A 141,442-nucleotide genomic window follows, 5' to 3' on the forward strand; every position below is an offset into this window, starting at 1 on the left:
TGCTCGAATGCTGCTGAGACTCAAGATGGAGCCTCTGCAAAACTAGGCAAAGGTTTTCCCAAAGGTTAGAAATTCTTCCAAAAAATCAGGTGAGCAACCTCCCACGAGGAAATTACCGGCCACGCTTCCAGACATTTCTTTCCTCTGTTCTGTTTACTGTGAATGTGGGTCTAAACCAGCCGTGGGCAAACTACGACCCGCGGGCCGGATCCGGCCCGTTTGAAATGAATAAAACTAAAAAAAAAAAAAGACCTTACCCTTTTATGTAATGATGTTTACTTTGAATTTATATTAGTTCACACAAACACTCCATCCATGCTTTTGTCCCGGCCCTCCGGTCCAGTTTAAGAACCCATTGTGGCCCTCGAGTCAAAAAGTTTGCCCACCCCTGGTCTAAACGATTAAAAATAACTGAAGGCCAATTTTGACCTTAGCCCTACATATTGGACCCATCCTATAACAACTTTTATTTTTTTATTTAAAAATAATATTGAGTTCAGAGAGGAAAGGAGAGGGAGAGAGAGATAAAAATATCAATGATGAGAGAGAATCGTGGATCGAGCCTGCAACAGGGCATGTGCCCTTGGCTGGAATCGAACCTGCGACCCTTCAGTCCACAAGCCGACACTCTCTAGCTACTGAACCAAACCAGCCAGGACCCATAACAACTTTAATAAGCGGGTATTGCCCTTGTCAATTTGCTGCTTTTCTACTGCAGTTTGGATGAACTAGGCCTGAACATCACACAACTTAATTTATCCTTGTTGGCAACCTGAGTTTCAGCTTGAGATTTTCACTCCTAGGTTCTTATTTACTCTCATCATTCATTTAAAATGCAAACCATAACAACAAAAACTGAAGTGAACGCAACAATAAGCAAGCACCAAGCGAGGCGCGGAATACTTTAAGTATGTTAAAAAGCTTTTAACTCTCGCCACAGATGCTGGTTTGGGGGTTTCCTTGGGGAGCACTAACAACTTTCTCAAGTACCAATTTACCCAAGGCCAAACGCAGCGGAATCCTGTAACGTGCGGGAATGTGAGCGCAGGAGGCGACTCTCGTCTCGCACAGCGCACTTTATTTAAGCATTTCCTCCATCCTTACATTACCTTCAGCACAGCACGTCTTTGCTTTTTTCCATAATTACATTATCTTGAAGGCACTGCATAAACGTGGTTTTTTATTAAGCTGGTCTATGGGGGGTGGGTGGGTGAAAGGGAATGTCTTCCAATGTCCTCCGGTCCCAGAGGAGTTCAGAAAAAATAATTCAAGGCCCCTGTGGTGGCAGGGATCTCGGGCAGGGGCGTGTGGACACGTGGTCGGCAAGAAACGAATTTAGGTCTGGTCTTCCCACTGCTGTGATTTTTTGTTTTCCGATTCTCAAAATAATGTATGCTCGTTGTCAAAAACATTTGTAAAATTCAGAGAAAAAGTAAACAACTCGCAATCGGTGTGATTTTGGGGAGTAAACCGTTCGCTTTGGGAAAGCGATGGAGAGGAGAGGACACATTAGGTCTCTGGCCCGGAACACCGGGCAGCAGGGTACCCGATGGACGGGTTCAATCGGGGTTCGGAAGGCCGGCCACCCCGGGGCCCAGGGCGCAGGGCCACCTCCTTTCCGCCGCCTGCGCGGCGACTGGCGCCTCCCCGGCGGGGCTGCCGGACTCCGTCGCCCGGTTCCTACGGTCCCCTACGCGGAGACCCTGCCCGGGGACCTGCCCCGTAAGTGTCTACCGACTGAAAATAGATGCCGAGTCCGTCCCCGGCCCCCTCCACATCCTCCCCTTTAAAGGGAGCCACCGAGCGACTCCGGGGGGAGTTTGCGGAAGCGCCAGCCGCGGTCGGGCCTGGGCGGATCCCGCACGGGGCTGGCCCCGCCCCCGGCCCTCTCCCCCATTGTGCGAGCCGCTCGCGCCCAGGCCCCGCCCCCGGAGGCCCGGTCCCGCCCCTTCTCGCCCCCCCCTTGGCTCATTTCCGGCCGCCGCCGCTACCGCTAGCCCGTCAGGAGGGTTCGGCGGAGGGAAGAAACAACAGCCGCCATCTTGTTTGTGTGCTAGGCCGGGGGGAGCAGGGGAGCGGGCCAGCGGGCCAGCGGGACGCCGGGCTGCGTGCGGACTGCGGGAGCCAGAGCGCGGAGGGGCGCCGGGCCGGGGAGAGGCGGCAGGGGCCACGACAGTAGCGGGGGGCCCGGGGCGCACGAGCCGAAGCGACCGACCCCGAGCCCCCTCCCGCCTGCACACACCCCCACCGCGGCTCGGGAGCCGGGCCGGCGTCGACGCCTAGGGGGGACCATTACATAACCCCGCGCCCCGCGGCGCCTTCCCCGCCGCCGAGGGCGGCCCCGAGCGGAGCCCGGGGGGCGGGCGCTCCCGGCACCTGGCCCCGGGGGTGGGGGCCGGAGCGGCGGCCGTATTTATCTTCCGCGGGCGCGGAGGGCGAAGGAGAGCGCGGAGCGAGCGGAGGCTGCCTGCGCCACCGCCGTCGCCGGCCTCCTCGGTGGCTCGGCGTCCGCTCGGGCGGCGGCGCTGTTCGGATCGGCCCTCTGGTCGGGGAGCTGCGCGCCCGGCGTCCTGGCCGCGCCTCCGCCGCGCGATGTGAGTCGGCGGCGCCAGCCTGGCTCTCGGCTCGGGCGAGCTCCGTGGGGCCATTAGGAGCCGGTGCGGCGGCAGGAGAGTCGGGAGGGTGGGGGCGCAGGTCCGGGAGGGGGCACCGGGAGGAGGTGAGTGTGCCTCGTCGCCTCCTCCTCTCCCCCCCTTTCGCCCCCGCCTCCTGGTGGCGATGAGAAGGAGGAGGACAGCGCCGAGGAGGAAGAGGCTGATGGCGGCGGCGGAGCTCCGAGGGACCTCGGCTCGGCGGGGACCGGCCGCGGCGGGCCGGGGACTGCGCCGCTAGAGCCGCGAGTCGTCGGGAATTGGCCGCGGCGGACCCGCTCGGCGGATCGGTGTGCGCCCTCCTCCGGGCCTGCGCCAGGCCCGGCCCCTCGCACTTGCCCTTACCTTTCTGTCGGGTCCGCATCCCTTCCCAGCCACCGCGGCCCGGCAGCGAGAAAAAGGAACTTCCCCCAACCCCCCTCGGGGGCCGGCGGAGCCCCCCGAGCCCACCCCGGAGAGCGGGGCGGGGACCCCCTCCGAAGAAGAGATTTCCCCGGGATTCTCGTTTTCTCGCCTGGATCTCCGAAAGAATTAAAAATGGCCGAGAATGTGGTGGAACCGGGGCCGCCTTCAGCCAAGCGGCCTAAACTCTCATCTCCGGCCCTCTCGGCGTCGGCCAGCGATGGCACAGGTTAGTCCCGGAGCCTCGCCTTGCACGTTCCCTTTCATCTTTTCGGCTCCGTGCACCTTTATTCTTCTCTCTGTGTGTTTTTTCCCCCTTTTCTTTCTCCTCTTAGTTCTCTCTCTCCCTCTCGATTAATTTTAAAGGTGTTTGAATGAGCTGGTCGAAGACGTCCAGTCGCCCAACCATTTTCTTTGCTTCCTAATACATTCGTTGCAACATTATGTCATATCGATGTGTGTTCTGGAATTGGAGCTCTTTAGTGGTGCTATAGAGATGGCCTTTATTATTTCTCCCATGCACTTTAATTTTGGAAATGCCAATGCATTTGTGTGTAAAGGTTTTTTATACAATTTTACTTTTTTAATTTTGTTGTTGGCAAATGAGGAATTGCAAATCTTTTCTCCTTGGTTTCTCTTACTCTGTTTCCACTACTTTTCACTCTTCCTTTTCAGTATTTTCGTTGCACAACATTTTCTGTTGAGAATGAGGGTGTAAAAAAAAAATAAATCTTTGTTTTATTTATTTATGTGTATGTGTTCCAGGATTTCAGGTTTGACGTGAGGTTTAACGTCAAATGTGAAATTTGGTTTGAATTATTTTACCTACCATTCTTAGCTTTTTTTTTTTTTTTTTTTTTTGGCTTTAAGAATCAATATGGAGCGCAGTTCATTTTACATCTTCCATTCTTTGGCTTAGGACCGAAATATCTAAAACTCTGCGTTTTCAAGTTGGGAGAGAGAGGGATATTTTATTTGCAGTTTGTAGTCACTTTCTCTTTGGGGTGGGGAAGAAAAGAGATAACTGATTTTGTGGAGTGAGTTACTTGGAAATCAAGATAAGAAATGGAAAGAGTCCCAATTGTGGACTGCAAACATGAATTGATCGAACATGTTTGAAATGTGCATTAGGTTTAGCATCTGCGTGTTTTTACCTTTTTATGCTTTAAACATATTTGGAGATTTCTGTTTAAAAAGCTCTACGAATTCTTTACTTCACTCAGTTGTGGACTAGCCCTTTCTCAAGAGATAATTCAGGGAGACTTTCTTCCATCATTCCTTCCTTGCAGTTAGTTTGGTGCTATCCTGGTGGCCACCGACCTTTTTTGCTGTCATAGTTGTTTGAGGTGCCAGGATAATGAAGAGGAAGGATGGCTGGCCACCTGACAGTCCACAAGATGTTCCCCCTTCCCAGGAGCATCTCTCAGCTCCCCAAGAACAGGCTCAGCGTCATCCCTCCATCCACCAGTGAGAGTGCTTAATGGAGTTAAATGTACCCTTTGAATTTGTAGAGAACTTCTAAGCACGTTTCTAAGTAGGCTTCATTTTAAAGGGTGAAAATGTAAGGAGATAGCAAATGCTTTCGTTTCTTTTGCTTTTATAAGAAAGATAACCTGCAAAATTTAAGGATTTTTGCAGAGTTCCTCTACTTTTGCAGAGTTCCCATTACTTCAGGATTGTAACATTGGCAATGCATGAACTTTGGTCTGTCCTTATTCCTGTCGTCTTCAGGGATTTTTCTTAACCTGTCTTTTTTTCTCAATTCATGCACATAAATATTGTATTCCTTTGCACTTATTAAAGTCACTCAGAAATTCTTAGAGATTACTATTAGACATGTTTTCACGTATAGATTTTTGGATTGTTTCTTTTATTTTTGTGTAATGTGGTAATGGATTTTACATTTGAGTTAGCCAGTGACTTGGGACATTTTAGAAAAAAACTTCTTTTCTATGCATTATTTTGATGTCTCCTTATTTGAGCAGCTTAGTCTTGGAGTAATGCAAGGCCTGAAAAGAAGGCTCTGCTCAACTTCCAAACACCTCTGTTCAGTTGCACTACTGCGTTCTCCATACTTGATCTGTGTAGTTGGTAACTTCAGCTAACTCATTCTGGGATAGTGTTTCACATGTCTGTTACACAGAAACTATTTTGCTACTTGATATATCTTTGAATAGTTGAGTCCTAAATGTATCAAGTGGGTTTTTATAATAAAAAAAACTCTCAACATGGAGATTAACTCAGTCTTGGTACTTGTTTATTTTTGTTAGCTTTCTCTAAATTTTATTGTGAAGGTTGGTTCCCACCCACCCCCCAAACACCCCAAGTCCCCCAATTAAGATTCTGTTCCAAGATTTTTTTTGTTCATTTTTAAAATCTTAATAGTCTGGGTTTTGTTTTGTGTTTTTGTTACTGTTGTAAGGGTGGGGAGGCAAGTGTCAAGAAAATACTGTCCCCCTGTGAACTTTAAGTTGGTTCCCATTACATTTTTATTTTTTTTGTCCACTAGTGTGTAGTATAAGTTTGCAGGCAACTTCTAACAGAGATACTTCACTTTTAACAACTTTAAAATTTCAAACTTGTAACTTCTACATTCTGAGTTCTGAGTTGTCACCTAGATATTTTATAAATGTGAAAGTAAGTTGTTCCTTATACTTGGTTGTGAATTTTATCTAGAGCTGGTCAAAATGATGCCATAATTCTAGACCTCAGAAACTTTTTTTTTTCTCTTAATAGTATTAAGTAGACCTACCAAGAGTTTGCTTGTGCCAGTTTTATAGGACGGAAGACTAGAATCTAATTGGGTTGACATTCGAAAGCATTACAAAACAAATTAGCATAGGACTGGTGCAGAATAAAAATGTGTTACTCAACGATTGTTCTAAAAAATGTCCAGGTTGATTCAAATAACTTGAATTAAGTTTTCATGTGTTGGAATGAGGAGGAAGAGATTTATTTTTTAGCTTTTGCATCTTTATGTTCCTGTTTCAATATTTGCACTTGAGTCATTAAAAGTTTTACTTTACTATGGTTAGGTCGGAACTATTTGATAAATCAAATGACTTATTCTCCCCCCCCTCCCCCCCAAAAAAAGATCATAAAAGCCACTTGTAAAAAAATTTTGGTACAATTATTGACAGAAAAGATAACAGGTAAGTCCTGGAAGAATTTCTTGAACCTATTTCTAATAATAACCCGAGTGATGGGAATGAGGAGGATTACATGTTGCCTTCATTGCACACTGGACATGTTCTGTCACTGCTCTGTAAACACTTAATGCTGTATGCACTGAAAGAACAGACTCCGGAAAGATGGGTGACAGCAACAGCACTAGGATCTGGCATACTAAGTAGGCAAAGATCTTTCTGGTCCCTACTGTGCACTCCCATGTCAGAATTGGCTTGAGTTTCATGCCTGTTTTTCATTTTAAAGGCACAGGACAGCTAGAATGTAAAATATACTACATTTTAAATATATATATATATTTATTGATTTCAGGAAGGAAGAGAGAGAGAAGCATCAATGATGAATCATTGAGTGGCTGCCTTCTGCACACCCCACACTGGGGATTGAACCCGCAACCCGGCATGAGCCCTGACCAGAAATCAAACCATGACCTCCTGGTTCCTAGGTCGACGCTCAACCACTGAGCCATGACAGCCAGGCTAAAATATACTGCATTTTAACCACTAGAATGTACACAATAGAGAAGTGGCAAGGATTTTTTTTTTTTTTTTGTAGGGAGTGAGGGAGGGGGGTGGATGTAAGGGGTAGGGAGAGAGGAAGAGAGGGAGGGCCAGGGAAAAATCAATGTGTGTGTGTGTGTGTGTGAGAGAGAGAGAGAGAGAGAGAGAGAGAGAGAGAGAGAGAGAGAGAGAGAGAGATATTAATTGGTTGCCTCTCACATGCACCCATCTGCATGCCCAGATGGAGCCTGCAACCCAGGTACGATCCCTTGACTGGGAATAGAACCTAAGAGCCTTCCCTGCAGGGGCCAACACTCTAACCACTGAGTAACACCTGCCAGGGCGTGGCAAGGATTTTTTAAATGTCCATTTTACTTCCTCAAAATACCATTGTATATTAGTCGCTTATCATCCTAACCAGTGTTTTCGGTGGAAGCCATTTCTTTTTTCAGCTCTTAAACCTGCCAGATTATGTTTTAGTTTTTACACATTAATGTTTACATTAGAGTTCTGCTTCTGGAGTTTTTCAGTTATAGCTCTTTGACCCAGTGAGATATTGCTGTTAAAATTAAAGTGCAAGACATTTTACCAAGTGCCTTGAACTCTGGCAGTTGCTTATTCTCAGAGCTTTGTAAGTTCATTTATAGGGCTTCAGGAAGGCTATCTGTGCTTGATGTGAGGTAAAGTGCCTGTTGTTAAATTGTAATAAGTCTTCTATGTGTTACAACATGGGTGCCCTTTCCAGCGTAAGTTCATGTTCTGTTGCAGAGGTAAGAAAGGTATTGGCATATCCAGTGAATGGATGATGGGGATGGAGGAAAGGGTTCCTGTCTTGGTTGCCTTTTGGTATTTTCTGATCTACTTTGCTTTTCTACCTTCTCCTAGTCTAGTCTATAAAAAGGGTGAAGGGTGTGTGATTAAAACAATAAATTGAGAATTGGTGCCTAGTGGTGTTTGTAGGGGCATTAAGTGATAAATAAGAAAGGAAAAAAATAGCAAAAATGTTGCAGCTATAGTGGGAATGTAACTTCCTGGTATATTTATAAAAGTATTTCAGGAGTTAATTCTGCTAAACACCCATCAATAATGGAAAAATAAGACATGCTTCTTTAGTGGGCTTTTTTTGTTGAGATTTTAGGGTTCTCTCCTTCTAGAGTTTTTGAAGTTGAATTTTTTTAGTGTGGCTTACATTAGAAAGATTAATGAACCATGGCCAGGTAACTCAGTTGATTAGAGCAGTGGTTGCCAACTGGTGGTCCGTGAGGTCCGAAAGGTTGGCAACCCCTGGGTTAGAGCATCATCCCCATATACCAAGGTTGTGTGTTCCATCCCTAGTTAGGGAACATGAAAGAATCAACCAATGAATGCAAAAGTAAGTGGAACAAGTTTCTCTTTCTCTCTCTCCCTCCCTCGCCCCCTTCCTCTCTAAAATCAATAAATTTAAGAAAAGAAATTAATGAGTAAGATAAAACTTAAATTATGCCAAGTGTAAAATTTTTACAATACTGAATTTTGCCAGTGATTTTTTTTTCATGTGATGGATGGTAGTTTTGAAATTTTCATGGGAATTTTTTATTCAGTTCTCAAAAAAAGGTTTAAGAGAATAAATATTAATTGAGGTGTTAAGTCTCTTCTAAACAATTTGGATCTTACTTGCTTTTATATGTAGATCTTTTTAGATAAATGGCCAGGAAGGTAATTAGAAGCAATTTAAAGTTGAGAGAGAGAGAGAGAGAGAGAAATTAAAACTACTGAAAAAAAAAGTGAGTGGTTAAAAGATTGGGTTTTGAAGTCAGACTACGTACTAGAGTTCAGGTCCCAGACCTGCCTTTATTAACTAACTGTGAGCCTTAGGCCAGTTTCTTAACTTCTCTGTATTAGCTTCCTCGCCTATAGTACCCACATTATAGTATTGTGGCAAGGAATAAGGGAGAATTCTCTTTATCATATGCTTAAGATAGTGCTTGCTGTAGCATAGTATGTGCTCATTAATTGTTAACTGTTTTTAAATTAATAAAATATGGTAGATTTTAGAAACTTTAAAGATTTATTGATTTTTATCGAGAGAGAGGAAAGGGCGGAGAGAGGAAGATTGATTTGTTGTTGCACTTTTTTATGCATTCATTGGTTGCATAAAACTTTGGCATATCAAGACGATGCTCTCTAACTAATTGAGCTACCCAGCCAGGGCAGTGGTAGACTTTTTAATGACTATATAGAGACTAGAAAAAGAAAGCCAAGTGCATGAAGTTCAGAGGGTAGTCTTAGAAGTAAGGCTTATGGTACAGAGTTAGTCTATATATCACCTACTCAGATTAAGTTTTTTGAGAATATAAGAATGTGGCAGCAGAGATTAAAATAAAAGTACTACATATACTACTGTCACATAGGATGTCTTGTTTATGTAATTGAAATTAAAAATCAAAGTTTTAAGACATAATGAGCCGAAACCGGTTTGGCTCAGTGGATAGAGCGTCGGCCTGCGGACTGAAAGGTCCCGGGTTCGATTCCGGTCAAGGGCATGTACCTGGGTTGTGGGCACTTCCCCAGTGGGGGATGTGCAGGAGGCAGCTGATCGATGTTTCATCGATGTTTCTAACTCTCTATCTCTCTCTCTCTTCCTCTCTGTAAAAAATCAATAAAATATATTTAAAAAAAAAAAGACAATGATAAATCAGAAAACAGATTTTCTTGGAAATGCTCACGATAAGAATGGCTTTTTGCTAAAGAATTGTGTGGTTGAGCACTATTTTTTCTGTTACGTATTTGCTTATCTGGGTCTTAAAAGAATACTTTCTTATAAAGGAGGAAGGAAAGTAGGAGCAGTGCAGTGCTTCTCAAATTTTTTTTTACTACAAGAACTACATTTTGCGTATAAAAATAGAGACCCTGTCTTAGCAAGTGAACACATAATACCTTTACTGTTTGTAATATTTGCATTTTTATTTGTAATAATTGCATTTCATAGTTGTGACCCACTATATTGAGTTCTTGCCCCTCTATTGGCTTATGACCCGCACCTTGAAAAACACTGGCTTAGAAAAGTTGACAAGGTAACAGTTGTCCTGTATTGGACCAACATTTTCTCTGTTCTAGGTATTTGTCTTCAGTACAGGGAATACTCTGATAATCCAGGCAGGCAGACCATTCCTTCCTGGAACCTATAGATAGGGGAGGAGAACAACATTCAAGTCTGATGTGACCAGCATTGTACGTACTTGGGAAGTACAGTGTATATTGGGAGAAACAGGAAGACCTAACCTGTAATTACTATTAATCTGGTGGCTATCTTTGAGGAATTGGTGTCTGATCTTGGGATCTGAAGGATAGATATGTGGTTAGTAAGAGCGAACCAAGCTGGGAACAAGAGAGTATGGCCTGTTCAGATCCCCAAATGTCCGGAGAGATGAACAAGGGGCCAGTTATGCAGAGCTTATAATGCTTATTGGAGTTTAGACTTTCCATTTTAGCTCTTTTATTTTTTTTTCTTTTCTTTTTCTTTTTCTTTTTTTTAAAAAATGTGGAACACATCACAGGATTTGCTGGACAGCCTTACGCAGGGGCCATGCAAATCTCTCTTCTCTGTATCGTTCCAATTTAGTATATGTGCTGCCGAAGCCAACACTTAGCTCTTTTAAATGAATGGAGCAGTATTGTACCTTAGATGATTGACTAAGTGAGGAATTATTTGGATAGGAAGAGGGAAAAATATGAAGCTGAGAGACCAGTGAGATGCTTGTATTAGGATTCTAGCTGTGATGAGGGTGGCCTGGATTAGAAGACGGAAAGAAGTGAAAAAGATTTGAGGGAAGGTGATGGTCAACAGAACTTAGATGTTAGGATATTGCAGTGGAGGAATCAAGAATAAGTTCCAAGTTTCACGTTAGGTAGCTGGATTGGTAAGGATGCCATTTACTAAAATAGCAAACATAGGAAAAGAAGTATTTATGTGTAGCCATGGGAGTGGGGTGGTTATGATGAGTTAAATTTTGGACCTTTTGAAGTTGTGTGATTTTCCTAAATTGAGTAGTCACTGTTTCTATTTGGTATGCCTTTCTTTCATTTCAGCCAACAAACATTTACTACTCACCAAATTTTAGGCACTCTGAATTAAAGTGTAGTTTCTGCTCTCAAGTCCTTTAGGATGTGGTGGGGTTGGTATACATGTATACACAATTTTCCCATAAATTATACTCTGGTAAGTTTTTTAAAATAATCTGAATAAAGGCAGAGAATAGGAATTATTCCTAACAGTGTGGGTTTACTGTATTTGGGAAAAACTTTATAAAGAAATGGGGTTAGAAGAGCTTGAAGGGTAACTTTTTCATAGAAGTAGGGAAAGTTGGATATTTCAGGTGGAACAAATACAAGTGATTCTTTTTTTATTATTGAAGATGTAGTCATTGATTTGAGAGAGAGAGAGACAGAGAGACAGAGAGAGAGAGAGAGAGAGAGAGAGACATTGATAGATTGCCTCCGAGAGGGAGGGGGAGAGAGAAAGAGAGAGAGAATGAATTGATTGATTGATTGATTGATTGCTTCTGGCACGTGCCCCAACAGGGAATTGAACTTGTAGCCTAGTTATGTGCCCTGACCAGGAATGGAACGGACAACCTTTTGGTGTACAGGACAATGCTACAACCAACTGAGCCACCCAGTCAGGGCCAAATACAAGTGGTTCTTATGTGACTGGACTATAGACTGTATGGTAGAGTGTTTTTTTGTTTTGGTTATTTTTTAAAATATATATTCTTTATTGATTTTTTTACAGAGAGGAAGGGTGAGGGATAGAGAGTTAGAAACATCAATGAGAGAGAAACATCGATCAGCTGCCTCCTGCACACTCCCCTCTGGGGATGTGCCCTCAACCAAGGTACATGCCCTTGACCAGAATTGAACCCAGGACCCTTTAGTCCACAGGCTGACGCTCTATCCACTGAGCCAAACCAGCCAGGGCAGTAGAGTGTTTTAATGGGAGACAGATTGAAAAGGATGTTGGGGTCCTTTTATGAAAAAACAGGCTAAGGAATGTGACATTCATCTTACCATCATGATAGAAATCTATGAGCCAGGGGAGTGACATGGTCAGGGAAAGTGGAAAGAAGAATTCTGGTGACGGTGTACAGAATCAGTAGCAGGAAAAGATCCTAATGGCAAGAGGACCATTGGTACGTCATTTATCTCTTGAAATGCATTTATCATTTGCTTTTGCAGTTTTTAGTAAATTGTAATTACCAAAGTGAATTTTTTTAAGATCCAAGTTTTGCCTTGGCCTGGCTGCTCAGTTGGTTGGAGTGCCATCTGGTGCACCAAAAGATTGCGGGTTCAATCCCTGGTCCAGGCGTGTAGTGAGGGCAACTGATCAATATTTCTCTCTCACATAATGTTCCCCCCCCCTCCTCCCCCCCATCCCTTCCTTGGGTGAGGATTTAAACATATCCTTGTGTGAGGATTAAAAAAAAATGCAAGTTTTGTTTACCAGTTGACATAATTGTAGAATATAGCAGATAGTCCTACCAATATAGAGTTGATTATTTACAGGTTGAGTTAATAGGGTTCATATTCAATAACAAAATAGTATAATCTTAGGGAAGCCAGTGTTAGCACTAGTTACTGCAGCTATACAATGATGAATCAGTCATTTCACACTTGAGTCTTCCCTAGCAGGGGCCGTGTTCTAAGAGAACTGAGTAAGATGGGTCTTTATTTTCCCAATTGCTCTTCAACCAAAACTGTTCTGCTTTTTAATTTTATTTTTTTGTTTCCATGTAAACACTACTAAGATGATCCCGAAGGATCCTTTTGCTCTAGGTTAATTAATTTACACATTTATATGCTTTAGAATCTTTAAGAGGCATTTCATTGGTTCTTTTTTATTTTTTAATATATTTTTATTGATTTTGAGGAGGAGGGAGAGAGAGATAGAAACATCAATGATGAAAGAGAATCATTGATCAGCTGTCTCCTGCACATCCCTACTGGGGATTGAGTCCACAATCTGGGTATGTGCCCTGACCGAGAATCAAACTGCGGCCTCCTGGCTCATAGGTTGACACTCAATCACTGAGCCACGCCAGCTGGGTTCACTGGTTCTTAAAACAATTCCATGAGGGAAGGAGGTAGAATAAGTGTTTTACTACCACAGTTGGAACGTGACGGCTCAATGAGGTCAGCTTGAAGACGGGTTTAAATCCAGGTCTTTAGACTCCTTGAGCAGTGCCAAGTTATATACCAGTGGTTGCTGATGGCATTTAGGAATCAGAAATGCCCAGAACTTTGAGGAACAATCAAAATAGCAAAAGAGTAATGACAGTCAGTGATATCAGATTAAATAATAGGGTCTGTTTGATTGGAGGTCAAAGTATATGTGACTTTTTTTACATAGTCTTCCAGTTTTAATCAATATAGTTAAAAGTAAGTGGTTTAAAGTTGATGTAAGAGAACTTTCTATAAAGTTACTACTAGTAGCCCTGCGCACGAATCCGTGTGCCAGTAGCTCTCTGTGGGGCCTGGCTGCTCCACACCCGCTGCCCAGAGGCCCATCCGCGGCCGGGTGCGGAACGCTTGCCTCATGACGATGCAAGCGTGTCCCCCCCACCCCCACCCCCCGGCCGCTTCATGCCTGCTGCCCAGAGGCTCTCCATGGCCAGGGTGGAACGCTTGCCTTGTCGCCATGGACACTGCCCACTCTCTGTGGGCTCCCCCCCCCCCCCCCCGGGACTGGGGGACTCGGCGGGGCAGAGTGTACTGGGCGCCGCCATCTTGTGGCTATGGGCTCTGCCATCTTTGTGACGGAGTGACCGTTAATTTGCATATTACCCTTTTATCAGATAGGATAATACCCAATTAGATACAAGTAATTGTAGTATGCAGTTGTACAATTGCTAGAAACATCTTGTTCCATGAGCATATCCTAGGTGCTGTAGGAAATGTAAATAATAAATGAGACCCCTATTTTTCAGATACTTATAATTTGGTAAAGAAGTAAGATGTACACAAATACTATTTAGCTGTAACAAAAGATGGAAGATACGAAGTACATAGTTGAGGTTGTAACAAAGTGAGCCATCTTGGGAATTAGGACTACTGGGACCAGTCTTTGAGTTGAAAACCTGAGTGGTAACTACAATTAGGTCTGTTGAATGTATAGGATTGCCATTAAAAAAAGAATGGACCCTAAACCTTTATTTTTCAAGATCTACCAATGTAAACTCTCCTGTCTGTTTCAAAATGGAGCCTAATTGTGTAATGTGAGGTCACATGTTTTTCATAAATATAAAACAGCAACCAAGTGCATTTGGCTTTAGAATCCTTCTATATAATAAAAGGCTAATATGCAAATTGTCCCCTCAGCTGGGAGTTTGACCAGGGAACAGGGCCATCTGGCCAACCGCCTATGGTCAATTGGCCTGGACCCCACCCGTGCACGAATTTGTGCACTGGGCCTCTAGTAGGTTACATGAAAATCATAAAGACTCTAGGGCAGCCGTGGGCAAACTACGGCCCATGGGCGGGATCCGGCCCGTTTGAAATGAATAAAACTATTGAAAAAAAAGACCGTACCCTTTTATGTAATGATGTTTACTTTGAATTTATATTAGTTCACACAAACACTCCATCCATGCTTTTGTTCCGGCCCTCTGGTCCAGTTTAAGAACCCATTGTGGCCCTCTAGTCAAAAGGTTTGCCCACCCCTGCTCTAGAGCCTAGAGTAAGATTTCTATATTACTGAAGTTAATTTCTCCTCCGTGAACTCTGTATATGGCTGTTATCTACTGACATTGAGAGGACTAATAAGAATAATACAATTATTTTTAAAAAAGAATAATACAATTATTGAGGTGTTAAGAACAACGCTTGCCTCATTGAAAGTGCCTGATGAAAGTTTGCTCTTCTTATAAACCAGTCTTATTTCCTAGTAGGGTTATGATTCTATTGAATAATAATACTTGGTAACATTTTCATATTTTTAATATGTGCCAGCCAATATTTTAAATACTTACATATATTAACTCATTTAATCTTCACAAATATCCAATGAGTATTGAAGTAATAAGCATATGGAAGTTCTCTGTCCTATTGAATTGAAATTTCCAATACATGGATTTTACTGGCCATGTAAGTATTCACAAATAACTTTCTTATTTATACAGAGTTGGAAACTAGGTTCTTCTGTATATACTTTAGAATCATCTTGTCTGGTTCCCTTAAAAACTGTAAGAATTTTTTTATTGGCACTGCATTGAATCTATTGGGGCAGAATAGATGTCTTTATGTATTACCAAAGATTTGTACCTAGATGTTTAGGATATTATTCTATTTATTTATGTAGTCTTTACTTTCACAATTTACATATATTTTATAGTAACATATTGTTAGATTTTTTTTCTAAGTTTTCCCCATGCTATCATAAATTGTATTAAAAAATTTTTTTCTAAACATCACTGATGTACAGAAATGTAGTTTAATTTCTTTATATTTGTGGTATATTTAATCACCGTGCTAACCTCTCACTATTTCCATTTCTTTGCTTTGGATTTTCTATATTGATTTATCTCAATCAAGTTGTGTTTCTTCCTTCTCAGTTTTTTAACTTATAGGTTTTTTTTTTAATATTATTGCTTTGGCTAGATACTCTAGTACAAGATTGAATAGAAGTGGCTGTCATGAGTATCTTTGTTTTGGTCTGATGCTAGACTACTTTTAATGTTGGTCCATTATGCATATTTGCTGTCAGATTTTAGGTTTTGGAAGAAACTTTATCAATTTAAAGAAGTTCCCATCACTTTCTTGATTTTTTAAAATGTGATTTGGTATTGAGTTTTATCCAGTGCCTTTCTTGTTCCTCTTATTTATGCATTCATTGGTTGATTCTTGTACGTGCCCTCACCGGGGCTCGAGCCTGCAACCTTAGTGCATCGGATGATGTTCTTCCCTAGTGAGCTACCGGGCCAGGGCCTCCAGTGCTTTTCTTACAGCCATTGAGATTCATCTTATAATTTCTTCTCTGTTAATATGGTGAATGGCCATCTATATGCCTATAGTCTAAGGTTCCATGGCAAACCTTTCCCCCTTGGATTCCTGAGATATCCCAACTTGAGCATGACAATACATTTTTAAGGTGCTAATGAACTTTGTTGCTTTCTTTTTTTAAAGGGTTTTTGCTTCTATGTTCATGGTTTTTACTGGCCATGTATGATTTTTAGAGTAGTCTATTTTTTTTAAGATATATTTTTATTGATTTCAGAGAGGAAGGGGAAGGGAGAGAAGAGCTAGAAACATCAATGATGAGAGAGAATCATCAATTGGCTGCCTCCGTGAGCCCACAACCAGGGCATGTGCCCTTGACCGGAATCGAACCTGAGACCCATCAGTTTGCAGGTCGACGCTCTATCCACTGGGCCAAACCAGCCAGGGCTCTTTCTATTTTCTAGAAGTGTTTGTGTAAAATGAAGTTGTCTTTTCCTTGAAAGGTCAGAAGGACATGTCTGTAAAAACATTTAGATCTGGTGTTTTCTTTATGGAAAGACTAATAAGTGATTTATTTTTGTTAATAGTAACGGGATTATTCAGGCTCTTTATATCTCCTCCTTTTGAACTTTTTAAATGGGAAATTTCAATTCAGTAGGATAGAGAACTTGCATATGCTTATTAGTTCAAGTTACCAGTATTTTTGTGTGCCTCTCTCCCCCTCTTTTTACAACTGGTTTGAATCAGAAGTTAAACAAGGTATATCTGGTTGTTGACTCTTACTTGATAATATCTTCTCTCATTCTCTTTTTTTGCCATTGATTTGTTGGAGAAACTGGGACATTTATCCTTTATAATTTATTTTTGATAAGGTTTGGTGAGTGTTTTATCAGGAATTCATTCATTTATGTCTCTTCAATTTTTTTTGCATGAAGTTGATTAGTATGTTGCTTTCTCATTTTGTTTTATTTTTTCCTTAATTTTCCCAGAAATTTATCTTTATTACTCCTTCAAAGAACCAAATTCTGGTTTGTTGATACCTTCTCAGTTATATCTCTGTCTTTCTCATGTTAATAATTAACTGCTTTTTATCTTTTTAAAAAATATGTTGCCCTAGCCGGTTTTGCTTAGTGGGTAGAGCACCGGCCTGTGGACTCAAGAGTCCCAGGTTCAATTCTGGTCAAGGGCACATGCCTGGGTTGCGGGCTTGATCCCCAGTGGGATCGAACCAGTCAGTGATTCTCTCTCATCATTGATGTTTCTATTTCTCTCTCCCCTCTCCCTTCCTCTCTGAAATCAATAAAAATATATTTTTTAAAAAAGTGTGTTTTTTTTAAGTGACAGGAAGAGATAGGGAGAGAGAGAAACATGGATTGGCTGCCTCCTGCACGCCCTCCACTGGGGATCAATTCCCCAGCCTCTTGGCACAGGGTATCTTGCTCAACCAACTGAGCCACACCAGCCAGGCTGCTTTTTATCTTTGATCATCTTCCTGCTGTTCTTCTAACTTAATCATTTGGATACTTAACTCATTAATTTTAGCTTTATTTTCTAATAAAGCCTTTAAGTTTTGAAATCTAGTGTTGTTGTTACTCAGTTTCTTTTCTGATTTCCTCTTTAATTTGTCACTTAGGTATATGTATGTTTTTTTAAATTTCTAAATGGGTAGAGATTTTTATTTTTCCGTAACTGCAACTGTAAAAATATATTTCTTTGTATACTTCAGGGGAAAAGTAGAATGCAAAATTGCTCATAAAGTATGTATGATCCCAGTTTTGTGAGTTATGTAAGTAGAAATGATTAAGGCAGGGGTTCTCAACCTGTGGATCGCGACCCCTTTGGGGGTCGAACGACCCTTTCACAGGGGTCGCCTAAATACATCCTACATATCAGATATTTACATTACAATTCATAACAGTAGCAAAATTACAGTTATGAAGTAGCAACGAAAATAATTTTATGGTTGGGGGTTACCACAACATGAGGAATTGTATTACAGGGTCGAGGCATTAGGAAGGTTGAGAACCACTGGGTTAAGGAAATATATCAATATATTAAAGGTTTTTTTTGAGTAATGATATCAAAAACATTTTGAGATTTATATTTCAAAACTATTCATAAGACATCTTTTATTGCCGAAACCGGTTTGGCTCAGTGGATGGAGCGTTGGCCTGCGGACTGAGGGGTCCCAGGTTCGGTTCCGGTCAAGGGCATGTGCCTGGGTTGCAGGCGTATCCCCAGTAGGAGATGTGCAGGAGGCAGCTGGTCGATGTTTCTCTCTCATCGATGTTTCTGACTCTCTGTCTCTCTCCCTTCCTCTCTGTAAAAAAAGTCAATGAAATATATTTTCTTAAAAAAAAGACATCTTTTATTTTATATATATATATATATCTATCTTTAGAGAGGGAGAGAGAGCAGGGTAGAGGGATAGAGAGATAGACACATCGATGCGAGAGAAACATCATTATTGATGGGCTGCCTCCTGCACACCCCCCACAAGGGATTGAGCCCTCAATCCAAGCATATGCCCTGACTGGGATCGAACCGGTGGCCTCTTGGTTCCTGGCTTGACGCTCAACCGTTGAGCTACACCAACCGGGCAAGACACTTTTTATTCTTATGATGGATGGGCACATACGATTTTTCAGAAGGAACGAAATTCTGTAAAAGTCTGGACTCTAAACAAGTCCTGAGATCCTGGGACCATTTGATTCAATTAAGATATGATCAGAATGCTTAACTGTGTTGGGCATTAGGCAAGGAGTTGGTCCATAAGTGATAAGATGTGTGCTTTCTAAAGAGCTACATGGGTGCAGGGGTGGGTGGGGAGGGGAGATGGCAGTGGGGAGGGGAGGGAGAGTCAGACACACTAACTATTTCAGTGCTATGATAGAGAGCTATAAGAACTGGAAGGGCACGTAAAGGAGTTGTGCTTAAAAAGCAAGATTGATTGGACCAAATAGATCATTTAAAGTGGAACCTTCTTTAAGCAATGAACTATTTTTAATGGGATAGTCAGTTGTAGAGTCAGGTATATTTAATTATTAAATACCCAGTAATGCCTATTTAATATGAAAACTACTTGGAGAATTAAAAAGGAAGAAAACTCAGCAGTAAAGAGAAAAAAAAGACAACTCACATACCTAAATATATAAAATGAGTTAGGACTGTCAACAGGTCAACCAGGGACAGTTTTGCCCTTCCAAGAGATATTTTAGTGATACTAAGGACATTTTTGCGTGTCACAGATGGGGTATGGATACTAATGGCATTGAGAAGAGAGCGGGGATCTGTGGATTATCTTAACAATGCTCCCTTCCCTCACAACAAAGAATTATCCAGCCCAAAATGTTTAATAGTAGCAAGATTGAGAAAAACCTGGGCTAATCTCTAATTTCATCCGATTTTTGGTGGCAGTGGGGCAGGAGTGTAGGGTGGGAGTGATTTGTGTGTTTTTCTATCCTATTCCAGCTAGATTTTGGTTAAGGAAATCTAATCTGTAGGCTGAAGTCAGGTGAAAGCAAATTCACTCAGCAGATTGAGGATCTGTTTTGTGATAGAATTTGGCAAAAAATGGTAGACAGCCCCTTGTTTCATGGAGCTCACGCTGAGTGTTCTACAAATGAAGGGTCTTTTGTATCAGTTGTCTTTATTATTATGATAGTTTAAACCTTTTGTTCTGAATTCGTTTGCGTTTGGTAAATAATTTTAACCTCTTCTATGGAATTCTGGAATATTATCTAACTTAATTGTACATCTTTTTTCATAACTATTAATACAAACTTTTAGCAACTCATAATGGGTGTTGTACTGAGATCTAGTCCTTTTTCCTTGGTCTTATTTAAGTACAGTTCATTAAGTGTTTAAACTTGTTGGTATAATCAAACATTCTCCTATTTTTAAATATGTAAATATCAGAAAAGGCTTTTTAGTATAACATGAAAAACCTCAATAGATAGTATTCCATAGAGTGAGGTATAAAAATGCAATGTTTATCAATAACAAAATATAAAGCAGTTTTTAATTTTGATTTTGTCTAACTATAACCATTACCTTTTCTCTTGCTTTCAGATTTTGGCTCTCTATTTGACTTGGAGCATGACTTACCAGATGAATTAATCAACTCTACAGAATTGGGACTAACCAATGGTGGTGATATTAGTCAGCTTCAGACAAGTCTTGGCATGGTACAAGATGCAGCCTCTAAACATAAACAACTGTCAGAATTGCTACGGTCTGGTAGTTCCCCTAACCTCAACATGGGGGTTGGTGGCCCAGGCCAAGGCATGGCCAGCCAGACCCAACAGAACAGTCCTGGATTAGGTTTGATAAATAGCATGGTCAAAAGCCCAATCCCCAACATGGGAATGGGCACTAGTGGACCAAATCAGGGTCCCACACCACCGTCTGCTACAGGTATGATGAACAGTCCAGTAAATCAACCTGCCATGGGAATGAACACAGGGATGAATGCTGGCATGAATCCTGGAATGTTGACTGCAGGCAATGGACAGGGGATGATGCCTAATCAAGTCATGAATGGTTCAATTGGAGCCGGCAGGGGGCGACCTAATATGCAGTACCCAAACGCAGGCATGGGAAATGCTGGCAACTTAATAACTGAGCCCCTGCAGCAAGGCTCTCCCCAGATGGGAGGACAGGCGGGACTGAGAGGCCCCCAGCCTCTTAAGGTAAGTGCAGTTTGGGTTTGTGTGCACTATCAGTATGTTTTTTAGAGTTCCAGTGTTGGAGGGAGGGGTGAGGTCAGTTCATTTATTTTTATTGTTCATATTTAATCTTCCATTGTGTAGCGTTTTCCACATATTTTTTTGCCAAGGCTCTACAAACCCGAAGTATTGTCACAAATTTTATGAAGCTCTTCTATTAAATTCAGCACAACATTTTACACAGCTTATTGGTATTGTATACCTTCACAGTTTGTTCCAAATTATTGCCAGCTAATTCCTGTTCTCTTTGGCACAAGTATTAGAATATTTTCATTTTATTTCTAAACCCACTTTAGTCTTCTTAGCCTCCTTATAAAAATACAATTTGAGATAGCTGCCATTATACTGTCTTCAGGTAGACATCATTTGTTACCACTGCTTTGAATGTCCCTGGTTTTTAAGAGATATTTCTTTATTATAAGATTTTTTTAAATGTTATTTTTCCTTATTGCTTGATGGAAATTAAGGTGTATTCGTTTACTATGAAACCTTAGCTAATATTCCAGGTGTTCCAATGCCTACTGCTAGTTTTATGAATTAGAGAATGCTAAGTATGTTTTCAAAAAAAACCTTAAGATGAGTTCTCTCTATTGATTAAGACATTTTAAACACATTCTTGATGCTTATTCTGCCATATTTTTCCTGTATATTTTATTCCTTTTTCTTAAAATGGTATCACACTGTAATTGCCACTGCCTGGCATGTGTTTAGTAAATACTTGTTGAATAAAAGAGATGGCTTTGCTTGAAAGGTATTATTGGAGATTGGTAAGATTCTCACAAGGAGTCAAGAGCAGGTTTTTTCTGTAAGAGAAACAATTTTTAGCAGGCATTAGGACTTTCGTGCTCCTGAGAATCATGATGGTAGGAGCCCTAGGATTAAATTAAGACATAGGCATGAATCAGGAATATGGGATCTAGGGTCACATGTAGCTGTATGAAAGCCCTTAAAGCTTTTTTACTACACAGTAAAGAATATTGACCTTAAACTTGGGAAGGGATTCTGTTTGGCATCCCTACCTATGCTGTAGATTCTCTGTTGCTGGCACTTTTATGTTGCTGTGTTGATGTAGTTTACCTAGCATATTTGGAGTGAAAACCAGAAACAAGAGGTAAAATATTTATTAGGCACCTCTTCTAGGTTCTAGGAACATAGTTGTGAAGAGTCCCTGCCTTCCTGATACTTACATTCCAGTGGGGAGAAGAGGGATGACAGACAGTAAATCTTCACTGATTGATCAGATATTTATCGAGTACCAGCTTTGGTGCTGAAGATAGAGCAGTGAATAAACTTATTTCATGGAACTTACTTTCTAGTATTCACATAAGATGTAAATGTATAGTATTCCAGGTAAGTGCTATGAAAAATAAAGTAAGGGTAAGGCTCATGGGAGAATGCCTCAGTTGGGAGTTGGGCACCGTTGTATTTATAATCTAAATCACAGATTTCTTTTTCCTTTTTTAAAAGATTTTAAAAATCGGTATTTGGAGAGAGAGGAAGGGAGAGGGAGAGAAAGGGAAATACTGATCGGCTGCCTCCTGCACACTCCCTAGCAGGTATTAAGCCCAGAACCTGGGCATGGCCCTGACCGTGAATTGAATCCTTGGACTTTTGGTGCATGGGATGACATTTAACTAATTGAGCCACACTGACCAGGGCAAAATGACAGATTTCTTGCATCGCCATTGTTTGAGGAACTGGGTGTATACAATGAATAAAACAGACAAAATTCTCTGTCCTTATGGAGCTTTAATTTCACAGGAAGGAGGGATCCAAATATAAAAACTTCATTATTAAAATATTTCCTTATTTCAGCCTTGGCCAGTTCCTCAGTGGTTAGAGAGTCGGCCCAAGGTCTGAAGTATCTTGGGTTCGATTCCCAGTCAAGGGCACATACCTTGGTTGCAGGTTGGAGCCCTGGCCCTGGTCTGGGCACGTATGGGATGCAGCCAATCGATGTGCTTCTTTCACATTGATGTGCGTCTCTCTCGCGTGCGCTCTCTCGCTCTCTCTGTGTGTGTATTACACAAACACACACACACACACACTAGAAGCCCAGTGCACAAAATGTGTGCATGGGTAGGGTCCCTAGGCCTGGCCAGCGATCAGGGCTGATCAGGTACCCTGCCTCCCCGCCTCCTCCTTCCCCCACTCCTTCAGTGCCCTGCCACCACCACTGGTTGCCTGCCATGTTCCACACTGCCCCCTGGTGGTCAGTGCATGTCATAGCGAGTGATCGAACTCCCAGTCTCCCAAACTCCTGAGGGGACAATTTGCATATTAGGCGCCATATATATAAAAATAAATTAAATAAAAGCTTAATACGCTCAGTGTCCGGTTGTCCATTCAACCAATCAAAGCGTAATATGCTAATGATATGCTAAGGCTACTCAGCCACTTGCTATGATGTACACTGATCACAAGGGGGCAGACAGTCGACCAGTTGCTATGATGTGCACTGAACACCACGGGGCAGACGCTCCAACCAGTAGGTTAGCTTGCTGCTGGGGTCTGACCGATTGGGACTGAGCGAGACTGAGTGAGATGTGCCAGACATGCCCTAGAGCCCTCCCGCGATCCCTCCCCAGCTGGCCAACCTTCCGTGTCCCTCCCTGGCCCCAGTCCTGCACTGGTGGGATCCCTTGGCCAGGCCTGTGCCCTCTCACAATCCGGGACCCCTCGGGATGTCAGAGAGACGGTTTCGGCCTGATTTCACAGGCCAGGCCAAGGGACCCACTGCTGCATGAATTTGTGCACTGAGCCTCTAGTGTGTGTATATATATATGTCTTTGCCTTCCTCCCTCCGTCCCTCCCTGCTTTCCATTCTGTCTCAAAATCAATGGAGAAAATATCCTCAGGTGAGGATTAAAAGAATACATATATTTCCTTGTTTTAAATGAGTGCCCAGATTTTGAACCATACTACCTGAAGGATATGGGCTACCCCACATCCTCCTCTAAATTGAGCTGCATTTTGTGAAGCTTCTTGGTTAAATCATTTCACAAGATATTATATCTGCCTCCTAAAAAATGCTGGTGACAAAAGAAATTTAAAAATTTGAAAATTATTTTTTTAAATAGCTGTCCTTTGTGTATGAAAGAAGAAATGAAGTTAACTAATACAAACATCATAATTAATGGTGTGGACTATGGAACTACACTACCTGGGTTAAAAATGGATCATCCACTTACATAGTAGCTATATTACATCAGGCAGTTTGCCTGCCGTGCCTCTGTTTTCTCATCTGTAGAATGTGAATAGTCAGAGTGCGGTGTAAACTACCTCAGAACTGTTGAAGAACTAAATGAATTGATAAAATAAGCTCTTTATGCGTGGTATATAGTGAGCACTTATTAGTGCAGTAGGAGGAGGAGGAGGAGGAGGAGAAGGCGGAGGAGGAGCAGCAAGTGCTCAGTATTATTGTAGTTGCCATTCGTGATGATTTAAAACATTTTTATGGGGTAGGAAAGAAATCAAAACTACATCATATGGTTAAGCTACAGTCTTTTAGAAGGGCAGCTGTCAGCTATAATGGAGAATAAATCGATGTACCACATGAACAGCAATTGACTAGAGCAGTGGTCGGCAACTGCAGCTTGTGAGCCACATGCGGCTCTTTGGCCCCTTGAGTGTGGCTCTTCCACAAAATACCACGTGCGGGCGCACACGTACAGTACGATTGAAACCTTGTGGCCCATGGGCAGAAGTCGGTATTTTGTGGAAGAACCACACTCAAGGGGCCAAAGAGCCGCATGTGGCTCGCAAGCCTCAGTTTGCCGACCACTGGACTAGAGGATGTGGAAGATGCTACTAGTAGAGACTTCAGTGTGTTAATACATACTTTTGAGGGAAAGTTTACTTTCTTTGGAACTAAGGATTATTTTAAAAGTGTTCATTAATATTCTGGAGTTTTTAGTTTTTGGTTTTTGTAGAAATAAATACAAAATAAATCTGTCTATGAAATAGCTTATTGTGATTAAGGTGATACTCAACCACTAAGCCATACTGGCCGGGCTCAAATTATTTTTAAAGAAAGAAAAAATAGCCCTAACCAATTTGGCTCAGTGGATAGAGCGTCGGCCTACAGACTGAAGGGTCCCAGGTTCGATTCCGGCCAAGGGCATGTACCTTGGTTGCAGGCACATCCCCAGTAGGGAGTGTGCAGGAGGCAGCTGATCGATGTTCCTCTCTCATCGATGTTTCTGTCTATCCCTCTCCCTTCCTCTCTGTAAAAAAAAAAAATCAATAAAATATATTTTTTTAAAAAGAAAAAAAAACTAACCCCCTGCATGTCCTTTCTGTTTTAGCTTCCTAGAACTATTTGTGATTTCCTGGTCATTTGCCTTTTCAGTTTAGGTGGTTATCTGTATTGCTGTGGTCTAGGTAGGTGATGGGTAGTTGGTCATCTTGATCATGTTCACTATAGAGAAGGGAACAAGAGCACATCATTACAGTGTAGCAGAAATTAAATACAGTATATTCCCTTCCAATTATATTTGGTGAGGGAGTAGTTGGGTCTGGGGTTACTTTCTAACAGGGGCTGAGGAACTCTAAAGGAGACTGTAAAACTAAAGCCTGAGTCTGTTGGTCTGAGTGACCAAAAGTGTGGGGAATGAATACTATCAACTGACTAGCAGTCAGTATATTTGAGACCAGTCTGCTAGAGAGTAAACTTGGAGTTTCTAGGTAATGCATTGTGATTGAGGAAACAAGCAATTCAAGGAACTAATTGAAACTCTGTTAGTATAGGCAGGCAAGAAAGTGACTATATGAAGGACCAGATTCTGCTGGGATGTAGTATTTGAATAAAGACAGACATTATGCTTACTAACAAGAGACATTAAGGCAGTTTATAAATCCTCTGCATTTTATTTATGTAAATAATGGGTACTTAAAAGCATAACTTATTATCTGTTGGTGTTTTATGGCCTGTCATGCAGGTTCTGTGATAGAATGGCTTTCATTTTATGTCGAGCACAAATTTCCATGCTAATAGCAAACACAATTAAGCGAAATATAACTCCCCCGGGTGTAGGTGTGCATATTATTGGAACTGTCTATCTATATATAAAAGCCTAAGTGACCATTACGACAGAATGACCAACCAGTCGCTTTGATGCACACTGATCACCAGGGGGCAGGCACTCAACACAGGAGCTGCTCCCTGGTGGTCAGTGCGCTCCCCAGAGGGGGAGGAGCACCGCTCATCCAAAAGCCCTGCTCACGGCAGGTGCAACAGGTCAGGGTGAGCAAGTGGTGCGGCCTAACTCGGGCTCCTCCCTGGCTGCTTGGTTCACTGCTACGTCCCAGGCGGTGGGGTGTGGGGGGTCCTGGATTGTGAGAGGGCGCAGGCCAGGCTGAGGGAATCCATGCACCAGGTCTCTAGTATTAGTATAAATATTAGTACTTTATTTTTTATTTTTTATTTTTTTAAATATATTTTATTGATTTTTTTACAGAGAGGAAGGGAGAGAGATAGTCAGAAACATCGATGAGAGAGAAACATCGATCAGCTGCCTCCTGCACATCTCCTACTGGGGATGTGCCCGCAACCCAGGTACATGCCCTTGACCGGAATCAAACCTGGGACCTTTCAGTCCGCAGGCTGACGCTCTACCCACTGAGCCAAACCGGTTTCGGCAATATTAGTACTTTAAAAGCATATGTAGCAGCAGCAGTACTTGCAGCCACATTTGAAACTACCAAAAGGAACCTAAACTTGCATTGAAGCATATTTCTGTATCTGATTGTCCTTATAATCTTACTGGCCAGATACACTTAGGAAATTCCAATTATTGGAGACCAAATCAGCAAGTTTTTTACTTTGGATGCTTTTCCATTAGTCTGCCCCATTCTTTTTTTTTTTTTTTTTTTTTTTTAATTCTTTATTATTGAAAGTATTACATATGTTTCCTTTTTACCCCCTTTGACCTCTCCCAGCCTGCTCCCGCCCCTTAGCACAGGCCTTCATCCCCTACTGTCAGTGTCCATTGGTTATGCTTATATGCAAGTCCTTTGGTTGATCTCTTTCCCCCCCCACCCCATTCTTTTATGCTTTCACCCAAACCATGCCACTTCCCTTTCATCATTAGAGCACTAGGCAAGTTACTTAACTCCTAGGCTCCAGTCTCATCTGGAAAATATGAATGTACTTACATTTTTTTCTTTATTATTTTGCCTTTCCATTAAAGGCAAACCTTTGAACTGATAAATATGTCATATTCTTATAAATTTGCAGAGTATAGATGTTGCATATGATTTTAAAAACTGAATTTTATTTATGGAGGTTTATGCCATTTTATGCCTTTTATAATTTGTTTTCCTGAGTTAACAAGCTCTGTTGTCAATCAGGTTATGGTGGTGGTGCTATAAAGATAAAATAAGGTTTTCTCTCCCTTTTGTGCATTTTCTGGGAATAGAGGCATACATTTTAACAAGTTATTTTGTCACCTGTATTGTATTATAAATAAAGTCATGAACATTTGTATCAAGATAGAAAGAGAGCTCTTTAGCTGTTTAGGACAATAAGCAGATGCTTCACATAGATGGTAACTTTTGGATGAGTAGAATATGTAGCTGCTTCCTAGTGATAGTTGTACCAACTGACTAAGCAACCAAAAAGTGAAAATTGAACTGCCTCTTTGTGAACTTGACTATTTTATTTCTTTTATAGGTTAGAATTCAGGAGTTAAATAGGAAAGGAAGATATGCCACTGCCTAGTTTTAGGGAAAAGGAAAAGCTTAAGGCAAATACTGGAGATTTAAGAAGCATGATGCCCTCAGATTTGCAAGTTATAGGATACCATGGAGAAATAGTCAGGCCTCATGCACACCATGAAGGCTCTGGTATACCATGATTTTTTCCCCCTTGCGAATTGAGTAAGTGAGGACAGAAGGCAAGAAAACCTGCTGGACACAGCCTCCATAGGCTGCGATGAGGGGTTTGAATTAAGACAGTGACAGCGGGCATGGATATATGGGAAGGATTTGGGCGTAGTGGTGTAGAGGTAGAATTTGAAGGACCCTCTGATAGAATTGGATCTGACTGAGGAGAATAAAAATCTGGTATGACTCCTTTTAATTGGACAGTATCTGTAGTGTCTTTAGTTTCTATTGAGTGCTTGCTGTATGTTTCTAGTAGGCAATGATTGGCTTATGGTGGGAATTTCTATGGAAGAATAGAATTGTAAGTTGCTTGCATTATCACCAAAACATTTGGCTCTTTGAATAATTAATACTCTGTTTCAAGTAATTATTATACAGTATGATGGCTCCAGATGGACTTACATAAACACAGGACCTGGGGAGGGGGTGGCGAGGGGTGAGGGGAGACTACTACTTTTTTTTTTTTTTTTTGATGTATTTTATTGATTTTTTTTTTAATTGATTTTTTACAGAGAGGAAGGGAGAGAGATAGAGAGTTAGAAACATCGATGAGAGAGAAACATCGATCAGCTGCCTCCTGCACATCTCCTACTGGGGATATGCCCGCAACCCAGGTACATGCCCCTGACCGGAATCGAACCTGGGACCTCTCAGTCCGCAGGCTGACGCTCTATCCACTGAGCCAAACCGGTTTCGGCTATTGATTTTTTTTTACAGAGAGGAAGGGAGAGAGATAGAGAGTTAGAAACATCGATGAGAGAGAAACATCGATCAGCTGCCTCCTGCACACCCCCTACTGGAGATGTGCCTGCAACCAAGGTACATGCCCTTGACTGGAATCGAACCCGGGACCCTTCAGTCCATAGGCCGATGCTCTATCCACTGAGCCAAAACGGTCAGGGTGACAGCTACTTTTTAAAGTACATAAAGGCTGCAAAGAAAATCAAATTACTTTTAAGTACCAAGTAGGTAATTTAATGAATAAAGAAGCTAGGTTTAAGAGAGCAAGAAGTGTGTGGACTCTGAAGTTTACATGCTTTGTATAAAGGATTCAGATTCAAAAAGTTTAAATCGCTCTGCCATCATGTTCCTAAATAAAAAAGGACATATCCCCCGATCTATCAGTCTTCTACCTTATATAAACAAAATGCCTGTAATAAACATTCAAATGTTTTGACATATTAAACTCTTAATATGTTTAGGGATTAGGCAAGTTACTGAGTTGAATTCATTAAGCCCCATAGTTTGTACATTAAATGAAAGTGCATTTAATGCATTAAAAGTGGAGATGAATGATAAACCTTGCTTAGCAGGTATAGCTAAACAAAAATGTTTGTAAGTTTTTATAAAGTGCATTTATCTCAAATATTTACAGAAGATAGCCCTGTAAATTTACTGTAACTTAGGACCTTAAATCTTAATTGTTATTTTCTTGAGCATACTTCTACAATGTGTTCATATATGCAGAGGGTGTCTTTTATATTTTTCTTTGTTATTTAGGAATTGACAAATAAAAGGGTCTATTAATGTTCTGTTAATACTAGAGGCCCAGTGCACGGGATTCGTAAACTGGTGGGGGACATGGACTGTGGGGATTGGTCCACTGTGGGAGCGCGGCTCATCCCAGTCAGCCGAGCAGCTATGGACCCACCCTCTGAGTGGTTCCGTGGAACTGGAGCACTCACCTATCCAGGGGACCCGGTTGGGGCCGGACCCAGGGACAATAGAACTGAGAGGCAATGGAGTAGGCCTCAGCCCCGTGGTGGCTACGAATCAGCCTCCAGAGTTATCTCTGCAGCCGGCGGCAGTGGTGGCTGCGCTGCGTGGCCTGCGAACCGCTCATCCCTGTTAGTCGAGCAGCGCTGCCCCTGGTGGTCAGTGCGCGTCATAGTGACTGGTCAACCAGTCATTCTGGTCGTTCTGCCATTCTGTCGCTGGGCTTTTACTGTTAGGATGGGGAATAAGATTTAATTTTTTTCTGTTTCTTGTTCTTAGATGGGAATGATGAACAACCCTAATCCTTATGGTTCACCGTACACTCAGAATTCTGGACAACAGATTGGAACCAGTGGCCTTGGTCTCCAAATTCAGACAAAGCCTGTACTGCCAAATAGCTTATCTCCATTTGCAATGGACAAAAAAGCAGTTCCTGGTGGAGGAATGCCCAACATGGTGGGTAGCAATCTATTTACAAATTTGTCTTCAAATTGGCATTTTAACAAAAGAATTATGTTAAACTTTCTTTCATCCCTTCTATGTACACACTACAATCACTGACCCCTGTGATTGAGGAGACTTGTACCCTCCTTCTCATGGTATTTTGTCACTTGTGGACAGTAAGGGTGCAGGTCCAAATAGGAGTAAGTAGGGTTGCTCTAGTGAAAGTTTTAGAGGTTTGCTATAAGCTTCTCTTGTGAGCATGTCTGTAGGATAGGAAAGTGGAACCATTCTCCCTGGGAAGGATCTCTGGCAAAGGATTCCAACTCCCAATGAACATATCTGCTGATTTGAATCTAATACTACTACACAAAAGGAACATCCCTCTTAAAGTTATGCATTGTTTTAAACATTGATTTTTTTTTTTTAAATGAGAAAAATTTCTAACACTTTTAACACTGCTCTTTTTCTGAAGTAAAACTATTTCTAGTTGTAACTGTGTCAAGTTGTCCACATTCACTTTTTGGAAAAAAAATTGTCCTATAGGAATACTTTTTCTCACTCAGATTTTTTTAGTTTTTTTTTGCTTTGTGTCATGTATTTATTGAATGCCACCTATATTTGATACTCTAGGAAGTGAGGCAGTGACGATAAAAGGATGACTAAAACGTGGCATCTCTGTCCCCAGAAATGTTTGCCTTTTTATTGGGGAGAAAAAAACACACCAATTTCTTCCAGAATATTTAAAAGCTAATTTTTCAGCTGCCTAAATGCTTCTTAAGAAGCTCCTTTGTTCTTTTTGTTTTGTTTTGTTTTGTTTGGTTTGGTTTTTTTATTGATTTTTTACAGAGAGGAAGGAAGGAGGGATACAGAGTTAGAAACATCGATGAGGGAGAAACATCAATCAGCTGCCTCCTGCACACCCCCCATTGGGGATGTGCCCGCAACCAAGGTACATGCCCTTGACGGGACTCGAACCTGGGACCCTTGAGTCCGCAGGCCGACGCTCTATCCACTGAGCCAAACGGGTTAGGGCTCCTTTGTTCTTCAAAACCTTACTTGGACATGCTCCTCACTATAGATGCCTTGCTTTTCCCTGTTCCCCTGGAGTTTACCATGTCCTTCTCTTTCTTCCCCTCTATGTTATACATTCTTTGATTTTGTCATTTGGTAATACAGTATTTTGTTTTCTTACTAAGTTGAACTTCTCAATGGTAGGACCATTTATTTTGGAATCTCCTGTATCAAAAAATGGAGTCTGGCTTATAGTAGACTGTCCTTAAAGGTTTTAATTGAAAATGTCCAGGTTTGTATTTATTAAAGAGATAGCACATTGTAACACCGAACACTAAGTGTATCTTTATGGTTTTCTCCCTTAGGGCCAACAGCAGGCCCCTCAGGTCCAGCAGCCAGGCCTTGTGACTCCAGTAGCCCAAGGGATGGGCTCTGGAGCCCACACGGCTGATCCGGAGAAGCGCAAACTCATCCAGCAGCAGCTTGTTCTCCTCCTGCACGCTCACAAGTGCCAGCGCCGGGAGCAGGCTAACGGGGAGGTGAGGCAGTGCAATCTTCCCCACTGTCGCACAATGAAGAACGTCCTCAACCATATGACACATTGCCAGTCAGGCAAGTCCTGCCAAGGTGAGTGTTCTCAGAGGGTTTGTGTGCTCAGCAAGTAATATTTATATCAGAGAGAAGAGAGACAATAATGGTCAACTGTTCTGAGGCTCCTTTACTGATGTCTTCCTCTATGTAGTAGGATATTCTAAAATACAGTATCATTTTGTAAGTGAGTATCTAGGGATCTGGTAGGAGAGGAAAGTTTTAAAGGACTTCTTTTTTGTGTTGATACTTACTGACTTTGATTTGCCCAGCATAGTATACCTAAAATATAGAGGGTTTGCTAACTGACATAATATAATTTATGTATTTGTGGAATCATTAGAAATCTACTTTTATAGAATAAAGTACACTGAACAGCTTGATGATGAAAAATATGGGGCCTGGCCCTTGCCGAGCGACTGCCCTACACCAAAAGGTTGCAAGTTTGATTCCTGGTCAGGGCACATACCTAGGTTGTGGGTTCCTTCCCCTGTCAGGGTGCACAATGGAGGCAACTCACCGATATTTCTTCCTCCCTCCCTCCCACCCCTTTCCCCTCTCTCTAAAAATCAATTTTTCAAAAAACATATCCTTGAGTGAGGATTTAAAAAAAGTGTGTTTTTTAATATGGGCTGTGGAGCGAGACTGCTTGAGATTGAATCCCATTTTGGGTACTCTCTGACGTTGTGCACATTACCCACTTTTTGCCTGCTTTCTTAACTATGAAATGTGAGTAATGATAACTCCCCTGTAGGACTGTTATAAAGATGAAATCAGTTAATAACATCTGTGGCACTTGTTAAGTAGTCAATAAGTTAGCTGATACTAATGTAAAGATGTAACCTGCACTTGAAAAAAAGTTATTTTTCTTTTTTTTAGTGGCCCACTGTGCATCTTCTCGACAAATCATCTCCCACTGGAAGAACTGTACGAGGCATGACTGTCCTGTGTGTCTCCCCCTGAAAAATGCGGGGGATAAGAGAAATCAGCAGTGTAAGCAATTAAATCTTTTATTTTTTTTTAAATATATTTCTTTATTGATTTCAGAGAGGAAGGGAGAGGGGGAGAGAGATAGAAAGCAATTAAATCTTTTATACCAAAAGTATTCCTAGACACTCTTCATACAATTTGGTGGGATTTAGAGTATTTGATTATGTGAAGTTCCTTTAGCTGCCTAGTTGTTTTCAGTTTTCATTAACTTCATATTAATAAAGTTAGAATTGAACTGTTTATTACCTAAAATAAGATCCAGAAACTTAATCATTTTTTATGAAAAATGATGGCTGGCCTGGCCGGTGTGGTGAGGCTCAGTAGTTAGCATTGACCCAGGAACCAAGAGGTCACCCTTTGATTACCAATTAGGGCCATGCCTGGGTTGAGGCTCAATCCCCAAAAGGGGACGTGCAGGAGACAGCTGATCGATGATGTTTGTCTCTCATCGATTTTTCTATCTATCACCCTTCCTCTCTAAAAATCAATAAAAACATTGAAACAAAAATGATGGGTGAATTTATGTTCCATTTTTAAATTCATGAAAATGTAAAAGATTAACGCTTTAACATTGGGCAAATCATTCCTCTATATCTATGATCTAAATATTTAGATAATTTGAAATTATTTAAAAAGAGTGAAAAAATGGAATTTTTTTAGAAACCTGAAGCGATGATATGCTTTTCATAGAGAAAAGGCAAGTCAAGAGTAGACAGATAGAAGTTCAGCTACCACATCTCCACACTAGAAACAAAACATTAAGCATTTAGGATTGAAAGACAAATTCAGAGATACATACAGAGCATGTGTAAAAGAAATTAAACTTCATAAATTAATGAAGAAATCATAAGTAGCCCAGTAGAAAATTTAGACTAGGAAACAGACAATTCACTAGCGGGAGGAAATACCAAAAAGTTCACTGTAAAGTAAGAAATGAAGTACCATCTCTCCCATCACATCGGCAGAAGCAGTGCTCCCTAGTGTTGGCGTTGGTATGGCTCTGAGGGCTTCCTACACTGTTGCTGGGACATTAATACAGCTTTCAGGAAGGATTTTGGGTATTTTGGATCAAAAGCCTTTTCATGCCAATGAACTCCTTTGACTAGTCAGTTCTCCATCTAGAAATTTCTTCCAGGGAAATAATGGAGGAAAGATGCATGTACTGAGATGTTTCACAAAACAATGATTTTATGGTTTTAAAAGTCATTTAAACATGTTAGTCCTTTTTTTTAAAAAAAACCATCTTTAATATTGTAATTCTTTTTCTTTCTATAGCAATTCTGACTGGAACACCAGTTGGACTTGGAAATACTAGTTCTCTAGGTGTGGGTCAACAGTCTACGCCCAGCCTAAGTACTGTGAGTCAGATTGACCCCAGCTCTATAGAAAGAGCCTATGCAGCCCTTGGACTACCCTATCAAGTAAATCAAATGCCGACACAGGCCCAGGTACAAGCAAAGAACCAGCAGAATCAGCAGTCGGGGCAGTCTCCCCAAGGCATGCGGCCCATGAGCAACATGAGTAAGTTTGTGTCCTCCTAGTGAAAAATGTGATGTTGTGTCTGTAATTGCCATGCAATATATAGGATTAACTCCTTAGATTATTTACTATATGTGTATGTACCTGTTTCTCCCACTCTCAATTTTTTTGTCACGTTTAATTTTTGAAGTAATTTTTTTTTTAAAGATTGTAGTTGCCTTGTAATCCACATACCAGAGGCAACTGCTACTGGTTTATATCCTTCTAAATCCTTTTATGCATGTGTATCTTTAATTTCTAGAATAGAATCCCATGTGTTATTCTATAAGATAATTTATTTAACACAAACTTGCCATCTTTCATTTTTTGTACTCAGTATGTCCTTTTTAGTGGTTGCATAGTGCTTCATTGTATAAAACAATCTCTAACAGATGGATATTTGGATTTCCAGGTTTTTGTTTCTTTGTCTTTTGTTGTTATTTTACTTTATTTTTTTAAATATATTTTTATTGCCCGAACACTGTCGAACTATGAACCAGGAGGTTATGGTTCAGTTCCTGGTCAGAGCACATGCCCAGGTTGTGGGCTTGATCCCCAGTGTGAGGCGGCTGATAGATGTTACTTTGTCTCCCTCCTTCCTCTCTTTCTAAAATCAATAAAAATATTTAAAAAATAATATATATTCTGGGTTCTTAATAGTCATTGCAGGTTTAAGGTACAAAGTAGTATTTTGGTGACTTCTCCTTTCTGAGTACATTTTCTCCTAAATTTTAATTTGGACCAACATTTGTTCACTAATGTCATGTAATGTACAGTTTATATTTTAATTACTCCATTTGGTATGAACTAATTTTCATCTACTTTATGGAAATTCTGGAACTATTACCATCAAAAACTTCCCGAGTTTTGCACCCTCTTCTAAAAGCTTTGTATCTTGCCCTAGCTAGTTTGGCTCAGTGGATAGAATGTCAGCCTGCGGACTGAAGGGTCCTGGGTTCAATTCCAGTAAGGGCACATGCCCAGGTTGCAGGCTCGATTCCCAGTAGGGGGCGTGCGGGAGGCAGCCAATCAATGATTCTTGTCATTGATGTTTCTATCTCTCCCTTTCCCTTCTTCTCTGAAATCAATAAAATATATTTTTAAAAATAAATAAATAAAAGTTTGTATCTCATTTATTTAGTAGATATCTCTATTTTATGCTTCCAAGCTGTTGGATTTTTAGAGAAAGTATTTATGTTTATGGGTCTGTGTCATAGTATCTTTATCTGAGGTGTGTAGTACTGGGGAGGATGAAACACCAAAGTAAACATTTATACTGATGCTTCCATGGGGAAGCTATATTCACCATAACAACTTGATATTACAAGTGTGTCTCTGGCAGAACTGGCTGTAATGCTGGAATATTCTCAGAGTTAAAAATTTTAGGTACCTGTGATTGACAAGAGCATTTGGATAATTGAATAAGCAACATTCATTCAGATGTGATTTGTGCTGAAAAAACATACCATAGGGACATGTTCTTTACTTTGTAACATTTCTAGTCTGGATGGGCATGTAAGTGATTAAATAAACAAAAATACAGAATCTCTATTATGTGTCAGGTTATCAAGATTCTGTATCAGGGAGGGGAAGAAGGAATCCCCTCTAGAGCCCCAAATTAGAGATTTTTACTGTAAAACTTCCACAATCACATTCTCACTCTTCTAGTTCCTATTGAATTCACTTATTCTGTAAAGAATATTTAGTGCCCAGCTGGTGTGGCTCAGTGGTTGACCGTCGACCTATGAACCAGGAGGTCACAGTCAGTATAAAAATTTCTTGTGATAATTTCTTCAACACTTTTATAACTTTTCCTTCTTTTTTGGTGTTTTGCTGCTGTTATTACTGGTATTTAAAATATTATATCTTTTTTTTTGTTTTAACCTAGATGCTAGTCCTATGGGAGTAAATGGAGGTGTAGGCGTTCAAACATCAAATCTTCTTTCTGACTCGATGTTGCATTCAGCCATAAATTCTCAAAAGTAAGTTTTATTTTGGATGTGGTCTGTGTTGTTTTCTAAACGTGTTAGAATTTCTTACAGTTTTCTTAGTTTCTTAGATTTGAAGATATTCTTAATGTATAAAGACAAATATGGTATTTGAGACCATACTTTTAGGCTTTCTATAACATATTTGAAATCGTATTAATTATTTGGGGTAACCTACAACTTCCCATATACTTCCTGTAGGAAGTTGCAAGTCTGTGCAGCTACTTAAAAAATGAATTTGCTCTATCCCATTGTTAAGAATTAGTCCAACTGGGGGATAGGGGAGGCTAGGGGACTGTCTAGGGCGGGGGGATAAAATGGACACATATGTAATACCCTTTGTAATACTTTAAGCAATAAATAAAAAAATAAAAAAAAAGAATTAGTCCATTGTCCAACGAATTCCCTAGGATAATCTGTGTCAAAATGCCAACACAGTCTTACAATACAAGAGTTAGGTATAGGTGTCTTCCTTCCCATCACACAATGAAATGTTGTGGGTTAACACTTTCCCTCACAGAAGCACAAACACATTTACACTGTCTCCCCATACCATCCAGTCCCACCCCACCCCACCCTGACTTCTTTATGTAATAGATAGACCTGTCACAGTGTATTAGACCCATCACTTTCCACTCTACTTAAATGAGATCTCGCTCCTGTCCTCTTCACTGAAACTATTTCTCCTTTTTAAGCCCAATGATGAGTGAAAATGCCAGTGTGGCCTCCTTGGGTCCTATGCCAACAGCAGCTCAACCATCCAGTACTGGAATTCGGAAACAATGGCATGAAGATATTACTCAGGATCTTCGAAATCATCTTGTTCACAAACTGTAAGATTGTAGGCATGTCTTATTCATAAAGAGTTACCATGTCAGTATGCTTCTAATCTGCCAGGCACTTTACCACAAGAGGAATATTATTGATTTTTCTCTAGCCTGGCTGTTGTTGCTAATATACTTCTGCTCCTGTGGCATTCTTGCTTCTTAGTTTCTGCTTCTCAAGTTTTTCATCATCTTTGTTAGTATCTCAACTTTAACTATTCTGCCTAGTGACAGTAATAAATATAGTAATTAAAAATTATTCACTTTATTGTTACTGCTTTTACAAAATTCATAATTTTAAAAGAAAAACTAGGTCTCAGCTCATTAGAATGTGGCAACAATTTTTTGTTATCCCTGGTAAAGCTTTTATTATGTTGACAAGTTAAATCTGGTAGGATGTTTTTCTGATCCTCCAATAGTGTGTGTGTGTGTGTGTGTGTGTGTGTGTGTGTATATATATATATATATCAATAATTTGTGGAATAGTTCACACTATTTGTTGAAAAGTTTATATATTTCAGGCACTCTGCCTCACAAACTGTCTTATTTTAAGAGTACTTGTTAGAATAAAGAGGGGAAAGGCAGATAGAGTGGGAAAATGTAATGCACCCAGTATCAAAAAGATAGAGCCTAGACCTCTCTGATTACAGAACTTACACTTCAGCACACAGCATTTTTATTTTTGTATAAAATCCTTTTTCTCTTTTCTTCACTTAAAAGAGGGATTTTGTTCATTCCATCCACATTTTTATTTAATGAACAGAGATAATTATTTGGGGTTGGTCATCTGACTTGATGTTATTTTTTTTTTACTAACTCAAGTATTCGTCTAAACTTCCACTTATTTCTTCCTCTTCTGGCTCTTCAAGTACTATTAAACTGAACATGAGATAGCCAAATGATAAGATTAGTGGCTTGAAATCACATTGGTCAATTTTTAGGAATACTAGTGCCAAGCATTTTGTAGGAAATGACCAGAGAGTAAGAGACTTTTAGCAGAATTATGATGCATTTCTGCCCCCTCCACTTCAAGTTTTTTATATTTTAAGATTTCATAGTGATGATTAGGTTTATTTACTAAGCTGAATAAATTTAGGAAAGTAGAAGGATCTGAAGGCTGTTGCTAATTGATACTGTACCAAAGGTCAGGTTTCCTCACTTCCTTTATGCAAATTGTACAGTATAATTGTTTGTTACAAATTATAGTCATAGAGAGGGGCCAGAGTATTTCTATGGAGTCATTTCTTTATTCAAATCAGGAAAACCTTTTGTTTACCACAAAAGGACAATTTCATCTTGGTCAGTATTTTATATTAGAGCACATTCCACATCTTCCCTTTATTTATTTTTAAATGTTTTATTGGTTTCAGAGAGGAAGGGGGAGAGAAACATTAGTAATGAGAGAGAATCATTGTTTGGCTGTCTCCTGCACGCCCCACACAGATCGAGCCCAGCGCATGCCTGACGGGGAATCAAACCATGACCTAATTCATAGGTTGATGCTCACCCACTGAGCCACACCCACCAGGCTCACCCCTAACTTTTAAATTTAATTCAATGTGTACATTGTACAAAGATGAAAAAATTTAAAGTACTGTACTAGTATATTTCTATGATGAGTTCAAAAAGCCTTTGTGATATAACAGTGTTAGGATTCTCTATTCTTAGTGTTCAAGCCATATTTCCTACTCCGGATCCTGCTGCTTTAAAAGACAGACGGATGGAAAACCTAGTTGCATATGCCCGGAAAGTGGAAGGGGACATGTATGAATCTGCAAATAATCGAGTGAGCACCTATTTTTTTTATATATATAAAGTCAGAAATGGCCCTGTTCTGGTTGCTTAATTTATTCCTCTTTGTAATATGTACTTCAGAAGATACCTTTAGCTGTCCTGTCTTATTCTCACTGTGCATAGTCAAGATAACAAAGTAATTTTCTTAAAGTGTACATCATCAAGACTTTTACATTTTTCCTCTTATTAATACAGTCCACTCATGTGGCACTTTATCTGGGTTGTCCTTCTGTCAACTTAGAAAGTGGTTGAGCTGTTTCCAGCTCTGTGCTATTTTCACTAGAATATGGTGAATCAGCTGCTTAGTCAAGTAGTATTGCAGTTTCTCTGAATCATTTGAACTTTCTTCTCTAAATTGGCACTTCTTAAAATATGTAGCACAGCCTTTGCATGTGCTGTAAATTGCCAGCACATACTTTGTAAACCGACTTTGAGAAGTCATACTTACTTTATAGATTCATAGTGAAGCTGCTTTTCACATGATCATTCCAAAATGAGCTCATGTTTGGAATGATCCAAGAAAGGAGACTAGGTTCTTCCCACTTTTGGTTTCTGCCTACTTAAGTGAAGCTAAAATCTCTTCTTAGTTCATTTTTTATGTTACCAAATGGTAGTTCTTTTTTCCTCATCTCCATTTTATTTCCAAAATTTAAAAAGGCGGAATACTACCACCTGCTAGCTGAGAAGATCTATAAAATCCAGAAAGAACTAGAAGAAAAACGAAGGACTAGACTACAGAAACAAAACATGCTACCAAATGCTGCAGGCATGGTGCCAGTTTCCATGAATCCAGGGCCTAACATGGGGCAACCACAACCAGGAATGACTTCTAGTAAGTGTTTTTTGTTATATTTGATTTGGAGAAAATTTGGTAATAAATGATTTCTCACCAAAGTGATTAAATTGCAATAGCTTATGCAGCTATTCTAGTTTTCTTTGCATTTTTTGCCTATGCAAAGAAAATTTATCCTCTGGTAAAAAAACAGTAGCTGAGCAGCACATTTAAGATTTCTGAGCATGGTACTTAACATGTCCTGACAATCTGGCATCATTGAGAGCCCCAGATACTTTTCTCTCATAGTGACACTTAGGAAATAGTAGCCCACAGGTTTTCACTAACTTGTACATGGTAGGCAACCAATAAATGTAGACTGAGCAGGTTCAAAGGCCCCACCAGTTTTCATACATCCTAAACACACACATGTTATTTATGTTGACACAATATGTTCAAAGTCTAAGAACTATTTTTTAGAAGCATCATTTAAAATTCATCTTGACACTTTGTGTTCTGGTTATAGCAGCCTTCACAGCCTGATGATTGAACCAGATAGCCAGGATTGTTTACTTCCTTATTCATTCATTGACTGGTTGGTAGGTTTCAAGCAGTGGAGTTAGGGTACACAACAGTGAGAAAGAATATAGGTTATTTAAATGATGTGAAGAAAGGCTGTGATAGGGAAAACGCTGTATTTCTTGAATCAGGGTAAGCTTACTACCTATAGGTAGCACCAGCTGAGCCAGCAGGTACCAACTCTTACATGCCATTAGTGGATTTATAGATGGATTTAATAATTCATCCTCCTCAGGCGTCAACATAGTAAAGTAGAGAACTGTTGGTTGCCACTGGCCTGTAGCAACCTCATTTGTTAACTGCCACGCTCTAGGTATGTTTTCTCATTGGCTTATGATATGAAAAGAATTGAGAACACTGACATTTCTGACTGAAGAAACAGTGTTGTACACAAGGTCCACTGACGAATGAGAGAGTGGGTATATTTTGCGTAGGAAAAGAACAGATGTTCAGAAACAAAGTCAAGACTAGAGTTGAGACTCCTTTAGTGCTAATGGTTTGAACTAGGGGCATAACTAAGTTACAGAGACAAGTGGACAAACTTGAGATACTTGGGTATGGTGAATTTACTTAAGTTTTTTAGAAATTTGAGCCAAGTTTAATGTCTATCATACATTAAATTGTAGTGCTGTGTTAAAGACAGTATGGTACAATGCAGGATCACGTGTTAGTAGAAGCACGTAGTCCTAAATATATGTTGACTTTTAGCTTAGACTAAATCTGACATTTTGTAGAAGATTAAGAAGGAGATTCCTACCATACCCAATACACAGATATTAATAGTAGAGAAGTAAAAGTTTTAAACTTTAAACAAAAACTAAAAGTGTAATATAGAACTCTGAAGAAAACATAAAATAAAATGAGAAAGGTCTCTAAACCAAATGTTACCTGAAAGCTCTGAGGAAAAAATTCACAACAAAAGATACCATAATCTTAATAATGGACAAACCAAGGAAAATTTTTTCTTTTTTTTTTTAAATTTTCACCCGAGGATATTTTTCCATTGATTTTTAGAGAAAGCGGAAGAGAGAGGGAAAGACAGAGAGAAATATTGATGTGAGAAAAACACATCGATTGGTTGCCTCCTGCACGAGCCAGAGAGGAGCTTATAACTGATTCCTTGACTGGAATCGAACCTGGGACCTTTTGGTCCACAGGCCGATGTTATATCCACTGGGCCAAACCTGGCTAGAGTTCAAGGAAAATTTTTCCTTCCTCCCTCCCTCCCTCCCTTCCTCCCTTCCTCCCTTCCTCTCTTCCTCCCTCCCTCCCTCCCCTCCTTCCCTCCCTCCCTTCCATTGATTTCAGAGAGGAAAGGAAAGTAAGATAGAGAGAAACATCAATGATGAGAAAGAATCATTGATTGGCTGCCTCCTGCAAGCCCCCTACTAAGGGGGATCGAGCCCGCAACCCCAACATGTGTCCTGACTAGAATCGAACCTGGGACCCTTTAGTCCACAGGCTGACACTCTATCCACTGAGCCAAACCAGCTAGGGCAGTGTTCGGCAAACTGCGCCTCACAAGCCACATGCAGCTCTTTGGCCCCGTGGTATGGGCCACGAAGTTTCAATCGCACTGTATGTGCACGCCCGCACGTGGTATTTTCTGGAAGAGCCACGCTCAAGGGGCCAGTTTGCTGACCACTGAGCTAGGGCAAGGAAAGTATTTTCAGTAGTGAAGATACTAATCGAAGAAACATTTGTGAAGAAAAGTAGGAAAAGGAAATTAAAGAATAAGTAAAATCAGTACATACCTTTTTGAATCTCTAAAGGTTAAAATGGGCATTAGTGACAACATAACTTAAGATATGTACTGTTGGTAAGAATTTAAATGGTTCATTCTCTGAAATCTAATTGCTCCATTTCTAGGAATTTAATTCCAACCAATCTATACTAATAAAAACTTAATATGCTAATTAGACCGGATGTCCTTCTGATCATCCTCCCTTCTGGACAAAGCGGGGGGCGAGGGCAGAGGCCCCCGGCTGTGGCCACACGGTGGGCGGCGGCCGGGGCCAAGGCCCTTGTTTGAATTTCATGCATTAGGCCTCTAATAATGGTATAATTGCACAGAAGTCATGGTAGCATAATTTATACTGTGGAAACATCAGAAATATCCTAAAAGTGCCCCAGCATTTAGCTTGGAGTACCCATGCATATTATTGACAGGAGAAAAAGTTCCTCTTATATTAAGTGAAAACTTTTTTTTTAATAAAGTGTATGTGAATACATAATGTGGAAGATTAAAACTATTAATAGAGGTTTATCTCTTTTTGCTATGTTCTCTATTTATATAGTGAACACAGGTTACACATTAATTTTGCAAGTCTTGCACAGTTGCAAATAAAACTATATGACAGTGTTCAGCATTCTTCGGTTTTCAATTTGACTATATTATTGTTTTATTAGGAGCAATATTAGTGATAAGTCCTTATGAATTTAGTAACTTGAGTTGCAATAAGCCACATAGTTATGGGATCATTTTATTAAATGAACAAAAGTTACAGTAGAATTTGAGAGTTGTCTGATGTGGTGGGTTTATCTTTACAGCACAGTGTGCCACAAGTGTTCTGAAGGCTTGAGCACACAACACTGGGTCGGGGGTGTACGGGATAGAACTGTTTCACTTCAAGCATTCTGCCTTCCCCCCAGGGCTATAGAAATATTACTTTCTCTGTGCACTATGGTGTGAAATGGGTTGGGAATGTTGCACCAGAGGATGTGCACATAATCCAAGAAAATGTTAGAACCTTATATATTCACTAGAGGCCTGGTGCACAAAATTCTTGCACTTGGGGGCAGGTCCCTCAGCCTGGCCTGTGCCCTGTTGCAATCTGGGATCCCTTGGGGGATGTCCTAAGCCGTCAGTTAGACATCGGACATCCTTAGCGCTGCCGCAGAGGCAGGAGAGGCTCCCGCCACCGCCGCCACTGCACTCCCCCTGTGGGAATGCACTGACCACCAGGGGGCAGCTCCTGCGTTGAGTGTCTGCCCCCAATGGTCAGTGTGCGTCATAGCTACCAGTCATTCTGCTGTTCAGTTGATTTGTATACTAGCCTTTTGTTATATAGGATATTTTAATTATATCTATTATTTTGTATTTATTTTAAGAGATGCATAATATGTAATGCTGTATAATAAGTATTTTATTTAAAGCCAATATTCACAGCACTTAAAAAAAAAACATTATTGGGGTACACAATCAAATTTTGTTACTGGGCAAAATCTGTGGCCCTTGTCTCTGGAGGTATTCTGCTGCATACAAACCAAAGAATCTGGCTTAGTTAAATAATAGCATATTAAGTGCTATAATAGCATTTTTTCTTTAAGATCTTCCTGTCCATACTGAAAGCACCATAGTTCATAAAGGAATGTACTAAAACCTTTTGGAGGCATTTTAAAAAATATTTCAGATCTAACATTTTCTTCTAGTTCCTGTTTGAGTCATAATTTTAAAGGGAAAGAAACCTAGCTGAAAGATGCTTTTCTAACCATTTCTCTATTCCACTCTAGACGGCCCTTTACCTGATCCATCTATGATCCGTGGCAGTGTGCCAAACCAGATGATGCCTCGGATAACTCCTCAACCTGGTGAGTTATGGAAGAAAACCGTGCATTTATTGTGACCTCTGTCAGAGCCCCTGGTTACTACCAGATTATACTTGCACCTCAATTCTTGCCCCAGGCCAGCAGTAGGTATCATAATTGCCTGAGAAATCTGAAAACCTTTTGGTATTTGGAGCCCAGGGAGGAAGGGAGGGGTGAAGAGCAGGTTGGCTGGCAGGTTGAGAGGCAAAAGACATTAAAGTGGTCAAGCATCCATTTAAAAACAATGGGCCAATATGGAATTGATGATAACAATGCCCCTCTATTGCTATTGTGAATTACACAGATTCATTTACAGTTGAAAACAGGTTCATTTATTTGTCCTTATAAAATGATGTAGAGGCATGTACCTGGGTTGCGGGCACATCCCCAGTAGGAGATGTGCAGGAGGCAGCTGATCGATGTTTCTAACTCTCTATCTCTCTCCCTTCCTCTCTGTAAAAAATCAATAAAATATATTTTTAAAAAAATAAAATAAAATGATGTAGAATCAGAAATAAGACCTGTCTTTTATTCTTTGATCCCATGAAAGTGTTCAGATCTAATATTTTACACTTACAGGTTTGAATCAATTTGGCCAGATGAATATGCCCCAACCCCCTATTGGGCCCCGGCAAACCTCTCCTCTTCAGCACCATGGACAGTTAGCTCAGCCTGGAACTCTCAACCCAGTAAGTTTGGCCTGTTTGGGTCATCTCTTTTGACCTTTACCCGACAATTTTAAAATCCTTTTTTTCTTTGTTTCTACTTTGTATATAAAAATTCTGACACTTGCGTAAACAGCTGACTATAAGTGATTCTTGTGTAATTCTATTTTATTCTATGGCCCTAATATAGACATTATTAAATGAGTATGTGTTTCAGAAATGAGAATAAATAGGCAGTCAACACTAAAATTAATTTTCACCTTTCTCTTTATCTACAAATTGTTTTTTCAGAATTTATCCTACAGAAATAATCATTGAGATACTAAAAGGATATACTTTGAAGAAAATTTGTGTGAAAGATTTTACATTATATACTCTCTTTTGAAATAAAACCATATCCTGAATGTGCATTGGGGGATTTGTTAGGTCAAATTATGGTACCTCTGTAAATTACAGTGCTCTGTGTCAGAACTTATATAATGGCTTGAAAGCTTTAAATGGAAGAACCAGGTTTCTAAAGTGTGTGTGTGTGTGTGTGTGTGTGTGTTTGTGTGTATCCTGGGATTCAATATATATGTTAAGAACTGTCTTGATTGTAATCTATATAAAATACTATAGGAAAGATTTGCTTCCAACTACTGTTCATAGTCATAGTATTGGAAAGCTTATAAGAATGGCCAGTCACCTTTTGCTGGAATCTCAGTGTTTGGTAGCTTATACACTTTTACATAATCACCTCTCTTCTGTAATGCCTGTCTTCCCTAGGAAGGTAACTGTCTTTTGCAATGGAGGGGCAGTTGCCTGTTCTTAGAGACTGGAGGAAAAGGACTCTTAACATCTCATTGCTCCTATTGCAAACTCTAACCCTATTATCAACCTTTGGTTGGCCTCAACCCTTACCTTGTCTTTGCATTAGCTAGTGCCTCTAATTCCTGAGTCTCTCTAGCATTGTGTAGCATAATGTCTTCCATATTTAATGAGGAGGCTTATTAATCTTCATTTTAATATGTACATAACTTTCTTAGATTATGGCATTTTGGGGCCTTTGGTACTCCATAATCCTTCATTAAAGGCCTGTATTTGTTTGAGATAATTTTATAAATGAAATGTAACAATTCATTGGGGACCATGAATGCTACACCTTGTTCAGCACAACTTGTAATATTTTACTTCTTTGTACCCATTATGGAATCTTACTATTTACTCTGTTACAATATCACTGACATAAGCAAAGAGCAAATGTCTCCTGAAATTTTTATTCATCCTTCTTCCTTAAGCAGCGTTTGTGAAGAAACAATTACCTCTATCGAGTTCTAGGTGCGTTTGTGCATCAGAGAATTCGTTTGTCACCTCTTGTAATTCCTCTAAAGTAGGCTTAGGCAAACTGAGAGACTTTCCTCCATTATCTTGGCATGAATACAACTGTTGCACCACTTTTTTCCTTTCTTGCCCTACCCCATCCTCCCCATAGCAGGGCCAGACCAGTTGGTGATTCCAGCTGCTCTAGTAGAATAACTGTAATGAAGCAATTTGGTGCTGTGTTTTTGTTTGCAGCCTATGGGCTATGGGCCTCGAATGCAGCAGCCTTCCAGCCAGAGCCAGTACCTTCCCCAGACTCCGTTCTCAACACAGGGAATGAATGTAACGAATATGCCTTTGGCTCCGCCTGGAGGTCAAGCACCAGTGTCTCAAGTATGTCTGACAAATGGATTTTCTTGGTTTTGTGATTCTTGAACCTGAACCTCTGGTCTAGGTTCTATACAGGGGAGGGTGGCAGCAATAGTGGATAAGAGTAGATGATTTTTTAAAAGTTTTTATTAAGAACAGTATAGCCCTAGCAGGTTTGACTCCGTGGATAGAGCATTATCCTGCGGACCGAAGGGCCCTGGGTTCAATTCTGGTCAAGGGCATGTACCTTGGCTGCAGGTTCCTCCCCAGTCGGGGCCCTGGACAGGGCACATGCAGGAGACAACCAATCGATGTGTTCCTCTCACATTGATATTTCCCTCTCTCTTCCACACTCTCTAAAAAGAAGAATGGACAAATGTCCTCGATGAGGATTGAAAAATAAACAGTATAGACATGTGGTATTCTGAACAGTGAAGTGAGTACTCTGTGACATAGCCATGTTAATTGTTATAAACCAGGAAAGAAATTAAATTGATAGTTCATTAAGTAATGAACACATTAAAATGAAATCTTGTTACAACTGCTGTGCAGAAGGAAGAACTCTAGCTGAAGAGAGCATAGGAAGGCCAAAATCCACTGTATATGTGTACTCACCTGTTCCATGCCCCTGTAGAGACTGAGGCCGTTCAGCTGAATTTTTTGCCGTTTACTTAATTGTACTATATTATCCAAAGATATATGCCCCCAATAACAAGTTTTATCACATTTTTAAATGGAGGCATTCATTGTCATTTTTGTTTAATCAGTTTGTGTCCTTAAATGCATATAGCCTGCCTATGTAAATATTGCTTTAATTCTCTTCTTAATTTCCATCTTATGTTCCTCATTTTAACAGGCACAAATGTCCAGTTCTTCCTGCCCTGTGAACTCTCCTATAATGCCTCCAGGGTCTCAAGGGAGCCACATTCACTGTCCCCCTCTTCCTCAACCAGCTCTGCATCAGAATTCACCCTCTCCTGTACCTAGTCGTACTCCCACCCCTCACCACACTCCCCCAAGCATAGGGGCTCAGCAGCCACCAGCAACAGCAATTCCAGCCCCTGTTCCTACACCTCCAGCAATGCCACCTGGGCCACAGTCCCAGGCTCTACATCCACCTCCAAGGCAGACACCTACACCTCCACCAACGCAACTTCCTCCCCAACTACAGCCTTCACTTCCTGCTGCTGCTTCAGCTGACCAGCTGCAGCAGCAGCCTCTCTCACAGCAGAGCACATCGGCGTCTGTTCCCACCCCAACGGCACCACTGCTGCCTCCACAGCCTGCCACTCCAGTAAGCAGACTTGGGTTTGGGTGGGATTGTTTCAGCCGTACTGTGGTGTTAAAGTACTTTGTGCTGTGTTAATTCTCTTGTCTCTTGTTGTCTGCCCAGCTAGACTAGATTCGAGTTTCTTTTCTTCCTTTCTTACTTTCCCTACTCTTTTTACTTTTCTTTTTTCCTGTAGTACCTAGCATAGATGGAGTTCAGAGACTTTGTTTAGGTCTGATGTTGACCATGCTGTTTCATGTTGTATTCTGAGGCTTTAAGGCATATAAGGGGACCATGAGGGGAAAGACTTAAGTACATTTAGCATACTCACAAATTTTAAAGAATCTTTTTCAAATAGTCTGAGCTGTAGTATATGAGGGCAAATGAACAAAACAAAATCATGAATTTATGAGTGTTTGTGGTCCTAGCCAAGGTTAGAAAATTATGATCTAAGATGAGAAAAGTATGGGCTTGGAACAGCTTATAGCTTCCTTGTGAGAGGCTCGTTTTATATATAGTAGACATCTAAATTCACATCTAATAGTTGCATCCTACTAACAGAACTCGATGGGTGAAGGCTTAGAACCTTCTACTTGATCACTGATACTGTTTTTGTTCTCTGTCACTTTTGAGCTAAAAGTCTACTTTATAAAACACTGTTCACTACTGACTGGTTCATTCTGGCCTGTGATGGGCAAGAGAGGGCAGAGTGCAAAAGGAAACTTGATTTTATTCTACGTAGGGTAGTTCCTGAAAATATTAATCTCTCATTATGAGGTTTCTTATTGGAAGACTTCAGAGAATGGACATTTACCCTTTAGAATGTGATTATTCCAAACAGCCATGCAGTATGAGGGTTCATTATATTCTGCTTTTCTGTACATTTGAAATGTCCTAATGAGAAATGTTAAAAACAGAACAAGATAGGCAGTCATCCTTTTTTCTTTTCTTTCCATTTCTCTATAAATGTGAGCTCCTCTAGGCAGTCACCTCTGAAACCTTCACCCCTCACACACTACCACAGAATGAGAATCAACAAAAGCCAGTTGATGGCTCTTTTATGTGCAACCGGTCAACCAGTATTTTTAAGTCCTAAATCTCCTGTTCTGAAGCATAATTTACGCTGGCCAGAGTGACTTGGTTAAGCGTCATCCCATGTACCAAAGGGTTGCTGGTGCAACTCTGTCGGGACACATCCTTGGGTTATGGTTTTGATCCCCAGTTAGGGAACATACGCAAGGCACCCAACCCATGTTTCTCTCTCACATCGATGTTTCTCTTTCTCCCCTCCTCTCTCTAAGCATATCCTCGAGTGAGGGTTTAAAATAAAATAAAGCATGCTTTATTACAAGGGGATGAAATAAGCAGTAAGTAAAAGCTCTATAAGATGTAATGATACCAGCCTAGAAATAGGGGGTTAACCATGCCATCCTATTGTGTAGCTTAAATTCTGGTTGTATAATTGGCAAATTTTTTGTGTCATCCCCCCTCTCTGCCCAGCTTTCCCAGCCAGCTGTAAGCATTGAGGGTCAGGTGTCAAACCCTCCATCTACTAGTAGCACAGAAGTGAATTCTCAGGCCATTCCTGAGAAGCAGCCTTCACAGGAAGTGAAAATGGAGGCTAAAATGGAAGTGGATCAGCCAGAACCAGCAGATACTCAGCCAGAGGATATTCCAGAGGTGAGAGTAGGGCAATTACTGTGATTTGGTAAGGAACTCAGTCTAGAAGCCCAATTAAACATGTTACAGGAACGTATTCTGATAATTAAATCTCATTTCATTGATTTCCATTTGAAAAAAGGGTCTTTAGATACTCGTGGGGGCGGCTGGGGGAGACAACGTAAGTCAGTCAGTGATCTTTACTGCTTCCAGTTGCATGTCTTCGGAATACTAAAATACCTACCTTGCCTTTTAGACTAAAGCAGAAGACTGTAAAGTGGAACCTACAGAAACAGAAGAGAGAGGCACTGAAATAAAAACTGAGACGAAAGAGGAGGAAGACCAGCCAAGTACTTCAGTTACCCAGTCGTCTCCAGCTCCAGGACAGTCAAAGAAGAAGAGTAAGTCCCGGGCTCTGTGTTCCTGAAGGCAGGGACAAACAGAACTTGAGAAAAATGGGATGAGGCTTCTTGGACCTTGGAAATGGACTCTCATGTGATTTCATTAAGCTTGGAGCCCTTGTCCTGGTCTTTTCGTTAACTAATGTTGGAAAAGGATTTATTTGCCTATTTACTTAAATTATATATTTTAAGGTATATTTCCTTCCTGGAATTACTGGGTCAGTCATACCCATCATTTCTTCAGGGTTGGGTGGTTAACACCCTGTCAAAATTGTATTTTCCAGAGGAGAGAAATAAAGTAATATTCTTGAAATGCAAAAAATAACAGCAATAATAACATTGTTAACCTACTGTGCACCAGGCATTATGCCACACAACTGCATTGTCTCATTTGATAAGTTTATAAAAACTCTGATGCTGTTGATCCCATTATACAGACAGGAAAACTGATGCTCAATAAGTAACTTGCCCCAGCTTACTCAGCTACTAAGTGAACCCAGATCAGCTATGAAGTCTCTGCTTTGAACCACCCTGCTGAATATTGATGAATCAAGTCGACAAAGCGGTGCTGCTTAACGCAGTGTTAAACTCAAACATTCCCACAGAAATTAGTGTAGGACTAGAACTTCCTGTAACTCTAGTGACCTCTTCAGTGGCACAGAACAGACAGGGCTTATCTCAAGGGAGAGTCTCCTGGCTCCTGGAGAGGATGTTTATAAAAGTGTTCCATTAATGTACTTTAAAATGTTGGGGTTAAGAAATTATTTTCACTTAAAAGTAAGGTTGTATATATTGAGGAGTTGTTTTAATGTGGGCTGCAACAAACCCAGTCTTACTATTCGGATTCTCTTTAAAACAGCTAATCACACAAGTTTGCTCAAAATCTGTTTATTTTGAATACAACCTAGTATGAGAGACAAAAGAAGCCATCTGTTTGTCTGATTTTTCTTTTTATGGCAGCCCCCATAATGAGGTGAAATATACCTGAAGTGCTAACATACCCTCCCAAAGATCAAATTTATTTGTAAATAGTAGAAATAAGGCCTGTGCTCTAAGTGTAATTTTAAAGCTCAAAATTGGACCTTTTATGGCTAGCTTCTTGAATGACAGCTTAAATTGATTCCATTTGGGACTCACATGCAACTCTTTTCTGACTTTTGCAAAACACACTTGAACATAATTTGGTAAACTGAGTCCAGTGTTCTGGCAATAACAATTTAGTCTGTTTCCTTAGACTTAAACCTAACATTTGCCATTAAAATTGTAAATATGTCTTCCTCCTAAGTTCTGAAACATAATGAGGGGACTATTCTTGGAGTGCTTCTGGTACCTTCAGCAATAAGACAATACCAGATCCACTTTCTAGCTTGTTAAATACTGATGTTGTGAATGAGTTCTTTCTATTCTTACTTGATAGCATTCTCCTCCTCCTACATTACTTTGACAAGTCTCTTCATAAATTTTTGGAAGGTTTGGGATTCTTTTTCTACTTGGTCAAGACCATCTTAACTACCCTGGCCATTGTGGCTCAGTTGATTGGAGCATCGTCCCATACACTGAAAGGTCATGGGTTCCACTCCAGATGGGGCACGTACCTAGGTCCCAGGTTCAATTCCCTGTCAGGGCACATATACCTAGGTTGTAGGTTCCTTTCCGGATGGGGCACATACGAGAGGCAACCAACCTGTTTCTCACATTGATGCTTCTGTCTCTCTCTCCCTCTCTCTAAAAAATCAAATGGTTCCTTGGGTGAGGGAGAAACAAAAAATCTGAACTAAATTTCTGACTGAAAAATTAGCTGAACCATAAAAGGTGTTTAAGGATTACAAGACATGGTGTTTTGAAGGTGCTACCCACCCTTAGTGATACTTCCATGGGGACAACGTAGGCATTTTTGTATTTTGTGATTCTTGAGATATAGTCAGTCATAGCTTTGACTTGAACTTTTTCTCTTTTTATGGTTAATTGGTAACTAATTTTAAATGTACTCTTAAAGTTTTCAAACCAGAAGAATTACGCCAGGCACTGATGCCAACATTGGAGGCACTTTACCGACAGGATCCAGAATCCCTCCCCTTTCGTCAACCTGTGGACCCTCAGCTTCTAGGAATCCCTGTAAGTATGTGGTGGCACTTCTGATTTTGTTTTTTAATTTGTTAACAGCTTTATTCAGATATAAGTCACATATGGTGTAAGTCATTCATGTAAAGTATATAATTCAGTGGTTTTGTGCATTCACAGAATTATGTAACCATCACCACAGTCAGTTTTGGGTCATTTTTACCAGCCCACCAAAGAAAAGAAACCCCATATCCATGAGCAGTCATTCCCATCTGCTTCACAGCCGCCACTACCAGTCCCCCCAGTCAACCATAAGCCTGCTTTCTTGATTTGTCCATTCTGGACATTTCACTAAGTGCAGTTACACAGTATGTGGTGCTGGTGACTGGCTTATTTCACTCAGCATCATGTTTTCAGGGTTCATCCTGTGGTAGCGCAAGTCAGTCTTTCAGTTCTTTTTATGGCTCAGGAATAGTCCTTTGTGTGGTTATACCATATTTTCTTCACCAGTTTATTTTTTGTTAGACATTTGGGTTGTTTACACATTTTTTACTGTTGATACTGGTGCTGCTGGGAATATCCGCATCAAATATTTGTGTGGTGTATGTTTGTTTTTTGTTGTTTTTTTTTTAATATATTTTTATTGATTTTTTACAGAGAGGAAGAGAGAGAGACAGAGAGTCAGAAACATCGATGAGAGAGAAACATCGATCAGCTGCCTCCTGCACAGCCCCTACTGGGGATGCGCCCGCAACCAAGGTACATGCCCTTGACCCGAATCGAACCCGGGACCCCTCAGTCCGCAGGCCAAAGCTCTATCCACCAAGCCAAACCGATCAAGGCAGTGTGGTGGATGTTTTTATTTCTCTTGGATATATACTTAGTGGGATTCCTGAGTCATATAGTTTATCACTGGAGTGGCAGTATTTTTTTTTTTTTTTTTTTTTTTTTTATGGAAAAGATAGACCCAAATTAGCTTCATCAGCTTTTATTTTAGCTTTTATTTTTTTAAACTGGAAGACCTTAAAGGCCTATTTCAATCAGCTGCTATCTTAAGTTCTCCAGAGGATTTTTGTGGAGTTCTTTTGTTTTTTACTTTATTTCAGAGAGAGGGAGGGGGAGAGAAAAATAGAAAAAACATCAGTGAGATTGCGTCCTGCATGCCCCTACTGGGAATCGAACTGTGACTCCTGGCTCATGGGTGGACGCTCAACTTCTAAGCCACATCGGCCAGGCAACTTCATCTGCTTTTAAAGTTGCCTTTACACCAGTCTGCTAGCAGGTTCCCTTTGAGGATTTTAAGTAGTAGTGAATAAGGCAATGGAGTGCTGCGAAGGATGGAAATCCGTCAGGAATTCCTTCTCCCACCCCCCACCCCCCTATATTTTTCTGTGGCCTTAGATGGAGCACTGATGTTGTGGACTTAGTTTCCTTCTAGTACTAAAATTTTAGGGTCTTTAAACTGATTGTACTTATACTATGTGGTAAAGCACCTGCAGTTGTTTCTGTAGACCATATGCCTGGCATATGGAAAGTCTGTGGTAGCTCTGTTCTCTGCTCTTTCCTTTGACCTGCCTCACATCTCTGTAGACTAATGATTTAAAGGGTGTTGGATCAATCAACTCTTCTGAAATATAGACAGGTCAAAGACTCAACATTACCTGGAAATTAATGATGATAATAGGAAGATAGGCTGTCTGCCTTAAATATACTGAGACTTGGAGTAATGTTGCTTGGTGTTACTTGTCCTAGGATTACTTTGATATTGTGAAGATCCCCATGGATCTTTCCACCATCAAGAGGAAGTTAGACACTGGACAGTATCAGGAGCCCTGGCAGTATGTGGATGACATTTGGCTTATGTTCAACAACGCCTGGTTGTATAATCGGAAAACATCGCGCGTGTACAAATACTGCTCCAAGCTCTCTGAGGTCTTTGAACAAGAAATTGACCCAGTCATGCAAAGCCTTGGATATTGTTGTGGTAGAAAGGTAAGAATTTTTTGCACAGATAATTATTGTGTTGAAAACTTGACTAATTAGAATCCTGAATCATTAGATTATAAATTCATCTGGAGTAGGGATTTGATCATAACCTCCTGTGGGTGCATACCACCTGTCATGTACTGGTTTGCCTGTGCATACCAATTCACATTAAGCTCCTCTTGTCCTATTGAGTTCTTTGGTAAGTCATGAGAGGATATGACCACTAAGTCTACTCACAATGGTGAAATAATACATTAGTAAACTAGAATGGTTTTAGTTCTGTGAACTGTCTTGGAAACAGCACATTATGATTAACACAAATGAGAATTAAAACTTCACTGACTTGGTTTTTTATTTGCCCGTGTAAATATTCTAGCTTGTCCTTCAGGCCTGTGTACTACTTAATGAATGGTTTCTTTTGCAGTTGGAATTCTCTCCACAGACACTCTGTTGCTATGGCAAACAGTTGTGCACAATCCCGCGTGATGCCACATATTACAGTTACCAGAACAGGTAAGCTTGACCATGTGTGGCCCATGATCCATGTGTGTGCTTGTCTAGAGAGTGCATGCACATGGACCAACACACATAAGATCATGGTTCATGTGTAACTTGCTTGAGAACAACTGTACAGCACAAGTTCTGGTTTTGCAATTTGCCTTTGTAGAAATACACAGTTTTATAGCAGAAAGTAGCCTTGCGTCACTTGTCTGGGCCCTGGCTTATAATAATACTAGTGTCCAGTGCACGAATTTGTGCACATTGAAAAGAAACTGATTAGAAAAAATATTTTAATATTGCTATGTGCCCTTTCTCTATGATGTTTTCTTTTGGGCAGTAATTACAAAAATTTACTCACTGTTACCTTATCCATGATTTGTCTCCTGTTTTCAGTATGGGTATGGGAGTGTTTACTGTGGGCTCTGAGACAGTAAAGAGCAAGGCTAGTGATTAACACTCTTCTGTAATAAAACCAAGCCCATGGTGGTGTTTTTTCTGAACTTGTGTGCTACAGATGTAGTCCTAGCTTTGAAAGAGTCACTTAAACTTTTTGTTTTATTTACAAAAAGTTCGGTGCACTCCCTTAGTGCTTTGTAGTCATTCGTATCCATAGTGTTCTACTGATTAAAACCTGAAAAAGTGGGTCTCAAGTTGTTTTAAGCACCTTATGTTCAAAAAATCAAATAACAACCAGCATGAAACTTCTCATGCTACAATCTTAACATTCATACCATTTTTGTATTTTTAACATCAATTTACACTGTTTGTAATCTTTGTACCAAGGAATCTACACACACCACTGCCTTCCTTTTGTCTTTTTAACTCTTATCAGTTGATGGTTACAATCCGTATTTAACTGCTTGTGCAAACTTTTCATTGAAAAACGTGTGGGCTTTTTTTTAATGTGGCTTCCTTGGGATCAAAAAGAAAATTTTTTCCAACCCACAGTTGGTTTTGGATTAGTTGTTCCCTGGTACTGTATCCATAATGGATTTTTTTTTAAAGAAGTGGGGAGAAGTGTGTGAAAATGATGTTTAGGTAACAGGATGGCAATTATTCTCTCCCCGGTATCTTCTCCTTCCTTCTGATTAATTTGTATCAATTAGCATTAATTACTAAAATGAAGGGTGTAGGTCTGTGTAAGTGAAACTTTATTTGCTACTTGTGATCCCATTTGAGATATTTAATGCTAATCTGTGCTTTGCCTTGGCTTTCTGCTTTGTGTTGTCTTGTCTTGCATTTAATGTTGTTTTGTTATCCTGCAATCCCTCATTTCTTCGTTTGTTTTGTTTTGTTTTTTTTTTCCTCCCTCATGCTTGTCGTTGTCTGCATTTGGCTTTGATTGCAAAAAAAAACAAACAAAAAACAAAACCCATACTGTGGGGCCCATAAATCTGCATCATTGAATGTCCTTGTCGCCGTTGATGACCTGCTCTCTGCTCCCGTCCCCCTCCTTGGCCTGCTGTGATTGGTGGCTTCGTTGCTTGGCTTGGGCTGTGTTGTGTGAACGGAACAGTTCACCCCAGTATGGCCTTCTTGCCGACAGGTATCATTTCTGTGAGAAGTGTTTCAATGAAATCCAAGGGGAGAGCGTTTCTTTGGGGGATGACCCTTCCCAGCCTCAAACGTAAGTACCTGCTTCTTTTCAAAAGTGCCATCTTATTTCTGTTTATTTTCAGGTGATTACGCTTAGGCTTCTGAGTAGTCTTGGATTATGCTGTCCAGTATGATAGCCATTAGCCACAGATGGCTACTTAAATACAAACTAATTAAAAGTAAATAAATGTGAAGTTGTTTCTCACTTGCAGTCGCTACTTATTAAACTCTTAATAGACATCTGTAGTTAGTGGCCGCCATATTGGTTAGCACAGATAAATTTCTATCAGTTCTGTTAGTGCTGATAGAGGGACTACATTAGCACTGGGTGGCCATTTTAGATATACTTCTTCTCTAAGGAAACACTCAGCTTCTTTCCTAAATGTTGAAAGTGTGTAGTGCCAGGGAACTTCATTATTAACAGTTTTGAATTTGAGGGGAATTGAACAAAATCTTACAGCCTTCTCATCTTAGATAATAACACAGAAATCACTATAATTGTGAATAGCGTTAAACAACCTTAGGGGTTTGTTAGAGTGACTTAGAGACTTTGTTGGGCTTTTTAAGATCTTACAAGTTCTTTTTTGGTAAATGCCAAGGAAAAAAATTTTCAAACATGTCCCTAACTGCCTCATTGTACTTAATTTTTTGTTTTTTGTTAATCCTCACCTCAGTATATTTTTTCCATTGAATTTTAGAGAGAGGAAGGGAGGGATGGAGGGAGGAAGAGGGGGAACATCAATGTGAAAAAGACATATCGATTGCTTGCCTCCCACACACACCCTGACTTTGGCCAGGGCTCAGAGTACTTCTAATCTCTGAGATTTAGACAAACATTGTATTTCAAATTTGGACTGTTTTAGGAAGAAAGAACTGTTTGGTATACTTTTAATATTCTTCAGCTTCTTTTCTGGTTTAACCCATAATAAACAAAAGCTGCTCCGAGCACTCCAAAAAAATATGGAATTGTGTTATGTTACTAGTAAAACAGGGCTTCTTTGAAAAACTGATTAATTTTTCCAAATTGGGCTTTTTGAAGTTGCACTTTAACTTTAATCACCATTGAAGTACAATTTAGTACAGTCAGGCTTTGATCTGGGGAGGAGGTACTAGGTCCCTTGAGCCTTATGGAGATTTTCTGACCTTTGGCTAAACCAGGGAAGTCAGGACTCTAGCTCGGTTTCCCTGATGCAGGAAAGGAAGGCAGCCTTCCTATTGGCGCTGTGGAGTGTCTTACCACGTGTTCTCACAGTGCATCTGTGGCTTTGAAGAGTGAAGAAACCTCCTGCTGATGCTGCAGGAATGCTGTGGACCTGAAAGTCTGCGTTCAGGTCCACTTGTGCTGCTGGTCTTCAGAGTAGCGAGGCCTCGAGCCATGTAGAGATGTACTGCTAGACTGTAACTAGTAGGAAACGGTTTAGATGTGGAAGTGCCCTCATTTTTGTGAAGAATCACCCCAGTAGGCAGAGTTGGGCCCCCTGAAGTTTATCCTGGATGAAGAATGATAAGAGTGTTAGCTTCTGTGTTTGTGAGTCTGTCAGTGTGTGTGATGTGTCAGTTCCAGATGGTTGGGAGGCCATGTGAATATTTTTAAATACTATAAGGGAATTTTCACCTTTAAGACTAAAATATGTTTTCTTGATATTGACATTTTCTATTAATATAAAAAGTTATTTGACTAGACTTCCCTGAAAAATGGACTTAAATAATCCACTTATCATATGAGATTTGTTCCTTGGGATAGAACAGTGGTCAGAATGCTCACCTTTCTACATCGCTTTTTCTCATTGTGTCCCTCTTCTCTCTTTAGTACAATAAATAAAGAACAGTTTTCCAAGAGAAAAAATGACACACTGGATCCTGAACTGTAAGTAGATTTCCTTGAATAGTCAGTACACTTTGATTTTCCTTTCTTCCCTTCATTTTCTTGGTTTGCATGGCCAGTGAGATGATTCTATATCCTTGGACTGAATCTATACACATACAACTAATAACATAGATGGTAGAAATGTAGATGTTTACATTACAGTTAGTATTTGTTTACATTTCACTAAAGCGACCAAATATTGGTGTTGCATAGGCCCGAGGGAAGCACCAAGCTACCTCTGCCCAGGGCCACATGTTCATCCCTGTTGTCCTCCACATTTTGAAACAAGCTCACATGCCCTCCTTTGTGGTGAGGCCTTGCAGAGCGCTGGCATGTACCATTGTGGTGGGCATTCCTAGAGTGGCCGGGGTGGTGGCAGACTCGTTTGGAAGCTTAAGCAGTAGGGATCATTCACATTTTACTGCCTTTCCAGTCACATTTTAAAATGTCACATTTAATTTCTTTGAAATTTGTTCTACCTGTAACAGTAAAGAGCTTTTAAAAACTTCTAAAAACTATTATTTCGAGTCTTTAGATATTTGGCTTTTTTCTTCCAGGTTTGTTGAATGTACCGAATGTGGAAGAAAGATGCATCAGATCTGTGTCCTTCATCATGAGATGATCTGGCCATCTGGGTGAGGCACCAGTATTTTATCTAGACTCTTTCTTTATCATGAGTCTTAATGAGTTTTTGTTTTTGCAGTTATTATATCTTCAAAGTTACTATCTCTGAAAATTGTTCTTTGGATTGGGAAAAGCTAATTTAAACCCAGATTTAAAACATTAATAACCTAGAATCAAAATCATTATCTTGTTTGCATGCAGTTTTTTAATCCATATACAATTATTCTGCTGGTTTTTATTTTAAACTAGAGGCTCAGTGCACGAAATTCATGCACCCGGGGCGGGGGTGTCCCTCAGCTCGGCCTGGGCCCTCTTGCAGTTCAGGAGCCCTGGGAGCAGGGAGCCCTCAGAGGATGTCCAACTGATGGCTTAGGCCCCCTGGGGAGAGGGCCTAAACCTGCAGGCGGACATCCTTAGCGCTGCCAAGGAGGCAGGAAAGGCTCCTGCCACCACTGCTACAATCGCCAGCGGTGAGCCCAGCTACTAAGCGCACTCCCCCTGTGGGAGCACACTCACCACCAGGTGGCAGCTCCTGCATTGAGTGTCTGCCCCCTGGTGGTCAGTGCACATCATAGCAACTGGTTGTTCTGCCATTTGGTCAGTTTGCGTATTAACCTTTTATTATATAGGATTATTTTGTGATCTTTGGTTACATCAAAAGTAAATGCTTTTTAAAGATTTATGAATAGAGGTAACAAGAAATCTCTAGCACCTGGAGACTAGCAAGGAGGTGTTAGATGCAATTAAATTTACCAAATTTTGAATGTTTGCTTGTACTGCATTAGAAAAATTAGAAGATACAAGCCCTAACCGGTTTGGCTCAGTGGATAGAGCGTTGGCCTGCGGACTGAAAGGTCCCAGGTTCGATTCCGGTCAAAGGCACGTACTTTGGTTGCGGGCACATCCCCAGTAGGGGGTGTGCAGGAGGCAGCTGATCGATGTTTCTCTCTCATCGATGGTTCTAACTCTCTGGCCCTCTCCCTTCCTCCCTGTAAAAAATTAATAAAATATTTTAAAAAAAAAAAATACAAATATAAGGGGTGCTAAGGGAACACCTCTTTTTCCCTTTTGAGAAAACATTACACTGAATAGTATATTAAATGGTGGCCCTGGTTAGGATTAGACTTAAACATCTTTTGGGAGATTGGGCGATAAGGTTAATGGCTGTAGTAATAAGGTACATAGCTGTTGTTCAGTGAAAGGCAGAGTTGCATAAAGTGACTAGATACAGACTTCAGTTAACTAGCTGTTCTTGGGCCACATGTTCTGTTTCTGAATATTCTGCATATATTTATCCAAGCTGCCCAGTGTCACTGGCTTCGATGTGGATTTTTTTGGACACTTAACCTGCTATTGCTATGGGCCACTTCTCACTCTCCAATAATGGGGCTGGTCCCCGCTCTGTCCAAGGGAAGGGGACGAGTGGGAGAGTCTGTGCATCAAGTGACTTGTTAGGATGGGGCCTCTGTCTATACTGTCCTCTGCTCTTTCCTTGGATTATTGATGCTGGTTTGAAGGTCACAGGAAAGAGAAGGCTAACAAGTTTCCAGAAAATAACTCAGGAAACTCATAGTTGATATTTATATAGCTTGTCTTTAGATAGGAATTTTTAGTGTTCTCCTTAATTACAGAGTGGGTGAGAATAATTAACAGATTGGCAGTGATTCCAGCAACTTCTGATAATCAGCTAGCTAATGACCTCTCAGGTTTTTGTAAGAAATTCAGCTCAGGTACACATCCTATGTAACTGCAGGAACAAAAAGAATGTACATTTTGCCCTGGCCGGGTGGCTCAGTTAATTGGAATATCGTTCCATGTATCAGAAGGTCTCCGGTTCAATTTCCCATTCAGGAAATTTACCCGGTTTGATCCCTGTATGGGAGGCAACTTCTCTCTTTTTCTCTTTCTCTCCCTCTCCTTTCCTCTCTCTATAATCAATTTTTTTAATTAAAAACAAAATCTCAGGTGAGGATTTTTTTTAAATGTAAATTTTAAATCTATTGGTACTTCTGAATGTACTCACTTAAATACCTATCAGAAGCAAACAGACTTATACCAAAATTTTGCCAAAAAAACCTAAATTCCTATCTCAATCTGTAATCTTTCATCATTTTCACATGTAAGGCAGTTTATATGCCCTTCACATTTCTTCATATCTTTTATTTTTCAATTAGGTTTTTCCTTTTTTGTGTGTGAATGGTATCCACAGGCTCTTCACATGTTGTTTGTATTAACTTTCTGTTGCATATTTAGAAATGTTTCTATTTCTCCCAGGTCATCTTTTGAATTTTAACTTTATACATACCAGTATATAAGCTAGATTATGTAGTATACATTACTTTAAATGTTTCTCTAAGTTTTGTAAGCTAAGTCTTGGTTTACATTTTAGGTTTGTCTGTGATGGCTGTTTAAAGAAAACTGCACGGACTAGGAAAGAAAATAAGTTTTCTGCTAAAAGTAAGTTTCATTTTTACAGGTACAGCTTGGCAAAACTTCACTAAAGCATAGTTAAGAATAAACTATCTAAAATGAATGCTTTGTTTCAACCTTATTTAAAATATTTAACCAAATTAAAAATAAAACTTTTCTATACTGTATGTACTTAGAATTGAACTGCAGTGTACTTTTTGATGTGAAATTCGTTAGACCTAAGAAAAACATTTCAGGGATCAGGGTTTGTAAAATGGAGAATTTGTTTTCTTGTTTCTGCATTTATCCATATTTGGACCATTTCTTAATGGGGGCCAGGTGTGAAAATATTTGGCCAGAATTGCTATCCCATGAGTGGTTCTCTAAGTTTTGTCCATACCATTAGTGGGGGCTGCTTTTAGACCTGTGACTTTTTCAATTGAGGGGGGGGGGGGTGTTAAAAATTTTATACTATTAGTATTAATTTATCTTACAGTATTTGGTTTAGTTTCGTAAGTGCCTTTGCAATTCTTTGCTGACCTATAGGTCAGTTTTATTCCTGCAAGGTTTCTCATAATATCCAACATTTTTAAAAATTATTTTTGTAGCACTGTGGCCGTGTGGCTCAGTTCATGGGCGTCATCCTGTGCAGTGAGGGGGTTGCTGGTTTGATTCCCGGTCAGGGCATATGCCTGTGTTTCGGGTTCGGTCCCAGGTGGGGGTGTGTACAGGAGGCAACTGGTCAATGTCTCTCTGTCACATTGACATTTCTTTTTCTTGCTCTGAAATAAACTTTTTTAAAAATTAGTTTTGCAAATTGAGGCAAACTGCATATGGATATTTGGTCTATTTTTTAACTTCTGAAATTATAAAGTTTTTCAAAATAAAAAGTTGGGGGAAATAACATTTTAAAAGTATTGACTACCATGCTTGCTTTAACTGCATATGCACTAAATTGAAATGATTCAGACAAGACCAGCAGGGCCCCTGTGCAAGGATGAGTGCACATTCATGCAGTCTTCCTTGGGGGGAATGCTTTGAGTATTGACTACATTGCTTGCTTTTAACAGTAATGATTTTGCATCTTGGTTACTACTGAACTTTTAACTTCTACATTCCTAGGGTTGCCATCCACTAGGCTTGGCACCTTTCTAGAGAATCGTGTGAATGATTTTCTGAGGAGACAAAATCACCCTGAGTCAGGAGAAGTCACTGTTCGTGTCGTTCATGCTTCTGACAAAACTGTGGAAGTCAAACCAGGCATGAAAGCAAGGTATCTAGTAATTTACTTTTTTCTAGTAATTTACTTTTTTTTTCTCTTGTGGATCCACAATTGTTCATCCACAGTTACTATTGATGACTCTAATCTGAATGACATGTTGTGTTTTTTCCCTCCAATCTGAATTGTGTAGATTTGTGGATAATGGAGAGATGGCAGAATCCTTTCCCTATCGAACCAAAGCCCTCTTTGCCTTTGAAGAGATTGATGGTGTTGACTTGTGCTTCTTTGGCATGCATGTTCAGGAGTATGGCTCGGACTGCCCTCCACCCAATCAGAGGTAAGGTTTACTAGGGTGGAAGTTTGTAGTTAGATGAAAGGCAAAATGGGCAAAAGAACGTGTTTGATGTACTTGGTTTGGAAATGCAAACTCTCAAGTGTAGTATTAAAATGAAACCAAAAACACAAAGTACTGCTCAATACTGCTTTTCTGTGGTCATAGTAATAAGGAAAGCATTGTGAGTAGCAGCCTGGAATGGGAAACAAACACTACTTTTCAGAAAATGGGCTTAAATCTAGATAGTACCTTGCTGAGAGGTATGTGAATGAGTGTCATGCAGATCAGATAGCAATATGGCTTAGAATTTGTTTCCAAAATAGTATAAAGGCCAGAATAAGAATGCTGCCGGAATACATTTGGATCCATAAATATTGGTTGATACACTATGTTTCAGGCACTACTGGGTGCTGAGGTTATAATAGAGCCTTAGGCTCACTAAGCTCCCCTAAAGGGTTCACAGTCTAGTCATTTAAATACCTGACAATAATACAATGTTGACAAGGTGAGCTTTAAAAAACACGGAGAGACGCCGAAACCGGTTTGGCTCAGTGGATAGAGCGTCGGCCTGCGGACTGAAAGGTCCCAGGTTCGATTCCGGTCAAGGGCATGTACCTCGGTTGCGGGCACATCCCCAGTAGGAGATGTGCAGGAGGCGGCTGATCGATGTTTCTCTCCCATCGATGTTTCTAACTCTCTATCTCTCTCTTCCTTCCTCTCTGTAAAAAATAATAAAATATACTTAAAAAAAAAAAAAAAAAAAAAACACGGAGAGAGAACATGTATTTTTAGCCGCATTGGTAAGAAATCATGTGATGACCTGACTTGGTTTCTTTCTCCCCACTTGTTACAGGAGAGTATACATATCATACCTCGACAGTGTTCACTTTTTCCGCCCGAAATGCTTGAGGACTGCAGTCTATTATGAAATCCTAATTGGATATTTAGAATATGTCAAGAAACTAGGGTAAGCGTATTAATAACAAATGGCATTTTTAAAAAATGGTTTAAATTAATTACCACTGTGGTATTGTGGTAAGATATAAATGGAAATATACAAATATATGACTTTTTGCCCTTTTTTCTCAGCTTTGGTTTTTATCTAATAGAATTGGAACCTCACTTTCGCTGGAGAGCTTTGATGTTACACCCATCCCAGATTAGTTTTATTTTGTCCAGTTAAGCTGTTTGGTACAGTTTTATTTCAGAGTTGATTGCTACTCATTTAGGATCAGAATCTTAACATTTGCATTGATCCTTTTACACCTAAGAATCAAAACCAAAAACAAAGGTCTGGAGATGAAAATTTGTCAGACTGGTTCCTTACACCTCACCTTGCAGACTGTTAACAACTTGCATTTTGTTTAGCTTTCTTATCAAAATGGATCTGTTTCCCTTTGCATTGAAGCTTTCATTTGATTTTTTTTTTTTAATAATTTTTATTTCTTGAAGTATTACATATGTCTCCTTTTTTCCCCCCCTTGACATTCCCCCGGCCCCTACCCCCTAGTGTCTTGTGTCCATTGGTTATTTTTATATGCATGCATGTAAGTCCTTCGGTTGATCTCTTAACCGCCCGCCGCCCCCCCCCCCCCCAAACCCTCCCCAGGTTTCCCACTGTAGTTTGACAGTCTGTTCAGTGCTGCTCTGCCTCTGCATCTACCCGTGTTCATCAGCCTACACTGGTCCCCATTATCTGTCCCAACCTCACCAGGGCCGTTTCGGCCTCATTTGATTTTTAAATGCAAATTTGGGGTTTTGGGATCCCCCAAGAACTAGCCTCTGTGAAACCTCTACGAAGCACTAGGCAATGTGAGCTCCATTGTTACTGCTGTGGGTTATGCTAGTTCTGGCCTAAGAACTGGGACCTAATGCTGGATTATATACTTTGTATTGTCTTGAGGGCGAATCATTGGTTTCCCTTTTGACTTCACCGTGTAGTTTAGTGTGTTGTTCTTCCCTGAATGATCATTTCTCTTAAATGTTCCTTCTCTTTGTATTGTTAGTTATACAACAGGGCATATTTGGGCATGTCCCCCAAGTGAAGGAGACGACTATATTTTCCATTGCCATCCGCCTGACCAGAAGATACCCAAGCCCAAGCGACTACAGGAGTGGTACAAAAAGATGCTGGACAAGTCCGTGTCGGAGCGAATTGTCCATGACTACAAGGTCAGGAGGAGTGGGGGGAGTGATAGAAGAGGAAATTCACTGATCCTGCTCTGTGTTCTGTCACTTAACTGTCTTAAAAAGCTGCTATGTGTTCTCCCTCTTCCATGTAACTTAAAAAATTATGCTGATTTTGTAGTGTTTTTATTTTGCTTGGATTATTAAGATGACTTATATCTGGCAAAATGTTTAAAAACTGTTAAATCTAGTCAGTTGAATATATCAGTGTTTAATATTCTCTTTTCTAGAGTCAAACTTTTTCAAAGTAAGAAAAACAAGAGTCTTAAATCAACAAATTTCTGTTTTAAAGATTCTTAAAATGAATACCTTTTAAGAATGTATTCTTAAAAGCCATTTGTTAATAATAGGGTCTCTCAAAATAAGAACTTGTACTGAATTTCGTACCTGTTTTTACTCTTGGGGAGGAAATCATTAGCTGGGTATTTTCCCAGCAGCACAACAGAATCTCTGTAGCCATTCAGTTCCTGGTATTTGTGTTGAACATATTGCTCAGTGAAAGCTGCTGGAACTCCCAAGGATGGGTCTGAGGCAGGCGTGCCTCACGTGGCGCTGCCTTTGTCATCAGGAGTGGTCAAAGCCATGTGTAAATGATGATGCCTCTGCTATCGTTCCTGGCAGGATAATTTACCACTTGGCTATGTAAAGACAGATAATCTTCCTGCCTTCGTGGGTAGAGGAAAAAGAAAACCAGAAATACTAACTTAAAATAGCCCTTTACTATTTATGACACTAAATGTCTTCCTGGACATGGTGCTTAAATTTAAAAAAAAAATCTCTGCCATCATTTTAGAAGACCTTTTTTGGTAATCCTAACCGAAGGGTATTTTTTCTACTGTTTTGTTGTTGCTGTTTTTAAAGAATGAGGGGATGGCGGAGGGAGGGAGGGAGAAACATCGATGTGATTGGTTGCCTCCCACATGCACCCCTCCCCAGGGCCGGGGATTGAACCTACACCCCAGGTACATGCCCTTGTCTGGGGATCAAACCCACGACCCTTGAGTGCACAGGCAGGCACTCACCACTGAACCACACGGCCAGGACTAGAAGACATTTTAATCTTTGGTGTTTTGTATGTGCATTAGCTGTGACTGCTTTTGTATAATACATGCCTTTGTAAAAAAATATATATATATATAGAAATTTCATTTTGTGCATGGGTATTTTCACAGGATATTTTTAAACAAGCTACTGAAGATCGGTTAACAAGTGCAAAGGAATTGCCCTACTTTGAAGGTGATTTCTGGCCCAATGTTCTGGAAGAGAGCATTAAGGAACTGGAACAGGAGGAAGAAGAGAGGAAGCGAGAGGAAAACACCAGTAATGAAAGCACAGATGTAAGGGCTTTTCCTTTTCCTTTCCAACTTGTACCTTGATTCTCATCTATAAACCAGAAGTGTGCGTAAACTTTCAACTTGGTCTTACAGCTCTCAGGTGTGAAAGAGCTCTTTAATTTTTGTCTTTGTTAATCTTCACTGGAGGTTATTTTTAGAGAGTGGAAGGGAGCTGGAGGAGAGAGACATCAATGTGAGAGAGCCACATCAATTGGTTGCCTCCCCAACAGGGGCAGGGAACCTGCAACCCAGTAGGTACCCTTGACTGAAATCAATCCCATGACCCTTTGATCCGGGGCCAATACTCTATCCATTGAACAACACTGGCCAGGGGCTGGAAGACCTCTTTAAATTGGGCAAGAAATACAGGCCAAGTTACCGAGGTTCCGTTTCTGTGGTTTTAGACCTTAGCATGAGACCCCTTTGTCAGTGGAATCTCGGATTTCCAGGATGGAAGCTGATCATGGAAACAGAGAGGAAACCTTGAATAACTGACACAAAATTAGAAGGGGGTTGGTAAACTTCAGTTTCTGTCAAAGTCCAGATTATGAATATTTGGGGCCATGTATTGTCTCTGATGCTTTTTTTTCCTTTTCATAACAAAACAGGCCTGACCACAGTTTACTAGTCCCCTGTGTACAGAGCCTGGTTTTTTAGGAGGATCATCTGAGGAGCTCTTCCAGTCTGTTTACTCATAGCCTGTCTAGAATTGCCCTCATTTAGTTTGGCCTAATAAAGTCATCCTTAAATAGTCTGTAGAACTCTTTACAGCCTTATTGTTTAAATTCATTGATTGAATGTTTTTCAAGAGTTTTTTTTCAAGTAGGTCCATAAAATTCTAGAATGTGAGTATAAGGCAATGAGTCTAGGTCCTTGGCTCACCACTTCCATGCACCCTTCACTGCCCCACACTGTGAGTCACTACTTGTTTCCTATCCTCAATTCTGGGAGAGGATTGCTGGATCTGAAGGGTCTCCAAACTATGGGGCTCTCCTGGTCAAAAGCTAAGATTGCCATAATGAAGGGTCTCATGAAAGAAAATGTTTACTGTAAATAACAGCTTAAAAACAGAGTACAGAGCATTTGGTGGAAGACATAATATCTCTAGTTTCAAAGAAAGGAATCTTTTTTACCATTATTCCAATCACTTCCTAACAAAACATTAACATTTTCTTGTCTCCTTTCTGCTATCCTGCAGGTGACAAAGGGAGACAGCAAAAATGCTAAAAAGAAGAATAATAAGAAAACCAGCAAAAACAAGAGCAGCCTGAGTAGAGGCAATAAGAAGAAGCCAGGCATGCCCAATGTATCCAACGACCTCTCGCAGAAACTGTATGCCACCATGGAGAAACACAAAGAGGTAAGATGGTGCCTCCAAGAATAGGAAAAAAGCAGGGCAGGACTTCTCAAACAACTGCCCACCATGGTTGGCATGTACTGTGTGAGCCCCAGATTGGAAATTCAGAACAAAGAAGTCATTTGAATTAGTAGGGAGGGGGGGATGGCTAGGGTGTGTGATAAGAACAGGAAAATAAGGATGCTTTGAGTTCCAGCTGTCATAAATCTAGATGGTGTTGGGTTGTGTCTTACACGATCATGTGCTGCCTTCTGACGTTTGGCCAGTGGTGGACTGCATCTACAGTGGTGGTCCCGTAAGATAATGAAGCTGAAAAATTCCTGTCACCTAGCAACATCACAGCTGGTGTAATGTCATAGCGCAACATTACTCAGGTTTATGGTGATGTGGTATAAACAAGCCTACAGTGCTGCCAGGCGTATAGAAGTATAGCATATACGTCTAGGTTTGTGTAAGTACACTATGACTTCCGCATAATGATGCATTTCTTAGAACATATCCCAGTTGTAAGGTGGCACATGACAATGGATTTTGAAAGCATAGTTTATCTTGTTGGTGCACCATTGTTCAGGAGATTGTCTTAAACCAAGTTCCTTAGACCACCACTGGAATGAGACTTTAGCCAAACAAATGAATCAAAACGTTGACTGTTGACCTTCCTGAAAGTGAACTGGGAGGTGGAGAGAATTGAAGAAGGAAAGTTAAACTTTCATAAATATACTTGTAACCTCTTAGAAAAGTTAAAACTTCGGAATTATTTCATCATTTAAATTACCTATTTGTTGTAGGGTGTGTTAGGGTTCTCTTTCCTTTCAGCAGCATCATTGGTGAGAGGAGAAATCTTAAAGGGTAACTCATGTTAGATTTTTAATGTCACAGTTCAACTCTATTCAGACATCATAATCAAGTTCTTATAGGAAGTGACTAATTATGTGGGGAGGGAACTGAAGGCTGGAGTTTAAATATGGAATTACAACCAAATTAATTAAGCAAACTCCAAGAGAGAAGTGGTTATGGCAGAACCCTTCTTTAGAGTGTTACTTATTGTAGTGGTATTGACCTATCCAGCTTTTGAAAGCATCTTTTCCCATACACCACTACTCTACCCCCAATGCCTTTTTATATATATCTCTATATATATCTACATATATAAATGTGTGTGTGTGTGTGTGTGTGTGTGTGTAAAAAAGCCTAAGCCACCGTTAGGACCAGTCGACCGATCACTATGACGATGCACTGACCACCAGGGAGCAGATGCTCAATGCAGGAACTACCCCCTGTTGGTCAGTGGACTCCCACAGCTAACCTCCCGGATCCCTTGCCCCAGCGCTCCAGCCTGATCATCCCAATCAGGGCCTACCAGCCAGCCCCTATCGGCCCCAATGGACCCTGATCGCTGGCCAGGCCGAGGGACCCCACCCATGCACGAAATCGTGCACCAGGCCTCTAGTGTATATATAATTTTCTTTTATTGATTTCAAGAGAGGGAGAGAGAGATAGAAACATCAATAATGAAGAAACACTGATTGGCTGCCTCCTGCATTCCCTCTACTGGCGTTCAAGACCGCAACCCTAGCATATGCCCTGACTGGGAATCAAACCGTGCCCTTCTGATTCATAAGTCAATGCTCAACCACTGAATCACACCAGCTGGACCCCCATGCTTTCTTTGTTGAAGCCTAAAGAAGTAAGGTCAACAGGCTAGCCTGCAATGATAGAGGATGATACCACTGCCTCAGCCATGCTAATGAAACGGAAGAATTTCTTACTTCTAATGGGTGCCTTTCTGAGATGATAATTAGCTATTTAGAGCAATATGTAGTGTCACAAAATTCTAATATAACAGAGCAATTGGAAAAGGTCCTGTTGTGATTTGACTTAGATTGAACGTGTCCACTATTTAAGATGTAGGTAGTAGTAGCCACCTGTTAGGAATTAAAATCTAAGGTGGTCGATTCAGGTTAAATTCCAGTACTGTCTTAGCTATAGAGTGGCATACAATGGAATCAATCATGGTTGTTATTAGAGGGTTGGCCATGGTGCAAATTTCCTAGGGAGGCACGGGCTGGTTTTTGTTCACCTCTATTTTGAATGGGTTAGGCATTCCCCACTTGTTAGAGTCAGTGTTTTCCTCTGTGTCACATTTTCAAACGCTATTTCTTCCTTTATGAGTGCTTCCTTTGAGCCACAATCTTAAACCCAATATTACACAGTCAAACACCCATCACAGTCCTCCCTTTATGCTTTTAACTTCCGGCATCTGGTATTTGCCTCTACTCAGTGTGTGTTCTCTTCTCCTGTGTATCTTATCTGAAATGACTTGTATTATGCGGACATGGCTTCCCAAGCTTATTGTGAGGCTCCCTGCTAGTTTGCACAGGCTTTAGTCTCTGGGAAACTGGCACAGCACAGAGGGCAGTACAGCACCTGCTCACAGCATCCTGGTCTCAGGAAGGTACCATTTTACATTTCATTAGGTTAATAAGAATTGTATATAGTTTATATACTAATTAATTTCAAACACATATATACCAGCTTCTTATGGCAGCCTTTCCACTAATGGTAATGAGAATTAATGGGTGTTGTGTGTTTTCTAACTCCCATGAGCAAAACATTTGCTGCTGCTACAGCAAGGAATAAGATTTTGCTTTGTTTATCTTTCCCACCCCCATCAACATTTTTGTTGTTTCAAACTTACAGGAAAGTTTCATAAAGGACCTCCTCCCACACCCTTTACTTAGAGTCACCAATTGTTAACATTTTGCTACATTTCCTTTATCTCTATTTCAGCAAGTATCTTCTAAAAAAGAAGGCCACCTCTGCCTGGCCAAGCGATGGTTTCGTACTCAGTGTCACTATATAATGTCTGGTCCTTGTATGATCCAGTTCAGGAGTATGTTGAGCTGCCATGCCTTAGCTCCCAGCCTTATTTTCTTTCATGACATGAGCATTTGGTTGAAGTGTGCAGGCCAATTGTTTTGTAAAATTTCTTTTTTTCTTTTTTTTCTCGTGATTAGATTCAGATTAAACCATGGGGTTGCATCTTAAAAGTAGACTTTTCTGAGATGAAATGTCCACTGTACATGTACTGTACCTGACCTGTTTGTTCTTTATTTTAAAGAAATTATTGAATAAGGTAGAAAAGGTCAGGTGTAGATTGTAGGCCCATTGTAGACAATCTCAGAGAAAAAGACCAGACACATGTGAAGGAGGGGACAGTATCACTGACTCAGTGTTCATTGGCCTCACGGGGTCCAGTCTGGCTCACCTGTCCACTGTTATTGACCCAGCACTATGCGGTGCTCTAGTTCCAGAGTCACAATGAGATCATCTGTTTTGCAGGTTTTCTTTGTCATCCGTCTCATCGCCGGCCCTGCTGCCAACTCCCTGCCTCCCATCATTGATCCTGACCCCCTCATCCCCTGCGACCTGATGGATGGGCGGGATGCCTTTCTCACCCTCGCCAGGGACAAGCACCTGGAGTTCTCATCCCTCCGGAGAGCGCAGTGGTCCACCATGTGCATGCTGGTGGAGCTGCACACCCAGAGCCAGGACCGCTTTGTCTACACCTGCAACGAGTGCAAGCACCACGTGGAGACGCGCTGGCACTGCACGGTCTGCGAGGTGGGTTCCAGGGGCCTGGCCTTCATATTTGAGTGATAGAACTAAAGGGGCTTTTGAGCTCGAGCAGAATATGTAAAACTAGAGGCCCATGCACCAGTGGGGTCCCTCAGCCTAGCCTGCAGGGATCAGGCCAGAACTGGTTCTCCGACATCCCCTAAGGCAATGGTCGGCAAACTCATTAGTCAACAGAGCTAAATATCAACCGTACAACAATTGAAATTTCTTTTGAGAGCCAAATTTTTTAAAGTTAAACTATATAGGTAGGTATATTGTTAGGCTTAGGAAGAGCCACACTCAAGGGGTCAAAGAGCTGCATGTGGCTCGCGAGCCGCAGTTTGCCGACCACAGCCCTAAAGGGTCCCAGATTACAAGAGGGTGGTTCTTGGGTGACACACAGCAGAATCGGGCTCCCTCTCTGGTTCCGGGTGTATCAGAACCGCAGCTGCCAAGTCGTCACAGCTCAGCAGCTCCTGCATTGAGCATCTGCCCCCTGGTGACCAGTGCATGTCACAGCACCGGTTAAACCAGGGGTGGGCAAAGTTTTTGACTCGAGGGCCACAGTGGAAGTTTTTGACTCGAGGGCCACAGTGGAAGTTTTTGACTCGAGGGCCACAGTGGAAGTTTTTGACTCGAGGGCCACAGTGGGTTCTTAAACTGGACCAGAGGGCCGGAACAAAAGCATGGATGGAGTGTTTGTGTGAACTAATATAAATCCAAAGTAAACATCATTACATAAAAGGGTATGGTCTTTTTTTTTTTTTTTTTTTTTTTTTTTTAGTTTTATTCATTTCAAATGGGCCGAATCCGGCCCGCGGGCCATATTTTGCCCACGGCTGGGTTAAACGGTTGCTTAGGCTTTTATACATATAGGTGCTTTTGAATGACTTCAGCCTTAGAGAGTTGACCTTACACCTGTGTTTTCCCCACCAGGATTATGATTTGTGTATCACCTGCTATAACACTAAAAACCATGACCACAAAATGGAGAAACTAGGTCTCGGCTTAGATGATGAGAGCAACAACCAGCAGGCTGCGGCCACCCAGAGCCCAGGAGACTCTCGCCGCCTGAGCATCCAGCGCTGCATCCAGTCTCTGGTCCACGCCTGCCAGTGCCGAAATGCCAACTGTTCCCTGCCCTCCTGCCAGAAGATGAAGCGGGTTGTGCAGCACACCAAGGGTTGCAAACGGAAAACCAATGGAGGCTGCCCCATCTGCAAGCAGCTCATTGCCCTCTGCTGCTACCATGCCAAGCACTGCCAGGAGAACAAGTGCCCTGTGCCGTTCTGCCTGAACATCAAGCAAAAGCTCCGGCAGCAGCAGCTGCAGCACCGGCTCCAGCAGGCCCAGATGCTCCGCAGGAGGATGGCCAGCATGCAGCGGACAGGTGTGGTGGGACAGCAGCAGGGCCTGCCCTCCCCAACTCCTGCCACTCCAACCACGCCGACCAGCCAACAGCCCACCACCCCGCAGACACCCCAACCTCAGCCCCCTTCCCAGCCTCAACCCACCCCTCCCAACAGCATGCCACCCTACCTGCCCAGGACTCAAGCTGCTGGCCCTGTGTCCCAGGGTAAAGCACCTGGCCAGGTGACCCCTCCAACCCCCCCTCAGACGGTTCAGCCACCCCTCCCAGGGCCCCCGCCTGCAGCAGTGGAAATAGCAATGCAGATTCAGAGGGCAGCTGAGACGCAGCGCCAGATGGCCCACGTGCAGATTTTTCAAAGGCCAATCCAGCACCAGATGCCCCCCATGGCCCCCATGGCCCCCATGGGTATGAACCCACCTCCCATGGCCAGAGGTCCCAGTGGACATTTGGAGCCAGGGATGGGGCCCACTGGGATGCAACAACAGCCACCGTGGGCCCAAGGAGGATTGCCTCAGCCCCAACAACTACAGTCCGGGATGCCAAGGCCTGCCATGATGTCAGTGGCCCAACATGGTCAGCCCTTGAACATGGCTCCCCAACCAGGATTGGGCCAGGTCGGTGTGAGCCCTCTCAAACCAGGCACTGTGTCTCAACAAGCCTTACAAAACCTTTTGCGGACTCTCAGGTCTCCCAGCTCTCCCCTCCAGCAGCAACAGGTGCTTAGTATCCTTCACGCCAACCCCCAGCTGTTGGCTGCATTCATCAAGCAGCGGGCTGCCAAGTACGCCAACTCTAATCCGCAAAACCTCCCTGGGCAGCCTGGCATGCCCCAGGGCCAGCCAGGGCTGCAGCCCCCTGCCATGCCTGTTCAGCAGGGGGTCCACTCCAATCCAGCCATGCAGAACATGAATCCCATGCAGGCGGGTGTCCAGAGGGCCGGCCTGCCCCCGCAGCAACCACAGCAGCAAATGCAGCCACCCATGGGGGGGATGAGCCCCCAGGCTCAGCAGATGAACATGAACCACAACACCATGCCTGCACAGTTCCGAGACATCCTGAGACGGCAGCAGATGATGCAGCAGCAAGGAGCAGGGCCCGGAATTGGCCCCGGGATGGCCAACCACAGCCAGTTCCAGCAACCCCAAGGAGTTGGCTACCCCCCACAGCAGCAGCAGCAGCAGCAACAAAGGATGCAGCATCACATGCAACAGATGCAACAAGGGAACATGGGACAGATGGGCCAGCTCCCCCAGGCCTTGGGAGCAGAGGCTGGAGCCAGTCTGCAGGCCTACCAGCAGCGACTCCTTCAACAACAGATGGGTTCCCCTGCTCAGCCCAATCCCATGAGCCCCCAACAGCATATGCTCCCAAATCAGGCTCAGTCCCCACACCTACAAGGCCAGCAGATCCCTTCTTCTCTCTCCAATCAAGTGCGTTCTCCCCAGCCTGTCCCTTCTCCACGGCCGCAGTCTCAGCCCCCCCACTCCAGCCCTTCCCCGAGGATGCAACCTCAGCCTTCTCCACACCACGTTTCCCCACAAACCAGTTCTCCACATCCGGGGCTGGTAGCTGCCCAGGCCAACCCCATGGAACAAGGGCATTTTGCCAGCCCGGACCAGAATTCAATGCTCTCTCAGCTCACTGGCAATCCAGGCATGGCAAACCTCCATGGTGCAAGCGCCACGGACCTGGGACTCAGCACCGATAACTCAGACTTGAATTCAAACCTCTCACAGAGTACACTAGACATACACTAGAGACATCTTGTAGTATTTTGGGAGCAAAAAAATTATTTTCTCTTAACAAGACTGTTTTGTACTGAAAACAATTTTTTTGAAACTTTCTTAGCCTAAAAGACAATTTTCCTTGGAACACATACGAACTGTGCAGTAGCTGTTTGTGGTTTAAAGCAAACATGCAAGATGAACCTGAGGGATGATAGAACACAAAGAATATATTTTTGTTAGTGCTGGTTACCACCAGCCTTTTCCCCCTTTGTGTGTGTGGTTCAAGTGTGCACTGGGAGGACGCTAAGGCCTGTGAAGCCACCCACGTGCTCCTGCCTTGCACCTCCAATAGGTTTTATTTTTTTTTTAAATTAATGAAAATATGTAATATTAATAGTTATTATTTACTGGTGCAGATGGTTGACATTTTTCCCTATTTTCCTCACTTTATGTAAGAGTTAAAGAACATTTCTAAAACCAGAGGACAAAAGGGGTTAATGTTACTTTAAAATTACATTCTATATATATATATATATATATAAATATATATAAATATATATTAAAAAACCAATTTTTTTCTCTGGGTGCAAAGATGTTCATTCTTTTTAAAATGTAAAAAAAAAAAAAAAAAAAACCTTTCCTCCCCTCAAGTCAACTTTTGTGCTCCAGAAAATTTTCTATTCCATAAGTCTGAGCGTAAAAACTTCAAGTATTAAAATAATTTGTACATGTAGAGAGAAAAATGACTTTTTCAAAATATACAGGGGCAGCTGCCAAATTGATGTATTATATACTGTGGTTCTGTTTCTCGGAAGAATTTTTTTGTTATTTTTACATCTAACAAAGAAAAAAAATTAAAAAGAGGGTAAGAAACAATTCCATTGGGATGATTTTAACATGAAAATGTCCCTGGGGTTTCTCTGCTTGCTTTCTCCCTCCTGACCCTGCCCCCCGACACACACACACTTTCTGTAAAACTTGAAAATAGAAAGCAGAAACCCTCCACTGTTGTAAATCATGCAATTAAAATTGATTACTTATAAATATGAACTTTGGATCACTGTATAGACTGTTAAATTTGATTTCTTATTACCTATTGTTAAATAAACTGTGTGAGACAGCTAACTTTGTTTCACTTCTTTCCGACACAACTTTGTGTTAGAAGGCATCAGTGTAAGTCCCTGATGCATAGGGTTCAGAGGAAAAAGCAAAGCCACTAACACACAGCCTAGCCTCTCTCTATATTCAAGTGAACTTAAAAACAGACTTTGGTAAATTTGTCCAACATTCAGGGAAAAACACTACAAGTACCAGCCAAATGTTAATTTTATCTGTTTGAGTTGGTATTAATTAGTGTTTAACATGTGCTATGATCCCCTATGGATGATTCATGGTCTTCCAATCAACCTTATCGGGATGAAAATGAGCAACTAAGTCACAGCAGTTTCTCGGAAAAGGAGTACTTAAAGGGCTACAATACAGCCATCTTCTGTCACACTCTGTGGTTGCTGCCAACCAAGAAGACAAGGAGTAGGGGGAAAAGAAAACGGGTGCAAATAAGACTGGAAGGCTAAGAGAGCTTAATTATAACAGGGAGACCAGTACTTGCCAGGTATTAAAAAGAACTGAGGTGCTGGCTGGTTGCTCAGTGGTTAGTGTTGGCCCACAGACCAAAAGCTTGCGGGTTCGATTCCTGGTCAAGGGCATGTACCTTGGTTGCAGGTTCTCAGTCCTGATAGGGGCTTGTGTGGGAGGCAACCAATCATGTCTCTTCATGTCTCTTTCCCTTCCACTCTAAAAATCAACGGAAAAAATATCCTAAGGCAGTGGTCGGCAAACCGCGGCTCGCGAGCCACATGCGGCTCTTTGGCCCCTTGAGTGTGGCTCTTCCACAAGATACCACGTGCCGGCGCGCACGTACAGTGCGATTGAAATTTCGTGGCCCATGCGCAGAAGTCGGTTTTCGGCCTGGGCGAGTCTATTTTGAAGAAGTGGCGTTAGAAGAAGTGGGGGTACGTTCGCTGAGGTCGACTCCTCAGATTGAGGACGTTTTTAGCAAAGGCCAGCTTAGGAGAACCCTAATTAAGTTAATAACACTGTACCTACCTATATAGTTTAAGTTTAAAAAATTTGGCTCTCAAAAGAACTTTCAATCATTGTACTGTTGGTATTTGGCTCTGTTGACTAATGAGTTTGCCGACCATTGTCCTAAGGTAATTTTTAAAAAGCCCTAACCAGTTTGGCTCACTGGATAGAGCATTGGCCTGTGGACTGAAGGGTCCCAGGTTTGATTCCTGGTCAAGAGTACATGCCCAGGTTGCGGGCTCATCCCCACTGGGGGAGTGCAGGGGACAGCCGATCGGTGACTCTCATTGATGTTTCTCTCTCTCTCCCCCTCCTTCCTCTCTGAAATCAATGAAAATATATTTTAGCCCTGGTTTGTTTGCCTCCATGGATGGAGTGTCGGCCTACGGACTGAAGGGTCCCAGGTTCGATTCCAGTTGGGGGCACATGCCTGGGTTGTGGGCTCGATTCCCAGTGGGGTATATGTGGGAGGCAGCCGATCCATGTTTCTCTTTCATCATTGATGTTTCTATCTCCCTCCCTCTCCATTCCTCTCTGAAATCAATAAAAATATATATTTCTTTAAGTTTTTTAAATAAAAATAAAATTATATATATATATGTGTGTGTGTGTGTGTATATATATATATATATATATATTTTTTTTTTTTTTTAATTTGCCCCCCTGGTGTGGCTCAGTGGTTGAGCATCAATTTCTGAACCAGGAGGTCATGGTTCAATTTCCCATGAGGGCACATTCCCGGGTTGTGAGTTCGATACACGGTGTGAGGCATGCAAGAGGCAGCCAATCGATGATTCTCATCATTTCTATCTCCCTTCCTCTCTGAAATCAATAAAAATATTTTTAAATAAATAAAAATAGAGATAACTGGTCCTCCAACTTCATATTACATTGGCTATGAACAAGTTTGAAAAATTAGAAAAATACGGTTAGCAAGCTGCTTTGGCATCATTTGGCAGGTCTTGTTTTTGTTATTCAAACTCCTTTTCATTCCTATTTTATATTGTCTCATCAAAAATAACTAGTATCGCCGAAACCGGTTTGGCTCAGTGGATAGAGCGTCAGCTTGCGGACTGAAAGGTCCCAGGTTCGATTCCGGTCAAGGGCATGTACCTGGGTTGCGGGCACATCCCCAGTAGGAGATGTGCAGGAGGCAGCTGATCGATGTTTCTCTCTCATCGATGTTTCTAACTCTCTCTCTCCCTTCCTCTCTGTAAAAAATCAATAAAATATATTTTTTTAAAAAATAAGTAGTATCTTTATGTGAGGTAACCTTGTACACTCAGTATTTTTAGAGTCCTCCCCAGGAAGTGTATCAAGCATACACCTGCTCAGGTCAGCGGTCCAGCAGATGTACATGAAGCTGCAATCTGTGCCAGGCCAGAGTACACATGGACAAGACGTAGCCCTGCCCTCAAGCAACCCAGATTGCGATGCAGAAAAGAGATAGAATGATACTGAAATAAGATGAAATAGAAAATGTTCACTGGTGTAAGCAGGAACAAGGTTCAGAGAATGGGGGCTAGGGGGGGGGGGGGGACCTGGCTGATGGGAATTGGGAGAGTTTCTGGAAAGGCTAGTATTTAAACTAGATTGGAGAGGAATGGGGAACTTCACCCAGAAGAGTGCAGAATTAGATCCTGTTGAGGAAAGCACTTCAGAACCACTTGGCTGAGACCAGATTGTAGATGATGATGAATGCCTGTCACAGAGAGACATCCCCCCACTTTGCTTCCTATACTAGGGGCCCAGGATCTGAATCCCCAAAAGGGAAATATTTAGAATTCCAAGCAGTAAATTTCTGGCTTTTATAGTTCTAGCCTCTGACTAAAGACATGAAGGTTGCAGCATTAGACCACATTTCACTGCAATGTTGTACAGAAGTGAGGGAAGAAACGTAATTAAATAGGAAAGGGGGAAATAAAGCTGTCCTTGCCCGGGCCAGAGATAGGGCTGGTGCTGAGGAGGGGCAAAACAGAGATTATTCTAGAGCAGTGATGGCGAACCTTTTGAGCTCGGCATGTCAGCATTTTGAAAAACCCTAACTTAACTCTGGTGCCGTGTCACATATAGAAATTTGTTGATATTTGCAACCATAGTAAAACAAAGATTTATATTTTTGATATTTTTTTAAATATATTTTATTGATTTTTTTACAGAGAGGAAGGGAGAGGGATAGAGAGTTAGAAACATTGATGAGAGAGAAACATTGATCAGCTGCCTCCTGCACACTCCCCACTGGGGATGTGCCCGCAACCCAGGTACATGCCCTTGACCGGAATCGAACCTGGAACCCTTCAGCCCACAGGCCAACGCTCTATCCACTGAGCCAAACCAGTCAGGGCAATATATTTTTGATATTTATTTTATATATTTAAATGCCATTTAACAAAGAAAAGTCAACCAAAAAAATGAGTTCATAGGTTCACCATCACTGTTCTAGAGTCAGGAATACAAGAACATGATTTCAATACTAATGAATATTTGAAAATTACCACAATGAAAAGCTGGCAAGAGCTAAAAGCCACAAATTGGGCTGTTTATAACATATCAACCTAGGAAGTGACCCACTGGGGCTGGCAGTACTCCAGCTGCTCTCACTGATTTAGCTCACTAAATCCCCCAAAAGCCCCAGCGGAACAATGAGAAAACTACAGCGAGGATGAAACAACTTGCTCAAATCTCACAGCCAGTAAAAGGCTTATCAGAAAGTCAGTCATCTCCCGTACTGTAGAGAAGCCCTAGTGATGGCTGCAGATTAACTAATACATATGACACGGTCCTGTTCCTGTTCCAAGCAAATTTAAAATACAGACAAAATGAAAGGTTTGGGGCTAAGGAATCATAAAGGTAAGATTTCCAGGCTTCTTTTTTTTTCATTCCTCACCTGAGGATGTGCTTACAAAGGGGACTAGAAGAAGGGAGGGAGGGAAGGAGGGAGGGAGGGAGGGAGGGGCTGGGGAAGAGGGAGAGAGAGAGGGAGAGAGAGAAACATCAATGTGAGAGAAACATTGATCAGCTGCCCTCAACACACACCTCAAATGGGGATCAAACCCACAACCCAGGTATGCACCCTGGCAGGGACCGAACTGGCAACCTTGCAGCGCACAGGACGATGCTCACCCAACTGAAGCTCCCCAGCCGGCACTCCAGGCTTCTTCTACAACCAAAGAAACTGGCCTCCATACAGATGGTTTCCTGGAATGTTATGTTCCTGATGACGTCACCTTAATTACAGAGCACCAAGACCAGCATCAAAAAGAATAAAATTTAACAAAAGAAGTACAAGACGTGCACACTGAAAACTACAAAACATCACTGAAAAAAATCAAAGACCTAAATAAATGAAAAGACATCCATGGATGGGAAAACCAGGAGGACCTAATGTTGTTAAGAAAATACTACTCCCCAAATTGATCTAGAAATTCAATGTAATCAGTATCAAAATATCTGCTGGTTTCTTTTTATAGGCAAAATTGACATGCTGATTTTAAAATGCATATGGAAATGCAAAGAAGTAAAAGTAGCCAAAACAAATCTTTAAAAAGAAGTATAGGGAGAACCAAGATGGCGGCATAGGTAAACACCGGAGAACGCTGCCTCGCACAACCACTTCAAAAATACAACTAAAAGACGGAACGGACATCACCCAGAACCACAGGAAGGCTGGCTGAGGGGAAATTCTTCAACTAGAAGGAAAGAGAACAGCATACCGAGACTCAGAGGAGGCGCAGTGCGGAAAATACTAAGGTGCGGAGGTGCGCGCGGAGCAGCTGGTGGCTGAGGGTGCGGTTGTTGTTTTCAATCGGGAGGGAGGCTCAGGCCCTGAGCTCCAGTTCTGGGCGAGTCTCTAGGGACCCAGACTCAAACGGGAGAAGCGGGACTGTCTGGCATCGGTCGGAACTCGAGGGCAGCTTTCTCTTCAAGGTTTGCAGCGGTTGCTGGCACTCTGAGAGGCAGAGCCTCTGGGGACGGGACTGAGAGCAGCCATAACTGCTCCCTCCACCTGCCCTGTTGATCCCGTGAAACCCGCCCCGCCCAAGCCCTGCACAGAGCCATTTGCCAGATAGCCTCAGGCAAAGGCTAGATTAGCACCTCTCCAGAGGACAGAAGTTTTCCCACTGCAGACACAGCTGACTCTCACAGCCAGTTGGCCTGGAGGTCAAATCCCCCCAGTATTAACTACAACAATCAAGGCTTAACTACAACAAGACTGCGCACAAAGACCACTAGGGGGTGCACCAAGAAAGCATAAAAAATGCGGAGACAAAGAAACAGGACAAAATTGTCAATGGAAGATATAGAGTTCAGAACCACACTTTTAAGGTCTCTCAAGAACTGTCTAGAAGCCGCCGATAAACTTAATGAGATCTACAAGAAATCTAATGAGACCCTCGATGTTATGATAAAGAACCAACTAGAAATTAAGCATACACTGACTGAAATAAAGAATACTATACAGACTCCCAACAGCAGACCAGAGGAGCACAAGAATCAAGTCAATGATTTGAAATGCGAAGAAGCAAAAAACACCCAATCGGAAAAGCAAAATGAAAAAAGAATCCAAAAATACGAAGATAGAGTAAGGAGCCTCTGGGACAGCTTCAAGCATACCAACATCAGAATTATAGGGGTGCCAGAAGATGAGAGAGAGCAAGATAATGAAAACCTATTTGAAGAAATAATGACAGAAAACTTCCCCCACCTGGTGAAAGAAATAGACTTACAAGTCCAGGAAGTGCAGAGAACCCCAAACAAAAGGAATCCAAAGAGAACCACACCAAGACACATCATAATTAAAATGCCAAGAGCAAAAGACAAAGAGAGAATCTTAAAAGCAGCAAGAGAAAGAAACTCAGTTACCTACAAGGGAGTACCCATACGACTGTCAGCGGATTTCTCAACAGAAACTTTGCAGGCCAGAAGGGAGTGGCAAGAAATATTCAAAGTGATGAATGCCAAGAGCCTACAACCAAGATTACTTTATCCAGCAAAGCTATCATTCAGAATTGAGGTCAGATAAAGAGCTTCACAGATAAGGAAAAGCTAAAGGAGTTCATCACCACTAAACCAGTATTATATGAAATGCTGAAAGATATCCTTTAAGAAGAGGAAGAAGAAGAAAAAGGTAAAGATACAAATTATGAACAACAAATATGCATCTATCGACAAGTGAATCTAAGAATCAAGTGAATAAATAATCTGATGAACAGAATGAACTGGTGATTATAATAGAATCAGGGACATAGAAAGGGAATGGACTGACTATTCTTGGGGGGGAAAGGGGTGTGGGAGATGCGGGAAGAGACTGGACAAAAATCGTGCACCTATGGATGAGGACAGTGGGTGGGGAGTGAGGGCGGAGGGTGGGGTGGGAACTGGAAGGAGGGGAGTTATGGGGGGGAAAAGGAGGAACAAATGTAATAATCTGAACAATAAAGATTTAATAATAAAAAATAAAAAAATAAAAAATATAAATATAAATAAATAAATAAATAAATAAATAAATAAATAAATAAATAAAAAGGAAGTATAAATTTGGAGCCCTGGCCAGGTAGCTCAGTTGGTTAGAGCATCATCTCCATACACCAAAGTTGCAAGTTCAATCCCCAGTCAGGGCACATAGAACAATCAACCAATGAATGCATAAATAAGTGGAACTGCCAAAACCGGTTTGGCTCAGTTGATAGAGCGTCGGCCTGCGGACTGAAGGGTCCCAGGTTCGATTCCGGTCAAGGGCATGTACCTGGGTTGCGGGCACATCTCCAATAGGAGATGTGCAGGAGGCGGCTGATCGATGTTTCTGACTCTCTATCTCTCTCCCTTCCTCTCTGTGAAAAACCAATAAAATATATTTAAAAAAAAAAAAAAATAAGTGGAACAACAAATCAATGTTTCTCTTTATCTCTCCCTCCCCCCCCCTCTAAAAAAAAGTCAATAAATAAAGTGTTTTAAATAAAAAAATAAATTTGGAGAACTCACACTTTCCAATTATAAAACTTAAAACTACAAAGTTACAGTAACCAAGATTATAGTAGTGGCATAAGAACAGACATTCAGACCAATGAAACAGAGTCCAGAAATAAACCCACGTATTTATAGGCAACTGATTTTCTACAAGTATGCCAAGACAACTCAAAGGAGAAAAATTAATCTTTTCAACAAATAATGCTGGGACAACTAGATATCTGCATTTGGTGTTAGAGATGATCTCTAACACCAAATATGAAAATTAATCTAAATGGAAGAGCTAACCCTAGCTGGTTTGGCTCAGTGAACAGAGCAACAGCCTGCGGACTGAAGGGTCCCAAGTTCAATTCCTGTCAAGGGCACATGCGTGAGTTGTGTGCTCGATCTACAGCAGGGGACATGCAGGAGGCAGCCAATCAAATGATTCTCTCTCATCATTGATGTTTCTATCCCTCTCCCTTCCTCTCTGAAATCAATAAAAAAATATTTTAAAATAATAATAAATAAATAAAATGTAAGAGCTAAAACTATTAAAACCATAGAAGAAAACATAGGTATTAATCTGTATGACCCTGGATTAGCCAGTGGTTACTAACATATTATACCTGCAACAAAGATGACTGTAAATTTCTCATCAAAACTATGCAGCCAGAAAAAGAGAAAGAGAAAAAGAATAAAAATGTCAACTTAGAATTCTACAATCAGAAAAAATAACCTTCAAAAATGAAGATAAGCAGACCTTTCAAATGGAATTTTTTAAATTACTAAATTAATGTAAAAGATAACAGGGCAAAGGAGAAAACATAATAAAGAACAGATAGAAAACGGACAGCAAGATGTAAGATTTAAATTCAAACGTAATAATTATAGTAAATGCAAATGTCCCAAAGCCTCCAGTTAAAAGGTAGACACTATTGCCCTGGCTGTTTTTCCTCAGTGGTTAGAGCTTTGGCCTGTGGACCAAAGGGTCACAGGTTCGATTCCCGGTGAAGGACACATAACTTGGTTGCAGGTTCCCCAGGCCCTGCAGGGGCGTGTGCAGACGGCAACCAATCAATGTCTCTCTCTCACATTGATGTTTCTCTCCGCCCCCCTCTAGAGAGATTTTTAGATTCTCTCTAAAAATCAATGGAAAAAAATATGCTCAAGTGAGGGCTTTCAAAAAAGGTAGACAGCCCTAGGTGGTTTGGCTCAGTGGATAGAGCGTCGGTCTGCGGACTGAAGGGTTCTGGGTTCGATCCCAGTCAAGAGCACATGCCCGGGTTGTAGCCTGATCCCTAGTAGGGGGTGTGCAGGAGACAACCAATCAATGATTCTCTCTCATCATTAATGTTCCTATATCTCTCTCCCTCTCCCTTCCTCTCTGAAATCAATAAAAATAAATTTTTTTTAAAAAGGTAGACATTATCAGACTGGATTTTCAAAAAGACAAGACCCAACTATATGCTCTCCATAAGGGCATATTTTATTTATTTATTTTTTTATTTTATTTATATTTTATTTATCCTGCTTAGGGCTCTAACCACTGAGAAAACTGGCTAGGGCAGAAACCTGCTTTAAATGTAAAGACACAGGTTAAAAGCAAAAGATGGGAAAAGACATATTTGCAAATGTTAAGCAAAAAAAAAAAAAGAAATGCCAATCTATGTATGTAAAAGCCTAAAATGCAAATTGTCACCTCAGGAGTTCGACAGGGAGACTGGGAGTTTGATCACTCACTATGACATGCGCTGACCACCAGGGGGTGGCACAAAACTAAGGAAGGCCCCGGCCAGCAGCCGGGAAATGGAAGCCCCAGCCAGCAGCCAGAAGGCCCCGATCCACCGATCGCCAGCCAGGCCTAGGGACCCTACCCATGCACAAATTTCGTGCACTGGGCCTCTAGTGTTAATATAGAAAAAGAACAAAGAACATCATAAGGGATAAAGAGGGACATATCCTTGGCCCTGGCCAGGTAGCTCAGTTGGTTAGAGCGTTTTGTCCACATGCCAAGGTAGCGGGTTTAATCCCTGGTCAGGGCATACAAAAAGCAATTAATAAATGCATAAATAAGTGGAACAACAAATTGATCTCTCTCTCTCTCATCAATCAATAAATAAAAAATTAGCCCTAACTTGTTTGGCTCAGTAGATAGAGCATCAGCCTGCGGACTCAAGGGTCCCAGGTTCGATTCCGGTCAAGGGCATGTACCTGGGTTGTGGGCACATCCCCAGTAGGGAGTGTGCAGGAAGCAGCTGATCAATGTTTCTCTCTCATCGATGTTTCTAACTCTCTATCCCTCTCCCTTCCTCTCTGTAAAAAAATCAATATTTTTTTTAAAAAAATTAAAAGGGATATTTCCTCATGATAAAGATGTTAACTCATCAAGAAGATGTAACAGCCCTAACCAGTTTGGCTCAGTGGATAGAGCATCAGCCTGTGGACTGAAGGGTCCCAGGTTCGATTCCGGTCAAGGGCATGTACCTTGGTTGCTGGCACATTCCCAGTAGGGGGTGTGCAGGAGGCAGCTGATCGATGTTTGTCTCTCATCGATGTTTCTAACTCTCTATCCGTCTCTCTTCCTCTCTGTAAAAAATCAATAAAATATATTGTTTTTAAAAAGAAGATGTAACAATCCTATGTGTACACCAATATATATGACAATTTATATGAAACAGAAACATTCCTTGAAACACAAAATTACCAAAACCAATATAAGAAAAACAGAAAATCTGAATAGCTCCTAACCTATTTAAGAAATTGGATTTATAATTAAAACCTTCCCACAAACAAAATTCCAGATCAGCCAAGGTTATTTCAATGATGAATTCTATCAAACATATAAGGAAGAAATAATATAAATCATATACAAATTCTTTTAGAAAACAGCAGGAACACTTGTAATTTTATGAAATCAACACTACCCTGATTCCAAAAATTTTATTTAAATTATAAGAAAATTAAAGACCAATTGCCCTCATGAACATAATATGAAATAATCCTAAGCAAAATATTAACAAATTAAGTCCAGCAATATATAAAAAGGATACTGTATCATAATCAAGTGGGGTTTATCCCAAGAATTCTAGGTTTGCTTAATATTCAAAAATCAGTCTAATCCACCGTACTAACAGAATGAAGGAGACAAACAATATGATCATCTCAATAGATCACCTATTCATAATAAAAACTCCTGAGCAGCCCTATCCTGTTTGGCTCAGTGGATAGAGCGTCGGCCTGAGGACTGAAGGGTCCCAGGCTCGATTCCGGTCAAGGGCATGTACCTTGGTTGTGGGCACATCCCCAGGAGGGTGTGCAGGAGGCAGCTGATCGATGTTTCTCTCTCATCAATGTTTCTAACTCTCTATCCCTCTCCCTTCCTTTCTGTAAAAAAATCAATAAAATATATTTTTAAAAAAACAAAACCTCCTCAGCAAACTAGGAATAGAAGTGAACCTCATAGCCTAAAAATCTGCATCTACAAAAAAACCCACAGTTAACACCATCCTTCCTATATAATAAAAGCCTAACATGCAAATTGTTCCACTGGGAGTTCAACCACTTGCTAGGATGTGCACTGACCACCAGGGGGCGGCTGGAACATGGCAGGTGATGGCGACACTGCACTGGCAGTGGGTGACAGTGAAGGCGCTGCCGCCCCTGATGGGCGCTGAGGAGAGCAGGACCATAGGACCGCAGTGGGATGGTGGAGCAGGTGAGCGGGCGGTGCCAGACCAAGGCTGGTGTGAGCAGGGGGCCCAATCGCCCCAATCGATCGCCCCGCAGGCGAGATGGTGGAGCAGGTGAGGGGGCGGCACCAGCCCAAGGCAGGGTGCCAGGTGGGGCTGCGGGACTGCAAGGCTGGGAGCAGGAGCTGGGGCTGTGAGCCTGGGGGTGTGAGCTGGGGCCTGATCCCTGCAGGCCATCCCAAGGGATTCCCCCCCGCCCCCATGCACGAATTCATGCATCAGGCCTCTAGTATATACTATAAAGAGCAAATGCTTTGTCCCTACTCTAAGGAAGGAAGCAAGAATCTCCATCCTCACCAATTCTTTTCAACATTATGCTGGATATTCTAGCCAGCAATATAAACCAAGAAAAATAAATCAAAGACAAAATTGTTGAAAAGAAAGAAGTAGAAAAGGTGTCATAATCACGTAAGTAAAAAACCGTAGGATCTATAAAAAAGCTACTCAAACTAATTAATGAATTTAACAAGGCTGCAGGATACAAGAAAAATTTACAAAGATCACTTGCATTTCTATATACCAGCAATTAAGTTAGAAAATAAAACATATATTCCAGATATGCATCTCTGTCAAATATGTGGTTTGCAAATATTTTCTGCCTGTTTATAGTTTGTCTTTTCATCCTTTTAGCCAGGTTCTTACAGAGTAAAATTTTACATTTGATGAACTCCAATAACATTATCATTTTTTCTTTTATAAATCATGCGTTTGGCCCTAGCTGGTTTGGCTCAGTGGATAGCGCATCAGCCTGAGGACTGGAGGGTCCCGGGCTTCATCCCCAGTAGAAGGCGTGCAGGAGGCGGCCGATCTATGACTCTCTTACCATTGATGTTTCTATCTCTCTCTCCCTCTCCCTTCCTCTCTGAAATCAATGAAAATATATTTTAAAAAATTATGCTTTCTCCATTGAATTGCTTCTGCACCTTTGTAAAAACTCATTTGGTTGTACTTTGTGTGGAATTATTTGTGGGTCCTCCATTCTATTCCATTGATCTGTCTATCCCTCTGCCAATACAACCACAGTCTTGAATAATGTAGCTATAAGTCTGAAATCAGATAGAGTGGTTCTTCCCACTTTATTAATCTTGTTCAGAATTGTTTTAGCTCTTCTAGTTCTTTTGCCTTTACATATAAATTTTAGAATAACCTTATATATACTTATAAAATAAATCTTGCTGGGAGGCAGCTAACCAGTGATTCTCTTTTATCATTGATTTTCTGTCTTTCTCTCCCTCTCCCTTCCTCTCTGAAATAAATGAAAATATATTTTTTTAAAATCTTGCTATTTTTAAATTTATCTTGTAGTTTTAATAGGAATTGTGATAAACCTGTTTATCAATTGAGGGAGAATTGACATCTTTACTACGTCGAATCTTCCAATCCATGAATACAATGTCTGTTTATTTTAGATCTTCTTTGATTTCTTTCATCAGCATTTTGTAGTTTTTAGAATACAAGTCCTGGACATGTTTTCTTACATTTACACTTAATTTCTTTTCCTTCCTTCCTCCCTCCCTCCCTTCCTCCCTCCCTCCCTTTCTTTCTTCCTTTTTCTTTCTCTCTTTTGTGATTGTAAATATTATTGTACTTTTTAAAAAATTGATTTTAGAGAAGGGAAAAAAATTGATTTAGGAAGGGAGAGGGGGAAGAGAGAGAACATCAATTTGTTGTTCCATTTGTTTATGCATCATTGGCTGTTTCTTGCATGCCCTGACTGGAAATGAACCTGCAACTGGCATTTCGGGAGGATGCTCTAACCAACTGAGCTATCTGGCCAGGGTTGTACTTTTAAGTTTGATTTCTATTTTTAAGGTTCTTAAATTTTCAGCCTCATGAATAGAATTGATTTTTGTATGTTTATCTTGTATCCTGTGACCTTACTAAACTCATTTATTAGGTCTAGTGAGTTTTTGTTTAATTCTATGGGACTTTCTATATAGACCATCATGTCATCTGCAAAAAGAAATATTTCTTCTTTTCTAATCCACATCACAATTTTGGCCAATCCCTCAAGTATTGGTGTTTTTTAGATTGCTGCTACTCTCTTGGATGACCTCCTTCACTTTCTAAGTTTTACATAATAACCTCTATCTTGGGCCCAGATCTGGCCCATAAGCTTCAGGCCCACACTTTTCCCAAAGGTAAGGGAAACAGTTCCACCTCCAATGTGCTATAGACTCCTCCAACTCCATGTGCCCTGTACCAGGCCAATCACCCTCTCCTTAAACATGCCATGGGGGCCCATAAATGACCACTGACCCTCAGTTGCTCAACTAAGAAACCAGGAAATCTTCCTATATTCCTCCCTCCTATTAGTTCCCCCATCTAATGCAAGTCTTGCCTATTCTTTTTTTTTAATATATTTTATTGATTTTTTTACAGAGACGACAGGAGAGGGATAGAGAGTTAGAAACATTGATGGGAGAGAAACATTGATCAGCTGCCTCCTGCACACCTCCTACTGGGGATGTGCCTGCAACCAAGGTACATGCCCTTGACTGGAATCGAACCTGGGACCTTTCAGTCCTCAGGCCGACGCTCTCTCCACTGAGCCAAACCAATTAGGGCAAGTCTTGCCTATTCTGAATCCCTCATGAAATTTCCCCTCTGTCCACCCCCACTGAGCTGGGTCAGGCCCTCAAAGATTCTCTTTCCTAGTCTATTATGGTAACTTCCAAACTCGTCTCCTGATCTCCAGCCCTTCTCCCTCCAACGCATACTCCTAACGACGTCCAGATTACCTCTGTCATTCTCTTGATTAAAAACTTTCTAGAAGCCGCTGATCGATGTTTCTCTCTCATCGATGTTTTTAATTCTCTATCCCTCTCCCTTCCTCACTGTAAAAAATCAATAAAATATATTTTTTAAAAAAATAAATGAAGGGAAAAAGGAAGTTCTTGGACCCCATGATTTCTACCTCATAATATTACACATCCATCTTCAATTCACTCCTCCTAAATATTCCTCTGATCTTTTCTTTCTGTTATATTTTATAAACAACTGAAAATTCTTGTATAAGCCGTCACAGTGTTGGCCTGGTCAAGCAGTTGCCATGGAAACAGGAGAATTATTGCACAAACATCTCTGGAGATCCCTGATGCTCTTTACATCAAGCCTGTTTCTTCTTCCCTCCCTAGCCAGTGGAAGTGCAGGGAAAATCTACAAGGGCAGCCAAGGGGATTCAGAACTTTGGCCCAAATTTTCCCTTGCAGCTGATGAGTTCCAGGAAAAATCTGAAGTTAGAAGAAGCAACAAAGGAAGAGCAGATGCAAGGAGAAGTCTGGATGGTTTTCTTCTTAAAGAACTAAAGCAAGGCCCCGCTCAAGTTCAGCTTCTCCATGGAGCCTACCCTGCCACCCCCTCCAGCACATGCCCAGTCCGTGCTGAGCTCCAGCACATGCCCAGTCCGTGCTGAGCTCCAGCACATGCCGAACTCCATGCCATGTGCTGTGTTTATACACGTCATTGCAGTGAACTCTCTAGCTAGGACACTCTGTGATGGTGAAAAGTCTAGATATGCACTGTCCAATACAGAGCCACTGGCCACATGTGGCTACTGAGTACTTGAAAGATGCCAGTGAAAGTGGGGAATTGAATTTTGTTTAATTTTTTAAAAAATATTTGTATTGATTTTAGAAAGAAGGAGAGGGAGAGGGAGAAGCATCACTGAAAGAGAACCATCAATAGGCTGCCTCCCACCTGCCCCCCACTGAGGGTTGAGCCTGCAATACAGGCATATGCCCTGACCAAGAATCAAACTGGCAGTCTATCAAAATGGCAATCTCTCTTTTTATATATATATATATACCAATTTCAGAAAGGTAGAAAAGGGAGAGAGAGATAGAAACATCAATGATGAGAGAGAATCAGCTGCCTCCTGCACACACCCTACTGAGGATTGAGCCCAAAACCCGGACATGTGCCCTTGACTGGAATTGAATCCAGGCCGCAGGCTGATGCTTTATCCATTGAGCCAAACTGGCTAAGGCTTAAATGGATGAATTTTATTGAGAGAATTTGATTAGGATTGAATTGAATCTATATAGATCAAGTTGGGAAGAAATTACAACTTGACAACATTGAGTCTTCCTATTCATGAACATGGAATATCTGTTTAATTAATTCTTTGATATCTTTCATCAAAGTTTTATAGTTTTCCTCATACAGATTTTGTATGATATAATTTTTAAAAATGCAATAGATGTATTCAGTACATCAATTGCATTTTGTCCATGTAATCACTATCAATCTTTGAGGTCAGAGCCATGTCTGCTTAAGTAACAGATGGTCATGACAACATTTGCACATGTGGGTGTCAGAAATACTGATGAAATGCCGAAACCAGTTTGGCTCAGTGGATAGAGCGTTGGCCTGTGGACTGAAGGTTCGATTCCGGTCAAGGGCATGTACCTGGGTTGCAGGCACATCCCCGGTGGGGGATGTGCAGGAGGCGGCTGGTCGATGTTTCTCTCTCATCAATGTTTCTGACTCTCCATCTCTCTCCCTTCCTCTCTGTAAAAAATCAATAAAATATATTTAAAAAAAAAAAAGAAAGAAATATTGATGAAAAGGAAAACAATCTGATGGATTCCATTAGAATCTGGATTCTAGTTCCAGGTCAGCACCTAACTTCCTATATGACCTCTGGCAAGAAATATCCCTTGTAGTGTTGTATGAAAGGAGAGAAGGTTAGCACCCCCCTTGACAAGGATGGAAGAGGCTCTCGGGCCTAACAACACGCATATGGTTAAGGCATTGCCACCTACTTCGTGGCATCTAACCACTGTTTTTAATAGATACAGAGGCAGAGCAGCATCGAACAGACTGTCAAACTACAGCGGGAAGGCCGGGGAGGGTTGGGGGGGGTGGGGTAAGAGATCAACCAAAGGACTTGTATGCATACATATAAGCATAACCAATGGACACAAGACGCTGGGGGTAGGGGAGGCCGGGGGAAGGTCAAGGGGAAAACAAAACAAAAAGACATATGTACCACTCTTTGTAATATTTTAAGCAATGAAACAAAATTTAAAAAAAATATCCCTTGTAGGCCTTAATGAAGGAGTTCAACTAGACCAGAGGATCCCAAAACTGAACCAGGTTCCTAGAATCAACTTTCTTTTTTTTTTTTTTTTTTTAAATATATTTTATTGATTTTTCACAGAGAGGAAGGGAGAGAGATAGAGAGCAAGAAACATCGATGAGAGAGAAACATCGATCAGCTGCCTCCTGCACACTCCCCACTGGGGATGTGCTCGCAACCCAGGCACATGCCCTTGACCGGAATCGAACCTGGGACCTTTCAGTCCGCAGGCCGACGCTCTATCCACTGAGCCAAACCGGTTTCGGCCTAGAATCAACTTTCAAATGTTTTTTCAATAGGTCTGGGGTGGGTCTTGAAACAAAATCTGTATAATTAAAAATTTCCCCTGGTGTTTCTGATCTCTGGGATCCACTAACTTATTGGAGTAAAAGTTCCCAAATTTTCTCCATTCACATTGGCTTTGATGTTTCAATAACTGTTTGATGATACTCCTAGGCCTATAGAAATAACAGTCTGTTCATTAAAAAGGTAAGTCCAGCCCTAGCTGGTTTGGCTCAGTGGATAGAGTGTCAGCCTTGGGACTGAAGGGTCCCAGGTTTAATTCCAATAGAGGGCACAAGCCCAGGTTGTGGGCTTGATCCCCAGTAGGGGGCGTGCAAGAGGCAGCCAATCAATGATTCTCTTCATTGATGTTTCTATCTCTCTCTCCTTCTCCCTTCCTCTCTGAATTCAATAAAAATAATATTTTAAAAAAGGGTAAGTCCAAAGAAACAGTCTTTATGTCCTAAGAACACAATGCCTTTGGGACACCACACACCTTCTCGAACCTGGAATCACACAGGACACTGCTGTTGTTATTTCTTATTGCATATTAATTTGTACACAATACTTGCTTTTTACCACGAGAACATCCAAAACCTCAGCTTCAAAAAGATATGACATTATCAAAAGGAATGTAGTGCGAGCTAATGCAAAAACTGCCTCAAGCTAGCAGCCTGTGCAGGGTCAGACAGATGTCACTGTGTCGTGAGCTGAATTATGTCCCCCTTCAAATCCACATGTTGAAGTCCTAACCCGCAGTACCTCAGACTATGACTGTATTTGAAGAGAGGGCCATTGAAGAAATAATCAAGGTCAATGAGGTCATATGGGTAGGTCCTAATCCAATATGACCGGTGCCCTCATACGAAGGGGAGATTAGGATACAAATATGCACGCACCCAGAGGAAAGGCCATGGGAGGACACAGTGAAAAGCTGGCCCTCTGTAAGCCAAAGAGAGAGGCCTCAGAAGGAACATAACCTGCCAACACTTTGATTTTGAACTTCTAGCCTCCAGAACTGTGAGAAAATTAATTTCTGCTGTTTAAGCCCCTGGCAACCTAGCAAACACACAAGCTAGGTATTCCCTAAGATTTTAAAACCCCCCTCAGCACCCCTGTGAGTTCTCCAACTGTGAGCACCTCAACACACAATTGGAGAGCCACCACCTGGGGGCTTACATATGCCATGGGTCTGACCCCACTCAAACCACTAATGGAAATAAATGGACATATTGCCAGGGTATAAGTCAGCTAGCAAATTTCATTCAACACAAGTCAACATTTCTGCCCTAACACACCTGGTTCCTGGCGTCAGCAGGTATTAATCACCAGCTGGAAGTTGCCCCAGGCCAGTGACTTAGGGAGCCCGTTGGGAGGCTGCTGTGGTGGTCGAGGAGAAAGCTGGTTATGACCCGGACAGGATGGTGGCAGTGAGAATGCAGGACAGGGGGCATATTGGGATATATTTTGTGGTGAAGTAGTTCTGACTCAGAACTTGCAGATGGATTTGTGAGTGGGAGAGAGCAGAATCAAGGATAATTCCTAGGGTTTGTTTATAATGGAGTCTATTTCTATTGTGACTGCACAATTTTTATTGAGAGCCTGCTTACTGCCATGCTATGTCCAAGGTGCTGGGCCACCGGGGTGGGAAAATAGTGAAGTATCCATCTTATATAAAAACTGCTGTTTGAAATTTTAACCCTGATAGTATGGCTTCTGTCTTAAATGATAAGGAAAATAAGACGACTCCCATTCCAGAGAGGCCGTAAACGATGCCCCAGACAGAGTTGTCAGTGCTGACACCCAGACAGTTGCCAGGCCTTGAGATATGGTCTCATGGCCCCTTCCCAGCACACAGGCCTTATCTCTCAGAAGGCCCGAAGTCTCATTCCAAATTTGGGAGACAAAGGACTGGAAAAAGTATAAATAGAGTTTCCTCCATACTGGGGGGCCCAGAATTTGAAAGACACATTTTTCTCTGGGCCTCCACAGAATTTAATAAAATGTAACTCCTGTAGTCGGCACTGCAGTTCAGCCTTTGTTTCGGCAGGGTGCTGTAACTGTAGTCGCTGGCCAGCTTAATAAAGGCTCCTTAATCTTGATTTGAGTCCCTGGTAGTCATCTCCACGGGTTGCCCCATTACAATAGAATTCTTACTTTTGCTTGATTAAGAGTGTGGATGTTGGAGCTGGACTGCCTGGGTTCTAATCCCAGCTCTGCACTTATTTGCTGTGTGGCCTTGGGCAAGTTACTTAACCTACCTGGCTCAGTTTTCTCATCTGTAAAGTGGGGATAATAAAGGTATCCACCTTCTATTAGAACTGTTATAAGGATCAAATTAGATAATATATTAAAACACTTAGAATAGTGCCTAACCAGTATAAGCATTCTATAAGTTTTAGCTTTGATAGTCCAGGGAGCTTTCATTCTAGTGGAAAGAGGCAGAAAATAAACAAACAATATTATATCATGACTAGAGGCCCGGTGCACAAAAATTTGTGCACTTGGGGGTGGGGGGTCCCTCAGCTCGGCCTGTGCCCTCTCGCAGTCTGGGACCCTTCGGGGGATGTCCACCTGCTGGCTTAGGCCTGCTCCCTGGGGGATCGGGCCTAAGCTGGCAGTCAGACATCCCTCTGGCAGCCCAGGAGCCTTCAGGAGATGTCCACTTGCCAGCGGGGAGCAGGCCTAAGTTGCAGTCGGACATCCTTAGCCCTGCTGAGAATGCGGGAGAGGCTCCCGCCACCACCGTTGTGCTGGCTGCTGTCAGCCTGGCTTGTGTTTGAGCAGAGCTCCCCCTGTGGGAGCGCACTGACCACCAGAGGGCAGCTCCTGCATTGAGCGTCTGCCCCCTGGTGGTCAGTGTGTGTCATAGTGACTAGTCATTCCCAGTTGTTCTGCTGTTAGGGTCAATTTGCATATTACCCTTTTATTATATAGGATAAGTTTAATGAAGGAAATTTGAAAGGGTGATAGAAGACTTCATGAACTTTGGGTGCTCATGAAAGGCCTTTCAGAGGAGATGACATTTAAACTAAGACTTAGATGGCAAGAAGGAGCCAGGTGTGAGCATATCTAGGAAAAGAATAGACTAGAAGGAATCAAATGTAAATTCCCTCAGGCAAGAACAAGCTTGGCATGTGCCAGCGACAGGAAGGAGGGCAGTAGGGCTGGAATTCAATGAGGGAGCGAATGATGCCAAATGAAGTTGGCAAGGCTGGCAGCTGACAGATCAGGGCAGGAAATTCAGTTTTATTTTAGGAGGCATGGGAGCCAGGGGGATGTTTTGAGGAGGAGGATGGTGTGGTTTGACTCACATTTTTGAGACCAGCTGGACGATTGTATGAGCAGGTTTTGGGGTGGCAAGAGAGGACACAGGGAGACTAGTTGGGAGACTACTGAGGACTGCAGGCAAGAATGATGGCTTCATCTGAGTGGAGGGGCCAGGTAGGAGGACAGGTCTGGGATGTGTCTTAGATGTAGCATCAGCTAGACTTGGACTCGGTTCTGCTGGACACAGTTCTGGAGAGTCCGCCTAGCACCGTCTTGGTGTTTCAGGGTGCAGCACAGATTTAGGTAAAGTTGAGGACCAGAGCAGGTGGAACTGGGGGCAGGGAGGCCAGGAAAAGAACTCTTGCAGTTAGTTCAATGGAATGAATGTGGAAATGTCCAGTGACTGATAAAAATGTAACAGCCAGCATTCGCTGAGCTCTTTCTGTGTGGCCAGATTCCGAGGGAAGTGCTCTGTGTGCATCATCTCGTTCAACTTTCACAACTACCCTCTGAGCTAAGTATCAGTATCCCCGCTGGACAGGGGAGGAGCTGTGAAGATGACTTGTGTAAGGGTCACACGGTGATGGAATTCAAAGCCCAGTTTTAAGAAAAGATGTTGTTTATATATATATATATTTCAGAGAGGAAGGGAGGGAGGGAAGGAGAGGGGGGAGAGGGGGGGAGAGGGAGAGAGAGGGAGAGAGAGAAAAAAAACATCAATAATGAGAGAGAATCATTGATTGGCTGCCTCCTGCATGCCTTGGGATCAAGCCTGTAACCTGGGCTTGTGCCCTGACCAGGAACTGAACCGTGACCTCCTGGTTCACAGGTTGATGCTCAACCACACCAGCTGGGCACACCCCTCTTTTTGGGATGTCAGGAGTGTATTAAAGGAACCGATGCTGTTGGCACCCCACAGCACCATATTACCGTTAGAAGGGGAACTCTAACTTAACAATGGATTACGAATGCTTATCTCCCGTGCTGTACAGGCTACATTTTTAAGGCTCACTAATTGATTTCAATGTGATCAGCTGAAATGAGCCGAAGGCATGGTGGGCTGTCACGAGGACTCAATACAATACTCACAAGCACCTGGCCTAGGTGGGTGTTCATTAAATATTTGTCGGCTCTGAACCTGGATCAACAACATAAAAAGTGTTGTTTAGGCCCTGACCAGTTTGGCTCAGTGGATAGAGCGTCGGCCTGCGGACTCAAGGGTCCCAGGTTCGATTCCGGTCAAGGGCATGTACCTTGGTTGCGGGCGCATCCCCAGGGGGAGTGTGCAGGAGGCAGCTGATCGATGTTTCTCTCTCATCGATGTTTCTAACTCTCTATCCCTCTCCCTTTCTCTCTGTAAAAAATCAATAAAATATATATATTTTTTAAAAAGTGTTGTTTAGTGAAAAGGTGCCCGAACACCCTCTCTGCCTGTTTTATTAGTGAATATACTCCTCAAAAATGGGCATGTGGCCCTAACCGGTTTGGCTCAATGGATAGAGCGTCGGCCTGCAGACTCAAGGGTCCCGGGTTCGATTCCGGTCAAGGGCATGTACCTTGGTTGCAGGCACATCCCCAGTAGGGAGTGTGCGGGAGGCAGCAGATCGACGTTTCTCTCTCATCAATGTTTCTAACTCTATCCCTCTCCCTTCCTCTCTGTGAGAAATCAATAAAATATATTTTTTTTAAAAAAATGGGCATGTGAAAGGCACCTACCAATGAACTTTATACATCCAGAAATGGTACCACCAAATTTAAGGTTATTACCCTATAAATAAACAATTTCAGTTCCTTTAACGGATACTTCAAAATCTCTACTTACACTTCCAACGATCCTTCCAAGAATCTGCCAGAAGGTGGTCCTGTCAATAGAAAGGACACAAGCCATTATTTACCACCAATGCCGTCAAGATAACTGTTACTGAGAAAACCCAAAACGCTCAGTTGGAATTTTCAGAATTCAATCAACACACCGCCACCCCAACCAACGACCTCCCCACTTTGCCTAAAGGACTCCTCACAGTTGATCCAGCCCAAACCACAGAGGAACATTAAGAAAATAACCATCATCAAAACTGCTGTGTCCTGGTCATCTGGGTTGCTGGGCTGTGGTGGTTGGTAGTTGGGGAGGGGCAAGCAGATCCGGCAAAAGTGTTGTTTTAAACTGGTAGCTAGGAGCTCCGATAATGAGGTCACAGGGTGGTTGTGTTTTGGAACTTTCTGCTCGTTCAAGGCAGTTGTCCCGAAAAGCCTTCGAGTTGGTGTGTGGCGCTGCTCCATCCTGCTCCCGGGGCGCATGAGCCGCTGGAGGACAGAACCCCATCTTCCCTAACCGGCGGCTGATCAGCTCGCCCGCTCGGCGAGTCAGCGTGAGGCGTCGCCTATGACAACGTCGCTGGAAGCGCTTTCCAAGTCGCATAGCACGACTTCCAGGCGGTTCCCAGTTCTCCCAAGTCCGGCCGTTCTCAGGGGAGGAGACGGGGCCTGGAGATCACACGGCTTCCCACGGCCTCCGAGGAGCAGGGCGGAGCGCGCCCGGGCGCCCCTCCATCCACCCATCAGCCCTGCCCACCGCGCCCGGCCCCGCTCCTCCCCAGCCCAGCGCTGGGACCAGAGCGCAGCGCCCCAGGTTCGCATCCCGGCTCCGCCGCCTGCAGGACCCGCGGCCCCTGACGGCTCCTGCCCGCCCGGGTGCGGGGCGGCCCCGGGCAGCGGGGGCTGGATCATGGCAGTTGCCCGGGAGCTCAGTTATCGAACCCTCCCGCCCCGGGCGGTGCCCGCGCTGCGGCTGCAACCCCGGCCGGGACCCGCGGGCCCGCTCCGCGCCGGGCACCGAGCTGCTGGCTCCGGCCCCGCTGCTGGCGCGGCCCTCACCTCGGGGCCACTGGCCCGGGACGGGGTCTCGCCGTCCGCTCCTGGCTCTCCGGCTTCGCCGCCCGCCACGCCCCCGCGCCTCCCGCCGCCCCGGCCACCGCGGACCCCCGCAGGCACCCAGCCGCCCAGCGAGCCCGCGCCGCGCTCCAAGCCGCGGAGACCCGTCCGGCGGGGCCGACGCTCGGCTTCCAGAAGCGAGTGGGGGCGCCGGGGGGCCGCGCGGGGGCGCCGGGGGCGGGGCGGGGCGGGGCGGGCGGGCGGGGCGGGGGCGCCGGGGGCGGGGCGGGGCGGGCGGAACGGCCGGCGGTTGGATTCCGCTCCGCCGCGCACCGCCCCGCCACGTGACGGTCAGCCCCGCCCCTCGGGCCGGGAGTTGGCGGGGACGGGGGGGTGGGTGGGGGCGGGGCGGGTAGTGTAACCACCACCTACCACGGGGCCCAGGGGCTGAGCTCCCTGTTATCAGCCCATTTTGCAGATGCGGCGAACTGAGTCCCGCCCAGGGGAGCCGGGAGAGGCCGTGGGCCAACGCCGTCAGCGCCCCGCCGCCCGTCGTTTGGACCTGAAAGCACTGGCCTCCTTTCCCATCCAGTGATCACAGGACCCGGTGATCATATTGGAATGGAAGCCCCATGAGAGCAGGAACTTTGCTGTCCTCTCATTCACTGCTCCCTCCCCAAAGATTTTTTTAAAATATATTTTTATTGGCCGAAACCGGTTTGGCTCAGTGGATAGAGCATTGGCTTGCGGACTGAGGGGTCCCAGGTTCGATTCCGGTCAAGGGCATGTGCCTGGGTTGCGGGCGCATCCCCCAGTGGGAGATGTGCAGGAGGCGGCTGATCGATGTTCCTCTCTCATCGATGTTTCTAACTCTCTATCTCTCTCCCTTCCTCTCTGTGAAAAATCAATAAAATATATTTAAAAAATATATATATATATATATATATATTTTTTTTTATTGATTTCAGAGAGGAAGGGAGAGGGAGAGAGAGATAGAAACATCAATGATAAGAGGGAATCATTGATTGGCTGCCTCCTGCACGCCCCACACTGGGGATGGAGCCCAAGACCCAATATATGCCTTTGACCAGAATGGAACCTGGGACCTTTCAGTCCACAGGCCGAAGCTCTATCCACTGAGCCAAACCGGCGAGGCTCTAGCCGCTAGGGCCCTCCCCAAAGAGCTTATAAAAATAATTGGGGGAAAGCCAGACAGAAGAGAGTGATATGATAAAGAGCGTCCAGCCCTGGCCGGTGTGGCTCACTGGTTCCAGCGTTGTCCTGTGCATAGAAGGGTTCCGGTCAGGGCAGGCACCCAGGTTGCCATGTGGTCCTTGGTCTGGGCGCTGCAGGAGGCAATTAATGGATGGTTCTTTCTCACATCAATGTTTCTCTCCCTCTTCCTTTCTCTCTCTCTCTCTCTCTCTCTCTCTCTCTCTCTCTCTCTCTCTCTCTAAAAATCAATAAACTCTGCCGAAACCGGTTTGGCTCAGTGGATAGAGCGTCGGCCTGCGGACTGAGAGGTCCCAGGTTCGATTCCGGTCAAGGGCATGTACCTGGGTTGCGGGCATATCCCCAGTAGGAGATGTGCGGGAGGCAGCTGATCAATGATTCTCTCTCATCGATGTTTCTAACTCTCTATCTCTCTCCCTTCCTCTCTCTAAAAAATCAATAAAATATATTTAAAAAATAAAAATAAAAAAATAAAATAAAAAATAAAAATCAATAAACTCATGTGAGGATTAATTTAAAACAAAAGAGCACCCAGCCTATAGATTCGGGGTAGTTAATTGATCCAATTTATGGGACAGCTAGAACACTTCAGTGGAATATAGAGGAGGAATGATGGTGGTCTGGAGTTGAGTGGTGGCAGTGGAGATAGAAAGAAGTGGAAGTTGCCCCAGCCTGTTTGGCTCAGTGGATAGAGCCTCGGCCTGCAGACTGAAGGGTCCCAGGTTTGATTTCGGTCAAGGGCATATGCCCAGGTTTCGGGCTCAATCCCCAGTAGGGGGTGTGCAGGAGGCAACCAGTCAATGATTCTCTCATCATTGATGTTTCTATCTCTCTCTCCCTCTCCCTTCCTCTCTGAAATCAATAAAAATATATATTAAAAAAAAAGAAGTGGAAGTATTTGAGGAAGGTTGGGGAAAAATAAAAGATTTGCTGGTGGGTAGAAAGTGAGGGATGGAGAAGGAGGAACCAAGAGGTTCCTGAGTTGGTAGTGCTGTGCACTGACATGGTTTGGGGTAAGGGAATAAAGTTCTGCGGTTTCTGATGCAATGTCGAGTGGTCATCTCTACAGAAGGATCTCGGAATCTGGATCTCAGAGGACAAGCGCATGGGCTGGATATGTGAATCTGGGGCAATACATGGCATTTACAGCACTGAGAATGAAAGACATCACCTATGGTGAAAAGTGAAAAAAAAGAAGAGGGCTCAGGACAGAGCCCTGGAGAATGCCAGCCAATACTTAGCATTCAGTTAGAAGAAAGGAAAAAATAAATAAAAAGAATTCAGGTAGAAGAGGAAGGTCCTGAAAAGGAGAGAGAATTGGCCAGAGAGGCAGGACTAAAACCAAGGGGCCCAAGAAAGGACAGCAGGTCATGAAGGAGGGGCGTGGCTATGCATCAGAGAAGCTGTGTGTGACCAAGCAGTTTGGGTGGAGTGTGAGGATGCAGGGACTCTCATTCTGTCTTAAAGGGAGGACGCCAACATTGCAGAATTTAGATCTGCAGTCAGGGCTCTCTGATGAGCCCCAACTGCCTTCTTGCCCGCCCCCTTTTTTTTAATCCTCACCCAAGGAGTGAGGATATTTTTTCCCATTTATCTTTAGAGAGAGAAAGAAACATTGAGGTGACAGAAATACAGCAATTGGTTGCCTCCCACCACCGAGGCCAGGGACCAAACCCGCAAATAAGGTACGTGCCCTTGACTGGGAATCGAACCCTCAACCCTTAGGTCCAAGGGCTGATGCTCTAACCACACTGAACTACCAGCCAGGGCCCTTCTTGCCCTCTTGGAGACATCTCAGACAAAGTAAAATTCTTATGCCTCTATTCAGCTACCCAAACAATGTTTTTAATTTTTGTATTGATTTTTCTTTTTGTATTTAAAGAGAGAGGGAGGGCAAGAGAGAAAAACATCTATGTGAGCGAGAAACATTGGTCTGCTGCCTCCTACAGACCCCCTACCAAAGACAAAGCCTGCAACATGGGCAGGTGCCCTGGCTGGGAATCGAACCGTGATCTCCTGGTTCATGGGTGGATGCTCAACCAACTGCGCCACACCGGCCAGGGCCCTCCTAAAATTGTTAACGATTACAGATCTCACTGTCTACCCAACTGACATGTTTGGAGTGATTCTGGATTCCTCCCTCTTCCAAACCCACTCCATGCAACTAATTACTGCTTCCAACTTTTTTCTCAAATTCCTCTACTTCTCTGCATGCCCTCTGCGCCTGCCCTGGTCCAAGCCATGATCACCCTTCCCCTGGATCATTAGAAGAGTCTCCCAGTTTGGTCTCCCCGCTGCCTCTCTCCATCCTCTTCCAACCCATTCTCCACACGGCAGCCAGAGAGGGAGCAATTAACACACAATCTGAGCCCTGGCTCCTGTGGCTCAGTTGGTTAGAATGTTGTCCAGGACACCGAAAGGTTGTGGGCAACCGATCAATGTTTCTCTCATATGTCAGTGTTTCTCTTTCTCTCTCTCTCTCTTCCTGTCTGGATCTCTCTTCTATTCCTTCTCTCCCTAAAGCAATAAAAACATATCCTCTGGTGAGGAATGCAAAAAAACATAAATCAATTCACTCCCCTGCTTAAAGCCTTCACAAGTTTCCCATTATATTCTCCTGCGACTGGAGCAGTTCACCTCCTTCCCTCAATTCTGTATCTCTGCCTGGGATGCCCTTCCCCTCTGCTCCTAACTGGCTCCTTCATATCCTGTAAGTCAAGGCTGTTTCTTAGGTAGCAGGCCTTCTCTGGACATCCCCGAACCGGGCGCTCCCTTCCCGTGTCTCCCGCACAGCGCCCTGCTCAGTGCCTTCCCGGCTGGAACTAGCTGTTTTCACTGTCTCCCTGCAGGAGGCAGGAAACTCCCGGAGGAAGAAATACGCACCCATGTCTTCTCAGAGTGCAGCACAGCCCTGGCACACAGTAGGCACTAAATAAATATTTAATGAGCACGGTGATTCGCCATGAGTAGATTCTCTACCTGTGAGATGTGCGGTTGCTCTCTGATAAAAATTAAAAGATTAAGTAAACCATGCCCTGACCAGATAATTCAGTTGCTTAGAGCATCATCACCATATGCAAAGGTTGCAGGTTCAATCCCTGGTCAACCAGTGAATGCAACCGATATTCTTCTGGTTGCTGCCATTCTAATGTCTAGGACAGTGATGGCGAATCTATGACACGTGTGTCAGAGGTGACACGCGAACTCATTTTTTTGGTTGATTTTTCTGTGTTAAATGGCATTTAAGTATATAAAATAAATATCAAAAATATAAGTCTTTGTTTAACTATGGTTGCAAAGATCAAAAAATTTCTATATGTGACACGGCACCAGAGTTAAGTTAGTGTTTTTCAAAATGCTGACACGCCGAGCTCAGAAGGTTCGCCATCACTGGTCCAGGAGGATGACAGTAGCTGCCATTGACTGCATCCAGTCTATGCACATTTTGATTTCTAACAACAACCCAATGAGAGGGGCCCTGTATTTCTATTTTACAAATTAAAACCTCGACTCCATTTATTTATCATGTTTGACGTTTAGTCTTTTTGTTTTTTAAATATATTTTATTGATTTTTTACAGAGAGGAAGGAAGAGGGATAGAGAGTTAGAAACATCAATCAGCCGCCTCCTGCACACCCCCCACTGGGGATGTGCCTGCAACCAAGGTACATGCCCTTGACTGGAATCGAACCCGGGACTCCTCAGTCCGCAGGCTGACGCTCTATCCACTGAGCCAAACCGGCCAGGGCTGACGTTTAGTCTTGAATTGTTTTTGTTTTTGTTTTTTTTTTAAATATATTTTATTGATTTCTTACAGAGAGGAAGGGAGAGAGATAGAGAGTTAGAAACATCGATGAGAGAGAGACATCAATCAGCTGCCTCCTGCACATCTCCTACCGGGGATGTGCCCGCAACCCAGGTACATGCCCTTGACCGGAATCGAACCCGGGACCCTTCAGTCCGCAGGCCGACGCTCTATCCACTGAGCCAAACCGGTTTCGGCTAGTCTTGAATTGTTTATTGTACTCTGAAATCATGGAACTCTTCAAGTTGAGTGAGATTACCTGATGAGGCAGGTGAGGCCCAGAGAAGGAAAGCCTAGCTCTCTTGGTGGGGGATCTGGGCCTGGACCCCGTTAATGGTAAAACAAAAGAGTTTGCAAGCGTCAGGAGAGCAAGCTACCTGCTCTAGTGTTCTCCCTGCAGGCAGCAGCGTCTTGTCAGACACAGAGAGACAAATACTGTGCGACTTCACTCTTATGTGGAATCTAAAAAGAAAACAAGGAGACGAAGCCAAACAGAAAGAGAGATTCACAGAGACAGAGAATAAACTGATGCCTGCCAGAGGGGAAGGGGGAAGGGCAAACAAGGTGAAGAGGATTGAGAGGGTCAAACTTTTAGTTATCACATAAATAAGTCGCAGTGATGTCATGTACAGCACAGGGAGCACAGTCAATTATAATGATTAATGTTGTTCGGTGACAGATGGTTACTAGACTTACTTCATAAAGTATGAGAATGTTGAATCACTTTGTTGTACACCTGAACTAATATAATATTATATGTCAACTATATACTTTAATTTTTTTAAAGCAGCGGCCTGCTTTAATCCTAGAAGTCTTATTATTTAGCTCTTTAGTTATTAAGCACCTCATGTATGCGAGGCTCTGTTCTTGGCTCTGGAAATACAGCAGAGAACAAGAGAGACTGGGTTCCTGCCCTCATGGGGCTTACAATCCAGTGGTGGGAGAACGGCAATGAACAAGTAAATAAATGAACAGGATAATTTCAGACAGAAACAAGTGCTACCAAGGACTGTAAAACAGGTGAAGGGATACACGGCGAGGGGAGAGAACAGCTACTTTAAATAAGGCTCCTGAGAAGGTGACTTTGAGCTGAAACCTGAAAAATGAAGAGCCATCCTTGAGAAGAGCCATGGAAAGAATTTCCTGCACAAATGGAACAGTGAGTGCTAAGGCCCTGAGGCCAACTCAAGCCAGGCAGTCAAGAACAGGAAGAGGTGAGTGGATGGACACAATGGAAAGGTGGAGAGGATGGTACAAGAGGAGGTTGGAGAGATAGCTGGGGCCAGTCACTTAGGGTTCTTGGAGTGTTTGGATTTTATTCGTCAAGTTTTAACCAAGAGAATAAACATGAACCAGTTTATGATATTAAAAGAGCACCTGTGCGGATTAAAGAAGGTGAGTTTTTCAAATAAGGAGACCAGTCTGTTGCAGTGCACTGGTGGCTTATATTAGGATGGTGGTCGTGGAGGAATAAGGATATATATTGGAGATAGAACAATCAACAGTACTTATTGATAGCATGAAGGTAGAAAAGGTTGAAGGAAAGAGTTCAAGGAAGACTTTCACTTCTATGTAGAGGAACACAAATTTAGAAATATAATGTCCTGGCTTTGTAGCTCCGTTGGTTAGAGTATGGGCCGGATACAGCAAGTTTGTGGGTGTGATCCCCAGTCAACACACATGCAAGAGTCAACCAATGAATGCATGGAAGGGCAGAGTGGCAAGGTGGTGCTTCTCTCTCTCAAACCAATTAATTAATAAATACATTTAAAAATATATATATTTTTATTGATTTCAGAGAGGAAGGGAGAGAGAGAGAGAGATAAAAACATCAATGATGAGAGAGAATCATTGATTGGATGCCTCCTGCATGCCCCCCGCTGGGGATCAAGCCTGCAACCCAGGCATGTGCCCTTGACCGGAATTGAACTTGGGACCTTTCAGTCCACAGGCCAATGCTCAATCCACTGAGCCAAACTGGCCAGGGCAAATAAAATTTTAATACATTTTTTTTTTTTATTGATTTAGAGAGAGAGGAAGGGAAAGGAATTGAGAGAAACATTGACAAGAGAGAAACATCGATTGGCTTCCTCCCGCATGCTCCCCACCTGGGGTCAAGCCCACAACCCAGGCATGTGCCCTGACCAGGAACCAACCAGTGACCTCTTGATTCATGGGTCGCACCCAACCACTGAGCCACACTGGCTGGGCAATTTCAAAAAAATTTTATTAAAGAAATATATTTAACACATATTTAGCCACCACTTACTACAGGGGTAAGATCAGGGGTCCTCAAACTACGGCCCTCGGGCCACATGCAAATACAAATATTGTATTTGTTCCCGTTTTGTTTTTTTACTTCAAAATAAGATATGTGCAGTCTGCATAGGAATTTGTTCATAGTTTTGTTTTTTTTTTAAACTATAGTCTGGCCCTCAAACGGTCTGAGGGACAGTGAACTGGCCCCCTGTTTAAAAAGTTTGAGGACCCCTGATTTAGATTCTCAATTAAATCAGAGCACAGCATAACATAGGGAAAGAATTTGAACTAATTCTTAAACTCCAATCCAGTGTGATCTTGGAAACTGTCTAAACACAAAGATGTTTCCTCATCTTTCAAAGGGTGAGGCGTCCCCGGATTTGAGGTGTTTGTGAAGCTCCAGGACAGCACCTGGCACCGGGAGCCTGAAGAAGGTTGTGGGAAATCCAAACGGAATGAGGCAGAGAGCCTCATACTTGAGGTTTTATTCAGGAGAGGGTGATGTAGGGCCAGTGTTGCAGGATTTTAAATATGCAGAACATGTATAGCATTGGGCATAAGAGTATTCCTGTTTCTCCCTAAATAGGAAATGAGATTCTCTGCTAGGCACCCGGTCCTAGAAAAGCACCTGACTATCGCGGGTATCAGTAACTGACTAATGCAGATGGGATCTGGGTGACGGGAGGAGGTTGTCTTGCAGTGGTTCTCAACCTTCCTAATGCCGCGACCCTTTAATACAGTTCCTCATGTTGTGGTGACCCCCAATTTCATTGTGACAAATTGATCATAATTAAAGCATAGTGATTAATCACAAAAACAATATGTAATTATATATGTATTTTCCGATGGTCTTAGGCGACCCCTGTGAAAGGGTCGTTGGACCCCCAAAGGGGTCGCGACCCACAGGTTGAAAACCGCTGTAGAGGAATAAAAAGAACCAGCGCCCCCGCCACAAGCACCCCGGGATGAACTACAAGTCCCACAAGACCCCGCCTCAATGGGAGGCGGGGCGCAGGCGAGGGCGGCACCGGCTGTTCCTCTTTCTTGAAGCGTGATTGGCTCGCGGCTCTGGGAGGCGACCAATGAGCGCACTCGGGAAAAGCGGCGAGGCCAATATGGCTACCTGCACCTGGTGACGGTTGTGGGAACTGTTGGGTCTCATGGAGAAGCCGCGCGGCGTCGAGGTGAGTGGGAGAGGACTTCGGCGGGAGGGAAAGGGAACCCCGAGAGCCCAGCTCGAAGGACGCTGCTGCGGGCCTTCCAGCGACGCCTTGCGGTGCTGGGTGGGGGGATGGATAAACAGGCTGAGCAGGGCCAGAGGGGTCGGTGCTGCCTTCTGGTCCGAGGTGGCTGGAGTCGGCGTCCGGGAGCAGGTCCCGGAGGAACCGCCTCCCTGGCCTCGGGAAGGGGAACCGGGTTGGGGGGTCTGAGAGCTCCCGAATCCCCGTCGTCCCTCCTGTCGCGCGGCCCCGTTCTTTAGGGCTTGCGAGGCCTGTCACATCCCGGGTGACGTGACGGGAGACGAAGGCAGAATAAGCATTCCGTGTCTAGGCTGCCCACGTGCGCCGTCTCCCGGGACACGCACCACCGTCCTGGTTACTGTTTCGCTTTTATGGTCCTACTGGCTGCAGCTTCGGTAGCGAGACTCCAGGAAGTTCACGCCGCCGGGAGGCGGAGGAGGCCGGCGCTACGCCCGGCCGGCGCCCAGACTCCACCTGTTAGGTCCCGGCTCTGCCGACCTGTGCCCCGCTCACTCGTTCATCATTGCCTTCCGGTCGCCTTGTGTTTTGTGTGTTTTTGTTTTTGTTTTTGTTTTTGGAGACCAGAAGGGAGAGGGAGAGAAACATCCATCGGCTGCCTTCTGCGCGCCCCCTACTGGGCATTTGGGGATCGACCCCCGCACCCCAGGCTGGTGCCCCGACGGAGATCCCAACTGGCCACCTCCTGGGACGCCGCCCAGCTAACAGCCTCCACGGCCAGGGCCTTGTCACCCTGTATTTGAATTCAGTTTCCTTTCTAGCACATTTGCATGTGTAGTTGGAACTATAAAGTGGAATCGCCCTTGAACCAGGGGGTCACGGTTGGATTCCGGGGGTTGGATTCCGGGTCAGAGCACACGCCTGGCTTGCGTGCTCCACCCCCAGTAGGAGGCCTGCAGGAGGCAGCCAGTTGTTGATTCTCTCTCATCACTGATGTTTCTCTCTCCCCCCCCTCTCCCTTCCTCTCTCTGAAATCAATTGGAAATATATATATATATATATATATATATATATATATTTTTTTTTAAGAATAATAGCTCACACTTTGAGAGCTGTCACTAAGTCCTGGAAACAGATCTCGGCTTTACATATCTCTTCATAACAGTCTTCTGAAGGAGGCCTGCTTTTATCTCACGTGCACTAGCGAAGAAACAGAGAGCGGCAAGGGTGACTGTCTTGCAGCAAAGCACACAAAAGTGGCAGAGCCAGGATTCAAACCTGGGCAAACTGATTTGAAATGCCATGCTTTTAACCAGTAAAAATTGCCAATATTTATTGAATACTTACTATGTGCAGGTCACTGTTCCAGTGCTTTACATGTATTACTCCTTACTTCCCCCAAAGCCTATGAAGTAGGTGGTATTGTGCTCATTTACAGATGGGGAAACTGAGACACTGAAAGACTGACTGACTGCAGAGCATACAGCTGGTAAAAACTAGCAATGGGCCCTGGCCACTGTACTCAGCGGTGCAGCGGTTCTCAACCTGTGGGTCGCGACCCCTTTGGCGGTCGAAAGATCCTTTCACAGGGGCCGCCTAAGACCATCCTGCATATCAGATATTTACATGACGATTCATAACGGTAGCAACATGACAGTGATGAAGTAGCAACGAAAATAATGTTATGGTTGGGTCACAACATGAGGAGCCGTATTTAAAGGGCCAGAAGGTTGCGAACCACTGGATTAGAGCATCACACTGCGCACGGAAGGGTTGCTCGCTCCCACCCGGGTCGGTGGAGGTGTGTGGGGAAGGCAACCAATAGATGCGTCTCTCTCTCAATGATGTTTCTCTTTCTCCTCCCTCCCTCCCTCCCTCCCTCCCTCCCTCCCTCCCTCCCTCCCTCCCTCCCTCCCTCTCTCTAAAAGCAGTGGAAAAAATATCCTCAGGTGAGGATTAACAGCAACAACAAAACTAGAGATGGTATTTGAGCCCTGACCTAGAGTCCAAATTCTTCACACCTTTTCTACTACACGCCAGGTAGATTCATATACACTATCTCATTTACGTCTCACATCCTGTGAGCCAAGTTTTTTATTTATTTTGTAGATAGGAAAATTGAGTTCCAGAGGTTAAATGCCTTGCCCCAGAGCCCCAGCTAGTTAGGATCAGAGCTAAGTCCCAAGTTGTGGTCCATTCCACTGTGCTATAGCTAGTGTGTCTTCTGCCTTCCAAATCCTTCTTATGGCAGTCTGGCTCCCAAATTAACTTTTCTCTGACTTAAGTTGTTTTTGAGGTGATTTTGATGTACATATGCCGAAGGGGGAAGAATACATTTCTACTGAGTTCAGTTCCAGACCACCGCAACAAAGACAGTCGTAATCTTTTTGCTGGTGGAGAGTCTTGCCTTCAGTTTGTGAAAATTGCAACATCTGTGAAGTGCAATAGACACCAAAATCTTCAGATGCTCAAGTCCCTTATATAAAATATCATAGTATTTGCAAATAACCTATGCACATCCTCCCATATACCTTAAATCATCTCCTGATTACTTATAATACCTAATACAATATAAATGCTATGTAAACAGTTGTTATTCTGTATCACTTAAGGAATAATGAAAAGAAAATTGTCTTCATATGTTCAGTACAGATGTGACCACAGGCCTAACTATATGGTACATGTCAGCAACACTAACATTGTATTGATGTTTTTTTACGGGAATGTGGAACCCACTGATATGGAGGGCTGGCTGTATATTTCTTTCCCAGAAAGTCTTCATGAGGCACGTCACTTAGGATATTTTCATATCATTGTATTCTATTGAATCATGTGAAATATCATCATTTACAAATCCACAGAAGGAGCTTGCTTAATTCCTAAAACATGTTTTTTTCTGTTTTAAGCTATTCTGTTGAATTGTGCCTGCAAAGTGTATGAACAAGAGTAACGATTCTGGTCTTCCCAAAGGGGTGTTTGATTCTGCCTGCCATTTTGCCCAAAAATGTTGACTGACCAAAAACTGGAAAGGGAGCAGCTAGCGATCTGCAGCTGCCCTCCCTGTACACGAAGCCAACCAGGATTCCTGCCTGCTGTGTGTCCTCCTTTCTTGCACTAGGAGATTCCTTCTTCAGAACCCATGGAGGAAGAAGAGGAAGATGACGACTTGGAGCTCTTTGGTGGCTATGACAGCTTCCGGGGTTACAACAGCAGTGCGGGCAGCGAGAGCAGCTCCTATCTAGAGGAGTCCAGCGAAGCAGAAAACGAAGAGAGGGAAGCAGGGGAGCTGCCCACCTCCCCTCTGCATCTGCTCAGCCCTGGGACTCCTCGCTCCTTGGACGGCAGTGGTTCCGAGCCAGGTGCCTTCAGAGTGTCCCTGAAGATGGGAGGTTTCAGGAGGCTGTGGCGGAAGAGGGGGGATATAGGCCATGCGGACAGAATTGTCAGGTGTAAAGGGCTGTTTGGTCTTAAGTATGAGGGATCAGATGTGTAAGGACCTGTGAGAGAGACAGAAGCACCCCAAGTATCCCCAAAGGTCATTTCCGCTGGTGCAGTCTGATTTCAAATTGTGATTTCACTCCTTTCATACAATTGATTTTATTCAGCACATATTAGGTGCTAGTCATTAACATGGCACTGCTTTTACATTTGTGTGAATAGCTGGTGTATTTAAAAAAAAATTTTTTTTTAATTTCAGAGAGGAAGAGAGAAGGGAAAGAGAGATAGAAACATCAATGATGAAAGAGAATCATTGATCGGCTGCCTCCTGCATGCCCCCTACTGGGGATCGAGCCCACGACCCGGGCATGTGCCCTTGACCAGAATCGAACCCAGGACCCTTTAGTCCACAGGCCAATGCTCTATCCACTGAGCCAGGGTAACTGGTGGATTTTTTTAAAATATATTTTTATTGATTTCAGAGAGGAAGGGAGAGGGAGAGATAGATAGAAACATCAATGATGAGAGAGAATCACTGATTGGCTGCCTCCTGAGGACTGAGCCCACAACCCATGCATGTGCCCTTGACCAGGATCGAACCTGGGATCCTTCAGTCCACAGGCTGACGCTCTATCCACTGAGCCAAACCAGCGAGGGAAGCTGGTGGATTTTTAAGCGTGGATGTTGAGAAGGTAGGATACCTAAAGTGTTCTGATTATTATCCAGGAAGCAACAAGAAATAGCTTATGGTTTGGAAGTGACAGTGAGGAAAATAGAGAATAAAGTGACCCCTGGGTAAGAGGAGTAGGTGGTTGGGCAGATAAGAATCCCCATGGAGCATATGGAAGCCAGTTGGCTTCAGTGATGTGATGCTTGGACAGCTGCTGGACCCATGTCGGGGTCTCCACATGTCACTGCCTTTGAAGAGAGGCAGGTTAGACGGTCTCTGAGGACACTCTGTTCCTTGGTGCCCAGACTCTTCAGAACAATTATCTAAGACTCTCTGCCACTTGAATCTTATTTCCTTTCTATTCATCCTGTGCTCTCTGCCTTTGTGTGTCTGTCTCCCTTCTGTCTTCTAGTTGTTCTCTTAGAATCTCAGACCTTTAGGAATAGAAAGACCCAAGAGAAACCATCGAGCCCAGGGTTCTCTAGCTCTGGCTTGGGCATTTTTAAGAGCCCCCAAGTGACTCTAATGTGAAGCCGGGGTTGAAACACTGATCTAGTTCAGTCTCTTTATAGATGAGAAAAAAATAGACTCAGAAGTTAAATGATTTGGGCACTTTTTTCTACTTTTTTCCTCTGCAAACTTTCCAACACATGTTTCTTCGTGGATTTTCCCCCACTATTGACACATAGCCAAGGGATGCCAAGCAGCTTATCTTAGGTGAAGTAGATTCAGGATTTACCTGGTTAATGCAGTGCCAGGTTTTGAAGGGCCTATCATTCTGTTTGATTTGGGGTGACATATCAGGTGAGTCATGTGCTAAGTTCTCTTCCCAGCTGTCTGTGAGATGTGTGGTATCGTGGGTACAAGGGAAGCCTTCTTCTCCAAGACCAAGAGGTTCTGCAGCGTCTCCTGTTCCAGGAGCTACTCCTCCAACTCCAAGAAAGCCAGTATCTTGGCTAGATTACAGGTGAGAGGCAGTCACTTGGGAGGACCCTTCCTGGGGCCCAGGGTACTGAGACAGGAACAGCCAACTAACTGATGGCAAGGGGCCAAGAGAGCTTGGGGAGGACCTTGCCTGTATCCATCCGAGGATGTAAATTACCTGGTATTTATTATGATCTCAAACTTTAGAGGGCAGAGGAATCTATTTATGGGGCTTATTAACTTGCAGGTTCCTGGAGCTGCATTCACTTCATTCCCCACTCCGGGGAGGTTCAGTAAGTTTTAAACAAAAATGCCCTTGGTCCTTGCACCACACTTTTATAAATGTTCTGAAAGGAAACTGGGAGCCAGCCACAGGCTCATCAGCCATAGTGGGTTTAGATGGTTGATGCCTCATCTCTGACTCCATGTCATAGGCAGCCAGAAAGTCTTACCAATCTCCAGTTAATTACCGACATTCATAGCAGTTTCAGACATGGAGAGATTCTGATGTGCTGTCTGACCCGGACGCTAACTGGGACGTGTGCTGAAGTCCAGAGGAAGAATGACTTACTAGGGTGGCTCTGGGCTGAGGCAGCAGAGCGAGGCTGGAAGCGAATCTCAGGTGCTGGCCTCGTGTTGTTTATGGTGACTGGCTGCCGTCCACAACGCCTGTTCTCACACTTGGCTGCATGTTGAGCTCACCTAGAAGGTTTTAAAAATATTGACGCTTGGGTCTTGCTCCCAGAGAGCCGGACTTAATTGGGATGAAGTGTGGCCTGGACACAGGGGCTTCAAAGAGCTCCTCAGGTGAACCTACGGTGCGGGCAGGCTTGGGCCCCTGCTCTGATGTGTAGTGAGTCAGGGAGCCAGTTCTGCTCAGTGCTTCCTACACTCGCTCACCTTCACGAGACCACTACTGTTGTTGCCCTCATTTTGTGGATTGTAGTCAAGGCATGGAAAAATCCTTCCTCCGTGAGCTAGTAATATTGCGAATGGCTGCAATTTGGAGGTACTTACTAAGGGTTTGGCACTCTCAATGTAACCAGTGAGCTCTAAAAATAATTTTTAAAAAGTCCTTTTAAAGGGCCAAAAATTTTTAGTAACTTGCTGAAAGGTACACAAATACACTTGATCTTAGCCAGAAGGCCGAGAAGCAATGAAAGGCACACAAGTAAAATTGAGCCAGGATTTGACCCCAGGTTTGTGTGGGTTCTAAACCCACATTTCTACTACACTGATCTCTAGCAAATTCTCTGGGCCTCTGAGCAGTGCTAGGTTACAAATTACAGAATGGATCAGCGTCCATCAGCTTTAGGGGAGGACTCTGAGCACCTGATGGAAGCGAAACCTCCATGTATATACAAAATGTCTCCCGGTTCCTTTCACAGATCCCCTGAAGCCCATTCTCTGCCATAAATCTGTAGAAGTGCAGGAGCAAGTAATGGCTGAGAGTTCAAGCCACTAGGAAAAGGTTGCTGGAGGAAGCAAAAGTTTGAAAGATGGAACAGGTGTCCCTCTCTGCCTTACTGCTCAGCCATCTGTCCCCAGTGCCTCCCCAGTGAACAAGAGTTAAGCCCTTCTCCCATCCTTGCAACCCTTATTGTTATTAGCATCACCTTGATTTACAAATGAAGAAACTGGAGCCCCGAGAGCTTACTAGGAACTGACCCATGTTAAGATTTAAACCTAAGCAGTCTAAGTCCAGAGCTAGATTCTTAGCCAATATTCTCCACACATCCTCTCTGCCCTGCAGGGAAAACCACCTACCAAGAAAGCCAAAGTCCTGCATAAAGCAGCCTGGTCTGCCAAAATTGGAGCCTTTCTCCACTCCCAAGGGACAGGACAGCTAGCAGATGGGACACCAACAGGGCAAGACGGTAAGCGGGCAGAGGACTGTGCTCAGGGAGCTGCTGGGCATCGGTCTGGGGGGCCAGGACTGGGTGGCCCACTCTGGGAGTGAGGAGAAAAGATGGTCTGCTAGAAAGAGCCCTGACCCAGTCTTACTGTGGGTTGCATCTTCCTCACCTGGTAGCTATTGTGGAAATGACTGCAGAAAATCCCTTCAGACACCCTAAATGGCAGGACCCCCACTGATCATTCAAAAGCCATGAATTAGCCTCTATTGTTTTGCAATGATGTTAGCTCTATGCTTTCTGTCTCCCTGGGCGGTGGAAAACCAGGTCTAGTTGGGAGGGGTGGTTCAATAAGAAAGGGAACTTTGAATGCGGAGTAATTTCTGAGCAAGTTAAATACAGGCACAAAGCAACTCTGCTCTGAGTGGTCTGAGTTTCTGACAGAAATTGAGCTCCATAGGCGTGAGGGTTGCCTGCTGTAGCCAATGACAGGTCAGGGGAGGTCTGAGGAATTTAAACTCAAGGGTCTTTGAATTTCATTTTCCTTTGGGGGAAGAAAGGCCAGACATTTCCTTCTGATTGTTTACTCCTGAGAGTCTGGCAGCCTTTGGAGAAGGTCCTGATGGCCACTCGGGCAGGTACGGGGACAGGTGGCCTCGCCATGCACTTGGGACTGAGACGCTGCTGTGGTGGGAAAGGGACCTGCCTCTCCAGGCTCCTCAGGGGCCAGCTGCCTGGGGTGGCTGCTGCCTGAGCTCCGGACTCCACTCTCTTCAACTCCTTTGTCTGCAGCGCTGGTCTTGGGGTTCGACTGGGGGAAGTTCCTGAAGGATCACAGCTACAAGGCTGCTCCTGTCAGCTGTTTCAAGCACGTGAGTGCCCTGGCGGGGAGGGGAGAGGGAGCAGGGAACCCGGGGCTCACCACCCACCTCACCTCACTGCCTCGCAAACACGGTTCCAGGCTGGACGCTGCATTGGCACCGCGAGAGAACAGTGGTGGTGAAGCAGGGTCCTGGTGGTCGAAGTCCAGCTTTGTTACTCGTTTACCTTTCTGTTCACTTCTTTGCAAGTCTTCCCTCGGACCCTCACTGAGGGCTTCTAGCACTGCACTGCCCCTCTGAGGGGAACTTGTTATTTACATAATGGAACTTGGTGCTAGCTTATGTCTGAGCACCAGATTTGAACTCCTGTTCTCCTTTCTTCCCATTGTCCATGTTTCCCATTGAAAGCTTGGTGCTTCTGAACTACCCTGGGCCCCTTGGTCCCTGGGAGGCGGATGTGGATGCCTCCTGGAGCCCCTTCTGCAGGCGGCTCCCTGGCCCTATCATTGAGAAACACCAGCCGGGTGAGGCCCTGGGGGCTGGGCGTGGAGTGGAGGCACTGACTGTAGGCGGTGGTTGCAGGCTAGGAGGGAGGCCTAGAGCAGCACTCTTTTGTCTTTCAAGCCAATTTCCAAAACACCAGGAAATGTAGGTGGAGGCCTCTCACCAGAGTAAACCCGCCCCCTGGCCTCTCCTTTCTGAGCTGCTGCTGAACTCTGCAGGGTGCCCTGAACAGTGAAGAGCTGACCTTCGACTCCTCTGAATGGCTGGTGCAGGTGGCCTCTCCTAGTTGCCCTGAATTCTCTAGCACTCCTGGCGCCGGCACCTTCGCTGCAGGGGAGTTAACGGCACACTTGCATTTAACATGTCCGGTTCATGTGCTCTGGGAAAAGCCCGCCCCTGTGTGCCTGGTAGCATTCTGGGTCTATGATGAACCCAGTCTCTGTGGCCAGGGACATGGGGCAGGATACCCCGATTGGCTTAAGCAGGCTGGGATGCAGAAGAGGTGAGTTTCCCCGAAGGAGATGAGGTGCCATGGCAGCAAAGTGAGGGTTGGTCGGTGGGAAGGCACCCAAAAAGCAGCCCCTGCTGTCGGGGCACTTGTCCGGGCGGAGAGAGGACCAGCTGGAGGGGCGGGGAAAGAACACGCCGGAGTGGTGTGTGCTGGGCGGCTCTGTGAGCGCCCTGGGTCATGATCCTTACTGCCCAGGCTTGAGTGACGATTAAGGAGGTGATATTTGTGCCAAGAACAGGGTTTGGCACGTGGTAAGCACTAGCAGCTGTAATGTGTCGTGTAGGGTGGCATGCAGGCTGGCACAGGTGTGATGTGCTCAAGGTGCTACAGCAGGGGCTGGTCCTGTACCGACTAGTACTCGGGGCTGCCTGACTGATCTCTGACGTCACCCTGCCACCCCCATCTCCATTCCCTGACTGCTCTTCAAGGGCAGCAGACACCTTGCTCACCTCTTCCCCCCTCGTCCTGTGCCTGTTTTCCTCATCCAGTGTCTGATGCGAAAGGCGAAAGACACAATCAGTTGGGAAGCCATGGGGCCAGCGCTCTTCTCTGCCAGCCCAGGCAGTGACTTCACTGTTTCCTTTGGGTTCTCTCGTCCCCACCCAGGTCCCACTCTATGACCAGTGGGAGGATGTGATGAAGGGGATGAAGGTGGAGGTGCTCAACAGTGACGCTGTGCTCCCCAGCCGGGTGTACTGGATCGCCTCTGTCATCCAGGCCGCAGGTGGGTGTTCCTCTGGCCAAAGAGGAGCAGGGTCTGGAGAGGGGCATCTGTAGATGGGTGGGCAGTGCTGTGGGCAACAAAACCCCACCTGCTGGGGTTGCTGGCACCCTGGCAGCCCTACCTCGCCTGCCTTAGAGGGGACCACCGAGCTGGGTGAGTTTGGAAACTCCCATTTTTTTAAGGTTTATTCCACGGATACTCAAGCTATAGAAAATTAATTCTCCCCATTATGCCGCACTGCTTTCCAAGTAAGTGGCATGGGTTTGTTTTGGCCATGACTCGATGGACAGCAGAGACCACAGTGTCTGCAAGGAGTTCTTGGAGGTGGCAGCTGAAAGTCTGGGTTAGGCTTCGGAAGGAGGAAGGCCTAGGAACACACCTTTCCCCGTCGCGCCCTCCCTCACTGCGGCTCGTGTCCTCTCCAGGGTACCGAGTACTGCTTCGGTACGAGGGCTTTGAAAATGATGGCAGCCACGACTTCTGGTGCAACCTGGGCACCGTGGATGTCCACCCCATCGGCTGGTGCGCCATCAACAGCAAGATCCTGGTGCCGCCCCGGAGTGAGTTGTGAGGGTTCCGTGTGCTGGTTTCCGAGAGCCCTTCGGTTAGGCAGAACAGAACCCACTTGCCTCCTCTGTCCCAGAGGCCTCGTGGCAGCTCCAGGTTTAGAGCCTGATTGTATAGGATGAGGTGATTGCGGACCGAAAGGCAGAAATAAGTCGTCCATCTCCTGGGGTGGCTCTGGCGCCCCCTGTCCGTGGAAGTGTTGTCAGCGTATAACCAGGAATCTTCTGTCTCGCAGCCATCCACGCCAAATTCACCGACTGGAAGGGCTACCTCATGAAGCGGTTGGTGGGCTCCCGGACGCTTCCCGTGGATTTTCATATCAAGGTCTGGCACTGAGCCCTTTGGGTCTCCTAAGTGGTCTCCTTTCTGCGCCCCCTATTTGATGTACTTCCTGCTGCTTGTTGGTTCTTCCTAAGACCCTTGTTTAACAGTCCGTAGTGGCTCCATGGGGGCAGGCATTGTTACTAAGGTGCTACAAAAGCCATTCAGAGTCGCGGCCCGGTGAGGCCAGAGCTGGAATTGGATGGATGGAAGCAAAGGTGACTGCTCAGGAGGCTTGTGTGTGCCACCAGCAGGAGGCAGGCAGGAGAGGGGGTGTGGGACACCTGTGAGTCAGAACACAGGTCCCGGAAGGAGCACAAGGCTGGATACTGGGATCAGGTTCAAGGCTCAGCTCTGGCAGTAATGACTGTGTGACTCTGGGCAGGTCACCTGACCCTCTGGGCACCTGCTTCCTTAGTCTGTGAAGGGCTTTGTAATTCCCTGCAGGTTGACTTACTGGCACTCTGGTGTGCGCGTTGTGAGCTGCGTGCCTTCTCAGTGTCATCCTCAGGACGTGGAGGCCAGGGTGGAATCGGGGAACAGGAGGGCTCACTTCCTGACTCAGCGTTCGGGCGGCTCCACCCCACTTCCCTGTCCTCTGGTTGCTTGTACGAAGGTGGTGGCAGGCCGTGCCCACAGCAGGCCTGTGTTCTGATGTTGCAGATGGTGGAGAGCATGAAGTACCCCTTCCGGCAGGGCATGCGGCTGGAGGTGGTGGACAAGTCCCAGGTGTCTCGGACCCGCATGGCCGTGGTGGACACGGTGATTGGGGGTCGCCTACGACTCCTGTACGAGGATGGCGACAGTGACGACGACTTCTGGTGCCATATGTGGAGCCCCCTGATCCATCCAGTGGGTTGGTCACGGCGTGTCGGCCACGGCATCAAGCTGTCAGGTTAGCAGAGCCCCAGGCAGCCTGACCCCAGCTCTGCCACCCCAAGGCTGGGTGGGAGCACCTCTGTACCCCACAACAACGCCCTGTGGTATGGGTGCTCATCTCCACCCTGCAGTTGGCAATACTGAGGCCCAGAGAGGTTGAGTGACTTGACCAAGGTCACTCAGTTTGCAGGTGGTAAAACTGATTTGGAACTAGAGACCACAGGCCCCATCTTCCCCCTGTCACCTGGGAGGAGAATGGGTCTTGGGCTAATAGTTCCCATAGAGCATGCCTGACGCTCTTGTCTTCTAGTCCAGGCGGGTGGGGGCTGAGACACAGATCACAGCATCTGCAGGGCAGCACCTGCGTTTCTGGGGAGTGTAGTGATGGCCCTGTTAGCAGCCTTCAACTCCCTTCTCTCCCTCACTCCCTCTGCCATCTCCCCAAAAGAGAGGCGCAGCGACATGGCCCATCATCCCACCTTCCGGAAAATCTACTGTGATGCTGTTCCTTACCTGTTCAAGAAGGTGAGGCACAGCTCTTCGGCCCTTTCCCCTTGATCTTGGGTCCAATCCAGGCCTTAGGACCCTGGCCCTCCCTGTTCCCTTCCCAGGCCTCTGGCAGGAGAGACCTGCTCCCTGCACTTGGGCTGTCCCAGGTGCCCCAGCTGTCCCATTCCTTTAAGGTTCGCGCTGTCTACACAGAAGGCGGTTGGTTTGAGGAGGGGATGAAGCTGGAGGCCATCGACCCCCTGAATCTGGGAAACATCTGCGTGGCAACCATCTGCAAGGTGAGCCTGTGGCTGCCTCAACCTCCAGACGGCTCAGGGGAGGGAGCTGGTGCAGAGCCCTCACTCCATGTCCACACATTCCGGCTGCCTGCTCCTGGAGCCCTAAGTTCCGTGAGCTCCCCACTGAGAACACAGTGGCACCAAGACAGACATGGGCCCTGTGGGCATGGATTATTGTCCAGTGAGGAGGGTCAGTAATCTCAAGCATAGGCTTCAGAGTGCCGTAGCTGGAGCAGCAGCTCAGGGGAGCCATGGCCTCATGTCCCACCACAGCCACCTTGCCCTGGGATGGGGTACAGCTCATGATACTATGTTCTCTGGGTACCCCTCTCGACCACCCCCAGGTTCTCCTGGATGGCTACCTAATGATCTGTGTGGATGGGGGGCCCTCCACCGACGGCTCGGACTGGTTCTGTTACCACGCCTCCTCCCACGCCATCTTCCCAGCCACCTTCTGCCAAAAGAATGACATTGAGCTCACACTCCCAAAAGGTAAGACTGGCCTGACCAGGCTACAGGTGCCCCTTTGGCTGGTGCTCCCTCCTCGACTCCTCCCACTCCCCCTCCTCCTCCCCCTCCCCCTCCTCCCTCCACATCTCCTTCTGCTCCTCAGGCTACGACACACGCACTTTCAACTGGGACACCTACTTGGAGAAGACCAAGTCAAAAGCAGCTCCATCGAGACTCTTTAACATGGTGAGGAGACTGAGGACTGGGCACTTGGGTGACCTCGGATTGGCCCTGCCCACTGTCAGCGAGTATCTGCTGCTGAGATCAGCCACTTCCAGGGAGAGGGCCCCGCTCTGACACAGGCACCACGCCCCAATAGTCCAGCGGTCCCTTTCCCACAGGGACTGGTGCTTGGGCACAAAGTACAGGGGGGCCATTGGTCAGAGTCCCCTGCAGGCACTCACCACTGGGGCAGGGAGCTGGCTGGCTAGGTCACTGCCTTCTTCCTCCTCCCAGGACTGCCCCAACCACGGCTTCAAGGTGGGCATGAAGCTGGAAGCCGTGGACCTGATGGAGCCCCGGCTCATCTGCGTGGCCACGGTGAAGCGGGTGGTACATCGGCTCCTCAGCATCCACTTTGATGGCTGGGACAACGAGTATGACCAGTGGGTGGACTGTGAGTCCCCGGACATCTACCCCGTCGGCTGGTGCGAGCTCACCGGCTACCAGCTCCAGCCACCTGTGGCCACAGGTCTGGGTTCTTGCAGCCCTAAGGGGCTCCTGACTTTCATTTTTCCTTCCTTCCAACCACGCCCCCTGCCCCATGCCCACCTCATTCTGTGGCATGAGATCGAGAAGTCTCCTGGCCCACCCTTGCTCCTGACTTCTCTGTCTCCCTTTCCCTCTGGCCTGCAGAGTTCCTTCCTTGATCTTGCCCACTCTGTCATATGCTCGTGCCCTTATGCACCCAGGTAAACTACCCAGGTCCCTCGGCGCAGCCCTGGTGACGAGGGTGGGAAGGGACAGCTGCTCTCCAGTCCCTCCCCCAGCCCCTTCCCCTTTCTCATGTCCAACTTTGGCTTTCCTTCTTGGGGTGTCCCAAGTGTCAGGGAGGCTATGAGGGGTGGGCAGGGGTCTCGGGATGTGCCTCTACCCTGTGTCCTCTCAGAACTCTCTCCTCACCTCTTGTCCTTTTCTTTCAACAACAGAGCCAACCACACCTCTGAAGGCCAAAGAGGCCACGAAGAAAAGAAAGAAGCAGTTTGGGAAGAAAAGTAAGTGGCTCTAAAGCTGCCTGGGCTGGTGTGGGACCTGGGTCAGCAGGGCCTGTGGCCCTGGGAGCAGAGCTTGGGTGTTGTCACTTAGGTCATGACGACGGTCCCTCCATCTCCTCCCTTCCCATTTGGCCCCACGGGCCATCATCCTGTCTTCAGTGACCCAGAGCAGAGTAGGGAGCCTTTAGTCCCTGGCAGTGGTCAGATGCCAGGAAAAGACAGGAGGTTGTATTTGAGAGCAAGAAGGGGAGGGAGGGGCCCCATGCTGCCCATGACAGGAACCGGCCCCTCTGCTGTGCTCAGCTGCTGGGTGTGGAAGTCAGAGGTGCTGGAGGAAACGAAGCTGCTCCCCAGGCTGCCGGTCTTCCCTCTGCCCCCTCAGGGATGGGAGCAAGGGCAGCCACAGCTTCAGGGTCACTTCCCCTGGCGGCGCCACTCTCAGCAGGTCCTGAGTCCAGCAGGGGCTTGGCTCGGGGCAGCCGGTTGGAGGGGGCAGGGAGTAGAGGAGGGTGGTGGTGAGGTAGCCTCCATGACGGGCACCACCCAGAGAAGAGGTGCCCGCAGTGGGAGGCTGCGGAGCAAGATTAAGGTTGTGAAGGGCTCTGAGCCTCGGGCACAGGGCCCGAGGGGTGAGGTCAGTTCAGGCCAGTTCCCCTAAATCGGTACCGTCCCCTCTGCTCTGCTGCCCAGCCGCTGGATGAGATCCAACCTTCAAGCCTCGCATGGATGTGACCCTAATGCTGGGTTTAATTCCGATTTTATTCAAAGGGAAAAGAATGCCACCGACCAAGACGCGGCCTCTGAGACAGGGGTCCAAGAAGCCCCTGCTGGATGAGGACCCACGGGCCACAGAGAAGGTCTCGGCGGGGGCTGCTCCCGATGAGAGTAAGAGCCCAGGGCGGGCTGGCGGGCCGGGCGGCCTGTGGCAGGGCTCAGGGGCCGCGCCTCTCCTTCCCCACCTGGCACAGAAGGGTACAGTCAATTTTGAAGGGAATTTTCTGGGCACCAAGCAGCCCTTCTCAGACCACTGGGCAGAAGAGCTTCCGAAACACCCACCCCCAGATCTGAGCGGAGCCAAGCAGCTCAGCCTGGCCTTTCCACCTCTGCCCACCTCGTGCTTGGCAGGGTGGGCGGCAGAGGGGCAGGTGCAGCGTCTCTGGCACAGCCAGCCTGGCGGGCATGACGGGGCCTGGGCCTTCTCCGCACCTCATCCTGAGACCCCCATCTAGGGAGTGAAATCCCTTCCCCAGATCCGGAGCCCCCACCCTCCCAGTGTTACATGCACAGCCTCTCTCTCTCCCCCCACCCCCACTTCCTCCCTCTTTAGTCATCGCTGTGCGCGTGAAGGAAGAGCATGTGGAAGCGGCCACGCCTGGCAAGGCCCTGAGTCCAGAGCTGCCTGTTTCCATTGAGAACATCAAACAGGAGGCAGACGACTGAGCCGCCCCTGCTGCCAGCCTGGCCACCGGGGCGGCCAGCGCAGGCTCCTCTGTCGCCACCTCCCTTCCACCCTCCTCAGTTTGGAGACTCAGCCTTTTTGCATAAATACCGCCTGGTGCTGAGGGCCCGGCACTGAAGGATGAGCCGGGTCTCCTTTGACCTGCCTTGTGACCTCTGCCCTCTGGCAAGGCCTAGTGACTGGGGCTGCCTGGGGTCCCCACATGGTCGGAGTGGCTCCCTCTCCAGCTGCAGTTCCTGAAGCTCTCCCTTCCAGTCGCCCCCTCCACACCCCTCAGCCGCCGGGGTTGGGGGCTGTGGCCTGGGCTTGCCACACTGCAAGACAAAACAGTGAAGTGTGCGTGCGCCTGTGTGTGCGGCCCAGCACGGCACATAGATAAAGGCCTGCAGCCGCTCTTGAGGGGGAGGCCTCGCCTGGTTGGGGTGAGTGGTGTGATGGTCTGAACATTTTACCAAGTGGCCTGTCTTGCCTCCTGGGCTGTGCTCTTTGCTCTCAGCTCCGCAGGGACAGCCATGTCTGTCGGGCAGCTGAGAAGCAGTGACCAGGATGTGGGTTTCAGTGGCTTGTGAGGCGTCCTTGACCTATGTTCTATGTTGGCAGGAGCATCAGTTCCCATTTCTAAAAGGGCAGAGGTGGGGTGTGCTCCCTGGCTGGGGGTTTGCAGGGACCTAGCGAGGGGAAGACCACGCCAGCCCGTGCCCCTGGGGGAGCAGCAGGTGTGGGAGCCCCACCTGATTGGGAGACGACCTCCAGCCTCGATCTGAACCTGCTCCAGAGGCCGGCTGGGGCCTGTCCTTGTCACTCCCCTTCTGTGAACCAGGGTCAGAGGCACAGGGCTGCGAGGGGAGTGTCAGCCCTTCTGGCGGAGGAGCCCGTGCAGGAGCTCCGGAAGCAGGGAGCAGGGGTAACAGGACACACTTCCTGGTTCCCTCTCCTCTGCTGTCCAAACCCTTAACTCCTTAACACGGGTTTCCCTGCTCCTCTCGGAAATTACATTCTAGTTCACCTCCTGTTTGCCCAAATTAGTCTCCTTTGAAACTGTCTCCTTTCTGATCAGTCCTGTCTCTTCATTCGCTCCCCTTTCTGGAACCTAAGGCGGAAGCTGCAGGCCTCAGCCCTTTTCTTTCCTCTGCTGTGGGTAGGGAGCCGCACTGTCAGGGTCCACCTCTAAGGCACAGCTGTGCTGGCCCGGAGTCCAGCTGCCGCCTCTGAGCTGGTCAGTCAGGCTGCTGTGGCCTGTGTTTGACACACGGGGTGCTGTCTGCTTGCTCAGGGCCTGGCTATGTGGTGTCATCCCAGGGATGGGTGATCAGCCCAAGGGGAGCCAATTTCCAGTCAGTGGAGAGAACGTGGTCTGCTCTCCTTTTCTGAAGGCATTAGGCAGCCCCACACGGTGCAGAAACGAGCCCCAGAAAGCTTGTTGGTGCAGCCTGATTTCTCCAAAAAGCGACTAGATTTGCAAATAGCGAAGGCCAAAAGCAGGGACAGACCTGGGTGTGACAGGCCTTGGCATTCACCCCCAGGGACGAAGATGGCCCAGGTGTTCCTGTGGCTTCTGGGGAAACTGGAATCGTATGACACTTTGGCCTTTAGTTCTTGAATGAAGAAGTGACGCCTATAGGTGCCGTGGGCACAAAAGCTCCTGACGGTGGATTCTGACGGCGGAGCTGAAGGACAAGTTTAGCTGCCACTCAGGCCCTGGACTGGCCTCCCCAGACAGTGAGATAATGAAATCCCTTACTTGCTGAAGTCCAGTTTGTCTGATCTTTGTTCCTTACAGCAGCGTGTATTCTGATATACCGCCTCATAGTAACAATTGCGAGGTGAGTTCACATGTGAAGAAGCAATAAAGAATAAATGGCACCTGTCTCCTGAGCACCTGTCTCCATAGCAACCACACATAGTGCCCTTACTTCTGCCATTCCCCTCCCCCAGACCCTGAGTTCCCCCAAGGCCGAGCGCCAGTGATGGCGAACCTATGACACAGCGAACTCATTTTTTTGGTTGATTTTTTTTTTAAATGGCATTTAAATATATAAAATAAATATCAAAAATATAACTCTTTGTTTTACTATGGTTGCAAATATCAAAAAATGTCTATATGTGACACGGCACCAGAGTTAAGTTAGGGTTTTTCAAAATGCTGACACGCCGAGCTCAAAAGTTTCGCCATCACTGGCCTAGCCTGTGCCTTGTCCCTCGTGCCCTCTGCATGGGCCTGGTACAATGAGTGTGTACGACATGAAAGGGTATGGATGGGGCCTAAAGGTCAGTTTGATGTGTCGCAGGTGCAAGAGTTGACCTCTGGGCATTCTTCCCCAGGGCACAGAATGACCCTGTGTCTCAGCTCCCGGATGGTCTCAGTGAGGCTGCTGGCTGGGAACCTCCTGAAGGCCCTTCTGAGTCCCTGCTTCTGCTGGACATGCCGCGGTTCCCGGTGCCGATTCGTCAAGTCCAAATGCACCTCACACTTTCCTGCCATCTAGTCCAGACCTTCTCTGCCCAAGGGACTGAGAAGCAAGGGGACGGCCGTTTATGAAAACTTCACATGCCAGCCCTGGTTTATACACATTTACAGCTTCATCTCCATAGGGGCCTGCAAGGAACATGCCTTCATTTTACAGACAGGAAAGGCTCCTGAAGGTCTAGTAACTTGGTTGCTTAAATTTACTACTTAAATGACAGCAGCGGGATTAAACGCTGGCTGATCAGCCATTTTGCTGCTGCACTTCATTCCCTCAACACTAAGCATCTTCCATGTGCTGGGCCCCAAGCTAGAGGTGAGGCTCCAAGGAGAGGCAAGGTCAGCATCCCGACACAGAGCATCCTGCCACAGCTCAGGACCCTTATCCTTCAATTCCTTTGTGTTCCTGGGAGAAAACTGCCACTTTCAACAAAATAAAAACAAGCCCAGAACTCCAGACTCCAGGCTGGCCTTTGGTGGGATATCTGCATCTCAGGAAGGGTGGCTGGAGGGCATGGTCTGAGGTATCCCCATTCCTGCCGCACCACCGTACTCTGTGTGTGTGTGTGTGGGGGGGGGGGGGGTTCCTTTGAGCTAAAGCCCTGGCCTGGAGCTGGGGCCGGCAGGTGTGCTCCAGGAGCTCCGGGCTGGCACCGGGAGAGCCCCGTGCCGTTCGTCAGCACGAGCCTGGCTTAAGTCCATGCACACAAGTGTCAGCTGGCCTCTGCTGCCGCTGTAACCACTCTTCCAGGCCTTGCTTCTACGGCAGAACTGCTCACCTTCAGCTTAGGGTCCTATGAGGGGTTCCTTTCTACCCCCACAAGGAACACTGTTAGGGGTTGCATTATGTCCTCCAGAGAAATACCTCAGAATGAGACCTTATTTAGAAATAGAAACTTCACAGAGGTAATCAAGGTCAAATGAGGTCATTAGGGTGGACCCTAACCCAATAGGTCTGTGTTCTTATAAGAAGGGGGCACAGGATGTCGCGAGATGATGTGAAGACAAGGAGATAACAGAAGTTGGAGCTGTGCTGCCACAGGCAAGGAGCATCTGGGGCCCCCAGAAGCTGGAAGGAGCGGGAAGGACCCCCCCAGAGCGTCAGAGGGAGCATGGCCATGGCCATGCCGTGGTTCAGACTTGTGATCTCTGGAGCAGTGAGGTGATAAACATACCGTTTGTGGTACGTGGTTCTGCAGCCCCAGGGAACTGCTCCATCATCTGACGGTCCCCAGGCACCCCAAATCTTCCGATGCGGGTCCTCTCCCTCCCAGTGCCTCCTTGTTCTATTCTCATTTCCCTCTGAGGACTGGCTGCTCCCCTATAGACCCTCCCGCCCCCAGTGCCCTCACCACCCAGCACGGGCCCCACCTGGAGAGAGGCGCCCGCATCTCGCTCACTCTCCTCTGATGTGCTGAGATCTGGCTACAGCTGATCTTTCAGGTGTGAATGCATTTGTCAGGATGGTGAACACTGTGCCCAGGGGCTGACGGACTGCCGCAGAGTGGAGTCCAGCTGGTGGCCGAGCAGCAGGGGGCATCGGCACTGCTGGCCTGCCCGCCCCAGGAACAGCCAGGCCCTCGAGGTCAGAGTGGGAAATGGCTGAGTCAACAGGGATCCAGCCTTTCAGTGACAGTGGGATTGATTTCACGAACACATCGGTCCAGTGTGCTGTGGCCTAGCGGAAAGGCCACTGTCCCAACAGGATGAAATCACGTGAAGCAGCGAGTCCGACTGGCCCACCCCAGGCCCAGCCCAGAGGTAGAGGAGGTGAGGAGGCGGGCATGGGCATTCCTGAATGGAGGCAATGGGTCCTTGCCCAGATCTAGAACCACATGAAACTGAGACCAAGAGAAGTCAGAGCCCTGCTGCCCGGGAGCTCGGGAACCTGCCCCACCCCCCACGGCCTCCCCCCACCTGCCAACCTTGTCTGCTCCCTGCCGACTTCCCTTCACGCGGGTTCTCCGGGCACTGGGCATCCGCTTGGCCTTCCTGGAAGCCCAGCTCGGGCAGGCTTCAAAGGCAGCAACTGCAGCCTTCACCCTCTGGCCGCGGGCACTGGGCGGGGCGGCACAGGTGGCCCCCACGTGCAGGTTCAGCCCAGTGAGCCACCTGAGGAGAAAGAGTTCGGGGAACCCACGGTGCTGAGCTTTCCTGAGGCGAGGGCCTCGGGAATTTGGGGCAGTGGGGCCTCGTGCCTGAGAACTGACTCCAGAGAATCCTGGTTCGGCCGCTCACCAATTATGTGACCCTGAGCAAGTCACTTCCAACTTCACATCCCTTCTCTGCAACAAGAGGGCAGTCGTGGTGATAAACACTTACGCAGGGCTGTAATGGCTCACACCAATCTATACACTAGATTGTAACTAATTCAATGTAACTGCTAACAAGCCGCCGCCATGAGGTGGACACGATTACTATCAGCCCCTTACAGAAGAGGGTTGTGTGGCCCAAATCAGATGGCCAGACAGGCAGGAATCCAGGTAATTGTTGCTTTCTCATGTAATTATGTGAAGTGCCCACGAATATTGATGAGGTCCGGCCCCGCTGGGCTGGGCAGATCTCATTCCCACTCTATGGCTGAGGGACTCGAGGCTCAGAGAAGCCACCCCAAGCTGTACCCTGGAAGGACCCCGCTCCCCGAAAGCTGCTCAGCCGGGCAGACACGGGGCCCTGGAGAGCCAGTGGGGACTGGACTGAGAGCAGCTGGCGGGTCCCGCTGGGGGTCCAAGTGGAGGTGCTCACCTGTGAAGTGGGAGCAGCTGGCAGTCACAGCGGAAGGGATTGCCACTGAGGTCAACCAGCTCCAGCTGGCTGAGCCCCGGCAGGGCGGGCAGGACCTGCAGCTGGTTCTTCTGCAGGTGGAGGCTCTGCAGCCTGGGCCCCAGGCCTGAGAAGGCCCCGGGAGAAACCTGCAAGGAAGAGCCAGGCCCTGGGGTGAGCTCCTATCCGGCCAGGGAGGGAGGCCCGTGCTCCCCTAGCACAAGGCAGTGGGGACCCTCAGGTGGCCAGGCAGGAGGCAGCGCCTGGGTGGAAACGTAGGTGCCTCTGACGCCAAAGCGCTTGCCCTTTGCAAGTCACCTGGACCCGGTCACGGTGCTTTTTGCTTTGCCTGAGCCACCCCCACCCCCATCGCGGCAAAGCCCCTGAGGCTCCACCCTGCCTCACAGTGCACAACAGTAGGGGACCCTGAGTCCCCGCCTCCTCCCTCCTCGGAGCCCCAGCAGTGCCCTGCCGGGCTGGCAGTGTTTGTTGAGTGAATGTTCCCTACATAGGACCAAGCTGCCCCCGTCACCCCCCCCACCCCCACCCCCCGCGCCCACCTGCTCCAGGCCACTGCTGTTCAGGAAGAGGTGCTGCAGCGACCGGCCCACAGGCCGGAAGGCGCCATCCCGCAGGGCCCTGAGCGGGTTCCCCGAGAGCTGCAGCTCCAGGAGGGCAGGCAGCCCCTCCAGGGCCCCCGTGGGCACCTCTCGCAGCTGGTTCCTGTCGAGGTGCAGCTTCTCCAGCTCCGGAGCGGGGCCCAGGGCGCCGGGGGACACCTGGGAGAGGCGGTTCCCGCTCAGGTAGAGCCAGCGCAAGGCCGGCGCGCCCGCCAGGTCCCCGGGCGCCAGGCGCTCCACCGCGTTGTCCTGCAGGTGCAGGGAGAAGAGGCGCGGCAGGGCGCGCAGGGCGGCCCCCGGCACCTGCAGGAAGCGGTTGCGCTCCAGGTACAGGTAGCCCAGGCGCGGGGCCCCTTCCAGGGCGGCGGCGCCCAGGCCGGAGAGCTGGTTGTCGGAGAGGTAGAGGTAGAGCAGGCTGCCCAGCCCGGCCAGGGCGCCCGCCTCCAGCGCCGCGATGCCGCAGTGCTGCAGGTGCAGCGACACCAGCTGGCCCAGGCCCGGGAAGGCCGCGCGGGGCACCGCCGGGAAGCGGTTCCGCCGCAGGTCCAGGAGCTGGGTGTCGCCGGGGAAGCCGCGGGGCACGGCCTGCAGGCCTCGGCCCTCGCAGCCGCTGTGCCGGGACGCGGAGGCGCACACGCAGGCGCGCGGGCAGGGCTGGGCCGCGCCGTCCTCCTCCGCGGGGCCCGGAGGGGCGCGGGGCCGCGCGGCCGCCGGCTCCTCATCCTCGGCCGGGTCCTCGGCCGGGTCCCCGGGGCAGCGCAGGTCCGCGGGCCGCAGGGCGTCCAGGGCCTCGCCCCGCAGGCGCCGGGGGCCTTGGCACGCGCCATCGGAGTGCACGCGCGCCCGCGCCAGCCACTCGAGCAGCGGCCGGGCCTGGCAGCCGCACCACAGCGGGTTCCCCTGCAGCCTCAGCCGGCGCAGCTGCCCCGGGCCCTGCAGCGGCGGCAGCGTGTCCAGCTGGTTCCCGCGGAGGTCCAGGGTGTGCAGGCGCGGGCAGTGGGCGAAGGCCCGGGCGTCCAGGGCCTGCAGGGCGCCGTGGTCCAGCACCAGCTCCCGCAGGCCGGGCAGGGCCAGCCCGTCCTCCTCGCCCGCGTAGGTGAAGGGGTTGTGGCCCAGCTCCAGGCGCGCCAGGCCGCGGGCCTGGGACAGAGCCGCGCCGGGCAGGGCCTGCAGCTCGTTGTGGTGCAGGCTGAGCCTGCGCAGGGCGGGCAGGCCGGCCAGCGCCTCGGGGGCCAGCACGCTGAGCGCGTTGTGGGCCAGCCGCAGCCCGCGGGTGCGCAGCAGCCCCTGGAAGGCCATGGCGGGCAGGTAGACGAGGGCGTTGTGCGCCAGGTTGAGGGTGACCAGTGCGCCCAGCGCCCCGAACGTCCCCGGCCGCAGCTCCTCCAGCAGGTTCCCCTCCAGCTCCAGCCGCCGCAGGGAGCCCAGCCCGTCCAGCGCCTCCTGGGGCAGCGCGCGCAGGCGGTTGGAGGCCAGGTTGAGGAAGAGCAGGCGGCCCAGGCCGCGGAAGGCACCCTCGGCCACCAGCTCCACCTGGCAGTGCCGCAGGTCCAGGTGGGTCAGGTAAGGCAGGTCCTGGAAGGCGGCTGGGCCCAGCACCTTCAGCAGGTTGCCCTGGAGGTCCAGCCGCTGGGTCAGCTGAGGGGGAGGGGAGAGGAGACTGAGCACCACAAGGAGGAGTGCGACCTGTGCCCCTGGACACGTCTCCTCCCCCTCACCTCTCTCTCATTCTCCTCCTGCTCCCTGACACCTCCTCCAGGGAGCCTTCCTCCCCAGCCACCTGGGCCTCCCCAGCTCTGGCACTTTTTGCATTGAATTATCACTGCCTGTGTACTTTTATTTCTTTTTTAAAAATATTTTTATTGATTTCAGAGAGGAAGGGCGAGAGAGAGAGAGAGAGAGAGAGAGAGAGAGAGAGAGACATCAATGATGAGAATTATCGATTGGCTGCCTACTGCACAGCCCACACTGGGAATCGAGCCTGCAACCCAGGCATGTGCCTTGACCAGGAATCGAACCGTGACCTCCTGGTTCATAGGTCGACACTCAACCACTGAGCCACACCGGCTGGGCATGCCCATTTACTTTTGTCCCCACTAGTTCTTGTGTCTCTAGAGCAGACACCATATCTTCCTCCAGTATATCTCCTGTTCTCTGCCACAGGGTCTGTAATTAATTCAGTATTTTTAGGTCAACTACTTATGCCAATCACAGAGGATTTTAAATAGCTTGTCTTCTTGTTGTTGCTTATTATCATTCCCATTTTACAGATGTGAAGACTGAGGCTCAGAAAGGAAAAGTGACTTTCCAAGGTCTCCTCCCAGCCAGGCAGAGGCAGGTCCTCTCATGCCAGCCAGAGTCCTCCTGCCATCCTCCCCCACCCCCTCACCCTGCTGACCTCAGGGATGGCGTTGGGCACCTCAGTGAGGTTCTGGTGCCGGCAGGCCACATGCCGCCTGGAGTTGTCACAGACACAGGTCTGTGGGCAGCGCTGGGCGGCTGTGTGCCCAGTTGGGCCCAGGGGCAGCAGCAGAAACAGCAGCAGGACCGAGGAGATGCTTTGGGGACTGGGGGAGAGAGGGAGAGCCCGTGTTCACAGGGGCCAGGGTCCCACATTGTCCACTCACGGAGCCCAGGCTCTGGTCCTTTGGCCCCAGGGAAGGTGTCATTCCCCCCCCCCTCCCCCACGCAGCAGAGGTTCTGTTGTTAGCCTTGCTTTATGCTGGAGGAAACTGAGGCTCAGAGAGGTGACCTGGCACCTGCCTTTGGCTGTCAGCCCTGTGGGCACCAAGGCCTTGCTAAATCCTAGAACGCCTCTGGGTTCAGTCTGTGCAGCTGTAGGGAGGCTCCCAGTCCAGGGAGGCCTGGACCTCCCAGCCGAGGTGGGAGGTGTAGGGAGAAGCAGCCCCCGTGGTGGCAGGGAGCATAATGACACTCACCTCAAGAAGACAGGCTGCCAGCCAGAGGGGAGGGCTTAGGTCCAGCCCAGGTTGTGGGGTAAGATTTGGGGGACCAGGAATTATGGGGTCCGAGAGCCTTGAGGAGCCTTAATGGCTGGTCAGAGCCACCTGACAGGCTCAGCCCTCTCCTCTCCTATTTATTCCCTGTTGTCCTCTCATTTTAGTGTCATTAGCTGGCCAGGACCGGGAAGGGAAACTGAGGGTCTGGGATTAGGGCTGAGCTTTGGGCAAGGTCTATCCACTTACCTGTCTGTCCCCGGTCTGTCCCTCCACTTCCACCCCCACTCCTCCATCACCCACTGGGACCTCTTCATATCACAACGTCAGCCACTGCCTATTGCTTCCTGGGGACAGTCGCTGCCACAGTGTGTCTCCTGCCTCCGCAACGCTCCGCTCACCCCCAAAGGACCTTTCCAAAGTACAGACGGGCCCTGACAGCCCCGCTGAAAGCCCTCAGCACCTCCCAGCTGCCTGTGATGGGAAGTCCAGCTCCTGGTTCCAGTGGGAATCTGCTCAAACACTTGAGGTTCAGCGTGTGGCTCCCCCACCCTAAGCCCAGGGCTCCCTCCTCACCTGCAACACCTATCGCATCGGCTCTTCCTTCTGTTTACAGCTCTGTCAGGGCCCCTAGCAGCCTGTCCTGATCCCTGGACTCCGTTCCACCCTGGGCCTCCCCCATTTCCACTCACTGCTTTGTCACCAACTGTTTTTCACTCTCTTTGGGGTCTCAGGGCTCAGCCCTGGCCTTGGGGCTGGTGGCATCCCCTAGTCTGTGGCGAGGCTGAGGCTCAGGGTGGACCAGGGAGGGGGGCCTGGAGGAGGGGACAGATCCCTGAGGGACAAGCCCCCTCCCTGCCTCCTTGGAACCCATTTCGAGGCGACCCTTGGAGTCTCTGCCCAGGCAGATCCCAGAGGCCGGGAGAGGGGCGGGGTGGGCTGGGTGAGGGGAGGGCTTGCCTGCAGCCGCTCAGCTTCTCTACTGCCCCCCCACCCCGACTCCCGGGGCCCGAAGACTCACCCCTCCATGCCGTCTCACGGGCAGTCCAGCCTGGAAGAGCAGCAGCACAAGGGAAAGGCTGCGTCTGTCCCTGTCTGGATGCTGGCAGGAGCCCCCTCCCCGCCTGCAGGCCTGGCAGCGGGGACAGGGCTGAATGGGAGGCATTGTGGGCAGCTCAGCAGAGGCTGAGGTGAAGGAGGGGCGGGCAGGGGCGGGAGCTGCGGCTGGAGTTACACGGCCTCCTGCCCAGCGCCAGCTCAGGATTCTGGCCCAGGCCTGAGGGCCGGGCCTGGGCAGCCAAGTCTCAGGACGGCCCGGCAGGGAGGGGCCTGGAGGGGCTGAGGGGCCTCCCCTGTGGGGTCCTGTGTGGGGCTGTGCCTCACGGAGCCTGTTTCCTACTCTGTGAGGAGAAACCATAATTAGTAACTAGCTCAGCGGATTCCTGTGGGCATTGAATTAGGCACCTGGCACATAGTAGGTGCTTAAGAATGGCTAACTCTCTGTCCCGTTTGTGATGAAACATTACCACATCGTTTAATGCCATGCATACAGCTTCTGCAATGTTTCTTTCCACTCAGTATCAGATTATTGTAAGCTATTCAAATTGATCCTTAGCCATACTCATTCATTTTGACAGCTGTATAGTATTTCCTGGTATAAATGTATCAACTTTACTTACCCATTAATTTCTTACTTCCAAGTTTTTGCTACAGTGTTGCAAAAAATATACAAATAATTACCTTCTTGGAAACATGTGTTTTTATGTATTTATTTAGGTTAATCTCACTTGAATATTTTTTCCATTGAATTTTCGAGAGAGTGGAAGGTAGGGGGAGAAGGAAAGAGAAAGATAGCTGGGAATCAAACTTGCAACCCTTTGGTTTGAGGGCTAACGCTCTAACCATTGAGCACACAGTTGCATTTTTAAATGAAATAGTTCATCCAGACCATAGCAAACATGAAATTGCACTTTTCATTATTTTAATTGACTTAACTTTTAAACATATTTTTTAAAATTGATTTCAGAGAGGGAGAAGGGGAAAGAGAGATAGAAACATCAATGATGAGAATCATTGATCGGCTGTCTCCTGCATGTCCCGACTGGGGGTCGAGCCCCCAACCCAGGCATGTACCCTTGACAGGAATTGAACCGAGGACCCGTCAGTCCACAGGCCGACGCTCTATCCACTGAGCAAAACCAGCTAGGGCCCGTTTTATTTTTACTGATTTCAGAGAGAGGGGGAGAGGGAGAGATAGAAACATCAATGATGAGAGAGAATCATCCATCGGCTGCCTCCTGCACGCCCCCTACTGGGAATCAAGCCCAAAACCTGGGCATGTGCCCTGACCGGGAATTGTGGACTGGCCTCGTGGCTCATAAGTCAATGCTCAACCACTGAGCAACACCAGCTAAGCTTTTGTTTCTTGTTTAAGCAGAAATAGACCCCCATCACACACAACCTGTGCTATTTCACTCAGCAAATCCCCTATCAACGGAAACACGGTGCACACCCTTTATGTCCAGCTTTCTTCACTCAACGTTTAGTCTGTGAGACTCACCTGTGATGCTGTTTTTTAATGTGTTCATTTTCATATGGCCTTCCAGCATCCCCTCTGTAAGGACTCCACAACAGTGGCGGTATATTCTCAACACGAGTCCTTGTTTTATGCTCCCCATGTTGCCAGGTCTTTCCACTCTCTCACCTTGTCTTCACTTCCATGGTATTTTCCCATCACACAGGCCAAGGCCCCATTTTAAGCTTTTTGTGTGTCCAAAACACTGCTCTCCTGTGTTCTATTTCCACTTGAAGAATATGGCTCTGAGGTGGATGGACTTGGGTCACTTTGAATGCTTGGTGCTTCCACCCCACCCTGTCTGTCCCCTGCCTTTCCCAGACTAAGTCCTATTGTGAATGCTGGGTTTAGCGCCCCTTTCATTGATAACAGCATCGCACATACATACGGATGCCTAAACACACATTAACGTGCTACTGCATCGCCCTGAGATTTTCTTCACTCAGCACCGCATGGACTCACCTGTGGCGTGCGTGGAATGCTCCCACCTAGCTGACACGTTTTCACCGTGTGGACCCTCCACTGGCCCGCATCGCATCTGACCCATTTCCCCGATACTGGCTCCTGCCATCAGGATGTGCGGCTAGGGGCACCCCTGACCACACTTCCTGGGCTTTCCTAGCGGAGCTTCAGAATGGGATTGGTGGGTTAGCCCCGAGCCAGAGGTGGTGTTCCCTTCAGTGGGGACCGCCTGGTGCTGAGCAGGCCCTTCACACGTGGGGCTCCCAGGCCAGAGCTCCTATGATCTTGCAGACCCCCAACCACGGTGCTTAGGGACTTGCAGCCTCTGCAATCTCAGGGTTGGCTAGAGCTCTCAGGACACAGCGCTCTCCCGAACCTGCAGCCAGTGCGGGGGTCCCCACAGCTGAGCTGGCCTGAGATGAGTGGGGCTGGGCAGTCAGAGCCTGCACCCCTGGGACCGAGAGGAAAGGACAGCCAGGCTAGGAGCCTCGGACAGGCCCTACTCAGCCCTGAGCCTATCTCTCCACCTGTCAGTGTCTCCTGTGAGAAGTCCTATTTGAACCTCAAGACTCAGCTCTTGCATCCCTAACTCTGGAGCTTCCCTGCCCTCGCTGCCACTGTCCCCACGATGGGCCTCGATTGTGGGTCTCCTGCACTGGCCTGGGGGCTCCCCAAAGGCAGCCGGCAGCTCCAGAGCCCAGCATTCCCGAGGCAGAGGTCTTGCCCTGCTCCTCCTCCACCTGGTGAGGGTCACCTGAGTGGCCCATAGCCAGTAGGAAAACCTGCCCCCAGAAAACCTAGAGGAGCTCTCCATCCAGTGGACCCCAGGGTGCCTGCTCTCCCGGCATGAGGTGAGGAGGGTCTGCGGGCCTGTCCTTCCACCACATGTGGCAGGAAAGACCCTCCAGGGAGGTGTCCTCTCGTCCAGGCCCCACAGCCCAACACCCTTCAGTGGCTTCAGCCAGGCCCAGCCCTGTGCAGTGACCTTGCTGGCCAGCCCAGGGGGTCCTGACTGCAGACAGCGGAGCCTGTGGTGAAGTCAGCAGTGTCCAGCTCAGCCAGGCCCACAGATGGGGCAATGCTGGGACCCGCGGCGCTGGGCTCAGGGAGGGGGAGGATGGCCTGGAGCCCGGCAGGTGAAACAGGCCCTGGGGGGAGCCCTCCACCCCCCCAGCGCCCCTGAGCTAGAGCCTGGTCCTCGCACCACCGCTCAGCTGTCAGGGGCTGGCCTGCCCACATGGAGGACGCATCGGGCCCTGGTGGGAGACCTGCCCCAGGCGATGACCCGAGGCTGGCACGGGGACTCCTCGGCAGGAATGACTGCCCCTTCAGCGGAGGTGGGGTGCCAGGTACGCAGGCCCCGAATGGCCGTGGGGGGAAGAGCTTCTCAGTCTCCACTGTTGTCACACGACTTTATTATGAAGCCTCAGGCACAGCCCGGACACAGAGCGCGAAGGGAACACAGGACGCTGAGGGCATCGCTGGCCAGTCCAGCCCCCTGGCCCCACCCCTTCCTTTAAGAGCTCAGTAACGCAGCTCAGGCAGCAGTGGGCCCGGCCCCCGCCCTCGCCCTCGCCCCCCAGGCTGGAGAACAGGTGTGGCCTGTCCAGGTGCCCCTCCAGGCCAGTCACTGACATCTCCTCGGAGTCCAGAGCCAGCACCGTCGGGGCATCTTCTACTCCAGGACCCTCTGGTGTCTGCCCACTGGCTTTTGTCTTGTCCACATGGCACGGCACCAGGGTCTGGCCCTCTGCTGACCACCCGGGGCTCCACCCACGGCCGTCTCCACCTCGCGCGGGACGGTCAGCACAGCAGGGATGGACGGCGGGGACTGCGGTGGCTGCAGGGCCCGGGCTTGGTGACAGGAAGCAGAGGGCAGGCAGTGAGAAAGGCAGCCGAGCCACAGCCCCGAGGGAGGACAGCACGTGGGCAGCAACGCCCCAGGCGCTGGTGCCGCCTGAGGGCAAGGAAGGCAAAGTGGTGGGAACAGCCACAGGCCGAGCCTGAGGCACAGACCAGCAGAGCGCCCTCAGATGGCGGTGAATTTAATGGCAGAGCAGCTCGCAGCTCACAGCCCTTTCTCCTGGGCCAGCTCCCCTCCAGCGGACCAGGGCCAGCCCAGCAGGGAGACGTTAAACACCCAGACCCCGACAGGAAGCACACACTGGCACGCATACCACACCGACACACATACTCGGACCAGCACGACACACGCAACAAAGACCCTCCCTGCCTCTGGCCAGAGTCCTTTGTCCGAGTCCCTTCCCATCACTGGTCCAGGCTGAGGGTCAAGGAGAGGCCGCCTCGTGTCCAGGTCTAGACCTTGTACAGCGTCTGCAGCAGACTGTGGCGTGCGAAGGAGCAGGCCTCCAGGGCGCCGTTGGGCCTGTGGGGAAAGGCACCTGTGGGCCGGGAGCTCAGGTGGCAGCAGAGCGTGGGGCCACTTTTGCAGCTAGAAATGTGCCTGACTCCACTCTTCTAATTTTCACGACTTTTCTTTTTTAAATTTTCATAATATATTTTATTTAGCCCAATGGATCCAAAATATTATCCTTTCAATATATAGTTACTATGAGATTAATGAAGTACATGAAACTATTGCTGTATTTTGCACTGCCATGTTCTCGCTAAGTCTGTGGAACGCAGTGTTCCTCAGCCCTCAGCGTGCTGACCGTGTGGAGCTCAGGGCCACACGTGGCTGGCGGTAGAACGTCGGCGCACAGCTCTCCGCTGTCCCCTAGCTCCTCAGTCTCTCCCAGTCCCTGTCTCCACTGCAGCCAGTGGGCGTATCTGCTGGTGTCACTGCTTTTTTAAGATCCTTGCTTGATTCCATGCTGCTTCAGACTTCAAGACCCGTGATAATGGTAATAAGCTGTACTTACCTCTCCAGCCCCGTCTCACTCAACTCCACCCGAAACCCTACCCCGGATTCAGTTCATAGTGACTTTTCAAAGGGGATGCACACGCGGTGGGGGTGGCCCCGTCCCACCCCTGCCCACCACTGTCCCCCGAGGCTCTGGATTCACCCGCAGTGTGGCTGGTCAGAGCCCTTGGAGACAACCTTGGTTGGTCATATGGGGAGACTGAGGCTTGAGGCCTCGGTGAGGACAGGGGGCCAGCCCACCCCCCATCCATGCTGGGCCCCAACAGGGCCCAGAGGCTCCTCATGACTTGACTGGTCAGCGCTCACCAGCTCCAGGATCCTCCAGGCCAAGGCCAAGGTTTTCACGGCCGGTGGCTGTGCAGGGCCCCGTGGCCTTGGCTGCTGTGGGAGTGGACACAGAACTGCTTGGAGGGATGTCGCCGAGCGCCGGTGAGGGCAAGCTCCTAACTGAGTGGGCTTCCCCTCTGGAAAGTGGGGCGCTACGTCCTCAGTCTCTCGCAAGGAAAGGCTTTGTCCCCGAGTCCTGTGTCCTCAGCTGGGCCGGGGAGGAGGCCTCAGGAGTGGTGGTCACACAGAAGCGAGACCCAACACGGATGCCAAGAGCCTGGGAGGCACGAGGGCCTCTCACAAGCCAAGTGGAGGCCAGGAAGCCTCGGACCACAGGCGCCGCCGGGGACACACTCACTTGGTCATGAATGCCTGCAGCAGGGGAGCGAGGGCCTTGGGGAAGTAGTCCTGTTGCACCATGTGGTTCAGTGCCATCAGGGGACCGTACAGGTTGGCAATGGCCTTGACCTTGTCTTCACTCTGTGAGGGGCACACACGGGGCTGCAGGTGAGCTTTGAGGTCCCCTGGGGGCCCAGGGCCTCCACCATTCAGTCCCTGCTCAGAAGCCCTACGGCCAAGGTGCTGGAGCAGAGCCAAGCCCAGGACGGGGTGGGTGGCAGGCCCCTACAGGCCTCGTGTGGGACGGGGCGTGGAGCGTGGCCAGAACACCCGCTGGGGCACCCCCTCCACCCCTCCCACCACTCCTTCCAGCCGCACCTTGAGCAGACCCATGTGGATGAGGAGCCTGGTGAGGAAGACATTGGGGTTGAAGGAGGATGAGCTGAAGGCCTTCTTCATCAGGGCGTCTGCAAGGCAGAAGCAGCGTGGGCAGAGCGCTCACTGCAGCAAAGGGCTGGCCTCGGGCCAAAGGGCATCAGCCCTTCCCCAAGCCAGTCCCGCTGAGGGGACAGCTAGCACCGGGGAAGGGCTGGCTCTACCGGCTGTGACATCTTGGCCCTTCCCTGTCCTGGCCTCTCAAGTAAAATGGGCTCGGGGACCTTGCACCGCTGGGGTGGAGATAAAGTGAGGGTTCAGCCACTTTGTGGAGGCGAGGGAGATGGACAGGGAGACGGAGGAGAGTCTGTGCTGGGCTGCTCGGGGAAACAATTGGGTAACTTGTCCTCACAAATGGGGCTGGGCTCTCAGGGAGACCACCTGGAGACCCCTGCCTGGCTCTCACCCACCTGCCCAGCCTCACTGCTCAGTGACCCTCCTGCCTCAATGCTGCCTTTTCCGCGTGCTGTGCCCCTCACAGGCAGGCCCTTCCTCTCATCTGCCGAGCAGGACCTGGACCACCCCAGCACACGCTGACAAGGTGGGAGGTTGATGGAGGTAACAGAGAACCAGGTGGGAAAGGGAACTCATGACAGGGCTTGGGGGAGGGGGACCAGAGATCCCGGAAAGCCTGGAAAGGTATCAGGGAAGCAGGGGAACCTCCAGGTGGAGGGGACACATGTGCAAAGGTTCAGAATTGGGGACAAAGGCTCAGTCTTCACACCCCTCCTCTGAGAGCAGTGCCTCCCCAGGGCCCTGGGCTGTGGCCAGCTGGTCTTCCTGTATGGCTGTCCCGGCCCGAGTTCTAGATGCATAGAGCTGAGCTGACCTGGGAAAGGCCTCTGTCTCCCCATTTACAAAAACCAGAGAGGAGAGCCTCCAGCGAGAACCCAAGAGGAACAGGTGGGAGGGGCCGAGAGCAGTTCATACATCAGCGCTGGAGGGGAACCAATAACTGGAAACGTCCCGCCCTGGAGCAGTGAAGAGGCAGGAGCCCCCCAGGCCCCACCCCCACGTTACCTACTGCGTCCTGTACTGCCGTCCTCACTGTGGCTTCATCCTTGAACACAGAGGACACCTTCAGGAAGGCGGAGACCACCTTCTCCGGGTCAGAGGTGTCGGTCTGAGGACACAGGAGACAGTGGCTGGTCAGCAGGGCCAGAGCCCCAGGTCCTGCCTTGGCCCACACGGTCTCCGCAGAGCTGGCGTGGACCTGGCCCAGGCAGGTGGGCCACACACACTGAGTGAAGCAGCAATCGCACCCGGTGACTCTGACCCCTTCCCATGATCTAACCTGAATAACCCCCAGTGCAGACAACATTCCCAGGCAACCAAGTGACCTCAACTTGACCGCTAACGAGAAAAGGAGGGACAACGCAAACGTCCAGAAACCGGGCCACCTGGATGCTCCGTCTCCTCCCCGGGCAAAGGGCACAGAGTTTTACTGACACAGGAAGACGATGAACCGCAGCCGATGGAAAGGTGGGCCACAAACAGGTTCACATTATACAATCTCACTTATCATGAAAACACACACAAAAAACAGATAAAACAAGGAAATCAGCCAAGCCAACCGAGAGTGAGCCCATTTAAAACACACACATATATTCTTATTGATTTCAGAGAGGAAGGGAGAGAGAGACAGAAACATCAATGAGAGAGAATCACTGAGCGGCTGCCTCCTGCACGCCCCCTCCTGGGGCATGTGCCCTTGACCGGAATGAAACCCGGGACCCTTCAGTCCGCAGGCCGATGCTCTATCGACTGAGCCAAACCAGCTAGAGCGAGTGAGCCCATTTTATTTCTATTTATCACTCACCCTTTTCTAGCCTCAGTGCTTTCATCTGTACAGTAAGAGTAACAGGTCTCCATTCCTAGTTGCCAACAGTGTTAAAAAAAACCACGCCCAGGTCTCAGAACAGTGCCTGGCAGACAGGAGGTGCTTGATGATCACCTCAGAATGAATGAGTGAAAGAATGGATGAATGACCGAACCCACTAACCAACCAGCAAGGGAGGCCCGAGCAAGGGCAGCCTGCCCACAATACACACGAGATGATGGCCACAGGAGTCCTGGGCAGCCGGTTGTTCTAGAAGCAGCTGGTCCTACAGAACATGCAGAGGGAAGCCTAGGGCTGTGTGTGTGTAAGAGAACACACTCCCCAATTCCAGTCCTCTGAAGTGCGGCCGGCCTGCCCGACTGCGTTCTGCCTTATAACGCCACACTCACTCACACGTCTACGTATAAAAGCGTCTGCGTATGAAAGGAACCCTGGCAGCCCACTCCCCTAACAGCCTCCCCTCCCAGTCCTGCCCTCGGCTCGGCTCGGCCCTTTTCTCCGGCAGCTCTGTTGCGGCAGGCCCGGCACTCTCACCTGTTGGGCTATCAGCACGGAGCTCTTGGGCCCCAGGCGCAGCAGCTTCTCAGGGGAGGGGAAGGCCAGGAAGGTGGAGACATCAGCGGGAGGCGGGGAGGACAGCACGGGAGCTGGGTCCTGGATGGGGGGCACAGGCAGCACGGTAAGGTCTGAACCCAGACTCCTCACCCAGAACACGAGCCAATCATGGCTCAGAGTCCGAATTCTTCCTCCCACTCACATGCACTTCCCCAAAGGGCAGAGCCCAGACACTGGCTCCCAGCGCTCAAGCCTCTGAGCTGGGGACAAGCCACCCCCGAGGACTGCAAGAGCCTTTAAGACGAAGTGGGCCCTCACCATGACGTGACATGCCCCAGGAATGACTCAGGAGGCATGGGGGCCCTACCGTGGACCCCGAGACCTGGATGGAGCCTGGCCCGAGGAAGCGCGGCTAGTGAGCACCAGCAGTGCCCAGAGAAAAACTGAAACTGCCGAGTGGGGGCTGAAATGCTTCCCTAAAACTAGGAAAGCCAAACTCAGCAGAGCAGGGATAGTGTCCAACCCAGCTCTCCGGAAGCTTTCCTGGGGACCCCGGAGGGAACAGGATCAGTGAGGCAGGACACGGCAGCCCTGGCTCCACCAGCCTCCTGGCCAAGGAAGGGCACCAGGTGCCAGATGGGTCATGTCCCCGCCAGCCTACGGGATGGGCTGTCCCTACAGGTCACCACGACAACCCACCGATGGGTGGGAAAATTCTCTCTCTATTCTTATTCTTTTACTGTTCTTTTAGAAATATGTATGTATGTCTTATACACAACACAGCAGCATTACATACGCTATAATTTCTAAGTAGACACATCTATACTGGGCTCAATACGAATACAGCAAAAATAGTTGGTGGCCTCTGTGTTCAAGTGGATTCCGAGCCTGCCCTGTGGCCCCGAGAAGCTCTCTCAGGATTTCAGGGTTGGGGGCCTGGACTCTGATCCTGGCAAACGATGAGGAGCTCACCCCACTGTTAGGGTCCAGAATCTTCCTTGAGGGTGTGGATGACTCCTCTCCTTGCCCTCCCTGCTGTGGTTCTTCCTCCTCCTCCTCTTCCTCTTCTTCTTCCTCCTCTTCATCTTCCTCCTCCTCCTCCTCTTCTTCTCCTTCCTCCTCCTCCTCGTCCTCTTCATCCTCATCCTCACCCTCATCATCACTGCAGAGAGGAGTTGGCTAAAGCAGACCCTCCCAGCCCATGGCCCATGTTGGCTCTGAGGCCTGGCTCTGAACCCACAGACCCCAGCTGGGCAGCTGCTCTCAGGGCGGGGGAAGTGGGTCACCAGGGAGCCGGTCACTCATAGCTCAGCGCCCAGGGAAGCCATGCTGAGAATCAGATCGCGTCCCTGTCCGAGCCCCCAGACCCACTGGGGGGACACAGGAAAGGAAGAGAACTGTCTCAGGGGGCCCAGGGTCTGGCAGGAACACTGCCAGGCTGAGATGCCCAGGGCCGTGCCGCCCTTATCTTGCTGACCATAAGCAGCCCCAGCTGGAGGGGCGGGGGGTTCCTGCCCCGAGGACAGCTGTTCTGTTTCCCCTGGACCCTGAGCCTTGAGCCCATTGAGTCCCCACATTCTAGGGGCAGCAGAACTCTAGCAGTGACTGAGGATGACAGGGAATGAAGCCAACTTGGGGGTTACAGGGGCGGAGGGAGAGGGTGCTATCTACTGGAGGAGGCCACCGTCCCCCCATGCCTCCAGTGGGCTCTGCAACCCAGAACCCCCACCCTCCTGCATGGGTCCCTCCCTTTCTAGACAGTCTCTGAGAGCAATGCGGAGCCCAGCCCCAGGCCACCCCGGCCTCATGCTGGCTGCCCTGCCTTATCTGTCAGCATCAGACCAGCCATCATCCCTTCAGAGCTCTCCCCAGCTCCCTGCGCTAAAGGGGACATTGCCCTCTGCCCTCCTTTGTCCCTCTGCTGAACATGTAATAAAAATGTGGCTATTCTGGACCCCCTGCCCCACTAGAATGAAGTGGCGCCTTCATTGTTGTATTCTCACATCCCTAATGCCTAGCACAGCACCTGGTACATAACAGCCTCAATCAATGTTTATGAAATGAATAAAATGAATGAGTCCCCAACCGCCCAGAGCCCTACCTGAGGGATGCCAGCACCTGGGCCATGTGGAAGCTGTCCAGAACCTCCTGGAGCTGCTCACAGCCTTCTTCTCCCAGGGCGTTGCCTGCTCGGGGCAGGGGAAGGGGGAGAAGAGGAAACAGGGTCAGGGTCAGACCCACCGGCAGGCCTGTGCTGAGGCCATCACCACTACTTACCATTGAGGTCCAGTTTCTCCAGCTCGGCCTTGTCTGCCACAGCCTCAGCCACGGACAGAGCAGCATCTCTCTTGATTTCACAGAACGACAAGTTCAGCTCCTAAAAATAAGAGGAAGGGGTAGTGGCAGGCAGCAATGTGGGCCAGGAGAACCAGGTCCTACTCGGAAGCCTCCATTTCCCCAGGACCGGAAGGTAGGCTCCGTCCTCCAGATGGCCAGAATGACACCAACAGAAATGCCATGTACCCAGTGATGTGCCAGGTACCCAGAATGTTTATATACAGTCAACTATGATGACCTCATTTTAAAAATTAAGAAACTGCCCAGCCGGCATGGCTCAATGGTTGAGAGTTACCGATGGACCAGGAGGTCATGGTTCGATTCCTGGTCAGGGCACATGCCAGGGTTATAGGCATGATTCCCAGTGGGGGGCATACAGGAGGCAACTGATCAATGATTCTCTCTCATCATTGATGTTTCTGTCTCTCTCTCCCTCTCCCTTCCTCTCTGTTTGCTGGAAGCTTTTTGATGACTGCTTCAATTTCTTCCATAGTTATTGGCCTATTGAGATTTTTAGAATCTTCCTGATTAAGTTTTGGAATGTTGTATTTTTCTAGGAATATGTCCATTTCCTCCAGGGTGTCTAGTTTGTTGGAGTAGAGTTGTCCATAGTATTTTTTAACAATCATTTGTATTTCTGTGGGATCTGTTGTTATTTCGCCTCTGTCATTTCTGATTTTGTTTATTTGGGTCCTTTCTCTTTGCTTCTTGGTGAGCCTGGCTAGAGGTTTGTCAATCTTGTTTATCCTTTCAAAGAACCAGCTCTTTGTTTCATTGATTTTCTGTATTGTTTTTTTGGCCTCTCTGAACTTAATAAAAATATGTTGTTTTTTAAAGAAGAAACTGTGCCCAAAGGGGAGAAGGCACTGGCACAACGGCACGAGGGAGGATGCAGAAGAACCCAGGCCCAGTGCCTCTGCCATGG

At 46.0% G+C, this 141,442-nt stretch overlaps 4 protein-coding genes, 1 long non-coding RNA gene, 2 other non-coding genes and 1 pseudogene across 16 annotated transcripts in view; 3 read left to right on the plus strand and 5 right to left on the minus strand.

Annotated features, from left to right (window-relative positions):
- The first annotated feature begins 3,148 nt into the window (after positions 1-3,148).
- Positions 3,149-74,116, plus strand: EP300 (E1A binding protein p300). 2 transcript variants are annotated; one of them, XM_036299727.1, is made up of 31 exons: positions 3,149-3,282; positions 19,781-20,400; positions 29,317-29,493; positions 30,858-31,119; positions 31,960-32,073; positions 33,346-33,591; positions 35,477-35,570; positions 36,272-36,409; positions 38,069-38,186; positions 38,852-39,026; positions 43,059-43,136; positions 43,713-43,822; positions 45,353-45,490; positions 46,323-46,760; positions 48,237-48,416; positions 48,652-48,796; positions 50,793-50,911; positions 52,610-52,849; positions 53,268-53,356; positions 54,861-54,971; positions 56,751-56,807; positions 57,365-57,442; positions 59,821-59,888; positions 60,963-61,113; positions 61,253-61,399; positions 62,250-62,363; positions 63,403-63,568; positions 64,756-64,920; positions 66,116-66,277; positions 69,617-69,898; positions 70,829-74,116. In XM_036299727.1, exons 1-31 carry the CDS (start codon positions 3,189-3,191, stop codon positions 73,019-73,021), a joined length of 7,269 nt encoding a protein of 2,422 aa, XP_036155620.1. In that variant the 5' UTR covers positions 3,149-3,188; the 3' UTR covers positions 73,022-74,116. The 2 variants fall into 2 exon arrangements, with proteins under 2 accessions (XP_036155620.1, XP_036155621.1); XM_036299728.1 differs by having other exon boundaries at positions 54,891-54,971.
- On the minus strand, positions 10,254-10,364 carry LOC118652267. Its single transcript, XR_004966531.1, has one exon. It is a non-coding gene; the product is annotated as a U6 spliceosomal RNA (small nuclear RNA).
- Positions 66,804-96,355, minus strand: LOC118651026. Its single transcript, XR_004966085.1, has 4 exons — positions 96,284-96,355; positions 95,232-95,271; positions 67,050-67,115; positions 66,804-66,944 (listed from the first exon to the last, which is right to left on the minus strand). It is a non-coding gene; the product is annotated as an uncharacterized LOC118651026 (long non-coding RNA).
- LOC118652392 lies at positions 89,441-89,566 on the plus strand. Its single transcript, XR_004966624.1, has one exon. It is a non-coding gene; the product is annotated as a U6atac minor spliceosomal RNA (small nuclear RNA).
- An 8,302-nt stretch (positions 96,356-104,657) lies between the features above and the next one.
- Positions 104,658-121,828, plus strand: L3MBTL2 (L3MBTL histone methyl-lysine binding protein 2). 7 transcript variants are annotated; one of them, XM_036298786.1, is made up of 19 exons: positions 104,667-104,761; positions 106,708-106,816; positions 107,895-108,135; positions 109,718-109,851; positions 111,562-111,685; positions 112,222-112,299; positions 112,454-112,533; positions 114,104-114,221; positions 114,647-114,781; positions 115,024-115,112; positions 115,773-116,004; positions 116,437-116,513; positions 116,672-116,776; positions 117,121-117,268; positions 117,390-117,472; positions 117,743-117,977; positions 118,435-118,500; positions 119,269-119,385; positions 119,828-121,828. In XM_036298786.1, exons 3-19 carry the CDS (start codon positions 107,916-107,918, stop codon positions 119,938-119,940), a joined length of 2,154 nt encoding a protein of 717 aa, XP_036154679.1. In that variant the 5' UTR covers positions 104,667-104,761; positions 106,708-106,816; positions 107,895-107,915; the 3' UTR covers positions 119,941-121,828. The 7 variants fall into 7 exon arrangements, 6 of the variants coding, with proteins under 6 accessions (XP_036154678.1, XP_036154682.1, XP_036154679.1 ...); XM_036298788.1 differs by having other exon boundaries at positions 104,745-104,761; positions 106,705-106,816; XR_004966025.1 differs by lacking the exons at positions 106,708-106,816; positions 119,828-121,828 and adding an exon at positions 118,142-118,197 and having other exon boundaries at positions 104,658-104,761; positions 119,269-119,344.
- Positions 110,809-110,966, minus strand: LOC118652169 (annotated as a pseudogene).
- Positions 119,348-130,852, minus strand: CHADL (chondroadherin like). Its single transcript, XM_036298784.1, has 6 exons — positions 129,785-130,852; positions 128,205-128,373; positions 125,747-127,444; positions 125,169-125,335; positions 124,349-124,535; positions 119,348-119,459 (listed from the first exon to the last, which is right to left on the minus strand). The coding sequence occupies exons 1-6, from the start codon at positions 129,790-129,792 to the stop codon at positions 119,433-119,435; spliced, it is 2,256 nt and encodes a 751-aa protein (XP_036154677.1). The 5' UTR covers positions 129,793-130,852; the 3' UTR covers positions 119,348-119,432.
- Positions 130,853-133,198: 2,346 nt separating this feature from the next.
- RANGAP1 (Ran GTPase activating protein 1) overlaps positions 133,199-141,442 on the minus strand; it is a 24,990-nt gene continuing 16,746 nt past the window's right edge. The window contains exons 9-17 of one of the 3 annotated variants that reach the window (XM_036298451.1): positions 140,458-140,557; positions 140,282-140,366; positions 139,153-139,342; positions 138,160-138,279; positions 136,806-136,908; positions 135,729-135,817; positions 135,370-135,491; positions 134,991-135,065; positions 133,199-134,186 (exon numbers count right to left, since the gene is read on the minus strand). In XM_036298451.1, coding sequence (XP_036154344.1) covers positions 135,026-135,065; positions 135,370-135,491; positions 135,729-135,817; positions 136,806-136,908; positions 138,160-138,279; positions 139,153-139,342; positions 140,282-140,366; positions 140,458-140,557 — 849 coding nt within the window. In that variant the 3' untranslated portion in view covers positions 133,199-134,186; positions 134,991-135,025. Of the gene's footprint in view, positions 134,187-134,990; positions 135,066-135,369; positions 135,492-135,728; positions 135,818-136,805; positions 136,909-138,159; positions 138,280-139,152; positions 139,343-140,281; positions 140,367-140,457; positions 140,558-141,442 lie in introns of those variants that run through there. The other 2 variants (XM_036298449.1, XR_004965915.1) reach the window with 2 other exon arrangements.

The sequence above is a fragment of the Myotis myotis genome, unplaced genomic scaffold, assembly GCF_014108235.1.
Source record: "Myotis myotis isolate mMyoMyo1 unplaced genomic scaffold, mMyoMyo1.p scaffold_m19_p_3, whole genome shotgun sequence".
Classification (NCBI taxonomy): Eukaryota; Metazoa; Chordata; class Mammalia; order Chiroptera; family Vespertilionidae; genus Myotis; species Myotis myotis.

Excerpts from the sequence above, each read along its gene's own strand:
- L3MBTL2 (XM_036298785.1), top strand. The coding sequence starts at position 104,738 with ATGGAGAAGCCGCGCGGCGTCGAG. Across the intron at positions 104,762-107,894 it reads AGAAGCCGCGCGGCGTCGAG|GAGATTCCTTCTTCAGAACC; the intron begins GTGAGTGGGAGA and ends TTCTTGCACTAG. Across the intron at positions 118,501-119,268 it reads GAAGCAGTTTGGGAAGAAAA|GGAAAAGAATGCCACCGACC; the intron begins GTAAGTGGCTCT and ends TTTTATTCAAAG.
- EP300 (XM_036299727.1), top strand. The coding sequence starts at position 3,189 with ATGGCCGAGAATGTGGTGGAACCGGGGCCGCCTTCAGCCAAGCGGCCT. Across the intron at positions 63,569-64,755 it reads GAATTGTCCATGACTACAAG|GATATTTTTAAACAAGCTAC; the intron begins GTCAGGAGGAGT and ends GTATTTTCACAG. Across the intron at positions 69,899-70,828 it reads GGCACTGCACGGTCTGCGAG|GATTATGATTTGTGTATCAC; the intron begins GTGGGTTCCAGG and ends TTTCCCCACCAG.
- CHADL (XM_036298784.1), bottom strand. Across the intron at positions 125,336-125,746 it reads ACAGCAGTGGCCTGGAGCAG|GTTTCTCCCGGGGCCTTCTC; the intron begins GTGGGCGCGGGG and ends TCTTCCTTGCAG. Across the intron at positions 119,460-124,348 it reads GTCGGCAGGGAGCAGACAAG|GTGGGGAAGGAGAGGCGCGG; the intron begins GTTGGCAGGTGG and ends CTTCTGTGCCAG.